Source organism: Hesperophylax consimilis, chromosome 5 (assembly GCF_061612785.1).
Source record: "Hesperophylax consimilis isolate HC1 chromosome 5, BYU_Hcon_1.0, whole genome shotgun sequence".
NCBI lineage: Eukaryota > Metazoa > Arthropoda > Insecta > Trichoptera > Limnephilidae > Hesperophylax > Hesperophylax consimilis.
This window is the reverse complement of record NC_142840.1, coordinates 36,018,849-36,163,027: the sequence shown is the minus strand read 5'-3', so window position 1 is coordinate 36,163,027 and position 144,179 is coordinate 36,018,849. Positions and strand designations below refer to the sequence as shown.

Sequence of the window (144,179 nt, the reverse complement as noted above, 5' to 3'; positions counted from 1 at the left end):
TGTTACAGGTGATTAGGCTCAATAAATCAGGTCTGTCAATAATTCAATTAATAATTTAAAAAATTAAAATCAGATAGTTTTAATAATTTTAATTCTTTCGTCAAGTGGTTGTAATTTTATCAATATAATGATTTATTTTTATGTGAAACCGCACAACAGTCCCGACTGACCCCAACCGTCTGGAGCCAGTAGGACTATGGTATCTCCAATCGGGGTGTTTTATGAGGCAGAAGGTGGTGGGTAGGGGAAGGAGATGGGAATGAGGAAGGTAGAAAACTAAATGACTATTCAGATCTGGTCACCAAACACGACCAAGCCATTCCAAGAAACGTTTTAGTTCTAAATGTTTGTCTTACACTAGGGCAAAACTGAAACTATGATCAAATCTGGAACATGCCGCAAATATACTGTTTACATTATTTTAAATGAATAATTTGTTAAATAACACAAATTGATGTAGTATAATTTACTTGCGCACGCCAGGATTTGAACACGTGACCTCCAGCTTTCCAGTCGAGAGCCTTACCCCTCGACCACGAATGCCGTCAATGATTTAAGATTTAAAGTATATTTATTATAATTTTTTTATACAATGATTGTTACACCTAGAGGTATTACGAACACTTGTCTTTAATATTATGAAATATTCATGTTTGCACATCGGTGCAAATAAGGGAGGATTTACAAAATGTTCATAAAAGTCGATATAAATAAATTAACCTTTTCTATTAAATTGAGTAAGATCTAGTTAAGACTAGCCACTTCTACTTGAATTTGGTTTTAAAAATACTCAATAATAGAAAAAAAAACATGATGTGCTCGAACAGCAATTCAACATTTCAAATCTATATTAATAATTTATTATGAAATTATTATTAAAAATCGTGTCCTATATTTTATGATTTGAAACCCAAATAAATAAAATTGCTCATATGTATAATATATATTTAATATTATACCTTTTCAATAAAAAAATAAATTCCCTTTCGTTGGATATTTTCGTCTCAATTTTAGTTTTGTATCAAAAATACCGCGCAGCCGTTTCAAGAACCTTGTCTTACGACGAGGAAAAGATATTATGATTTTTTAACTTTATAATACATTATTAACTTGTGAAAATTAATTCAAAATAAAACATTATCAAATAGTGATCGAGAAAGAAAATTCTTAAAATTAAATTAAATTAAATTCGTAAAATAATGACGCCTTAATTTGAATCAAGTCCAATGAAATTGTTGCTTTCCAATCAAATTAAACGCCCGTCAGTTGGCGTACATTTCAATGGGCAATGTCTAAATACGTTTCGGTGGATTCAGTCCACTCTGCTTTGATTTATTGACTTATACAATTGATTTACACAACATGTCTCAAGCTGTGAACATTCTCTTGTCTTGTCTTGTCGTGTTGGCGGAACTCCTTGGTACAGTGCGCGGGCAAACATTCCCTTAACAAACATGTCAATCTACAGGCTAATCTAATGCCTCTCAACCCTCGTCAGGGGAGGAAAATTGCTTTCACGTCGATTAAGGATCTATAAGATGTTTGATTCTTTGGATGGGAGGTATTTCCCCCTGTTAAAGTTAAAAAACAAGCGATTTCATAAATTAAATGTGAATTGATCAAATCGTGAGTCTGCAATGCGTTTTATTTACGATTGGATGTGTATATATTGTGTAGTTATTATTAATATAATATGAGTTTTTTCCTTTTATAACTGTCATACTTATACTGTCATACTGATGGACGGTTTAATTTAATTTAATCTAATTGTTTTTATTGTATTACCTATTTATATGAATATTTTATTTTTGATTTATATTTTAATTTTATGTTTAGGTACCTGCCTAATATTTTTTTCTCTTTGTTTTATCTTATTTCCATTTTTATAATTTTCTATTTTATTTTATTGTTTCCCTGTTTTACTGCATTTCATGTAATATGGCAAACTGGGATTGCACTATCCTCCCAGTCCTGCTGGATTAAAACTTAAATAAAAAATAAATAATAATACTAGTTGTACTTTGAATGCCATTTATCAGAGTCTATAAGACTTCATTGTGTGCTTCTATTAACAAAACACGAATATCGTAATTAATAACTAGTTTAGCAAGTTATTAGCGACTTAGTATTATGTAATAGGTTAAATAAGGTTAAGGAAAAAAAGTTTAATGGGCTAAAGTTGGTTAGAGATTGTCTTAAAATTAGTAAGAAGGTATAGGAAGGAGGTAGAGGAATATAGGATAAGGACATGAAATACTCCCGGTATTTTTTTATCAATTATATATTTTTTAATAATATATAATGCAGTTATTTTATCGGGAAGCCTCAAAATATTTTATATCGGATTGTTTCAAATTGGTCTTCCGAGTGCATAATATTATGGATTATTTACATAAAAGCCATAGACATGTTTAATAGTGCTTTCACACAAACGAATTGAATTGGGATTTGGGTACCGCCGCCCGGGGAACAATTTATTGGATAAACAACATACTTTTATCCGTCCTAGAACTTCCTTTCCTACATTTTCTTAAAAGACCCTCCACACAGCATCCCCAAAGAGGACATTAAAATATTTTCGTCATGGCCTCCTGTGTGGAGTTAAAATAAAAAAGCCATAATCAATACTCACTGAGTGAAAATTACGTATAGTCACATGTTCATGCGTTTGGGACAAATTTTAATTTAGCAGTCGCTCAGTTTTTTTAGTGAAAGAGGCCGTTGGATTTCACCATTCAAAATGAAAAGGTTTTCAGAATTACTTCGGCTATGGTAAATGAGTAGATCCCATACTATACCCTTCTGCCACATAAGTTTACAAAACATGGGACTTGCAAATAACCAATATCTTTAAAAATTGCATATAAGATGGTAACGAAAGATTGTTTCAATGTTTTCCTATGCAACTGTGTCTCGATGGTAAAATTACGTCAGTTAAAAAAAAAACTACCGCCATGGTATGGAGAGGTCCCAGTCCATTAGAGATTCTTCAGACAAATTGATATCGGTAATTGGTAAACGGCGATCCTCAACGACGTTTACTCCAATTTCCGGTCCCCGTCGGCACAAGGACAGGACAGTCGCAGCCTCCGAAGGCTCTCATCCTTTCACTTCCGGTTCAGCTTTGAACCGCTTGACCAGATTAAATGAAACCAATTATGAACACTTTTTCAAGGTTACCAATATGGCGATTATCGGAAAAGTTAAAAAGTTATCAAACCAAAATTACGAACTTTTATAAAATGTTATACGAGTAATAATTTCTGTTAGGAATAATTAATTATTTTACGACAGCCTCTAAAACATCCATACAAAAGGATGATTGTTGTTTTATGTGTCAGGAATGCATTTTGTCTCGTATTTATATGGATATGCGAATACTTAAGACGAAGATTCGAATTGAGTTTTTTGTAGTTCTACAGGGAATACTGTTTTAAATAACTTAATGAGTGGAACCTCAAATTATAATATTTTACCATTGAAGACAATATTAGCGATTATCTAACGAAAATTTGAAACAGAAAAAGATTTGGTGGCACCTAAGAATTGAACCCAGGACCTCAGCTTTGCTCTACCATTAAGCTAATTCGAAACTATCCCTTTTGGTCATAATTAACCGTATCGTGCTTCGACTAAGAACTACCAACATTATTATCATTTTCTTAACGCATATTTGTATTTGCAGCTTTCATTGTGTATGATTGCAAGATTCTGCAATGGAAGTGCAATCTAGATAGTGTCTTGCATAAATATATCCAATTTTAATTTTAATGTGACAAATCTATTGACTCTTATAGAAGATTAGGATGAATATTTTTTATTCTGGCAATAACTTAATGAGTAAAACCTCAAAGTGTAATATTTAATAATTAAAAGGCAATATTATCGACTCTCGAACTAAAATTTGAACCGGAAAAATATGTTGGATTTCCTCTACATTCCTAAATGCGACCAAATCTATTTCTTATTTTTGGGTTTCAAATTTTCGTTGGAGAGTCGCTATGTTGTCTTCAATAATAAAATACTTATTTTAATTCGTGATAGCTGTCTGTCTGTCTGTATCTGTGGTAGAATATTAAAAGTAAAACAATGTGTATAAATTATTACATATAAATTCATTTATCTCATTTAAATACTTAATCAGCGTTCATGTTAAGTACAAAATAAGTAACGGCTTAGTTTTATAATTAAGCAATTTCATTTTATTCTTAGGGAAAAACAACTGACCATCAACTTTTTAGTATATGTTAAGGTTATGTTATTTATTTATTTAAGAAAACAACACATAAATCCAAGATTAACATAGTTTTTTTTTTAATAATTTATAACGATTCAGAAAACATAAAATAACGTAAAATTAATATCAAAATTATTGTTAATTTTTTTTTTAAATAAATTTCAAGACGGACATGTCTAAAAATACGTACATATGAAGACGGACATGTCCAAAAATACATATGAAGACGGACATGTCCAAAAATACATTTGAAGACGGACATGTCCAAATATACATATGAAGACGGACATGTCAAAAAATACATTTGAAGACGGACATGTCTAAAAATACATTTGAAGACGGACTTGTTTAAAAATAAATTTGAGGTCGGAAATGTTAAAAATTCATCTATTTATAAGATTAAACATTTAAAAAATGATAATTTCAAAAACTTACCCAGAAAAATTCAAATTCATCCATTTTATCACTTTATTAGGCACGGTATAATTACGTCTTTGATAAAAAGCTTAAAAATGATAACAGTACCTTCTTCTTAAAACATTTTAATTTCACGCCACCTTAAAATATCTCTAAGTTATTTGAGATGTAACGATTTTAAAATCAGCGAAATATATCTGTTTCTGAAGATTTTTGAATTGATTTGATTTTCCATAAGCTACCAGGAGCGCAGAGCACCGAAGGAGTGACCTCCTCGCACAATCCATCTGCCGCACTGATATGTTATTTATTCACTGACCGGAATTAACGGCGAGGAACTGAAACGACCGGAAATTCGGTCATTGTGTGTTTTTGTCATTGCTCCATCATGCATGGGGCCTGCCGGACAAATTAGGTATTTTTTGTGAAAGGAAATCGCATTATGTTCAGATGTACCCGTGTTCAATGTTCACATGCATCCACGCTCGAATAAAGATCACCTATTCGTCCCTACCACTTTCAAATAACATTGATTCAATGGGATTTTCATTTTTTGACATATTTATAGGCTAGGTAGATTACAAACAATAAATTTATAAAAAAACATAGATTCAAATATAATATTATTTTAATAGGCTCGATAGATTACAATTGACTGAGTGGACAAAACATGTGTAAATGTTTTTAGAAATTCGATCAAAAGTAACAACGACAAAAAACGTTATTATCGCTCTCCAAGCGAATAGTCATTTGGAATAATCTCGTATTCCAAAGGAGAGATTTGTAGGAAAAATTATTATAAACAAATATTAATTTTTGTTGTCCGTGCATGGGTGCGTGATTTGAAATTTTATTTCTGTGTAATGCGTTAAATTATTCAAGTTTAGTGAAATTTTATTTTCCAAAATTGGAATTCGTGGGTATAAATCGTAACAGACGAGATATTAAAATTATTTTATTATTTATATTTATTTATTTGGAATTATTTTGTACGTTTGACAAATTTGGATAGATGTAATAATTTATCAATATCTTCATTTAAAAGGCTAAGATCCTGAAGCAAATATGTTGTTTTCGAAAATCCTACAATTAAAATATCCAATGAGTTTTCACGCATTTGCGTAGTAATATGATTGATGATCATAGTTAACATTATTACTCGTTTGTCAGGAAAAATTGAATGGTGGCCTCTGTAACGTTATTCTTGTGTTTTTTTTTGTAAAGTCATCTTGATCAAAACTTTGTCACCCTGAATTAAAAAATCCTGCAATAAATAAGAAAATATTTCTGAAAATCTCGAAAGAGTACTATTGTAACGGACGTAGTGGACCATATTATTTAATATCATAAAAATTGTTTACTTTTATAAAATGTCCCTACTCCACGCCACTGGCAAAATCACCACTCCCCGCCACTGGTCATTTTGTCCAGTTTTCGGCCCAAGCGGCTTGAAAACTTTGTCTACGAACGGCATCGATACCGCGTCGCCGGCTTACCTGCCGCGTGGATCAATGTCCAGCATTTTTTCTATGTAAAATTTACATAGAAAAATCAATTTTTAAACATTGCAAATATGTATATTTTACTTGTTCATCCCCTCGGCGGTAGTCAAATAAACACTATTTTCGATATACTACCGCTGAGGAGATATTAAAAAAGCTGTTTTTCACCCATATGTAAACCCATTTTTGAACAATATTTTTTACCTTTTTTGCGTGTACAAAAATCCAGGAACCTCGTAGCATAGTGAATCTTATCTCTTTCTGAGCGCTATGTTACGGGGGACCTCGGAAAAATACTAACTTAACATGTTTTACAAATTTGATCGCTTGAGATCATTTTTACACATTTATTTTACAAACATTTCTTATTTTTTGTCGTATCTTGGCAAACAAAAAATCTAGTTGTCAAGATACACATTCTCATAACTACTATGCTTTTAAACTATGTAATTGTCATTCATGTAAGCGTTCAAAATCTTTTCTAACTCGCAAATTTAAGCGACCACTATCACCATTGCTGCCGACAAAATGAATATGCAACAGTTTGTCGGAGGCTATAAACTCATTGTTGGCGCGGGTACAACCCCCCACCACTTTTGGGCTCCTAGCCCAATGTCGGGCGCGAGTCAGGCTAATTAAATATAAGCAGCCACATAATTCAAAATAAATCAGTTCATCTTTACCACCAAAACCAAGCGTTTTATTATCTACAAGTGACTCCTGCCCAACATCTGCCTCACCTCGCCGAGTCTTCTGCTCCAAGATCTTCTGGTGTTACCTCTTCGAGACCAGCCGGCCCTCCTTTGGAAAACCGCCAACACCAGAAGCGAGCAGAGACGAAAGCACACCCAGTGCCCACCATTCACCAAGCCTGGGTGCGGGAGGCAGATTTCATCACAATATCAACTACAATCATCATCATCGGCCGTAAAGGAGCATTCTCATCGGTTGAAGACACGGTTTGGACCCGGCGCCTAAATCTACAGTCTTGTGCGGACTCCCGTCCAGTACAAGTGGTCCTTCGAGCCGGATTCTCACACGCCTTCAACCAGGATGTCTCCAACTTTACGGTCGAGCCGGATCCAAGACGATGGATCCTCAACACCATCTGCAGATGCCCTGGATGCTGGGTCTCAGGCCACGGCTGCGGTTCACGTCACGCCTGACGTAACCCCCATGCCCCCGCCCAGCACTACTCCTGACATGGCACCACCTGCACATCATGACTCACCGCCCTCCACATCTCAAGAGGATGCGATGGAGTCATTGCGACAACAGCTTCGCAGTCAAACCGAGCACATTGAGAGACTTAAAGCAGCTCTTCAATCAGCTCCAACAGCAGCAGCCCCTGCCCCTCCTGGACCTTCGAAGCTCCTGGAGAGGTCACCACCATCATGGACGCAGCCCGGCCAATCGAGCCCGGTGCCTCTGGTGGACCAGGGGTACGAGGAACCAGCAGCAGCAGTGCCTGCCCGATCTGGACCCGTACTCCTGGAAGGGTATCCTGCCCAAGGAGGACCCTGGCGCTTCCAAGGGTACAGCCCTGGATGGGTGCAGCCCGGCCAACCGAGCCCGGTGCCTCTGGTGGACCAGAGGTACTCAGCAGCGGCGCAGCCAAGGCCAGCCGGTCCCCCGCCCTCGTCACCCTGGCCCAATGCAGGGTGGCCAAACATGATGCAGCCTGGACCCTCTGGCCCCGTACCGCCCGCCCCTCTGATAGAACAGAGGCAAGCCGTACCTGAAGTGCCAGCCGGACCTGTACCTCTGGTGGACCAGAGGTACGCATCACGAGCGCAGCAAGAGCCAGCAGGCCCTGCGCAACCAGCACCCTGGACCATTCAGGGATGCCCAGTACTGGTGCAGCCTGGACCTCATGGCCCTGTGCTGCCCGTACCTCTGCCCCACCCGGGGTACCCAGCGCCGACGCCAGGATCACCTGCCGGACTGCTGGAGCAGTGGGACGTGCCATGGACACAGCCTGGACCACCTGGACCCTCTGGACCATCTGGACCATCTGGACATGTGCCGCCCGTACCACTGCGCGAACAGGAGTATGGCGTGCCGGCACGGCCAGATGGCCCGCCCACAGCCAGTACCAGCTCCATGCCGAGATTCCCGCCCCAACCTACGGCGGATGAGACGGCCCAACATACCAGAGCCTGGGTTCAGCATGATGGCAGTCCCATGGCTCAGCTGGCCTCCGCCCTGACAGAAGCCATCAGAGCTTCAAGGGCTCAGGACAGCCCCCGTCCCACAATCGAGGACGATCCACGAATGGCGGCCCTTATTGCCAGACAATCTATGGCCAAGGACCTGCCTCCATTCTCTGGAGATCCACTGGAGTGGCCCACCTGGAGGGCACAGTTTAACCAGTCTACCTCCACATGTCGGATGACCTCCAGCGAAAACTTGATCCGCCTACAGCGGGCCCTCAAGGGGAAAGCCCGAGAAGCCGTCGGCCCCCTTCTGATGGACCCTGCCCAGGTTCCGGAGATCCTGGCAGTCCTGGAGCAGAGATTTGGAGGGACTACTTCACTCGCTGCTCTGATGCTGGACAAAGTGAAGAAGCTGCCCCACCTCACAATTGAGGCCTCTCTGGAGGACATCGCAGACTTCTCTGGCACAGTTCAAAACCTGGTGGCATCACTCCGCTCCCTCAACAATGATGGCTATCTGACGAATCCAGCGCTGCTCAGTGACATCGCGGGGAAGATGCCGCCCACCTTGCGGTTGGCGTGGCTGATGGAAGTGCGGCATTACGAGGCCTCCGCTACCATCTGCCAGTTTGCCGCCTTCCTGAAAACCGTCGCGAACGCCATCCCAAAGTCCGGTTTGGTTGACCCCGCGAGGTCCCGCCCACGCCGTGAACACACGCTCGCGACAACGGAACAGTTTTCGCGCAAAAACGGTGCTAAAAAACGTGATACCTGTGAAAGTTTCTTAAATATGTCTGCCGCGTCAGAAAAGTTTTCGCGAAAAAACAATTCGAACAAAAGTGACACTTGTGACAACAGTTTAAACACGTCTGCCGCGTCAGAACGGTTTTTATCGCGGGAAAACAATGTTTACAACAACAATTCTAGTGAAAAACAACAGTTCGCGAAAAATAATCGAAAGCCCCAAATTTTGTCTGGTAATAATCGAATGCCCCAAATTTTGTCTGGTAATAATCGAGAAAATAATCGAAGCGGGGAAAAAGTGCAAAACAGTTACGATGAAGTTCGCGAGTTCGACAACCGCGCCGGGTGTGTTCAGTGCGGTGAAAATGGCCACCAACTTAGCGAATGTCGTACTTTCGCCGCGAAAGACATAAAAACCCGTTTTGTGACAGTTAAAAGTGCCGGATTGTGCCGAGTATGCCTCAATGGCAAACATTTTACCAAATTCTGCAAAGTTAGTGACTGGTGCGGAGTGGGGGAGTGCAGATACCCCCACCACCGACTTCTTCACAACCCGAACTATCGTGAAAATAACAATACAGTGGCAAACGTTCACAATATGTGACGCCACACCGAAAGTGCCGTGTTAAAAGTGGTGGGGGTCATATTGTCGGGCCCCAAGCGACAGATTAAAACCTTTGCGCTTCTGGACGAGGGCTCAACTGTCACCCTTATTGATGCCACCACAGCACAGAAAATCGGCACAACCGGACCTACCCGTGAGCTACGACTACACGGAGCAAAAAACATGTGCTCAACAGACTTGACGTCCCGCCGCGTGCCAATTACTCTACGCGGCGCCGGAATCTCTGATGAGTACGTCATCAAGGCCAACACCGTCCAGCAGCTCAGCCTTCCTGAACAGAGGGTCCACGGCCGCTACATCACCCCCACACTTCTCATCGGGCAAGACAATGTACACCTTATTGTCTCGAGGGAAGTGCGCGACGTTCGTGACTCTACGCGAATATTGTCACGGACGGCGTTGGGGTGGATCACCCATGGCGGAGGGCCCCCTGAACACGAAGCTGAGGCTACAACACTGGCCCTGCGCGAGGAGAGCCACAAAGACGACCTCATGAGTGATCTCATCAAACACAATTTTGCGATTGACTCATTGGGGATCACGTCCGCCTCTCGTGTAACTGCGCACATAGTACGTGCAAATCAGCTGATGGAAGATACAACCCATCAACTGACATCTGGCCGATGGGAAACCGGCCTTCTGTGGAAGGAGAATAATATCACACTGCCTGACAATCGGCAATGTGCATTAAAACGACTGTGGTCTCTGGAGAGAAAATTATCGAAGGAAAAGGACTTGGCAACCGCCTATGCAGCTAAAATCAACGGACTTATAACACAAGGCCACGCACGTGAACTTACGGATCGAGAGGTAGAAAAACCCTCTGCCCGCAAATGGTACCTACCGCATTTTGCCGTAGTGAACCAAAACAAACCAAACAAGATCCGTGTGGTGTTTGATGCTGCCAGCCGCTGCCGAGGGACCTCCCTCAATGATCAGTTGCTGACTGGGCCTGACCTGCTGACTTCATTGTTAGGAAATATACTCCGGTTTCGAGAGGGAAAAATAGCTCTCGCCGCCGACATCAAGGAGATGTTTTTACAAGTGAAAATCAAAAGTGAAGATCAACAGTCACAATTGTTTTTATGGAGACCAACACCTCAACAAGAACCACGTACTTACATGATGTCATCAATGATGTTTGGCGCTACCTGTTCACCAAGCAGCGCCCAGTACGTGCGAAACAAAGTGGCCCAGGAGAATTCTGCACTATTCCCTGCTGCCGCAGCCGCCATCCAAACAAAGTTTTATATGGATGACTATTTGGATGCGGTCGATACCAAAACTGAAGCGACAGCACTCATCACTACTGTTGCCAAAGTACTGTCAACTGGAGGATTCCACCTAACAAACTGGGCCTCTAACGACACTTCAGTGATGGCTACTATCCCGCTTATAGACCGAGCCAGGTCAGCCATCACCATAAACAGCGGAGAAGCAGATACCGAGAGAATCCTCGGACTTCTGTGGGATCCTGTCACAGATCGATTTTTATATGCATTTCGCGATGCTGCCGATCCTGAACTGATCAGCAGGCCTACCAAACGCCAGCTGCTCAGCATTGTTATGAAAATCTTCGACCCTGTGGGCTTCGTCGCTTGCCTCACAGTCCGAGCGAAGATACTACTACAAGCTGTTTGGCGATCCAACATCGGATGGGACGACATCATCACACCTGAACACAACGAAAGGTGGATGGACTGGCTGGGACTTCTGCAAGACTGCAAAGTTGCCATACCTCGGCGCTGCTTACAAAACAAAGAGAGCTTCGTCACCCTCCACCTCTTCTGTGATGCCTCAGAGCAGGCATGCTGTGCGGTCGCCTACCATACCGAGGAGATTGATGGGAACACCACAGCCACCTTCTTGGCCAGCAAGTGCAAAGTGGCTCCTCTGAAACCTCTTTCAATACCCCGCCTTGAGCTACAATCAGCGCTCATGGCGGCCAGACTGGCAGCAACCCTGAAGAAAGAATGTCGCAGCAACATTGCGCGAACAGTGTTCTGGACAGACTCGACAACAGTGTTGTGCTGGCTGCGCACAGATCCACGCACATACTCCGCCTTTGTGGCCAACAGACTCGGCGAGATCGACGAGCTCACCCGCATTGCAGATTGGAGATGGGTCCCTACCAAACTGAACCCGGCAGACATCGGCACCCGAGACGTCAACACTCCTGACCTCTCGCACTCTGGACGATGGTTCAGTGGACCAGCCTTCCTGACCTCAGACGAGGCAGAATGGCCGCGCGAACGGTGCAAACTGCCTCAGCCTGACGATGGCACCCTGGAAGTGAGGCCTCAATACGTTGGCATCACAACAACTGTGGCAGAGACACTGCCCGAAATCAACAGATTCTCTTCATGGCGTCGACTTATTCGAACTACCTGCTGGATACACCGTTTTATTAAAAGGTGTCGTGGAAAACATCACGAACAACCTGATAAATATTTAAGAAGCGATGAAATCAAAGAAGCAGAGGCCCGATGGGCAAGAATATGTCAAGAAGAGACATTTTATCATGACATAAATGCGCTCCAGAAAGGAGATCCACTACCAAGTGACAGCCGGCTCAAAGCCTTGAGCCCCTTCCTTGGACCTGACGGCCTGCTGAGGATGAATTCCAGATTACAAGCCCTCAGTAAAGTGCCTCAAGCAGTGCGGACACCGATCATATTAGATGGTGATCACGCCTATACAAGACTTCTGGTGAGACATCATCACCAGGAAGCCAATCACCCAAGTACGGAGAGAACCATGGCTGAGGTGCGAGGCAGCTACCTTGTGCTGCGACTGCGAACAAATATTCGGATGATCGCCCACAACTGCCCCACCTGCAAGATGCGCAGGAGCAAGCCAGCCCCCCCACTTATGGGGCCCTTGCCGCCATCAAGGCTAGCCCACCATGTTCCTCCATTCACAAACTGTGGACTAGATTACTTTGGGCCGATGGAAGTCACCGTATGCAGACATCGGGAGAAAAGATATGGTGCAATCTTCACATGTCTGTCTACTCGTGCCATTCACCTTGAGCTGACAACTTCACTGACCACGGACTCCGCCATCATGGCTTTACAACGCATGACGGCGCGCCGAGGCCAACCAAAAGCTCTGTACTCAGACAATGGTACGAACTTCCATGGTGCTGACAACGAGCTGAAGGATGCCATCGAATCACTCAAAAATGATACCCGGATGAGGGATCATTTGTCAACAAAGGGGATCGAATGGAACTTCATCCCTCCAATGTCTCCTCATATGGGGGGGAGCTTGGGAGCGCCTGGTGCGTTCTGTAAAAACCGCCCTGAAGGCCATCTTGCTGGAACGAGCTCCACGCGAAGAGACCTTGAGGACAGCGTTTGCCGAGGCCGAGTGGACTGTAAACAACCGCCCCCTCACACACGTCTCGGTGGATCCCAGGGACGAAGAGCCCCTCACCCCCAACCACTTTTTACTGGGAAGAGCCGGAAACCGACCTCATCTGTCACTATACGACAGGCAGGATGAGGAGGTATGCCTCCGTCGCCAGTGGCGTATCAGCCAACAACTTGCTGATATGTTCTGGAGACGGTGGCTCCGCGAATATCTCCCCACCCTGGCTGCTCGCCAAAAATGGCAACAGCCAGTCATCCCCATCAAGAAGGATGACCTCGTGATCATCATGGACCCCGCTATGCCCCGCAACAGCTGGCCACGCGGTCGAGTCCTTGATGCCACCCCTGCTGCAGACGGCCAAGTGAGGACCGCCAGGATCCAGACGAGCACCGGAATTTACGTCCGCCCCGCTGTGAAGCTCGCTGTAATCTTGCCGGCCCCACCTACCGATGCAGCCTCAACAGTACCACCAGCCCAGCACCATCCCAGAGGGACTGGCCGCCGCGGACTGCGCCGTACCAACAAACGTCCTATTTTTTAGTTCAGCATAGCTAAACGGGGGGAGTGTAACGGACGTAGTGGACCATATTATTTAATATCATAAAAATTGTTTACTTTTATAAAATGTCCCTACTCCACGCCACTGGCAAAATCACCACTCCCCGCCACTGGTCATTTTGTCCAGTTTTCGGCCCAAGCGGCTTGAAAACTTTGTCTACGAACGGCATCGATACCGCGTCGCCGGCTTACCTGCCGCGTGGATCAATGTCCAGCATTTTTTCTATGTAAAATTTACATAGAAAAATCAATTTTTAAACATTGCAAATATGTATATTTTACTTGTTCATCCCCTCGGCGGTAGTCAAATAAACACTATTTTCGATATACTACCGCTGAGGAGATATTAAAAAAGCTGTTTTTCACCCATATGTAAACCCATTTTTGAACAATATTTTTTACCTTTTTTGCGTGTACAAAAATCCAGGAACCTCGTAGCATAGTGAATCTTATCTCTTTCTGAGCGCTATGTTACGGGGGACCTCGGAAAAATACTAACTTAACATGTTTTACAAATTTGATCGCTTGAGATCATTTTTACACATTTATTTTACAAACATTTCTTATTTTTTGTCGTATCTTGGCAAACAAAAAATCTAGTTGTCAAGATACACATTCTCATAACTACTATGCTTTTAAACTATGTAATTGTCATTCATGTAAGCGTTCAAAATCTTTTCTAACTCGCAAATTTAAGCGACCACTATCACCATTGCTGCCGACAAAATGAATATGCAACAGTTTGTCGGAGGCTATAAACTCATTGTTGGCGCGGGTACAACCCCCCACCACTTTTGGGCTCCTAGCCCAATGTCGGGCGCGAGTCAGGCTAATTAAATATAAGCAGCCACATAATTCAAAATAAATCAGTTCATCTTTACCACCAAAACCAAGCGTTTTATTATCTACAAGTGACTCCTGCCCAACATCTGCCTCACCTCGCCGAGTCTTCTGCTCCAAGATCTTCTGGTGTTACCTCTTCGAGACCAGCCGGCCCTCCTTTGGAAAACCGCCAACACCAGAAGCGAGCAGAGACGAAAGCACACCCAGTGCCCACCATTCACCAAGCCTGGGTGCGGGAGGCAGATTTCATCACAATATCAACTACAATCATCATCATCGGCCGTAAAGGAGCATTCTCATCGGTTGAAGACACGGTTTGGACCCGGCGCCTAAATCTACAGTCTTGTGCGGACTCCCGTCCAGTACAACTATGATGTTGAAAAGTCGTCAGGAGTTTTTTGAGGAAAGGAAATGAGAAAAAAGCGTAAAGTTAAATTTTGTGGGAATAGAAAGTCGTGCACAAATAATCAACTGCCTCCCCAATTAGGAGTCGAGCGAACTCCTCGTCGACAATTCATCGTGTATCGGGCTAAGGGACGCGGTTTTCCGTTGCGAATTTTGCTCCGTGAAAATATTTTCGCTCTAGTAAGATGCCACAATATCAATTACCACCAAATTGCCAACTAATTGCATTCCGGGCGAGCGCCGCAGTCAACCTATGTACCTACCTCTAGCGAGTAGCGAGTACCTCCCAAAAGCAACCAACAAGCCGGGGCGGGGTCGCCTGAGTGGGGTTGTTACCCATTTACCTATTTACCCGACAGGAAAACCTACCCGGAAGAGACAACGTTGTTCCGTGTAGTGCTTCTACAAAACTCCGGTAGGGAATCGGTTCCTAACTTTGATCGACATTGGTTTGGGGGCAAACTTCTCAGTACGAATTTTGGACCGTTTAACGTAAGTGATTTTGTAGCATCTGATTAAACGAGTTATTGTTGAATGCCTGTGTTGTTTTAAACTCAAATATTTTGTTGGATTTTGGAGAGAAAGTCAAAAGAGAATAATTTAATAAAACCCCCCACCTTACACGTTTGATTTCATTAAAATGTTTCGCAGCGACCCGACCTTTTAAATAAATAACTTGCGTTTGAGCAATCTATAATTAGTGTATCAAAATTAAAACACATGAATTAGAGTAGGTAAGTTGATTTCCGAGCAGTTATTTTGGAATAAATTTAAATAATGGTGATGCAATGAAGGCAATCAAGCGCATACTAACGGAAAAATACTAACTTAACATGTTTTACAAATTTGATCGCTTGAGATCATTTTTACACATTTATTTTACAAACATTTCTTATTTTTTGTCGTATCTTGGCAAACAAAAAATCTAGTTGTCAAGATACACATTCTCATAACTACTATGCTTTTAAACTATGTAATTGTCATTCATGTAAGCGTTCAAAATCTTTTCTAACTCGCAAATTTAAGCGACCACTATCACCATTGCTGCCGACAAAATGAATATGCAACAGTTTGTCGGAGGCTATAAACTCATTGTTGGCGCGGGTACAACCCCCCACCACTTTTGGGCTCCTAGCCCAATGTCGGGCGCGAGTCAGGCTAATTAAATATAAGCAGCCACATAATTCAAAATAAATCAGTTCATCTTTACCACCAAAACCAAGCGTTTTATTATCTACAAGTGACTCCTGCCCAACATCTGCCTCACCTCGCCGAGTCTTCTGCTCCAAGATCTTCTGGTGTTACCTCTTCGAGACCAGCCGGCCCTCCTTTGGAAAACCGCCAACACCAGAAGCGAGCAGAGACGAAAGCACACCCAGTGCCCACCATTCACCAAGCCTGGGTGCGGGAGGCAGATTTCATCACAATATCAACTACAATCATCATCATCGGCCGTAAAGGAGCATTCTCATCGGTTGAAGACACGGTTTGGACCCGGCGCCTAAATCTACAGTCTTGTGCGGACTCCCGTCCAGTACAACTATGATGTTGAAAAGTCGTCAGGAGTTTTTTGAGGAAAGGAAATGAGAAAAAAGCGTAAAGTTAAATTTTGTGGGAATAGAAAGTCGTGCACAAATAATCAACTGCCTCCCCAATTAGGAGTCGAGCGAACTCCTCGTCGACAATTCATCGTGTATCGGGCTAAGGGACGCGGTTTTCCGTTGCGAATTTTGCTCCGTGAAAATATTTTCGCTCTAGTAAGATGCCACAATATCAATTACCACCAAATTGCCAACTAATTGCATTCCGGGCGAGCGCCGCAGTCAACCTATGTACCTACCTCTAGCGAGTAGCGAGTACCTCCCAAAAGCAACCAACAAGCCGGGGCGGGGTCGCCTGAGTGGGGTTGTTACCCATTTACCTATTTACCCGACAGGAAAACCTACCCGGAAGAGACAACGTTGTTCCGTGTAGTGCTTCTACAAAACTCCGGTAGGGAATCGGTTCCTAACTTTGATCGACATTGGTTTGGGGGCAAACTTCTCAGTACGAATTTTGGACCGTTTAACGTAAGTGATTTTGTAGCATCTGATTAAACGAGTTATTGTTGAATGCCTGTGTTGTTTTAAACTCAAATATTTTGTTGGATTTTGGAGAGAAAGTCAAAAGAGAATAATTTAATAAAACCCCCCACCTTACACGTTTGATTTCATTAAAATGTTTCGCAGCGACCCGACCTTTTAAATAAATAACTTGCGTTTGAGCAATCTATAATTAGTGTATCAAAATTAAAACACATGAATTAGAGTAGGTAAGTTGATTTCCGAGCAGTTATTTTGGAATAAATTTAAATAATGGTGATGCAATGAAGGCAATCAAGCGCATACACGCAGACATATACGCATTTAACTGTAATCGGATGACAGATTAATTATTACAGCAGTTAGTATACGAAATAAATGTCGGTCGTACCCAATTGGCATTTTGCGAAGTTTGTAGAATTGTCAACTCCAGTTCCTGGGTAGGAAGGTTCAATACTCAGTCAAACCAAGTACATATATATGTCGATGTGATGATGTATGCTTGGGATGAGATGTACATGACTAGTCAGTACCCCGACTAAAGCCATTTGAAGCAGCATTTCAATTTTGAATTATGGTCTTAGTGAAAGTGTCTTCCACTTTGGAACTATATTTGCAGCACGTTCCAGAGTGGAAGATACTCTCAATAATCGTCATTGGTTTAAACGTTCCAACGAGGCGTACCAGGCACACACTATTTCATATTGAAGCCAACAATACCAATGAAGCAAACAACTCAGTAATTACTCGCGCAATCACAACATACACCCATTACCAGACGGGAGCAGTTGGGACTCTTGTGAGGTATACACTATAAAAATAAAAAAAAATTACCAAAAATTACTACATTTAGACATCTTTCGTGATTCCTTTCTAACATACAAAACTATCTTATTAAATTTCTTAGCATGACATATTTCAAAAATATTTTCACATAATTTTTCAAAACTTCTATGTATTAACAGTCAATTACAATTCGTGAGCTTATTATAATTCTTGTTTTCAATTCATTTATCCACACACTTCCTTCCTTTCATAAAAATCTCAGGCGAAATTACGTAATGATATTTTATGGACATACGTAATAGGTACTACAACTATGTAATAACTAAAAATATCTAACTGTATCTTATTGTACTTTGTATGTCTTAACAAATAAATAAATATATAAATAAAATCTCCTTGGTGTAAGACCACCATTCAGAATTGAAACGGCGTCGCTTGAAATGTCTTTAGAAGTGTTTTTGGTGACCATGAGAATGGCCATCATGGATGCCATAGTCTCACTGGCTCCAGACGGTTCGGAGTAACTCGGACTCATGTGTGGTTTCACATTAAAAAAAGAAGATGTTACAGAAGAGTTTCAAAATCTTGATGTAGGTTATTCTAATCATCTTAATGTGATCTCTTACTTCATATTATTATGAATCTCAGTATAGTCTAATATTGCACCCACCTCTATTGTAAAATAATTCTACGAAAATCTTAATATCAAAAATAGCCACCATGCTTTTGGAGTTTGAAGACCACTGGTCTAATACATTGATAGGCCATAGACTGATACACTAAGGGTGGTCGCTAATTGCCATAATTGAGTTGCTACGGCGGCGAGCATTCGGCGCTAAGAGCCAAGATATTATGACCTACAGCCACATTACACACAACACACATCGTACACCATTACCTCCATGTGAGACTTTGCATCTTCAATCTATCCAAGATTTTTCATTTATTTTTATTTACTTAACATCTACCTGATTACCCTAACGTCTGCCCTACATACTAAAGCCGCTGCACGAGGAGCTGCTAAGGTCTATTGTGCTAGCTACAAACATAATTGCTGCCATCTATAATTTTTAAATAGAAGTGTTGCAGTTCAAATAGACGAATTTGATGAAATTTATTAATTTTTACTCAACCTTAAGTTCTGTTCCGTTATTCTTCAACCATATTTTTGGCCTTTTTTCCTTGAAGCTCTTGTAATTTACTTAAATCATACGAGATGACCAACCAGGTATCTAGGCAAGAGTTTTAATGACTAAGCCTCTTTTTACAATAGTTATAACTGTATTAAGTATCATCAAATATTATTTGTTTTTCTAAAAATTATCAGAAGACATTAAAAAAATCAATATATCAAGTTTTGTGACACTTTGAACAGGATGGTTGCGTTCACATTGCACAATTCACATTCACAATTTGATAAATATGTATATTTATATTTATAGCAATCCCTACGGATGAAAGTTATTTATATTTAAAATTAATAAAAACAGTACCTTACTATTAAATATTTTATGTAACCGGTATGAAAATTTTATAAAACCTTTTTCAACTCTTAAATTATCGGAAAGCATCAGATTTTATTTTTCAAGACTATGAATTAGTAACTTCTCGAGGGATCCCTCTAGAAACATCTGAGATTTTAGTAATACGTTCATCAGAACTAATTAAAATATCCCCACGGAAAGTCCAATTTTCTAGGCACGCTAGAGCAAATTCAACCATAGGTTGAATTCCATTGCACCGAATATTGCTTTACATGACAAATTCAACCATTTCACCATAACCAACACCTCTGCCATTTGTCACCCCAAGTGGTTCGCTACGTTTGGTGACTATGCAGGGGTACCCGGGTTAATCGGTGAGGTGTGTTCAGGATGCACCTGCCCACCAGCTGCGTAGCATTCCAGATCGGTAGAGGCTGGTTTGGGGAGGCCCTTTGACCTCTCCAACTGGTCTCTTGACCCATCGCCTTACGCTGCAGTGGAAGGGATATATTCACTCCTGGCCAGACTGATCCCTAGATTCCTATCCAACACTCATACCTTTTACCATCCCAGTGCTTCTTTTCCTTAAAAAAGACCCTTCACACAGCATCCCAAGAAATGATTTAGGGAGTAATGTAAAATAATATTACTACACCGTAATTCTGTCCGACACACAGGACCGAGTGTCGCATATATTTGTTCACGGCATAGTTATTTTAGGGCATTGTCACGTCCAATATTTTGTAGTAGGTGTAGAATATATGGTAATGATCCACAACCAAGTTCAAATATTCAATTGTCTGTCATTACTAGACCAATGATTAATGTAAGTCATAATGAATGCTCGGCATAATCGAGTAGGAAATAATCCATCCAGATTATGCAGCCGATAATATTGGACCCAGGAGTAAGTAACGATCCTATCGAACTATAGACAGGGTACAAGGGGGTCACGAGAGCGAGGAGATAAGGCGTGGCCCAGCCTCGATTATGAACTATGGGACCATGAAATTGACTACGTGCATACAATGGGTCCACACAATGTATCCCGACTAACTACGACACTATTATGATCCTTAATCAATACCTGACTGCAAGGAGAAAATACAGCTTACCTAGAGTTCTTTGAACTTTGAAAATTGTTGAATTTTATTAACGTATCGGGCTTTATAGCTTTTTCGTTTTTAAGTCTCGGTAATATCAGTCACCCCCTTACACCGTCTTCTTTCTTTATCCTACCTTTAGTCTCACATCTTTCCCTAATTGAGGGTGCCATTGATCCACTGGCTCCAGCTAGCAGAACTCGAGAATCATAAATTAATCACTGAAGAAGAAGATGATATTAATAAAATTAAATGAAACAGAAAATAAACCTGCCCAAGGTAACCTTTTTATTTTGTAGGTCTTTTTCTATTTCATGTTTCGTTTATTCAATTTATCAATATTACCTTCTTTATCAATGACTAATTTCCACAGAATTTGAAAAGTTCATCAAATTTCAAAGTTGATTTTCAAGTTCTGTGAAGGTTGTGTTCAAGTTTTGTTATTATTTCAGTGATTAAAATTAAGAATAAAGAAATAAAAATAATATAAGAAGTATATAATTTAGAAAAAAATAAAATAAAATCAAAGTAAGTACTACTAAGTAAGGATATAAGAAAAGTATACTGATGATATTTTATGTGTTCTGTGAAACAATCTTAAATCTGTTCTAAGGCTGTATAGTGTATGACTGTTGGAAATATGTTCATGAAAGTGATGTTTATTTATTTATTAACGGACATCGTCCAAATTACAAAATAATACCACGAATAAAGTAAAATGAAAAATACAGGAGTAGACAAAGGTACATGAAAGCAAAGACATATGGTAGATATAATATAAAAAAATAAAGTGACAAGTCGAATCAAGTCAAGAATACGCCGTGGGTCAGGACCACAGGACACTTATAATATTCTGTCACTTGTTTAGCGACTGGCAAAAATTATTTAGACTTATCCCAAAAAAGTTAAGGTTTTGACTTGAGTTGACCAGTCTACACATTCTGGACAATGTTGAATAATATCCTTTTTTTTATGCTTCCGATAAATTAATATAATTATTATTACAAAATGTTATTTTTATTTGTCACCGCTCGCCTGAGAGTGGCTTACAACACTTCTATAAATCGACAATAATACTTTCACAGGTTGAGTTCACAATTATTATACATATATAGCTCATAGAGTAATAGTCCATCGGCTCCATAGGCCAGTCCGTGGTGATGTTTGTTGCGCGGCCAACCGTATCTCCGGCAGGATACGAGAATCAACGGTTCAATCGAATTATTCTATTGCAACACACATATTATTACAATCGAAAGGCTGATATAATAAAAAAGTGTACAGACAATTTTAAAGCGTTGGATTTAAAACTTGGGTTTCAAAATGGTTTCATGATAACCGTTCTAGCCAAAGACATGGCACGTATGCATTTGCAGAATCACACTGCAAAACCAGATTAGCCCAAAGGCATATTATTTTTTTTGCCCCTTAAATGTACAACACACTAATTACAACTTTTGATGAGACTACGACAAAACAAGAACTATTTTAAAAAACACATCAAATCTTGGATATACTCCGAAATCTATTTTTCTTATAAGTCAAGAGTCAACAATCAACTGTCATAGTACCTACTCAGTGAAAAAAATTAGTACGTACCTTATTTTTATGTGTTTGGTTTAAAAATGATAATGTCAAATTTCATGTTATTTTGTTTTTCATTTCATCTATTGTGTGTACTTTTATAAGTTTATTTACCATCAAAGAAAACGACAAGCTTAATTTGATATTTTATTCTTACCATACAATCCTGATAATTAGTTATTATAATACCCACGCACAGGCTTTGCCTTTGTGGGATTTTTCGATACATACTACATTGTAACTTTATTGCTATAACTGTCCATTATGTAAATACGTATCAAAACTATAATTTTTAATAAATTTATTTTAATTCAACACATTATTAGAAGCAAAATGCTAAACCATTCAGAATTGTAATTTTTAATATTTTAATTCCTTTGCCGTGTTTGGTGAACAGATCTGAATAGGTAGATACTTCTCCACCTTCTTCTTCTATATCTTATTTTTCCTTCTACTTTAAGCCTCACATCATATCCCTATTGGGAATACCATAATCTCACCTGCTCAAGATGGTTGGGAGCAGTTGGGACTCTTGTCCGGTTTCACATCATTAAAAAAGTTTTTTTTTTTATTTATTTTTTAATAAATGTATACATGTTACATTTTTTGAAATTTTTTTAACTACCATACTAGGCTAATGCCCGTGTTGTGGTAGTTATAATTAAATAACATTAATAATGTTTATACTAATGTCGATGAATGAGTATTTAGGGCTTAGTTGAAAAAAGTAACGGTTGCGCGGCCTTTTTCATACAAAACATCATTTTGAATTTGAGGCCAAAATACTTATAAAATCTTTGAAGAAGTCACAGAAAATATAGAAAAACAGCTCCACCATTCAAACTACAATATGTTCAAATATGTAGGTAAGTAGGATTGATAGAAACCAACTAATTTAACACTTATTTTTGAAGCGTTATGGTATTAATGTTGCCAGAAAAAAATCATTAAAAAGAAGCTTCTGGGGTATTTTCAAAAAAAATGTGTTAAGCCTTCTTTCCTTGTATTCTTCCTGGTAAGTACATCTTATGTTTACTTCTCCAACAACTTCATCCCCTCTAACGTTCACAAAGTTGCTATTTTCTACTTCCCCAGAACAGGTTGCTACTCTTGCCCAGAACAGGAAAGTGCATCCATCAAGTGTTTACCTAGCGACTGACGAGATGGATTAAACTGTTGCATTGAACTTGCGAAGTTCTATTTTAACTTCATTGTACGGGAAATGCACTTTACATGGAAATGTAGGGTTAGTTATCCCTAAAATAAAGTATTTTAATTGTAAGTGGTGCCTGAGAATTATCAAATCAAAACTATATATGTGTGGGTAATTGGAAAATCAGCTGTGCAGCTTGCGTTATTATAGTAGCTTGTCGCTAGATGATAAAAAATCCATTTATTCGGTATCTAACAGTATTTAACAGGTCGGTGGCTGAGTTGATATCGCGTTTGGGTCCCACCCAGGCGTAGTGTGTTCAATTCCTTGGCTGGCTAAATCTTCCATTACAACACAAGCAACATTTTCCGCTCACTATGGTGGTAGTATGAGATTTTCAAATATTGTCAGGTTATTCGTAAGCCAGGAATGTTTGACTTTCTTTTTTAAAACAAAACGATCAAAAATGAGTCATTTAGACACCTAATCGATTGTACAAGTAGTAATAATAATAATAGGCTAATTTTCGTTCACAGATTGCAAGACACAGGTACCCATGAATTCTGCGGTAATAAGCAAAAAGGCAGCCATATGTTTAAATCACATTCCTTTATACGAGAACTTTCCTGTTTATCAACCCAACATAATTAAAAGTGGACTTATTTAGATTAATGTTTCAACAGATTTTTTAAAATCTTAAACGAGGCTCAAAGCCGGCTTTACCACACCAACTTGAACGGGCATGTAAGAATCTAATTTGTAACCGTCTAAATAATTAGATTCTTACACGCCCGTTCAACAGTGGTGTGGTAAAGCCGGCCTCGAGGACCGTTTTATCCAAACAAACCCGCAAGTCAAGTTTTTCACAGTTCTGATCTTACGCGCCGCGTAATATCTATACCACGTTTTTTAATGAGGCTGTAAGAATATAAAATATCTATGTAAGAGTGCAGTCGTATTCTGTGTTTTGCTATTTTATTTAGTCATTGGTTATTGGGTACGATGATAATGTTTTTTTTTTATGTATTCGGTTTCATGTTATAAAAAAATGTAAAGCTTCACATATGCTATACATGAAAAGAGAAGAGAATAATATATACAAGATACAAAAAATGATATAAAGAAGGCTTAAAACACACTTTCATGCTTTTCCCAGAATGCGGAACAATGCCTATGCTGTTAAAAAATACTCAGTATACTGTCTTTCAGCTTAGTATAGGGTTTTCCAATAAGAGATTTTTTGACATTTGACAAGTAGAAACTACGCCATTAATAAAAATGGAACGATACACGCTTCAAAAACGCATTTAAATTATTAAAATTCACTTGAGTGAATCAAATGCAAATCATCTTGAGTGATGAAGCCCATTTCCACCTCGGTGGCTTTGTTAACAAGCAAAATTGTCGCATCTGGGGCTCGAAAAACCCAACAGATATTGTTGAAAAGCCTCTCTATCCTCAACGTGTGACTGTTTGGTGCGGTTTATGGTCCGGCGGAGTCATTGGACCTTACTTTTTCGTAAATGAGGCTGGAGCAACAGTTACGGTGAATAGATTGCGCTATCGAGAGATGATCCGGAATTGGATGGTATTGATCTGGACAACGTTTATTTTCAACAAGACGGCGCTACGTGCCATACAAGCAACGAAACCATTGATCTTTTACGATTGAATATCAAATACACACAAACCCTGCTTATTTATGGGGGTTCATCAAATACTTATATTATATTGTATTATGTAATTAAAAACTTTATCATATTGCGTAATGTAATTCGTGTATCTTTTTTTCATTAATAAAAAAAAATAACACCTCTTATTGGAAAACCCTGTATTACAACAAACTTTTGGAAAGAAAAACGCTGAAATAAAGTTAAGATACTGTAGCGATGCTACTAGAATATTCGGGAACGTTCGCCCATGCAAAACGCATTGCAGCTAGAACTCTCTAGATACGATGCTAGCGTTTGGCGCGCCTACCTACACGTCTGAAAATTCTCGTTGCACCGGGCGCTATAAAACGGGCGCGTCGATACGTACTCAGTCAGTAATCAATTAGCAGTTACAACAATGACCAACCTGAGGTCCATCATGTTTCAGGCTGGAGTACCCGGAAGACTCCACGTCATCCCCCAGTGCTGAACACATCCACGATCCGGTCTCCACCAACGCGGTGTCGACCCACTGACTTGACTCGACCACTCCACCGCAGTCATCGCCGCTTACACCTGGTATCATCGTCATTGGTCCGGAGTCATCTCACAACTACGAAACCCACTTACTCAAATAAACGCTGTGACAACACAACCACCATCTTTCATTGTCTCACTACCAGATCCCTAAAAAACCTATATCATCAATTATAGGGGTGTTAAATTTTTTTAAATTTTATTTCCTCATACTATTTAATTTAATTTGTAATTTTGTGAAGGAAAAAATGCGAATTGCCTATATCTGAAGCATGCACCATTTCAATTCTTCCGAAATTCACATTCCGATATTTTCTTTGACAATAATCTTTTTAAATGTACCATTAGAATGCCACTGAAGAAAATAACAAATTATATAAAATTATCTAATTATAATTTTTTTTTATATATTTTTTTTAAAATTATATTTATTAAAACAAAAAAAATAATAAAAATTAAAAAAATAACTTATTTGATTGATGTCGCTATTTTATTCAAAAATCTGTAAATGAAAAAATAAGAAAATACACAGATTTAGGAAATGAAATAAAAAGAATTTGGCATTCTCAGACTATAAAAATATTACCATTCGTTATTTCGGCTACTGGCATTATACCTAGCTCTCTCATTAAAAATTTAGGCGTATTAGATCTATCTAAAATATTTTATATAAAGATGCAAAAGTCGGTCATTTTGAATACATGTAGGATAACAAAAGATTTTTTAAATATTTATGTTGAGGGATCAGTAGGATTTATAGGCCCTGTTAGAAGTTCTACCGAGCCGAACCCTCTGATATGAAAATATCTGGAGTCGGTGAATTATTTTCCCATTTGATCTCTGGTGAGTTGACGTGTTGTTCTTGTATTGTTTTGTATTTATTTTGCTTATATAATACACTTACATGATGTTGATTGACTAGATGATCATTTGTGGAAAAGTGTGTGGAAGGGTTTAGTTTTTCCTGTAGGGAAGATTTAACTCTGACATGAAGTCAAAAATAAAAATAAAAATGTAATTCTTCATAATGTCTAAAATAATTTGTTGCTTCACCCTGTCGAACGAGGCTAAAATGATAATGCTTCTAAAATATTTTTTCCTGTCTCTTACAAATGTGCTCGGATCTATGCAGGTATTTATAAAGTTACTGACAGTGTGTAAAACAAAATCAATAAAATAAATTGGGTGCTGCATATGAAGGAAGGGGTTTCATCAATCCATTACTGTGTGAAAGAGGTTCGCTGGAGCGTGCAGACAATAGAGGTTTTCAAATAAAAATCCACTGTGATACAATAAGTATAGAACTATGCCGATGTTTGATTGAATACTGGTACCTCCATCAACACCCAACACTGGTCACCTGGGCTATAATAGGATATGTAGCCTCTCTCCTAACTCCCAACATATGGATGTTTATTTTAATTACTTCGTATAGAAAGTTCTTTCAACGATTCAATCCGTTTTTAAATTAATATTAAATCACTTTGCATCATTCGATGAGACATAATGTGAAAATTAACAATTTGATGAAAGGGTGTTGTTCACGATTTGACTTGTGTGTATATGTATACGCATTGAACAGTTTATAATATTGACATGATTCTCCCTTTAAAAATGAACAATGAATCCAAGAAAATGTCGATATTAGAGTTTAGACAAATATTATTGAATGTAAGAGCACGGTTAATTGGCGAATTAGAAGCTTCATTTGTTTTGTAACTAGGCTCTTTTTACTTGAGTAAAGCCTTATTTTAGGCTGTCGGAAGAAAGACTAAGTTAGTTTTCAATGTTTTGATGCAGTGTTTTTAGGGTCCTTAGAACTGAACATTATATACAATCAGTAACAATTAACAGAAATCCTTTACTTCTTCGCTTCAGACTCAAAGTCAAATGCATAGGCCGTTCAGGAGTCTTCCATTGAACTGCGTATTATACGCACACGCCACAGCTAAGTTTGCATCTTCCTAGAATAGCTCTGTATATTGAGTATGTCTCAAAGGAATGTTAAAATTATTTGGGGGCAGAAATTTGGTACAGTCGATGCTATTGTTTAAAATTCTGTGTATAAATGTTAAATCAGCTACTGTTCATATTTTTTGGTGAAGAAGAAATGGTCATGGTTGGTATCAGAAGTACATTGTGAACTACTAGCATCTATATTCGGGTAGTTCAAAACAAAGTACAAGCAGCGGTGATGGTTACAGATAGACCCACCTGAAAAATCTCCATATATTTAGTTTTAAATACAATCTTGGGCAACGCGATATTTTCACAAACTTTGAATACCGTTAAGAATGTGTTGGAGATTTAGGACGGGTTGTTTCACGGAATTTGAACAATTCATCAAGATTCAAAGTTGATTTGCAAGTTCTGTCAACACGTCGAATAATTATTTTTTCTGATTATGATTAGCGTACTAAAAAAAGGTAAGTAGGTTATCTAAAATAAACATTATAAATTAAATTAAATTAAAAATATTATGTACATGACACTACTATTAACAAAATATTATGTACATGACACTACTATTTTTAAAGTATTATGTACATGACACTACTATTTTTAAAGTATTATGTACATGACACTACTATTTAAATATTTAGAAGCCGCGTAGCTCCGACGAGTACTCAAGTTTATTCCAGCTTTTGTACCCAAACTTCAGCAGAGATTTTTTTTACAGATCCTTTATTTTGTATTCTACTGGTTTTTAAATAATTACACATCTATCTTTGTAAATAGACCCTTGCATGTTTTGGCGTACTGGATGGAGCACAAAATAATAAAATTTAATTTTAATTTGGTTTATGTGAAGAAGCTTAAATATGAAACATAAATTATAATATTAAAATTGGCGGTTTTACTCATAAGTTATTACAAAAATAAATATTCATCTTAAACTTGCAGAAAAATTCAATATATGTCGCACATTAAAATAAAAATAGGATATATTCATCCAAGACACTGTCAAGATTGCATTTAGTTCGAGTTGAATCTTGAGAGCATACATAAAGATAGCAACCAATAAAAGTGTGCGGTGAGAAAATGAAGAAAATGTTGGTTGTTCTTATTCGAAGTACGATACAGTAAAATATGACCGAAGGAGATAGGGTCCCATTAGATCGTAGCGTATTCTCATTTTTATATTTCAAATTTTCGTCTAATAATCGCTAATATTGTCCTCAAAATTTTAGTTAAAATAAAGTCATTAAGTCTAATCTTAAACGGAATTTATAATCGATGTTTTTACCTAGGTAAGGTAACGTTGTGGGGTAAGAGGGGACTACAGGTGGGTGATCCAAACTAGTTTGGAAAACTTTGTTGATACTTTCGATACTATTGGTGTGAACAAATATATTCAAACGTCTCCCCTTAAAACATGTTTTGTTGTATGGAAAATTAAAAAAACATCATTATCATGTCAAATAATTTATCATCACACATACTAATTTTGTTTGTCAGTGCGTTACTGTATCAAATCTGGTTCAATGAACTCAAATGTGGTTTGAATCTAAGGGTATTTTTCAAGTTGTAACTGGTTGTGTAAGCATTTTTAAGAAGCGATAAAGTTTCTACCTATCTATATAATATTTTTTTTATTGGTGCCCTTTTTTACTCAATTAAAGAACGCTCTAGCGTGTTTCAATCGCACTTTATGGAACGCGCGTTTTTTAAAGTTACCATGGCAACATCAACAAATCAACAAAATGTGAAGTCTAAATGTCAACTTTTAACTATAAATCCAACTATTAATCTTATGTGACAGATTGCAAATTAATGTTTGTGTTTTTCATTTCCATGACAACAAGATATTGTGATGTCACATCACGAATTCATTAATAGTTCTTATTTCCAAATTTTTAATAATAGTAGCAATATTTATGTTTTCAAAGTGTACCAATAAAAAAATAGCGTAAAGTATTCATGGATAACTGGTCTTTAAAACACTTGCTTTATTTCGAGCACTCGGCTACGCCGTCGTGCTCGAAAAATCGCGCGTGTTTTAAAGACCTGTTTATCCACGTATACTTTAATATACTAATTAACAGAAGATTAATTTCAAAATTGGAAACTATAAATACTACTAAAAATAAGATGTAAAATTTTATAACTAAATAAAATATATTTAAAAAAAAACCCACACAGCAGGCTCTGAAGAAAATAATTTCCTTCAGAGCCTATTTCAGCTGTGTGGAAGGTCTTTTTTAAGGAAAGGAAGGAGAGAAAGTTCTGGGAAGGAAAAACGTATGATGGGTGGGTAGGAATCTAGGTATCTGTATGTTCAGGAGTGACGGACGAAAGATCAATCCTTCCCGCTGCGGCGTAAGGTGATGGGTCAAGAGAGAACAGTTGGAGAGATCAAGGGGTCTCCCCAAACCAGTCTCTCCGGATCCGGCACGCCGTGCAGCCTGTGAACAGGTGAATCCTGAACACACCTCACCCGATGAACCCGGGCACTCTTTCTTAGTCACCAAACGTAGCAAAACACTTGGGGTGACCTATGGCAGAGGTTATCCAATAAATGGTTCCCGGGTGGCGGTACACAAACGTCCCAACTTTATTCAACTGTTAAATTCATCCATTAACTGTTAATTATAAAATTTTATTCAGTTACTGTTTTTATTACTTATCGCAGCTTTATGTAACTGAAATTCCAATTGTGTAACTGAAAAACGGATACAAAGAAAAAATTGAAATGCAATTATTTTTATTAACAATGTTGGAAGTCCTATCAATGTAGTTATTATTGCACTGCAGTCCTTATCAAATTGACGCAGGCTTTTTTAACGAACCTCTGCACAAATCTGCTTTTCCATAATGGGTTTGTTTTAAGCTCATTTGGAATATCAAATGCCAATGTTTGTTTAACCTGCCTCGAATGGGTGCAAATGCATTCATGCTGCTCCGTAAGTGAACTTATATTTTGTTATTTAACAGAATAAACATGTTTTAGACGTCCATTTCAAAATGTCGGTAGATCATCCTCTTCTACTCATAATGGATAATGGAACATTCTAGCAATATGCACTTTTCACTGAACGTTGCAAACATAGCGGTTAACGTATACGGCAGTTATACTGGTTAATATATTTTTATACAAAAAATAGTAATATTACGCTATTTAAAAAAATAAACACAAATTGTATGTACCTTAATGTAATTATTTTTTTTAGTGTTTTAATATACATTATTACATTGTCATTACATATAATGTTTTTTCATATCCACAAACTACAAAAAATCCACATTACTTCAAATACAGATGGCTTAGTATTATTAACTAAAGCGATTTTATTTAGAATCTCCATCTAATAATATTATTTTAAACAAATTTTAAAATTTTACAAATTATTTTCATTTTTGGCGAATTCATCGGTATTAACGCCTTAGGCCTCTGTCGTATTGACCGTTATATATTTATTTATTTATTTATTACAAAATAACACAGGATTTCAAATTATAACCATATCTCAAAGATGCTGTTAGAAAGTCGGTGAATTTGTATGTATTTCCGCATCTCAATAAAATCCAAATAAATGGTATATTTCTGAATTTTTCTGAAAACTAAAACCTGTTATTGAAAGGTGATAAAACACGCTTTAAAAATTTGATAATTTTTAATTAACAAATAATAGGGTAATAGCTGTTTGTTCGCAAAGGTGAACAAATTAGCCTGAGAGGTTAAGAAAGTAGTATCTAACATAAATTGAAAATGGAAGAAAATAAAACATTTTGAGAAAGTTTGAATTATTCAAAGCTACACAGAAAATTGCACTGCCCTAAATATTCCAGAAAATTTAAACATCTTATCTTGTATCAAATGGGACAGAAAAGATTTTTCGATAATTATTTCACAGCATTCCAAGTTAAAACAGCCACAATTGAGACATTATAAAAAAATGATAATTTTGAACAGCAGTAAGTCCAATTGCCATTAGTTTCATAATTTTTTTTTGTTAAATTTTTAACTATCGAAAATTTTGTTGACTTTAAAAAGCATACAATATTTTTGCTGAAAAATCAGTTTTTTGACAACGATCCGGAGATCTGCTGAGGTTGTAAACTTTTCATTTTCGCTAGGCCTCCGTGTGTATAACATGCCAAAAAATCCTAACCACCGCATTTGACACAAGGTATAATCCCCGTTTTAAGTGATACATTTACTATATTAAAAACCAGGTCTAATGTTTTATAGTCTGGTTGTTTATATCACGTCTATTTTGTTAACCAATTAATTAATAAATAGTAGTGGTATCAATTATTTTTCTAATGACTCTTTCCAGGCAGATACGCCCCTTTCCAAATATCTACAAGACACACACTCGAATGAAACCTATAAAACATACACAGCGGGGTAGTGACGTGACCAAGAATAGTCCAAAGTATTTTGCCATAGTAGTCGTATCTCATGTCGTCAATCCCCGCGTTTTTTATAGTGAAGGTCTCAAAGATCCACGTGGAGACATTGAGTACCACGAGGAAGGTGACCAACTCTCTTCCTGGCTTGACCCTCTGTAGCTGCCTGGAATTGCTGCATCTCCTCAGGGCGTCTGTTATGAAGGGGGTCTGTACCAGGACTTGGAGAGACTGCAGGAAAAATTCACAAATAAAGTGTCTGTTGAACGCACGAAGAAAATAATCACGAGGACGATGATTGGGTTGACTTGTACATCAAAAATCAAATTTAAATGATCCGGAATATAGCAGAGAAAGCTTCAATGATTTATGACTTGTTGACTTTTGGTCAACTTATTTTATAAGATTGGGAAATATGACAAACTTTCTTCCCGCTCATATAAAATGTGTAAACTTTACAATTGCATGTAGAAAAGAAGGTAAAATGTCCCGCTTGGAAATAAGTTTCGATTACCAGGACAGTAAAGTTACTTCCAATGACAATCCTAGTAAATTTCGTTTAAGGCATTGGATTTCAAAGGAATAAAGTGAAATGTGAGATACGATGCACGGCGAAAAACGAGCATTGCTTATTTTTTAAACCCTGTTAAACGATTTTCAATTTTTTAAACGGGACAGCAGGTCGCTTCCTTATAAAGTATTACTAGTTTCCGAACATGTCGGAACACGTGTTTATGCACCTGCATCATCCCTGTTAATATATACTGTCGAAATGCGAAAATATAATGATTTTGACGAACACGTGCTTCGACGTCGCGTCAATACATTCCTTTTTTACTAAAAGTTGAAAATAAAACCTATAAATTCTTTCGGTAAGGGCCTGCAGTCCCATTTTTAACGGAAACACGATTAATATTAAGTAATTTTTTTAAAATATTACTATTTTATATCAGTAAGTTTTCTACGTGAGGACCTATAATCATGGTTCGTGTTGGAGCTATCATTATAATGCAAATATAATAAGTGTAAATGTTCGTTTGTAAGTAAATCTTAAATCTTCACCGATTGCATTGAAAAATTAATAAAACGTTGCATTCGAATACGCGTGTGTTCGAATGCAACGGTGACATGTATATAACATAAAGATGTCACCTCTGGAAAGTACAAACAGGCTTTTTTGAAAAACAGGGCCATCTGTTGGACAAAAATGCTTTTTTAAAAACAGCTCCATCTGTTGGACGTAAAGGCAACACGCGTTATTGTTTCACTAACTGCACAGACAGACTGAGCCAGAGCGAGTACAGCTTGTTATAAATAATAAAATGAAAAGTTACCAAGGCAGATTTCAGTCAATATGAGCATTGTTTCATTAAGTAAATTATTATGTTCAACATTAATGATACTCACAATGATAGAAACAATGATGAATTGCATGAAATTTCCATAGACCACAGCCGGTATAAATGTGAAGAGAACCTCCATAAAAAAGGCCGGGATGCAGATGAAGAGCAAGAGGTCATCTAAGAGAGAGACGGGATGCTGATTGATATCGAGTTTCTTTATCTGAGAGTAAGCTAGCAGCACGGCGATGAGCATTATCACGTGAAGGGTTATCTCGGTTATTTCAATTACCAGGACTCCGATATCGACGAATTCACTGCAATCATAAATACATGTAAAGGATAAGAAACTATTTAGTTTTGGCAAAATAAATGAACGGACAAAATGTTGAACAGTGTTGGCAAAGATGCGATTTTGGCTAAATGTCATTAATTTCATACAATAATACCGGAGGGATATTACTACTTACCCGCTATTTACAGTAATGAAGCACATGATGATACTGGCCACCGTGAGAACGATGATCAAGATGCCGCCGAAGAGTCCTTTGTTTGAAGAGTGGCAGTCCACGTGGATCACCAGGTTGCTTACCAGACCATTCTCTTCCACTGCCGTCGGAAGCCTAGACATGGAAAATCAAGGAATAATCATAGAGGAGCTATGGGTTACTAATATCTCGTTTGAAACGTTTTCCACTAGTTTCCGATTGTTCAGATTTGGAGCGTTGGAGGTCAAATTTGATCGATTAAAAAGATAAAAAATAGTGGAACCAATTTTTTCACTTCTCGTCTCATCTGAATTCAATACAACATCAATGGGGATAGTCTGAATTCACGACACATCAATTCCAATTTATAAAATGGCACTTAAATTCAATACAATTCCGAGTTTATTAAACTAGAGTTACAATTATTCCCAGAAAAACAGACCCATAGCTGAAATTATTATGTTAGATAATGTTTATAAATATTATGTATCACTGACTTGCAGGCTTCATTCTCCCATGACCCCTCGCTTGCCCATTCTTCTTTGTCGTGGTATTCTGTTGATGTAATTGCAGGGTCCTCTTTTGCACAGTTGCCGATATTTTGCCAAAGGATGAAAAAGATGCCAACTAGAAAGAACAAAATAATATATAATTATTGTAGACAATATTAGCGATTTCTAAACGAAAATCTGAAACAGAAAAATCAGAAAAGGATACGGTCACATCTAGGACACGTACCCAGGACCCTTGTCTTGCCGGGGCACCGCTCTACCACTGAGTTGATGGGACCCTAACTCCTTCGGTCACATTTAACTGTATCATACTTCGAATAAGAACTAACAACAAAAATGAAGACAATGTTGGTAGCTCTTATTCGAAGTGTGATACAGTTAAATGTGACCGAAGGGGATAGAGTCCCATTAGCTCAGTGGTAGAGCGGTGCCCCGGCAAGGCAAGGGTCCTGGGTTCGTGTTCTAGATGTGACCGTATTGTTTTCTGATTTTTCTGTTTCAGATTTTCGTTTAGAAATCGCTAATATTGTCTTCAATAATTAAATATTACAATTTGAGGTATTACTCAATAAAGTTATTCCAAAAAATAAAATAGTATCTGTCATAATCAAAGCAGATCGATGCAAAACAAACTTTAAACAAAATTCTTGCTTAAACAGATTATTAAATAATTATAACAATAACATAAAATCAATGGTGGACGATTTCAATTGCGAGCTGAATAAAAATGTGCATAAAACAGTACTTTTTTGATATTACTTGCGTAACTTTTCTGATGTGGTTAATGTAATTCTATCATGAATTTAATTTGTTTTATGTAAATCCTGTCTATGGTTAAAAATAAATGATATCTGTGACTATATAAGTACAGCAAAGACTTCGGCGTAGTATACGTGGAAATTTTTTTTCTGAATTATTATTGTCATGAGTGATTTTTGTTGTTGTTGTTGTGGTTGTTATTGTTGTAGTTTTTAGTTAATGTTATATCCGGTATTATTTTTTATAATATGACATCTTCAATTATCTATAAGCTCATTGCCCAATCTACGTACTTTATCAATAACAAAAATGTTATTGTTGTGAAATAATATATTAATAATAATAATATTTGGCTTATTTATATAGCGTAGTTTTACTGAAAAATCACCTCAAGGGCGTTGTACAAATATGTTTATTAAATAACAAACACAGCTGGCTTACAACTAAGATTCATAATACCACTTATATATTTGGGAGGTACATGTAGTGACAGCAAACTTACCAGCGTCAGGGCAGTCAAACCTTGAAAATTTTATACATAATTTCGATAAATTCAGTTTACTTAGTAACTTTACATAATGGATTTCATTTAGAGGAATACCAATTTTGAAATTAATTAAGCGTAAAAATTAAGAGTTTAAATATAATAATAATATCACAGCATTTATGTAGCGAAATTTTGTGTCAATTCGCTTAAAAATAGTAATTTTATTTTAGTGGTCATATTCTTAAAATTATTCCTGCAGTGCGCTCATATATGTTGTCTTTTTTAATTTTTTTAAGTAGGAAATCGATAATTGGTATTATTTTGCGCAGGTACATTCTAACTGATAAAATTGTAACTCTCGATTTCCGTAAAAAGTGGATACTAACTGACCTAATGTAGATGTTATTTATTAATTTTTATTTTTTCAATTCATTTTGACAATTCTTTTCTAATATTACTAATTCCCCTCAGGGCCTGTATCGTCTTTGGGGATGCTGTGTTGAGGGTCTTTTTAGGAAAAGAAGGGGAGGAAGTTCTGGGGAGGAAAGAGGTATAAGGGTTGGGTAAGAACATTCGTATGAATCCATCCCTCCCACTGCGGTGCAAGGCGATGTTCTGAGAGTCCTGCCAGAGGTCATAAGGTCTCCTTCAACTGTCATAAGGTCTCCCGATCCGGCCTGCCACGCAGTTGGTGGGCAGACGCATCTGTCACCAAGACCAAGACTTACCTCACCCCATGAACCAGGTCACCCCTGCTAAATTACCAAACCTAGAGAACTACTTGATGTGACCTATGGCATAGGTGTTGGTTATCCAATAAATGGTTAATGGGGCGGCGGTACTCTTACCCACATTGCAAATTGAAAAGTTAGAATTTCAATTAATGCTTACCGATCAAAATGCTGTACTCGATGGTGAAGGGATACAGATGCGGTGCCAGGTCATTGAAGATGGAATCGAGGCCAACCTGGGCCGAGCAGTTGTCTCGGATAGGGGAGATGTTGAATGCACTTCTCAGGTGAAGCGCGCCGGGCATGCGATACGAGGTCAGCGGTAGAGCCATAGGCTCGGGCTGCTTGTATAACATCTTGGACCAGTTCACGTTGGACCAAATACCCTCTGGAATACCGGAAGAGTTCATTAAAAAAACAAGAAGAATGGTGGTCGGGAATAGAAGAGAAACGCGCATATAGGCCACGAAACTAATATATTTGACAAGTCAAAATATTTCACAGTTAAAAAACTCGAATTCGGAAGCCGTTACCTATGAACTATCGGGAAACACCTTGAAAACTAACACTCCATAATGTAACAAAATTCTTTTTCAAAATGATTCGGAGAAGTAGGAAGGAAGTGTTCGCAATAACAGCCAAATATTACACTTAACTTCTAATTTTTTGCTATGTAACATTGATTGAGCGGATGTATTGGTCACAATGTAATTAAATAAGGTAATTTAAAAAAAAATAACAATATAGGCAACCTTACAAGTTTGCAAAGATGATATCCTAAACAAAACCGTACCATTCAAAAACACAGCAAATCTCAGGCAAAAATACATGTTACCAATTCCGATTTGTAAAAATACTTTGGATCAGCAAAACTACAAATACTTAGGAACAAATTTCTTCAATAAATTGCCAGAAAATATAAGATCACTTAATGATAGTTTCAAAGAATTCAAAACGAAATTAAAAAAATATACCGAAAACCTAAACTAAATAAAAAACGTAAATAAATAATAGAAAAACAAAAACAAAAATTTAAAAAATAAAATAAAAAATCTAAGAAACTAAACAAATAATACCTCATCCCATACACACAAGCAATTGCTTATTATGGGAGAACATTGAAAAATAATAAATATTAATCATAGCATAATATCTTTTATCGTATTACTAGTGAAATATATATATATGTATATCACACATTGCAATTTTTTTTATTGAATGAATATAATTAAAAAAAATAAAATAATAATAATAATTTATTTACCATGAAAACTACGATGATCTTTAGTTTCAGCCGTTTTCTTCACGTACATTGCAAGTGAATCCATTGTTTCTCTGATTATAGTCCAAATCCAAAAGCAAATGCTGCTGGCAATGCAATGCATTAGAGCAAACCTTCCCACCTCCTAAAAATGCACAAAAAAGATTAAATATACAAGAAAAAAATCAAATTCAAATTTGAGTCTCAGCTCGATCGGATGACGGAAAGTGAGTAAATTTCCAACTACAGGAATTATAGAAATAATGTATTTATTCACAAAACAAAATCGGAAGTCAAGTATTATTTAAAAACACACAACGTGATTAAATAAATTAAACTGATGGTGTGCTAAAGGATTACCGCTGATAACTCCGTTATAAACCCTTCTATCTTATAAAGAACAGGTTGAGGTGCTTTCTTACCTTATATTCACAATATTATTGATAGAATTACCCGGGTACTAAAGAAAGAATATACCGAGACTGTCTTCGTCTGAGGCCCGCAAAAATCTGTCTTTATGAGACCCGCAAAAATCAAGTTTCCTCTTGAGACAGATGGAGTTTATAAACTCAGCTACTCGAGGTGTGACAAATTGTAGGTATGTATGTAGGTCAGACAGAACGAACCATCTCCACAAAGATTACAGAACACTTTCTAGCGCGCAAACTCGCCCATCTGAACAAATCGGCAATATTATTGCCGAGCACTTAATTTTTTTTTTTTTTGTTTTATTTCACGTAAAAAAAGTTTTGCATGAAATAAAAAAGTCATAGTACGTATGCCCCCATATTATGGATTGTGAAGTTTACGTATAGAATTTTTTCATATGATTGATAATAATTATTGCAATAAACAATTCAGAATTCATTGAAAATAGCCATAACTTTGAATTTGTTCCTGATAAAATACATACTTCATCACAATCCACCATCTGACCTGATGATGCTGATCCTTTTCCATCTGACTTTATAACGCTGGCTGAAAATTTTGCGTTGGCTAAAGATGGAGTAAGCGCTAGCGGTGTAATAACACAAAAACTATTCATGATAACAGGTTGAGAGGTTACAACGGAGCTTTCAACGTCAGGATCATATTAGAGAACTTACCTTCTTACGTAGAATCACCACGTTTGAATATTTGAAGATGAAGAAGAGTTGACAAAAGGAATAGCAAGGATAGAGGATGTCCAGAATCAAAATCACAACGTTACCACAATTGGTATCTGATTGAAGGTACACTGCTTGGACGCTTAGTAAAAGAGCCGAGTGCACCAAATGACCCAAGCAGAAAACTGAAATAATAAAAAATTAAAACTTACATAGTATAAATGTCCAATATAAATAATTTATTTATTTTTATTATTGTATATTTGAAACAGAAAAAAAATATAAGTAACGTATAACACACTCATTTTTGTGATAACATTTTGTTTTTTCACTTAAATTCAGCTTTTTTGTGCCTATTGGAATCACCTATATATTATTATTATTACTGTTCTAACTCTAATTATGTATATTATTTCAAATATGGAATGTATCGCATTGCACTACCCCTGCATACATTCCGGAATAAATTTATATTATTATTATTATTAGGACAAATAATATAATAGGATATTGGATATGTGCAAAAGACATGTAATACAATGAAAAGTATAATGTACTCATATGGATCGAGGTACTTGTTTATTAAAAAGGTAATGCTACTATAAGTTATGTAAGGTTAGGTCAAGACAGGTAAAAAGAGGTAAATATTTTTTGCGAGATTTCGAACACTTCATCGAACGTCAAAGATAATTGTCAAGTTCTGTAAAAGTTATATTCAAGTTCTGCTAATATTTCAGTTCTGTGAACTGACTAGCCTACTATCATATGATACAGAACTTGAATAGGACTTTCCAAAAACTTGAAAATTAACATTGAAACAAGATGAATTGTTCCAATGAAAATTGTGAAACAATCCGTCCTTGGTTTAGTTATTTTTACAATTTCCTTTTAAATTCGTTCACAAAATAGAGAAAAAGAAAAAAACTTAATCAAAATTCTTCACTTTATGGTTGCATGATATCAAATAATATGTATGTCATAAAATGAAATTTAACGTTTCAACTTGTGTTAAAATTATATTTTTCAAAGCAGCTTATTAAGTGACGAGAGAGGAGGTACATTGTAAAAGAAGTGGGTGTAAGAAGGACACAAGGAAAATCCACGGTTTATATTATTACATCGAAGGTGTACCTCAGTACCTAGTACCTACATATGCAGTAGGCATATAACCGATTGTTTTAACAATTCATTGTACAATTTTTTTTGTTAGTACCTATAACAGTAGGTACATAAAACCAGGAACCTAACAATTTAGAGTTAATTTTTGTGGAATTTTTCGTAGTTATAATTTTCAGCAAAAGCAGTGGTATTATATATTTTGCAACAAAAGTAACGTTTTGCGAACTTATTAGTACTAATATTGTTTAGTACATTATACGAGTATATTTGTCTATTTTACGCACCAGAAATCCGTGTAAAAAATACGCTAAATTCGCGATTGCAAATTGCAAATTTCGCATAATTCTTGTGAAAATCGCAAAATTTGCGTAAAATTACGAATTTCGCGTAAAAATTCGTTTTTACTAATGACTTTTTTCGAAATAGATTAGGTGAAGGTGTGACGGTTGTGAGCTATTATAGTGCAATGATAGACGTGAAATATAATAATTTATTTTATATTTGCATAATTTAAGTATCTACATTAATGTATCAATTGTAAAAAACGCTTCAGATGACGATAACCATAGATTAAATAAAATGAACCAAGAAATAATGATTTCTCTTCCAAGAAGTTTGGCAGGTATCTACCGGCAACCTCGGGAATTGTCGCTTCCCAAATGCAAGATTGTAATGCAATTAGGGCTAGTTAAATTAGTGTCCACTTTACCAGCGGCCCCAAGTTTGAGGTAGAAGCTGCCCGCGTGGCGGCCCTGGCTGAAGCAGTAGGGGTGCTCCAGGGGGCTGACTGGGGGGGGCAGCTCGAGGGTGAACGGGGTCTGCTTGTCCCCCCGCTCCGTGGGGCTATCGAGCGTTTCGTCCTGTACGAGGGGAGTTATGTCAATAAACAGATCACAACATACGTATCAACTAAAGTTAATTATAAATACTTAAGGCGATGCACTACGTCGTGCAATATTTTAAATTGAGCCGCTATCAATAACAACCCTAACGTAGATGGCGATAAGGTTTAAATTCCCGCTTAACACCATCCGCCTGTTTTGATTTATGCAAGAAAAAAACATGGCCAAAAAGTGCCTTTTATTTTATTTTGTGGATGTTCAGGCATAAATATTTTTTTTCTTCGATCATTTTATAAACAACTTAATTTGCCTCATTATACAATAAAATCACAACCGAAAATGGGTTCGTAAGTAGGAGATTTTGAACTTTAAAGCAGTTTTCATAGGCCTTATTACATTATTTTTTCTGGGCTTAAAAAAAGACTTATCTAAAAAAATACTCAATTATTTAAAAGGCCAAATAGTATTCTACTCGCAGTATTTAATTAAAGCATCTGAAACATTTCTAGGCGACCAAATTTTCAATCCAAAAACACATGATTTTGCATTACTACGTATGGCATCGCCTTAATAATAATACACGGATTCATTTCGATGGCCATATTATGTTTTAACGAATTAGATTCAAATTTCAGTTGGAATACAAAATCTAATCAAAATTATTCAGTAATTTAAAAATTGAACTTCATTCTAGAGTAAATGTGTATCGTCACACACTTTCGAAACATTGACTGAAGTCATTTTTGGTTGACGGATCTCAAAACTCATATAATATTTACTTCCTACTCCATTTCCCTTCACATAATACACTAATTTACCCCGTTTAGGGTGCTATAGTCCTATTGGCTCCAGGCATTGGGATGCCTGGCGTCTCATAAAAAAAAATCGATTAAACGTTAACTAAAAAATATTATAGTGTAAGGGATATTTTACCTCCGTTTGCCTCATCATGTTATCGTAAGCCGCTTCGTGTAGTCTTTTCTCTTTGTGGTGGATTTTAGCCTTATTTATATAAATTCTAAGGTCTATCAATAAATATAATATGTAAAGTAGTCCAACAAACACTAAATAAAGGCAGTAATACTGAAATAGAAAACAAAAACACGAACATGAAATTAGTGGATGTACAAATATGTATTTAAAAATGGCAGATGCCTCGGAGTAGCCACCTCATTAGGTAGTTACCCTGCTATTCAATAATACAAGTTAAAAACAATAATTTAGGTTAATAAATTATTATAAGCAATAATTAGTCGCCTGAAATTGAAAATATCTTCCGAGTAAAAATAAATGCCGCCGACGGGAATTGAACCCGCGCCTTTTGATGTCCGGTCAGACGCTCTGAACAAATGTAGATATAATATGTCACGACGCCATCTAGTGGGAAATTTAGCACTAACAAAGCGTTTCCTACAAAAATAAAGTTGGTTGTTTACAGATGGAAAAAATATAACAAGCAGTAATTGTTAATTGAAGTACTAGTACATATTGAATTATTTGGCGTGTTGGAAATAAGCCGACGTGGCTCAGTGGTCCAGAACTTCTGACCGGACATCAGAAGGCTCGGTTTCAAATCCCGTCGGCGGCATTTTATTTTACTCGGGAGATACGTTCAATTTGTATTGATAATTCAAGCGACTAATTATAGCTTATAATAATGTATTATCCTTTGTGGTTTGCATAAAAACCTTGTCTTATAAACATTACTTTATCATTAATAAATAAAAATTTAGGCATATTCCTAACCTCCGTTTTTTTTATTTATTAACTGCACGGACATGAGACACAGAAATAATTAACGTGATGTTCTTACCTCTGCGATTTCAGTATTGATGAATATGTCAAAGATAAATATGATAAATCCTGTAGTAACCAGTAACACTGCGTAAATGCAACTTAAAATGGTCGTCAAATTTAATCTGAAAAGGCAGAAAATAAACATGAAATAGGTACACGAATTAAATTTACTCAGTTATTACTTATAATATTTAAAAAAAATTATACACTTTCTTTTGATAGTTACGAGTTTTAACCTATCACGGCCAATCTTCTGAGTGGTATAATTTTTCTTTAAGACGATACGAATGTAAATAAATAGTTTTGTCGGTATAAAAATTCAATTATTTTTAGAAAGGCATAAAAAACAATATTTTATCGGTGATTCAATCCAACATTGTATTTGTATGCCTTTCTTGGAAGAATTGAGTTTTTATACAAACAATACTATTTATTTATATTCATATTGCATTTGTACGGGCGCAAATAAATATTTTGTCTTTATATAATCATAGCTTGAAAAAATTGAATTTTAATGAAATAATTAAAGTACCTAATGCCATGTATGGACTCATAGATCTCCATGTCATTACGTTTACAGTATGTACGGGCGCAAACAAATAATTCCGGTTAGTATGAAAAAAGTGTATTTTAATAAAATAATTAAATTAACGTCATCTGTGAACGGGTAGATAATTCAAAGTTCAGTTACTTTTAACCTTGACGTAGGTTATGTTTTCCTATTAGGCGATGCACTACGTCGTGTAATATTTTAAATAGAGCCGCTATCAATAACAACCCTTACGTAGATGGCGATAAGGTTTAAATTCCCGCTTAACACCATCCGCCTGTTTTGATTTATGCAAAAAAAAAACATTGCCAAAAAGTGCCTTTTATTTTATTTTGTTGATGTTCATGCATAAATATTTATTTTTTTTTCGATCATTTTATAAATAACTTAATTTGACACATTATACAATAAAATCATAACCGAAAATGGGTTCGTAAGTAGGAGATTTTTAACTTTAAAGCAGTTTTCATAGGCCTTTACATTATTTTTTTCTGGGCTTATAAAAAGACTTATCTTAAAAATACTCGATCATTTCAAAGGCCAAGATGTCTTCTATTCGCAGTATTTAATTAAAGCATCTGAAACATTTCTAGGTGACCAAATTTTCAAATCAAAAACACATGATTTTGCATTACTACGTATGGCATCGCCGGCAAGCAATGGTTTTTATTTTATTTTTTATTTTGGAAACAAACCGAACATATTTAGATAAAATGAGTGGTTAACAGTTTACAATGTTTTATAAATAATTAGAAGATTCGGTACTAATGGCATGCTTTTTTCATTTTTTATTTCACATACCAGGTATGGTAAAACTATTTTCAATTTCATTTCAACTATGAAATAATTAGCCAAAGTTGCTTCTAAAATTGTGAAAAAATAATTTCTTTAATGGTGTATATTTTACTATATATTTGCTAAACTTTTTCATTTTAAAAAAATATGTAATTCAGTTTGGTAAAGCGTTCATCGTAATTGGAATTTTACAATCACAATGACATGTAATAATTACCTAAACATTTTGGTCTTCTCCTGTTGCGTGGTGGAGGGCAGGTGATGGTCCACAGAGGCTATGGAGGTGGTGTCCCTAACAGAGCCAGCGGGCTTGCCCACAGATCTGTAGTCTGGGCTCAGGGGACTCCCTCTTAATCCAATTGGACCTTCAACATTAAATTAATTAATTAATTGTATTCAAAATTGTATTATTATTTTATATTGCACACAAAAAGTGTTGCAATTATTTTACAAGCAATAATTCGCCTGAAACACTCACCCACATTGAAAAATCTCCTGATAAAAGATACATGACGCCAACGGGACTCGAAACCGTGTCCCTTCGATTTCCGGTCGACAGCTCTGACCACTGAGCTATGGCGGCTTATCTCTTATCCGCCAAATAATTCAATATATACTAGTGTTTCATTCAACAATTAATGCTTGTTACATTTTTTCACCTGAAAACAACCAACTTTATTTTATTCGAGTTCCGTTGGCGTCATGTATCTTTTATCAGGAGATTTTTCAATGTGGATGAGTGTTTCAGGCGAATAATTATTGCTTGTAAAATAATTGTTAACCTTTGTGCTATGCATAAAAAAACTTGTCTTAAACATTAGTTTACCAAAAAAAAAATAATTTACAAAAAGTGTTGTCTACATCGACATACATTTTTTATTTTATTTTTTTTTATTTATTATTTTAATATAGATCATAGTTACATTAATACATACATTTTTTTGCAAATATAATATTTAGGTACATAATTGGTCATGTATACCTTATCAGAAAAGAGGAGCTCTTGTGCCTGATAAGGGAGCCACGATTCTTACTTCAGTGATTCAATGTTATGTGTAAAATATAAATATAATATATCCATATATTTTTTTAATATAAGTTTTTTTTGAAAAAAAGTTTGATTTTATTGATTTGTTCTTGTTGGTTCGTAATACAGCGCAATTCGGAAGGGAGATTATTGTAGTTTTTTATGGCTTGGTAAATATAATGGTTTTGCATTTGAGTTGTTTTAAAGATTGGCGTAATAAATTGATTTCCATTTCTCATCAGTTTGTAAAATTCTTGATATTCTGTGTTATTTTTTTCTTTACACATTTTTATAATTGAAGTTTGCTTAAATATATCATCAATATTTGGTACTGGAAACATTTTAAAAAGCAATTTTGTTGGGAAAGTAGAGTTTTTTTTAAGTATTACCTTTATAATAATTTTTTGCGAGACTTTTACTGAGTTTAGGTTGTTTTTATAAGATCCTCCCCAACCTATGATTCCGTAAATAAGCAGGGAGTGGACAAGAGCATAATATACATTTTTTAGTATTTTCACATTTAAAATATTTCTTAACCTAACAAATATATATATACATTTCCTTATTCTCTTTACTAACTCCGTAATATGGCTTTTCCATTTCAAATTTTCATCGATGATCACACCAAGATATTTAATTTCAGAAGAAGAGTTGATTACAGTACAAATAGGATTAAGTAGTTTACAGTTGACATTGTCACAATTTTCATCATGGATTATGATATTTACTTTGTGTTTAGGTATTTTTTGTAGTGAAAATAATACATATGTTGTTTTTTTGGCATTAAGTGTGAGTAGGTTATTATCAAACCATGATTTTAAGATATTAATACATTCATTTGCAAGTTTGTTAACTAGTTCCCATGTTTGACCTTTTATTAATAAAACAGTATCATCAGCATAAGAGATTAATTCACCTTTGATTTTCTGTTGGAAAATGTCATTTACATACATTAGAAATAGTAATGGTCCGAGGACCGTGCCTTGAGGAATGCCAAATGTACTTGTTAGTGGTGTACTAAAGGTTTGGTTTAATTTTACAATTTGAGGTCTCTCTGTTAAGTAGCTTTCTATCCATTTAAGAGCTAAGTGGTCAATGCCATTTTCTTTTAATTTAAATATAATTCTTTCATGGGAAATGCTGTCAAATGCTTTCTTTAAGTCAATAAAAATTCCTATACATTTATTTGATTTGTCCAGGGCACTCTGAATACTAGATGAAATTTTTGCAATGGCATCTTGGGTACTTTTTCCCTCTGTGAAACCGAATTGATTTTCATTTATAATCGAGTTTTTTTTAAGAATGCAGTTAGTCTTTTTTTAACAATTTTTTCAAAAATTTTCGATATATTAGATAAGAGTGAAATGGGTCTATAATTAGAAATGTCCTCCGGGCTACCGGACTTAAATATTGGAGAGATTATGGTTTTTTTATACGTGCTCGGGAAAACTCCTGTCTTAAAGCTATTGTTTATAATATGAGAGATTGGTGTAGAAATATAATTTTTAATGATTTAGCAATAATTTTATTAGGTATTGCGTTTTGGAAAGTTTCCCTCATAATTGAGTATTTTTAAAATAGTTAGGTACAAAACACACATTATGTTTATCAAAACAAGTATTATAAAATATGCAGGTAGTAATACTCATTAACTAACTGGAAAATGTCTGCTGTATTATTTTATACACGGTGTCCGGAAACTCGTAGTACAAGCGGAAAACTGGTGAGTACATCACAACATAGAGAACCCAAAATCCTTTTTTTTTCGAACATAGCATTTCGGTTATTTTTTCTTAATCGAAGGTAGTGAAGAGTGGAAGAAGATGGGCGGGAAAGTACCTGGCTATTCAGATCTCGTCACCAAACACGGCCAAAGCCGTTTCAAGCAAACTTTCAATTCTGACTGGTGATTTTACGCTTGGGCGATACTGGGAGTATTGAGTGACATTTTAAAATAACATAAATATATTTAGGTCAGTCGCGCAAAAAATTAAGACAGAGTCTGCAGGCAAAAAACGACCGCTCCGCCCCTTAATTTTAACCGACCGCAAGGTTCATTTTCGGTCGCAAGGTACCGTGCCGGAAATGTATGAAAAATCGTATGGAAAATTCAGTATTCCAATATTCGGTATTCATTTGTTTCGACGAGTCACCGACGACGGGACGGCAAAGTCGACCTCCGTCGCCCGTATTTTAGACGAACTCAGGGTGCACTTTCGCCAGCCTGACCGCGCGAAAGTTACGTTTCGTTTCGCTTCCGAGCCGCGAGCTCTCAAGCGAGTCACGTGGTGTGATATGATTGTTTTCTCCATCAATCATGATCTCCATCCTTCACTTGGTGATGAAATCCAGTCCGAAACGCAGACTCGGCGGTTAAAATTATTGGAAAAATTCGTTTTTCGAATGTTTAGAAACGTTAATCAGCCATCCTAAATATAACTATTTGTTAAAAATTTCGCACAATACCAAGCCAAAATTTTAAATGAATAATTAATTATTTATTACAAAAAATAGTATAAGCGTTCGTGAATTCAAAAGATGGACACATGATTGATGTCATTTTCAAAAAAATAATTTAAAAAAAACGATTTAAAAAGAAGGTTTATATTTTTAATTAGTTTAAAAAGTTTAGTGCTTATATAAACCACTTTGCCTATAAAGTGCGTTTTGTAAGTCTGACGGCGGGGCCAATCAGAGCCCGGACCATAGGGATGTGAAAGCCGTAAAATTAAAGAGTCCATTAAATTTGTGTAGGTACCTGCTTACTATTTGAAAATCACAAAATTTATACTATAAATTACTTAAAAAAGTAACCTCGGATGGTTCAACCTTAATGGATAGTATTTGTATGGGTGGTATTTAAGCGGCGACGGCACAAAAATACAATACCGTGAATAACCGTGAAGAAAATAAAAGTAGGTATTAGTTGCCTGCAACGGGTAAAAGACTAAGTGTAGTCACACACTCCTTGCATCATACACATTCAAACATCAAACCGCTTAGTACTCTAACCAATTAATTGCCTGCAATGGGCGAAACAGCTAGTAAATTAATTAATTACTTGCGCACCCCGGGATCGAAACCGCGACCTCCAGATTGCTAGTGGAGAGCCTTCCCCTTCGACCACGGAGGTCGTTAAAACCATACATAAACAGTGAATGGAGAGTTTTAAATGGTGCCTCAATTTTATGTAGTGAATAATATTGTGGCAAAATATTTAATTTAAATAATTGTTTGAAAATGTTCCGGTTTTATTTCATCATTTCTATGGTTCTGCGTGGAGTACGTAATAATAAAAATATAATTTTTATTTCCTATGAGTGTTTGTTTCTCCATAAAGATTTTCGAATACGAAATCAGTTATCGTTAAACATTAATGTGGGATTTAAAAATAATATTCACACGATGCCAATGCTAGCTTCAATAAAATAAAAACAAAAATAATCAAAATTATAATTGTTTTTTATTTTTTTTATTTTGTATATATATATTTTGTGTATTACAGACTGTGTGTCCATTTACAATACACATGTAACATTAACTACATATAGATGATACGAAACAATAAAAGAAAAAAGAATAGAAATAACAACTTATAAATAGTGGTTTTTGGCATTGACATGCCTCTTGAATTCTTCAAGGCCACTATTAAAAATATCGATAGTCTTGGAGGAGTTGTTTAACAGCGCCATACCTCGTGTCATGCTATGCCGAGCCAGTACGTCCGTTCTGCCACGTGGGATACATAGCAGATCATGGTTCCGTCCCTGGCTGTAGTTGTTCGGTACGAACAACTTATAGCATTCCAGAAGGTATGGGCTATCTATTAAATTACTAAGAATTTTTTTCGCCGTTACTGCAAGGGCCCCACTCCTCCTCGAGTGGAGATTTTGGTAGCGCGTTTCGGCAAGCAAATCTTCGTGATGCATGAATCGCGGGTACTTTCCGTGCATTCTCAAATACATATATCTCAAAAACTTTGTTTGAATCTGTTCTAATTTTTCAATGTATTTTTGTTGGTATGGGGCCCATACAGCAGAGGCGTATTCAATTTTAGACCTTATAATGCAGTCGTACAAAGTCATCATTGCCTCGGGATTGGAAAATTGTTTGCAGAGTCTTATGACAAATCCGAGAAGCTTGTAGCATGATGTCGTGAACTGCAATATATGGTCCAAAAACGTAAGTTTGGGATCAAAGACTACCCCAAGGTCCTTGATGGATTTTAGTTCCGACAATATATCATTTTTGATGCAATAATCGAATTTGATAGGGTTTCTCAAACGTGTATACGACATAACGACATATATAAATTACAAACAATACAAAACAAAATGAACCTTTGTCTGTCCAACTGGGAAGGATTCCCGTTTCAGGACGGCCAAATTGTGTATTTAGTACATAATATTCTTACAATGGAATAGCGATGCTGTCAAAACAAATTTTGAGAACATTGTTGATTGCATTCGAAGTGACAGGATGGTTTTTTTTATCCTTGAAAGAATCGCAAAGATGAAATTTATTACCGGGGTCAATTTGGATAACTTAAGTAAATGCATTCTGAACAGATGAATGGTTTCTTTCGGGACATCACAAGTCTGAGATTCTTTCCAGGGCATTTTGGAGAACATTTACAATGATCGAAATAAAAAAGCGAGTTAGTACAAGAATTTAATTCGTATTATTTTTAGCACATATTTAATTGTTTGTCCAAAAATTTACGTCTGAAGAAATAATTATGAATATTTAGAAACAATAAATTGTATAGAAATTAAATTTAATTCATTGAGTCTTACAAATAACATTTTCACAAAAATAAAATAAGAGATATATTTTTTCAAGTGTTCTAAAAATTCCAATATTCAATTTTTGGTGGTCACCTTACCATTTCATTACGTTGAAATTTCAATCGAAGTGTTACAAATCTAGAAATTAGTCATCTCGGACGGGAACTTATGTCTTCTTCTTCTTTTTGACTGTAGTTAAGACGGATTATTTTGGAGAATTTGAACGATTCTTCAAATTTCAAAGTTAACTTTCAAGTTCTGTGAAAGATTTCTGTTATTATTGCAGTTTTGTCAAGCAACTAGCCTATAATGATATAATTACAGAACTTGAATGTTGAAATTTGATGAATTGTTCAAATCCTCCGAAACAACCCGTCCTAAGCTAAGGTCGCTATCCGCGTCTCATACCTCATCCTGTGCAAATTTTATTACTTTTGTGTGCTTTTAGTGAAATAAGGTTTTTTTTTGAAGCGTTGTTGGTTTGATTCTTATTTATATAAGATGAAAACATAGAGAAAGAAACTGCGGTAGGGACCTGCAGGTCAAAAAGATCACCTGTTTCAGACTTTGCATAGGTACCATAATATTCTGGGAGAAAAGTTTACCTATGCAAAGTCTGAAACAGGTGATCTTTTTGACCTGCAGGTCCCTACCGCAGTTTCTTTCTCTATGTTTTCATCTTATATAAATTAAAATCAAACCAACAACGCTAATCAATTTTATTACTATTATTGCCAATTCATCAGTGAAGTATTCTAGTTATAGAACGCTTGCTTACAAAGCGTAGGTATACTAGTCCCAGGGAGATATCGTATGCATATCATCGACAATCATCCAAGCCATTCATAAAATTCTCCCTTCTCACACGAATGTTGAATTTCTTTAAACATATTCCTGTGGACATAACGTATGTTTATTTTGAATTATAAAGAACTATTATCATGGTTAGCTCAGAGGATTGGAGCTGGCAACACGGTATCACATCCTCATACATAAGTTCACATTTCACCACAACCTCAAATAACACATATGCCCTGATGATGGACACTGCAATGCTGTCCGAAACGTTGGCTAAAGAAGGAGTTAGCGCAACACGGCATAACACCCCAAAAACAAATAACAAAAATACTTTTGGCCGTGATAATCTTAAATAATATTATTATGGTATTCGAATCATAAAAATAAGCAAAAAACCTTATTTCACTAAAAGCACACAAAAGTAATAAAATTTGCACAGGATGAGTTAGATATTTAACATTAATTACATTCTTATTCGTCAATAATTTCTCCGTAAAAAATATGTTATATTACTGTTACAAATTTTACTAGCTGACTTGTACCAGGCGTTGGTCGCCCTTTCTCTACTTTTTTAAACCTTCCGGAAAAAATTACAGTGTAAACCCTATCAAAATCCGTTGCGTAACAAAGTAAGCGCACAAAGAGACAGACGCGGATAGCGACTTTAGCTCAGGACGGGTTGTTTCGGAGGATTTGAACAATTCATCAAATTTCAAAATTCAAGTTCTGTAATTATATCATTATAGGCTAGTTGCTTGACAAAACTGCAATAATAACAGAAATCTTTCACAGAACTTAAAAATTAACTTTGAAATTTGAAGAATCGTTCAAATTCTCCAAAACAGTATAATCAAAAAGAAGAAGAAGACATAAGTTCCCGTCCGAGACGACTGATTTCTAGATTTGTAACACTTCGATTGAAATTTCAACGTAATGAAATGGTAAGGTGACCACCAAATATTGAATAATGGAATTTTTAGAACACTTGAAAAAATATATCTCTTATTTTATTTTTGTGAAAATGTTATTTGTAAAACTCAATGAATTAAATTTAGTTTCTATACAATTTATTGTTTCTAAATATTCATAATTATTTCTTCAGACGTACATTTTTGGACAAACAATTAAATATGTGCTAAAAATAATACGAATTAAATTCTTGTACTAACTCGCTTTTTTATTCCGATCAAACATATTGATTAATACAAGCATATTATACAAATAAAATATCACGTATCTGAATCATTGAGGTAGGTAGGTATTAATGCTACGTTTTTTTAATATAAATAATATATTCTATTGTAAGGATTACATTAATTATATATATAATAATGGTCACTGCCACCGATCAATATGATAAAAAGCAGGTTGCGACGTTCTGCCTGGATAAACTTGAATATCACAGAAACCACTCGGTACGTGATATCGACATCTAGCCGCATTTTTTGAAACTAGAATTAGCTGCAATTACCTATTATATTATTGTTAATATTTATTATTTAAACCTACCTACGCAGTTAATATACTTACAGCGTTTCCCCAAGATCAGTTGAACTAGTAAAACTTCAGCAGCTGTTTTCAGACTGTTGCAATAGAGAAAGTTGAATTAAATAATTAGCTCGAGTGACTTCAGTTGCACGCAAATAAAACAAATCGCTATTTAACTAAGACATTTTACCGTGAAATGCGAACATTTCATTAGAAGAGCGTCACAGGTATTTAAAATAAAACTTGCTGCACAATAGAGTGGTCAATCTATTTCATTATAATTTGTTTATGCGAACTGTATCCGTAGTCCGATATCGGTAAATCCAGGATCTCGCCTTTTTTATCTATAATTATTTTGTACTAAGATATCTGTATTCAACAATAATAATTGTCAATTGCATAAATTCGAATGGTGACTATTTTAACTATGTTAGGTTTCGGTTTGTTTAGATTTCTAATAGATAACAGGAGATCTAGTACGGACTATTGATAAAGCCCTGTGTCATTACGATATTGACGAAATCTGTCATCTATGGTCAGTTAGCTATATTTGCGAGCACGGCCAAAATATAATTCTGATAGTCGGTAGTCGGTGAACGCTTTTAGCGAGGCCCTTAAAGTGTCGGATAAGCTGTCAATATGCACGACTTCTTGGATGGGATGAACTAACTAAGCTCTTAGAACTGAAAGAAATTGTATACATACACGATCTATAGACGTAACTAATTCATATAAGACGCGATCAACTGATACCGTTCCAGCTTCGAGAAAAAAAATGATAGTTATGATTACTGACTTGAACTAATTAACTTAGTTTTTAGTGTCATAAAGTACGTGCGGACTGCCAAAGAAAAGTTAGTATTGTTATTCAAAATTATGAATTTATTAGTATTTTTAACTTTTACGTAGCCGTCTGATGTTTTGAATGTCAATTAATAGAGAGATTGCGCCAGTGATGCCAGTGTATATCGTTTTTGATTTATTGCGTTATCAACATAGGTCTTGATATCAAAAATCGCGACTGTTCTCGGGAAATTAACCCGCGATTAGTATTACGGACAATGAAAAGTGCATACAAATGGTAGTTAGTCCTAAAATTTCTGCACTGAAAAAAGTTCTTGACTTCTAGTGGTCTGCTATTGGTGGAAACTTAATAATAAACAGTAAAAGGAATAGAAAGCTTAAAAAATAATAAAAACATATTCACACTTTGGCGAAAATACTCTGGATATAATATCGGATCGATAGGCATAACTACCTATGATTTTATACCACCTGAAAAACCGTTCAGTGGTAGCATAATTGTTTATAATTTGATAAATTAATCATATCTAAAAATCCGTAAGAAGGGCGTTAAAAAGTAAATAACCATAGCTACGGAAAAGAATTATATCGAATTCTACACCAGAAATGTTAAACGTGATTTTTTTCAATGTTGATCAGAATTTACGTAAAAACTATATATTTTCCCATATGATATTTAAGAAACTACCAAATTAATCTTACACGCCTAAAATTAAACACGATATTAGACTTTCTTTCATTGAATGTAGAAACGTGACATGGTAAAACACACTACCTTTTGATTTATATAATTAATTAAAAATATATTCAGGTTCAACATTTGTATTTAACTGACTAAATAAAGTAATTTAATAATTTGGCATGTTAAAAATATATAATTTTCTAATAGTTCATTATACGTAACTACGTAAAAACCAATCAAAATTTTGGGAAATGACGAAAACACAATGCAAAAAAAAACGTTGGCGAAAATGCCCAACTACAACCTACATGTCATCTTGAGGTTATAGGTAGAAAGATATTATTTTTACATGCAGCATCTTCGAGGTGATTTTTCACAAAAAAGAGCATATAAATTACCCAATTATTAATGGGAATTCGTACCTACTGGATAAGCTACTGCAGATAGCTTATCAGCAGGAGCTTAGTTAAAATAAAACAGACATGAAAGAACAATCAATAAAAAATACCAGCACATAATATACCTCCATGAACCCAACATTAAAAACGCTTTTTGTGATAATATACCTACACGAACCTAACATTAAATACGCTTGTTGTGAAATAGATTGAAAAAAATGAGAAAATAGTACGACAGTTTTGTTTTAGTTTGAACAGGCTACAATAAAATTAAATAAGTTTAGATGAATTTACATGTCGAAATCTTACATAATGCAGAAATACATTTTTTTTATTTTCTCTCTGACTTTATGTCAGAGTTAAATTTTCCCCACAGGAAAAACTAAACCCTTCCACCCACTTCTCCACAAATGATCATCTAGTCAATCCACATTATGTAAGTGCATTATAGAAGCATAATAAATACAAAACAATACAATAACAACACGTCAACTCACCAGAAATCAAATGAAAAATAATTCACTGACTCCAGATATTTTCATATCGGAGGGTTCGGCTCGGTTAGTTAAAATTAATTTCATTTTTATCTTGTTTGGTTTTACGCCCAGTTGAGCTTTTACATTAATTTTAATAACAAAATATACCTAGTGAGCTATCGAATTTAAAGCATAAAATAACGTAAGCTGAAAAATTGAGTATGAAACAATATAAGTTAATCATGTAACATAATAAAATAATATAGAAACAAGAACATTACTACATATTATAAGATAAATCACTACCATAATTTGTAGGATTCAACAAAGTGCTGGTATAGATCACACTTAATTCTATAAATGGAGTAGGTAAATATGTCAATAGTACCCCCAAATTTGTTGCACAGATCACGCATCCTATTGGTTAGTGAATGTGTCTGATAGTTGGCTGTGTATGTATTACAGAAGAATATTACATTTTGCCTTGTGTTTCTAGTCGGCACATGGAATTCAATAGTGGCAACGATGTCAGGGCTGTCAATTAAGTTTTTAAAATATATTTCAGTAGGTAAAATTAATATTTTTCATCTTACTTTGTACTCCCGTTAAATATTTTTTTACGCATATATTTTATACAATATATGAGAAAACATAAATTTGGTTTCGATTTCATCAGGCATCGAATTTCCTTAAACACAAGTCATTCTCAATCAGGGAGGTATTAATTAACAGCATGAAACATATACTATATACGTTCCCTTATGCAGATCATTTGAAATAACATACTGGTATACTTTGTAATTTTCTTAATATTAACCCTCTGTTTTCTGTACACTTACTGATGTTCTTACTTACTTTTATCAAGATATATTATTTGTTATCTTATGTTAACTGTCACTTAAATCGCGTCACGTTAAATGTCACTTCGGCGATAAGTTTGAAATTGCCGTTTAACACTAGCCTATTGTTTTCTAACGTTTCAAAAACAATAGGCTAGTATTAACCGGGCACAATTATTATAATATTTTGTTATCATATTCAAAAAACTTAATTTGCCACATCATACAGTACAGCCATATCCATGAAGGGGTTTGTAGGTAGGAGATTCTGATAAAAAAATGTTATAAAAATTCTCATCAAGAAAATACTTTGCCTAGATATTCTACTGGCAGCATTTCATTGTATCATTAGATCTATAATATTTCTAAGTGATGAAATTAAAAAAAAAAAAAACAACAACAAAAAATCAACCAACTTTATTTTGCATATCCCAGAGTTAAACGATTTCGCTACATGAATCAGCTCTATTTGATAACAAAAAACGTAAAAGTCAACTTATAATGCCATATTTTTTAACTATACATATTTACAACACCGGAGTGTATATTTAATAAGATATTTTGGATACGTCTCATAAGCGTATAATATATTGCGTCGTTGAAGAAGAATTGTAATAATAATACGGTAGGTACTATTTTGTAACTGTTCTGCCAGGAACATGGAATGAAATTAAATATTGCAATTTAAAAATCATGAATAGATATTTTGGTTTGAATGAGGATTGAACCTTCCTCCCCAAGGACTGAAGTAAACCATGCTTACAACCACGCCAAATCCCGATTGGGTAGGACCGATATTTATTTCGTTTAATAACTGCTGTAATATCATCAAATTTCAGATAAATGTTTATGAGCACGAGTCTATCTGCCGATTCTCAGATCGATCGGATGTATTTTTCATTCATTCACGAAAAAAAATTAAATTCAAATAGATGTTTTTTAAAAAGGCAAATAACAAGACAAGCACATTATTATCCAAGCACACAGTTGTAAAAAATCACTAGACATTGACATTGTGATTTGATTTATTTCATAGAATCTATGAAATAAAAAAAAACAAAAGTTGAATGGACTTCAACTTTTGTTCCATAAATTGACCATAGACACTCATATAATATACAAGATGAGAAGGCGCCGTAATGAGTAGTGAATGTAATGATTGATGATCCGAAATGACGCAATTTTTTAAATGTTGAATCGTGGTTTTATTTTAAAAAACACATATGTTTAAAATAAAATAGTGTTTTAACACGAAAATAAAATAAGATAATATTTGTTAACCAGAGTGTGTATGTAGTTAATCTGTTAACATTTCGGATTATCTCGACAACCTAGTTTTTGAAATCACAATTCTAGAGTTATAAATTCCTTACGTGCTTAACAAATGGTAGATTTGACTGAAAAGTGATGCCGAAGTCTTTAGTTTGTGTTAATGTCTCAAGAGAATGTCTCAATTATCAATTTGGTAATTAAGGATCAATGGATTTTTTATTTGAAAAATAAATAAATTTTGGGATACTTAGTTAAAATCTGTTTTCACTGCATATTGCATGATATTATCTTGAAAAACGATGATATTTTGAATTAATCTAAAAATGTTGAGGGCATCAGCAAAAAGTAAGATAAATACTTCATGCAATATTTTTAAATATCATCTATAAACAATATTGGACCAAGATGTATACCCTGTGGAACCCCACTTGTTGCATTTTTTCTGCCATGTAGGATTTTATTTTAACAATTTGTTATCTTCAAGTAAGATCGCTTTTAAACTAGTCGAATATGTTGCATACTTATTCCATGCTTTTCTATTTCACAAATAAGAATTTTATGGGAAACTGTATCAAAGCCTTTTCCAAAATCAGTATAAACGGAGTCAACTTTTTATTTTTCTTTAAAAGCATTGGTTATTTACTAAATAACTATATTTACTAATAGAACCTGTTGGGCAACCGAACCCATAATATTGAATTCATTTTTTAACCAATTAAGAATAACAAACACAATGAACTTTTTACAGGTTTAAAATGAATCAAATGCATGATAATATAACGTTCATTTATTCCTTACTAGTTGGTGGAAGTCTTCCCGTAGAATCAGTGGAATAAGTGTGTGACAAGGTTCGGGTTCGGGGTCCTCCTGCCTGCAGCTGCCTCGGGTCAATCCCGGAGCTGTCTAGGTTCACCTGTGGACAAACACTCATTAGGCCCAGGTGACACCTTTAACGGTTACTTCTTATTTTTTCTCGTGCGAGAAACGATAGTAATTATACTATCAAACGTGCATTTTCTCGGCTGTGGAAGGACGTGATATGAGACAAATTATGAATACAGATTCATACAAAGAAAATAAAGATATTTAAAGGAAGGTAGGGGAGACAGGTGTCTTCGTAATTGCATTTTGTATCGTGATTAATATTGCTGAAGTACTTTGTAAATTAGCGTAGATGAGCTTGTAGATGTGTATAATTGTAAATATATTAATTGAGTACAATTTATGATAGGTAGCTTAAATTTTATGAACCTACTAGTAATTGACATAAAGACAATAACTGGCCCTGAGGAAAATAATTTATCTCAGGGCCTATGTCTATGTAATTTTTGGGGATGCTTGTGGGGGGTCTTTTTAAGGAAAGGAAGGAGAGGAAGTATTTATTTATTGTTTAGGAACATTTACAGACTATTAACATGAAAAAAAAAATCATTAGATAAGCGCTGCAAAAAAACGTATATGTCAACAGTCCACTTAAAAATGTTCACATCATGCACAGTTTAAGTGTCATTATACACTATGTATTATATTTATTAACAGAAAAAATATTAACAGCAAAACGCGAGCAAAGGCGAAAAAAGAGATATCAAAAACAAAACATACAGATAAATATATGATCCAAAAAACAAAATAAACAAAAATAAAACAGAAAAAAATAGAGTAAATAAAAAAAAAACAAACAAACATTCACAATCTATTGCTAATTTGCTTTTTAAAATAAGCGAGACTATTTGCATATATATCTATGTAGTTACACTCAATAGAATTGTACAGACGACACATTCTAGACAATGGATTGAAGTATGCAATATTGTTCTTAAATAATTCTAGATGGAATATATTCTGATTCCTTAGATTACGTCTATTAGGAACTTTAATAAGAATATTGCTCACACAATGAGTTGCTTCAAGCTTGTCATGAATAATTTTGTGTAGACATATTAAGTCAGCAAATTGTCTTCTTTTATTCAGGGTCGTAAAGTTAAAGTATTGGATTCGTTGCTCATAAGACTGCAGTACGGAACTTAGTCCAAGTTTATATGATAACAATCTTAGAAATTTTTTTTGTACAGATTCAATAGTTTTTGAATATTTCAAGTAGTGTGGGTTCCAGATAACACTACCATATTCCAATTTGCTTCTGACCAGTGGTACAAGGTTATAATGGATTGGGTATTTTTGAATGGTTTCGATATTCTATGTATAAAACCAACCATTTTCAAGGATTTACTAGTGATATCACTGATATGTACATCAAACTTAAATTTTGAATCAAGTGTGATTCCTAGATCTCTAATAGTGGTGACTGCATTTAATTGAACATTAAAGTTCTGGGATATGAGGAGTGGGTTGGAATCTATGAATCAGTGAGACGGACGAATAGTCTATTCGTTCCGATACGGCGCAAGGTGACGGGTAAAGAGAGACCAGCTTGAGAGGTCAAAGGGTCTCTCCAAACCAACCTCTCCCGATCGAGCATGAAAAGACGAATCCTGACCATACTTAACCCGATGAACCCGAGCACCCTTGCTTAGTCCACAAACGTAGACAACCATTTGGAGTGACCTATAACAGAGATGTTGGTTATCCAATAAATGGTTCCCAGGGCAGCGGTACCCAAACCCGCCTCCCGAATTGAAAAGTATTCATTATGAAAACAATATTCAGATCTTTTATTACAGCCAGGCGTTATGTGTGAAATATAGAACTCTCCACAAATTTTAAACGAATGCAAAAGATTTACAAATTTTTTTTATTTGAAGAAAATTCGCACTAAAGAAAAGCAAACAAACAAAATAAATCAATTTGTAAAAAATTCTAAAATTGTTTGTTCCACAGTTCTAACAACCGAAACTCCACGTCTAAAAAGTTTTGTTATTTTCAGTTCTGCATAGAATATATTTAATGTCACACAATGTATCTTTGAAATTCATCAGAGTTTAAAAAAACATTTTTGGTAAAATATTTTGAAAGCGCATAAAAATCGGTGGTCATTATTTAGGGTTCAAAGTAAAGCGACCCGTGGCCGGACATGGTGGGCGGGGGCGGTGGGCGCAGTTCGGACAATTCCTGCCTATAGACGCATTAATAACTGCATTAGTGCTGCAGCCAGGGGATAATCCCATTACCGGAACCAGCGCTAAAAATGAACAACACAAAACAACCGACATTTCCTGAACCGATAAACTATGCGTTGCGAGTACCTACCTACAGCTACCTGCGTTAGGTGAACTACTAAATACTGCTTTCATGAAACCGTGAGTTTGTTTCCTCTTGTGGGTGACACGGTTTTCGGTGTAATTGAAGCTGATTCCATATGCACGTGATTCTGGTTTCATGTGTTCCATCGGGTAATAAAAACTGGCTGATGGGATCTGGGTGTAAGTTAGCTGCTCTGTTCGAAGCATAAAATCTAAAGGAAGGAGAGGATGTTCTGGGAAGGAAAAAGGTATGATGAGTGGGTAGGAATCTAGGGATAAGTCTGTCTAGGAGTGACGGATGTATGAATATATCCCTACCGATGCGATGGGTCGAGAGACCTGCTGGATAGATCAAAGGATCTCTCCCGATGTCATGAATCTCTCAGTCATGAATACACCACATCCGATGAACCCAGCACCCCTGCAAAGTCATCAAACGTAGCGAACCACTTAGGTTGACCTATGGCAGAGGTGATGATTATCTAATAATTGCTTCCCGGGGTGACGGTATCCAAACCTGCCACCCAAATTGTTATGTAATTAAATCTGGTTTAATGGGTTACGTTTAAAAGTTAGATGATTTCATACTGATGATTAAGGGTAATCAAAGCTGGTCGATGGGAACTGAGTGTAAATAATCTCATTGAATGCAGCTGCCCCGCTCCAAGTAAAGCTGGTTTTCTTTGACATGTATTTGACTAAATCTGCCTTTATTGGTTATGTGTTTAATTTAATCTGATCTAATGGGGACCGTTCGCAAGTTAGATGATGCAAAGATACCAATTGCCTGGAGTCATTGAAACTATGGCACCTACAATTTGAGAGATTCGTGTGGTCACATAGAGGGGGGAGAGGGATTAAGAACGGTTGCGAAGTACGAGAATCTGGCCATTTAGAAATGTTAACTCTTCAGGCCTCAGTCACATTCTGTCAGACGTTCGAAGTATTTCCGCTTTGCAATAAAATCCAAATAATGGAATACTTCTGAACGTATCCGAAAGTTAAAAAAACTGTTTTTGAAAGGAGATGAAATATGCTCTCCTATATTATTATGTAGGATCACCATATACTTTTTGAATTTTTAAAATTTTTAATGCAAACAAAAAAAAAATTGCTTACTTTACGTTTCTTGTAACTAAAATTACTGATAGCGAAAAATATACAAAAACACATATATATTATTACACAAATTATCAACTTTATCATCACCTCAATTTATTGTCGTTTCATATAAAAATAATTAGTAAAAATTCACGAATGAATAAAAGTGGACATTTTAATTTTTCTGTGGTTGACTTCTAGATTTGAATATAAAGAGTGGTGTTTTCTCTTTCTAACACCATTTAGACCATATTTCTAACTACAACAGTAAGGAACACAGTGATATCTGTGAGACCATGAGTTGTTCCCAAAGCGAACAAATTAGCCTGAAGGGTTATTCATAATTGTTGACTAATATATATTTTTATACTAGTCACAATTATTTTTAACCCTTCAGAATCATAATTGTTGACTAATATATATTTTCAAGTTAGTTAACAATTATATTTAACCCATCAGAAACATAATTGTTGAATAAAATATATTTTTAAGTTAGTCAAAAATTATATTTAACCCTTCAGAAACATAATTGTTGACTAACACATATTTTTATACTGGTAAACAATTATTTTTAACTCTTCAGAATCATAATTTTTGACTAATATATGTTTTTTATATAAGTCAACAATTATTTTTAACCCTTCAGAAACATAATTGTTGACTAGAATATATATTTTTATACAGATTTCAAGCTACTTTGAGAAGTGCTTAAATAAGAGGTTTTTCAGAGAATTACACAATGTGTGAATCCCAACAATAAATTCCAGAAAATCATTTCGATCATTTCGTAATCCGTGAGTTTAAAAAAAATAACAAGCATCATAAATAATATTGTAATCGACATGCCTGTTATAATCTCTTCTGGGTGCATTGTGTACATTTGACTTAGGCTAGTTCAAACTTAATCAGTGTTAGCAAATGCCAATAAGATAACATTTTGTTTCCTAAAATCCCAGAGAGATTAAACTGTCCAAATCTGTAGAAACGAGAATTAACGGATTTATTCTGTAATCAACGCACGTGACGTAATTTAGAATAATATTTCAGTGTTCGAGGGTCAGTTTACAGCAGACAAGGTCAAAGAAAATTAAACATCCTTTTTTTTTATAGTGAATACCTCACAAGAGTCCCAACTGCTCCCGTCTGGAGCCATTGAGACTATGGCATCCCCAATTGGGGGATGTTGTGAGGCTGAAGGTAAGTGGGGAAGGGAAAGAGGAAGGTGGGGAAGTACCTGGCTATTCAGATCTAGTCACTAAACACGGCTAAAGCCATTTGGAGCAACGTTTCAATTCTGAATGGTGGTCTTACACCAGGGCGATACTGGTAGTATCTTCCACTCTGGAACGTGCCGCAAATATACTATATATTATTTTAATTAATAAATTGTGAAATAACACAAATTAATCAAATAAAATTTATTTGCGTACGCCGGGTTCGAACCCGCGACATTCGGAATGGCAGTCAATGCGTTACCACTGGACTATGCCGGCCATATTCTACACTGAAGTTTTTTCTATACTGATTACACTCATCACCGAGAACTCTTTTTGATATTAGACTTTACAGATGTGCACAGGAAAAATCACAATAATTAAAAGTAATAGGTAGGTATGTACTTTAAATAATTTAAATGCAATTGACTGGCGTTAATGTTTTTGTGTTCTGTCGGCTTTTGGTTTAGATTTAATTTGACACTGACAAATCTTCTCCTTTCGCGATTGGGACCCTGATGTATAACATATGTACTTATATTTCAAGTCATGATTTTTCTGATAAGAAATAAAAATATATTTCTATTTTTGAGTCGGTACTTAAGATCCTCGTGCTACGATTAACTGATAAAATTGTCACTTGAAATCCAATCAAATGTATAAACCCAGCGGATACTTTCAAAGTATTCAATTCGCTTATCATTGGGGAAGTGGCCAAGAGGATATAAATGTTTTTTTTTAAATGACTTAATCAGCTTGTGAAAAACATTTTTTTTCCATAAAAATATTACGGCAAATCTACTTAATATCATTTTGTATGAAATCTAGCTGAACTCCTCGGCGTTGATAGGATTTAGTATGAAAGACTAGCAGAAATCCCCGGCGTCGACAGGATTTTTTTTGAAAGACTAGCTGAAATACCCGGCGTTGACAGGATTTTGTATCAAATACTAGCTGAAATCCCCGGCGTTGACAGGATTTAGTATAAAAGACTAGCTGAGAACCCCGGGGATGCAGGATTATTTTGAAATCAAATGTAGACAAAATTTTTCCTCATATTTATTTTTAAGTGTGCCAAATTTCATCAAGGAGTATCAAAATTCTGCTTTAAGGCCTCGTAGTAAGTGTTTAAATATGGGTTGAAAGGGATATATATATATAAATAAGAATGTTGCGCGCTAATATTAAAAAAAAAACCATAATAATTTTGCGAAATTATTCAGCGATAATAATTATTTTGCTTTGTAAAGCAAATCTTGACAAATACTTTAGTTGCATTTAAAGATACACTTGGAATTTTTTCATGGCTATAACATACTAAATAACAGAACAAAACTTGTTTTTAATCATTTTCGGAGATTACTTTGCGATATTTTTCTATCTAGGGTATTTTGTATAATTAACGTTTCGGCATAACAAGTGTATAGATATTATCTTAAAAAATAACATATATTTTTTTGTAACTTAAAAAGTTGAAACGGACTTAGGTTCGGCATTTAACGGAAATCTTTCAACTGTCAAAACAAAAACAAAATGGCGCTGAATGACTATTTGATGACTTTGTCACACGTGAATTTCTGCGAAACAACTGAGCATAAGAATAGGTATATATTTCTGACCGGTCGGTGGCTGTGATGTTCAACAAAAGCTAAATATTGTCAGGTTAATCGTAACCGCCAATGGTTACGATAACACCCAAAAGTCACGAGCCGCCATTGCTCGTAATCAGAGAATGTTTGTCTTATTTTTAATTTAACCAAAAAAAATATTGGGCAGGTGAGACAGTGACCTGTGTTGAAGGTCAAGGGTTTAAAACTATATCATTCTCCGAATAAAACTGTAGATGTAAAAAACATACCCACAGCGGGACACTCTTCATTATAGAATACTAGCTGACATGCAGGACAACGAAGACCCCGTAGAAGTAAGAAAGCGCATCACAGCCGCTAACAACACTTACTTCGCGTTGCTGCCAGTGTTCAAATCCCGAAACGTCCATAGGAAAACCAAAATAACCCTGTATAAAACAATAATTAGAACGGTCTTGGCCTATGGATGTGAGGCGGGAACACTGACAGCAAAGTCTGCGGAACGGCTGGACACCTTCGAAAGAAAGGTACTTCGAAGAATCTTAGGAGCGGTGCGAGAGGGAGAGGCATGGAGAATCCGCCACAATAAGGAGCTATATGACATCTACCAAGCTCCCAGACTCTCTACTCATTTACGGCTCCAAAGACTAACTGTGCACCGAATGCCAAGCACACGTGTACCAAAGAAGGTTCTAACAGGACACCCGGGAGGCAAACGAAAGGCGGGCAGACCTAGACGAAGATGGGAGGACGATGTCAGGAAAGATGCCAGAGGACTACTCCATGTTGCAGATTGGAAGACGATGGCCGAGGACAGAGGGCGGTGGAGGCTCATGTTAAAGGAGGCCAAGGCTCGAAATGGGCTGTAGCCATTGAAGAAGAAGAAGAAGAAGCTGACATGTACCCAGTGTTGATCAGTTGCTGGGAGGTATGAATGGCTTTGAGTGAAGTTTTGACAAAACATAGTATTTGTTTCATGCTCAAACGTGCCACGCCTTCCCCGGGATTCCCTGACTTCGTCTACCATTCTTTTTCACATCATACATTCTTGGCACTAATAAGTTCAAACTTTGACATTTTCAGCAAAATCGGTCCAGTAGTTTCGAAGTTTATAGGGGGACAAACGAAGAAAAAATCAAAAAAACCATTGTAACCAAACATACAAACTGTAGTTTTTTGCATTGTATCTGTGTGGGTAATAAGATTACATCGTTAATTAATCTAAACTCACATAAAATAATTCATTTCGCTCTCTCGTGACACGTTTTATTTCCTTGAATATCGGCATACTAATTCTGAATACAACGATCACTGTGTAATTTTTTCACAATGTCGCACCATTGTCACTGTCATGAAATAAAAACACAGAAAGAAATGATTTTATAAAACACTGTTTATTTTTAAATGCACTGAATTAAACAACTTAAGTTTAACGAACGACTTTACTGCACGTCGAATAAAACACAACGAAAAAGTGAACCGTCAATTATCATTGACGACTAAGAAAATGTAATTATTTCTGAAAGCCTCCGAATGCTCCAAATTAGATGTAGTATTTAGTGTTTAGGTAAACTGTGGTTAGTTTTTGCCTCCTCGCTGTGAGCAAACTGCAGATGTTGGACAATATTACCCACGGTGAATGGACTCATTCAACGAAAAGCAAATATCGCAATAGGTAGGTACTCCGAATCAAAGAAAAAGATGAAATTAATTCGATCTGTTAGCGGGTGTTGGAAATATTCATTTGCGTCTGGTTGAGTGGCAATAGCAGGGTTGGCAGAAGTGGAAACGCTGGACGAAATATTAGAATATTTATGATAAATAATAAATAAGGATCGGATATGTTTATTCGAGACACTATCTAGGTTACAAACCAATTCTTTAGAACTTTTCAATCATTCAAAAATATAGATGCCAAAAATATTGGAAAAATTCGTTGCCAGATAATGTTGTTAATTCTGAATTTGAAATATGAAATTGACAAAAATGATGTATAATAATTAGGCCCCAATGGTCGAGTGGTTAAAGATGTTCTCCCGGTATGACAAAGATCCTGGGTTCGATTCCCAGTTGAGACCGTTATCTATTTTATTTTTTCTGTATCTTGTTCTGTTTCATGTTTCGTTTAGATTTATTAGTATTAACCGTCAAAAGTGATTTAAAAAAATTCTATTATAGTAAATTTTTAAGTTCGATGAATAATGTTTGCAACCTCTGTTACTATTTCAGTTCTGTCAAGCAACTAGCCTATTTATGATATAATACCAGAACTTGAATAGGACCTCCACAGAACCCGAAAATGAACGTTTAAATTTGATGAATTTGAACAATTCTTCAATTTTCATGCTTGATTTTCAAGTTCTGTGAAGGTTCTGTTCGAGTTATGTTATTATATCAATTTTGTGAATCAACTGGCCAATAATGATAAAATACCAGAACTTAAAAATAACCTTTACAGAACTCGAAAACCAACTTTGAAATTTGATGATTTCTTGAAATTCTATTAAACAACCCATCCCAAGTGTTCTATATTTTTCTTCATTATTAGACATCTTAAAAACAAATTCCATTTTAGAAACTAGATAGAATTACCTTTTAGATTTATGTATTTCAAATATATTCAAGTGTAGAAAAATAAAAAATTACAGTATTTTAAAAAAGTTGTCAAATTTATGATAATATTATTAAGGTACCTAGGAACCTAGAAATTATTCACTGAGTGTGACAACCCTGTTAGCATTGCATCTGTTCTATTGCGTCCCCGTGGGCGCTCTAGCGCATCCGTCTGTAAACCTTTTCAACTCTTTGAGGGCGGTTAGCGTCCACCGCGGCGCCCAGCGTCCAGCGCCAGCGCTCCCGCTCCCGCCCTTCGCCCCCGCTCCCGCCCATCGCCCGGGGCAGCCGGTGCTCTTTGAGCTCCCCGGGGCGGGGTGATTAAAGACACTCCGATATCCATTCAGTTAAATTTAAAAATATTTCTATGGAGCAAAAACGAATCAGAATAATACGGTTGACTAAATACTGCGGGTTGAATTGCGACACTAACTATTCTAGCCCTGTAATAGAACGAACGTATCTACTCCTCTATTTTAGGAAATGGTCATTGGTGCCGTTTTACTAACACGACTGGACGAATTTTGGGTCTCATTTAAAGATTTAATTATTTGGAAACCATTTAACACAACTTAATTACCTTCCTTTCTCTGCATCCTGTTTGTACAAAAATAAAGTGCACTCAAAGAATCTTCTTTGGTAGGTACTTTTATTCTATAACTGCCTAGCGTAGTCATACGTAGGTACAGGTAAATCATTTAAACAGATCCTTGCTTGTGTAGTGGTGTGCTGGATGTATAAAAAGTAATTTAATTTAGTAAAAAATAAGGTTTTGTTAAGAAGCCTAAGACTGAAACAAAAAAAACGACACGTTATCAAGCGACTAATGTCAACTGTGTACAAAGGTTGGGCGCGCGTTTGGCGTGTTTCCCGATTGTGCACCGGTGCCGAATATGACGCTAGTTCTGTGGAGCATCTTTCATTCAAATACCAGTAAAAGAAGAACGGCATTCCCGTGCTCTAAAGATTGTAATCCGTTTGATAACACAGGAGAAAACTTACTTATATAAAATATTGCTAATTTATTAAAAATCTTGTTAAATTACTCGTATTCCCATTAAAAATGAGACTGTAGGACTTTGACGAATGAGTTGAGATTTCCTAACAAAGTATTAGCGAAACGAGCGTTATGAGGACGACGGAACACGTGTTCATCAATATTCTAATATTGTCTCATTTCGTCATTTTATTTATCAGGAAAAGTGCACCTTTATTAACAATTTATACTCATTCCAATTTATACTCATGTGTTCAATGTAGTTGTAGGTATACATTTATTATATTGTTATTATTGCTATTGTGTAGTGCTTTTATTGATTGCTGTTGTGTTGAAATTTTACAATACATTATGTTTTGAATTTTAGCTGGTTATTAGTATATCAGTTAAATTTAAATTTTTTAATTTTAGCTGGTTATTAGTATATCAGTTAACTTTAAATTTTTATTTATTTGTGTTCCTAGATCTGTTATTATTTTTTATTTATTATTTACAATATTGTATTTTTTGTAAATCTCTCAGGCCACGGGTACAGAACCCTTAGTTTTTATTTTTTTATTATTCTTTATTATTATTATAATTTTAAGTGAAAACCTGTTATTGGATTTTATCTTTATTATTTAGTTTATTCTTATATATATGTAAATAATCTTTTGATTTTCCCAAATAAATAAAATAAAATAAAATAAAAAAAACACATATTCCGATTTATTCTGAGTGGATTGCCATACGTTTTTAACGGGATTTCAATAAATCAGCTATACTCGTTTTTCTTGGTATTTTGGGGCTCCAGACCAGAGATGGTTTGCAAAATTCAACCTTGTGGCGCACTTGCGATTTGTACAGATTCAGTAGTTGGGAGATAGCTAATATTTAATTATTTATTCAAATACCATAAAATGGCTTTTACAATCCAGTGATAATCGAATTACAAGCGTACAGTGGTAAACAGGATAATAATAATAGCAATAAATTAAAGAACAATTAATGTTTACACAAAAACACTACTGCAAGTGATTCAGTTATTAATATAAGTGCAGTAAGACAATGCATAATCCAAAAGAAATATATACCAGTGTAACAATAGTTGAACTGATTTATACTAGGCTTGTATAAGACCTGTCATAAGTATGAGGTGTGTATGATAATAGTCAGTAGCACAGACATATGAATATATAGACTAGAAATTAAAGGCGAAGGGTAAAATCAACTGTTGAAGAACGAAGGGGGTAAAGCTGACTGTGATTCGTCAATAAATCAATCTGACAGTATATGGGCATCTCGCATTATAATATCACCATTTAGTTCTTAAAAGTAAAATCTGCTTTTGAATGAATAGACATTTTTACATGGGAGCGCAAATTACTCGCCACGTTATGAACAAATTTGCGAAGTCCAAATTCGGCAAAAAAAAAATTCTTCTATTTTCAGAGTGGAATATTTTGTTTACGCATTTAGTTAAGACAATTTTATAAGTGTTCATAATTTAGTTCCCAGTAACCAACGATGCGTACAGATTTATCTCGATGTGATAGTATATGTTTCTACAAACTGATCCATATTATACGATGTAATTACGCTTAAAATAATGCTTACATATGGAATGTAATACGACAATTGGGTTTATTCTCTTTTTCACATCTATTTTTACAAGTTTTCATAGCTAAGCCACCATTTTGCCGTGTTATTTCGTAAAATGCCTCGACCATAACTCGACGCTAGTTCGAACAAGAATGATGACGTCACATTCTCAAGATTCACGGGAAGCCATACGCGAGCACAGCCGGCTCCAATGGAACCGGTATGGGGAGTGGGGAATAATACGCTTTTAATCACAGCCCACTTTTAAAGCCCACACTGCATGGGCGATCACATCCTTTCAAAATGTCCGGGAAGAGAAAAAACAGTACCAGCATGTGTAAACTGCACCAGACAAAATTCTAAATATGGAGAAAAAAACACCACGGACCACGCAGCCAACAGTATTAGGTGCAACTATAGAAACAAAATGCTGAAAATTGCGAGGGATCGCATCGATTACGACTAATGATGCATATTATTAATTACAAGTGTAACGAAAACCTAAATAATATGCACAATATTTCAAAAAAATATTACGAAAAGCCCGCCCGCAAAGTGTTAACACGCAGTGATAATGTACAAGCAAACACATATAATATTATAATTGCAAATGTGAAGTGTATTCCCAGCGCCAACATTATTGTTAATTTTATTACTACCTCAAAATGAACGACTTTATAATAAACGCAATAGATAATTCATATAAAATAGACGAAAGGATTTTTGACACGGTAAATAATACAAACGATTTTATAGATATAAAACCTACAGCCAGCCTAATAATAATACACATGAATGTTAGATCTTTGGAAAAAAATTTCGAAGAATTTCTAATAACTATTAAACAATTAAATAGACTTGACTGTATAATACTATCAGAAACGCATTCATCGAGTGAAATTAATTATAATATACCGGGTTACTCGTACTATGCAACAAAATATAAAATTAACAGAAATAGCGGCGTCGCCATATTTGTATCAAATATTTACGCTGTCACAAGTGTAAATGAAATAATGGTGAATAATGTCAATTTATTAAACTTGGAGATAAATTTTATGAATTATTCATTTAATATCATTGCTATTTATCGGACACACTCTTCTGCTATAACCACATACATAGAAGAATTAAAAAAAATATTACAACATCATAGAAACAAAAAAACAATACTCATCGGAGATATTAACTTAAATATCGCTAATGACAACTCCTCTAACGATAAAGATAACTATTTAAATATGTTAGCAGAATTAAATTACATTTCATGTATAAATTCATACACCAGAAACATTATCGGACAACGACCATCTTGTATCGATCACATATTCACAAACACCAAAGATATACAAAATATATCATCTGCGGTAATTAAAACATCTGTAACGGATCATTTTGCATGTATATTTAAATATGACTACAAACATCAAAACCTCTCATTACCAACCACAACGGCCGTTAATAATACTGATAAATACAACTATAGTATTAATATAAATTCTCTCACTAAAATATTAAGTAACGAAAAAGAATGGCAAGAAATATATCAATGTAACGATGTAGAAGAATGCTGCAAAATATTTGATAAAAAATTGAGTTTTCACATAAATGCTTGTAGAAATATTAAATCTAACAAAACATCTTCAAAACTAAAGCCAATCAAACCATGGATAACTCACGGATTAATCATCTCAATTAGACACAAAGAAACACTCTACAAACAATATACAAAACAACCGGAAAATATAACATTACAAAAACATTTCAAAGCTTATAAAAAAAAACTTACATATCTAATAAAAAACACAAAGGATGACTACTACAAACAAAAACTTGAATTATCTGGAAATGACAGTAAAAGGATTTGGTCCATCATAAATGAAATTGTCGATAAAAAACATTTAAAAAATAAAACAATCAACAATGTAAATCATAATGATTCAAAAATCTGCTGTAAAGATAAACCTCTAGAAGCCGCAAATGTATTTAACAATTTTTTTGCTAATGTAGGAAAAAACCTCGCTAAAAAAATCCAACAAGGCCTTACCCCAAATGACCCAAATACTACAGTAAATAATGAGCATAAATTTGAATTATTTCAACCAACAACACCAGAAGAAATTGAACAAATTATTACAGGTATGAAAGGAGGTTCTGCCCCTGGTTTTGATGGGGTCACAATACAAACACTGAAATGTATAAAATCACAAGTATCAAAACCATTAACTCATATAATCAATACAAGTTTTCAAAGCGGAGTTTTTCCATCCATGTACAAACAATCTGTAATTATACCAATATTTAAAACCGGCAATCCGGAAGAACCAACCAATTACCGCCCTATTTCTTTACTATCAAACATTGCAAAAATATTTGAAAAAATTGCCAAAAAAAGAATAACTCAGTTCATAAAGATTAATAATATAATTCACGAAAATCAGTTTGGATTCATGGAAAACAAAAGCACAAAAGACGCCATTGCTAAATTATCTAGTACCATACAAGACGCTTTAGACAAATCATTAAAATGTGTTGGTATTTTTGTTGATCTCCAAAAAGCCTTCGACAGCATATCTCATGTCAAACTAATACAAAAATTAAAGATCGTAGGTTTTAATGACACAGCATTAAGTTGGCTAAAAAGTTATCTTCACCAAAGAACACAAGTTGTAAAAATTAATCACGCATCTAGTCTACCACTCACAAGTGATTTTGGGATACCACAAGGTACTGTTTTGGGTCCTTTACTTTTTATCATGTACGTAAACGATATTTTCAAACAAAACCTCAGTGGAACAGTTATATCTTACGCAGATGATACAATTATCATAATTAAGGGTAATGACTGGAAAATTGTAAATGAAAATGCAAATAACGACATCCAAATCCTAAAAAACTGGTTCGATACAAATCTACTTACAATTAACGCAAAAAAACAGTTTATATACCATTCACAATAAATAAATTCAAAACTAACCCCAACATTCATATAATAATACACAACAAAAAATGTAACAAAGATGTTTGTAATGAATCATGTACCATACTAAACCAAACAACTGAAATAAAATACCTCGGTGTAATTGTAGACCAACATATGAAATGGAACAGACACATATGTGAACTTGTTAAACGCATTAGAAAATGTATCTATATATTCATTAGATTAAGAAATGTTCTCAAGATAAACAACCTGAAAAAAGTCTATTACGCACTAGTCCAATCATTACTTCAGTATGGAATCATTGGGTGGGGAGGTGCATATGAAAAATTTTTAAGCTCTGTCAAAGTGGTACAAAAACTAATTATCAAAGTAATTTTGAAAAAAAAACCAACTTTCTCTTCAGCATCATTGTTCAAAATTTTCGAAGTACCAAAAATTGAAGACCTCTATAAAAAAGATGCAATATTACAAATATATAAAGAAACTGTAGTAAAAAAACTTAAATTTAACTCATCCTTAAGGCATAATTTTAACATCCAAATTCCTCTATTTTCAACACAACAAATGCACAATAACTACATTTACAAAGGCATAATATATTTTAATAGTCTTCCCGAAGAAGTGAAAAAAATACCAGATTTTATTTTATTCAAAAAGAAGGTCAAATTTATCTTTAAAAAAAATTAATATCACCTATCAAATGTTATAACTTCAATTCATGTTTCAACCAAAATTAACGTCACAATCCTCTTTTAAGTTTATATTTATTGTACTGTAATAATGTTAATTACTGATATAAACATGAAATAATTGTCAAATAACTCCTACGCCAAGCTCAAGAGCTAGCACTCTTCATTGGAGTAGAAATTCAACAACATATGTTTTACACTATTACTTATTTTTAACTTATTTTATGTACAATGTAACAATGTTATAAGTTAAACAATAAAAAATAAAAAAATAAATAAAAAAAAATCACTTAGGGCAGGTCTACTAATATTCATATGTCTATGATCAGTAGTGAGTTTATTGCTACCCACATAATTAATTGTACTTGGAGTAGCTGGGCAGGCATTGCAACTTGGAATTAACAATTCAGGGATGTCATCGATTCAATGATACTTATGGATAAGAAATAATATTTTTTAATAAAATAATACATATGTTAGCTAACACTATAAAATATCTGAAGTAAATAATTCAGATGTAGAAAATATGATAAAGAAGCCATGCAGAGGAATATTATCATTCCTGACATTGATTATTGTGATTGAGGTATGTTATAATAACCTTCTTACAACTATATTCCGTGCAGTTGAACACATCTAGAAAACATTGCCAACTGCATGCAATCTAGGTACAGGGTTTTCCAATAAGAGGTGTTATTTTGATATTCAATCGTAAAAGATCAATGGTTTCGTTGCTTGTGCAAGCGCAGTCTTGTTGAAAGTAAACCTTGTCCAAATTTATACCAATCCATCCAATTCCGGCCATAAAAAAATCATTAATTATCTCTCGATAGCGCAATCCATTCACCGTAACTGTTGCTCCAGCCTCATTTTAGAAAAAGTAAGGTCCAATGACTCCGCCGGACCATAAACCGCACCAAACAGTTACACATTGAGGATAGAGAGGCTTTTCAATAATAACTCTTAGGTTTTCCGAGCCCCAGATGCGACAATTTTGCTTGTTGACGAAGCCACCGAAGTGGAAATGGGCCTCATCACTCAAGATGATTTGCATTTGATTCACTCAAGTGAATTTTAATAATTTAAATGCATTGTTGAAGCGTGTATCGTTCCATTTTTATTAATGGCGTAGTTTCTACTTGTCAAATGTTAAAAAATGACAGTTTCAAAAGTAACATCTACCGAAATAGCGGGATATTCAAAATAACACCTCTTATTGGAAAACCCTGTATAAGCAAGTATCTTAATGACTCAGTCCTGATATTTTTGTTTCAATATTAATGGTTCATGGCTCATCTAATTTTTTTCTGTTACCAATGGTTAAGACGGAGGCTAAATCTAATAACTGTTGCTTACATTTCTCCTGTGAAACTTCCTCTGCTGGGGGTCGTACATCAATCCGTCCATGCTGACCAAGGTCCTGAGGGGTGGCCGTTGCGAGCGAGTTACAGGGGGCTGGCTCCGGTGACGTTTGCGGGGCGGCAGGGGGCCGAGCGGCCTCTGCAGCCCCGGGGCCCCCTGGGAGTCGAGCTGGACAGCTGGGACTCTGTCATTTATCTAAATCAAAACACAAGAAAATTATACCAACGGTATTAAAACTGAAGTAAGATATTTAGATAATCGCTTGTAGATAATTATGGTTCAACAGGTATAAAACAGATAAAATTTTATTGCTAATAAGGAACTGCCTTTTGAAGTGAAACTTCTTTACGCGCGTTATGCATTTTCGAGGAACGGAGTAAAACCGACTCATGACCGTCACGAAAAACCGTGATCATTTCGCTATAGGAGCCTAGCTAATATTATATACCTAGTTTAGGTCACTCTCCAAACTCAGCTTCGCGGTCTAGAGGCAGAGCGCCCGACTGTCGTCGTGAAGAACCGAGGTTCGATCCCCGCTTTAACTATTTTTTTTTCTTTTTGTGATTTTTTTAATACGAGGAAAAGTGATAAAATGCTCTCGTGCTGCGACTTTTAGATATTTTGACTAAATGATATTTTGGTCGAAATACAGCTTACAAATCGAGCCGGTAGAGTCGCTCGGTATTTTGATTAATTATTTTTGTTTTGAATCATTAAAATTACTAATCAAGGCCGATAACGCGACTAATTACCCTCGCAGACGTGCGTGACAAGTATTTTTAGTAAAAAACACAGCCAAAAGTGAGTTTTTCAAAATTTAGAAATGTTTTTCAAATTCAGACTCCATACGGGTATGAGACTGTTAAAACACGATAGATCTTTTCCAAAACGGACAAATATACGGAAATATTTTGAAAAAACGACAGATATGACTTCACACTGCCGATATATCTTCGATTCGACCCTATATAAAGCGTTAACGAGTCGTTATGTGATAGGAGTACACGTTGTATACGCGGTTCTCGTTACGCGAGATACCTCTCCTCGCGGTCTAGAGGCAGAGCGTTCGACACTCGTTATGCAGGACCCGGGTTCGAATCCCATGTTTTTATAACGTTTAAATTGTTTTTATCACATGCTACTTATAAATATGTCAACATTAGGAATCTAGTTAAACGTTCATTTGTTAACAACACGCCTATAAATAAATTTATGCTTTTTAAAACTATAATGTACAGCATTCTGAATAATAATAATATGAAATGAAAAGAGAGAGAGAAGAATACTAAAAGTTTCACTTCCGTCGTGCGTAGGCTTGCCACACACTGTATTTTTTTTTAACAATAACGCACATATTTTTATTTTTATACTTAGTTTTAATAGTTGGCTGTATAATGTCACTAGTTACAAAAAGCTTACACTTTATTTCAACCGGATTTCATTTTTTTTCCTTCGACAAACCGTTTATGGAATGCTGCTGGCATTTGAATTTCGCCCTAGTAGGATTTTTTTGATATGCTATTTAAACCTATACGCCATGAGAAAGTGCATACATTTGCACTTGAAACACTGAGTTCATTTTTGAGTCCATTTTTGACTTCGAGAGCTTTTTATTCTGCCCAGGACCTCAATAATAAGGAACTCCAGTGAAAATGTTAGGGATTAAAAATTTATATATTCATCTAGATTAACTCATCATTCTTCTGATTCCGAATATACAAGTTTTATTATGTGTTATTATCCGTAAAATTTATAAATCGTTTTTTAAAAACGAATAAAACACCACCATATATACGATAATCTTCCTATATGATTATTTTATGTTGAAAAATGGGTTTAAACTTGTTTAAATTATGTGTTTACAAAAAAAATGGTATTCTATGAAAGAATTATTAAGTAGTTATTGTAGTACTGAATTTCTTGTTTTATTTATAATTATGAAATTTATGCCTTTTTGACGATAAATATAAAATAATTAAAACTTTTACTCACTTTTCCTCACTCTCGTGTTTGGTGAAAGAATTTAAACTCTAATAATAAAATTATGTAAGAAGTAAAATAATGTAATAATGACATCGAGAAAATGTGTAAGAAAAACGCAATATTAATCAAAGATAGAAAAAATATGATTTTTTTTAAATAATAGACTCTAATAATTTTTTTGTTTTTTCTAAAAACTTACCTGACTCTAATAATAATGGAAAGTTTTTTAAAAATATTTTCTGTAATTTTTAGATTTAAGGGAAGCGGATGTGAAATATGTTATTATTTTGACACGATTTTGCTATATTTTACTATCGATAAAGATGGGACAAAGCGTATTCTCACTCCTGTACAGTAGTTGATAGATAAAAAAATAAATCGGAATGAAAACAATAATCAAGAAAAAAACTACTTTTCTTATTCTCGCAAACAAAAAATCTGATTTTATTATGAACATGTTATTAATCTAAAAATATAGCAAAAAAATAACTGATATTCCAAATTCATAACAACCTACCGAAATCATGATTTTTTGGGATTTTTTAAGTACCAAATTTTTTGATTGGTTAATAATAATTTTATAACGTTCAATTTGTGTACCATTTTCTTTTATGAAAAAAGAATAAATTTAAAATTAATGTTAGCGTTATTATTGTTTTATTGATTGCAACTACAGTAATTTATTTAATGGTTTAATTTGTTGTTTACAGCGATCTATACATTTATCGAATCGCCTAAATGAGGCCAACGTCAATAACAAATAAGAAAAAAATACGCTTCTTCCGACAACATAGGTACACAATTTTTCGTTTCTACTTTCTCAGTAGAGATGAGAAAGTTTGAATTGGATGATACAGGTGTACTGTAATTTATTTTCTCTTGTTTATGTTGTTAACTAACCCATGATATCAATATATTGATGAACCACCAATTTCCAGAAAAAAAATCAAAAACATGGATCAATTTTCCATGTATTGGAAGTAAATATGTAACATGTTTTCAACCATACCTACAGCTAATGTCTTAGACATTATACCTAATAAACTAATAACAGACTTTAAAAGATTTTCTAGAAACCACTGGATGACTTTTATTTAGTTTTACTTCTCATAGGAGGCCCCGAGGAAAATAATTACCTTCGGGGCCTATGTCATCTTTGAGGATGCTGAGTGGAGGGTATTTTTAAGAAAATGAAGGAAAGGAAGTTCCAGGAAGGAAGAGGGTATGAGGGATATGTAGGAATCCAGGGGTCAGTGTATTCAGGAGTGACGTATGTGGTGCAGAGTATGTGGTGCCTTGTAAAAAACCTCATCCTATGAACCTGACTTAAACCTATTTAATACATTTTACTATCACGTCGGATTATCAATCTATGTTTACAGTAGGTTCCTTTTCGAATTCGAATAAAAGTTTGAATTGCTTACCAAAGTTCTGTATTTGTGAATTTTCTTTATTTATTAAAATAACAATTCTAGAAACGATGAATTAAAATACATAAACTTACATCGCCTTCAAGTGTATAAACACCAATATTTCGTAGAGAATGATCATTGATTGAATTGTCCGAATGATATTGCCTGTTTAGCAAGTTTGTGGGAACTGGGACACTTTCAATTGTCTCTGGTAAAAACACCAAATTTGTTGTTCCATTGTTAAGGGGGTATCCATTATCACTCTGAGAATCATCAGAATTATCCTCCATTTTCAAAAAAAAATTATTCAATACTAAACACTCTATTTTTCAAAATTAAAAATAAATTATCTATAACACGACTTAGAGCAAGAGCTTGAATATTACATAAAATAACAATGTTTTATTTAATTAAATACTACGTTAATGTATTATTTATTTAAACTTTTTTTAAATAGCAGTAGCTTTGTTTGACGACAGAAAGAAACTGATTGAAATTTTTGAAGACTATGGCGGTAAACTTATCGATTGATTATGTCTTGATAAGAAATATATATAAAGGTATTAATATTTCCTCTACCAAAATATTTGGTTCGTTAGGTACATTTAATACACGTGTTGTGTGTACTTACTTCTTGTATAAATCCACGATGTGTATATGTACAATTGTAAAATGTAAAAACATAGATAATAATTAACGTTAATAAATAATAATCTGTTGGAATGGGAATTTCTAATCACAACTTTGTGAAAGTAAACATCATGAGCCCAAGCAGGGCCGTTATGTAGCTGATCACTGTAATCAATAATAGTCCTGGATGATTTGTATTTTTATGTAGCGCCGTTTTTGTAAAAAATACCCTCAAGGGCGATGTATTAGGACTGTTAGGTGTTAGGTATTATCACTGCCTTGGCGCCTTGACAATTTGTCGCTCGGAGCGGATTGCTCCAATCGTAAGGCCGGCCCTGGGTTCAAGCTACTGTTATCTGCAGATTGGCCGTATAAATTTATTACGTCAGTAGGAATGTGTTCATAATACACCCCTACTCTTTTATTATTGTTGTGTTTTTTTTTAAATTTGAATTTAGGTATCCGCTGCTCATGGTATTGAAATACTTACTTACTGCATATACTTGGAGAAGGTAGATGAGTTTGTTTATTTGAGAAGTATGTTCATGAGAGAAAGAGATAGAGGGGGGTTGATTGTGATTTTGAAAGAAAGGTAGTTAAATGCAGCAAACTCTCTTAATGAAGGACTGGACGCGGTTGGCGCCAAAAAAAATGTCCAAAAGAAGCGAAGCTGGCAGTCCACAATGAAGTTGAATAGCTAGATGTTCACAGTGATGCTGGTACCTACACCGATAATGGCACGGCAGTGAGGCATGGAAGTGGAGGAGGAAGGATGAAAGTAGACTGAATGTTTTGGAAATGGGATCCCTGAGGCGAGTGTAGAAAACCATGTCCAAAAACATATGTATGCGTGTGTATACCATAATGAATGCATTATCATCGACAACGACTCTATCTGCCAAGTTTCAACTCGATCTGATGTCGGGATGTGGGTTAATTTCCGTTTCCAAGATTTGCAGTCATTCATTCCCAAAAACAAAAGAGAAATTCAAATAGATGTATATAAAAAAAGGAGAAACAAGAATTTTCTGTGGTAGTAAGGTAGGAACCGACGACAACATGAAATGAACCTACCTAAATATCAAAGGCCGTACCTACCTATCTACACAAACACGTCTAAACTTGTCAAATCAAAAGCCCACCACATCATGCTGAAATGAAGTATGCATACTGATCTATACGTGATAGCTAATTATATTCCACACATACACACGTAATAATTTGAATGTAAATTGTACCTAAATCCATTAATCTGTTTTGATGGATTATACTGATTATATACTTTATTCCAGGATTTAAAGCATTATCTATGTACAAAGTACTTACATATTTTGATTTAGTAAATCGAGAACATTATGACTCATTAACATGTGATAGAAATGCTTTGTTTTGCATTACCAACAATATTAATCCGAATTACTAGTCAACATCATGTGGAAGAAAATAAACAGTATCTTGCCGTTAATCATATTAATCACTTAAGCAGTTACGAAGGTGGCTAGAGTGTTTGAAATCGAAAAGGTTAAAATTGTTAAAATTGCCTTTCTTACAACTACAGGGTTTTCCAATAAGAGGTGTTATTTTGATATTCAATCGTAAAAGATCAATGGTTTCGTTGCTTGTGCAAGCGTCGTCTTGTTGAAAGTAAACGTTGTCCAGATCAATACCATCCAATTCCGGCCATAAAAAAACATTAATCATCTCTCGATAGCGCAATCCATTCACCGTAATTGTTGCTCCAGCCTCATTTTCGAAAAAGTAAGGTCCAATGACTTCGCCGGACCATAAACCGCACCAAACAGTCACACGTTGAGGATAGATAGGCTTTTCAACAATAACTCCTGGGTTTTCCGAGCCCCAGATGCGACAATTTTACTTGTTGTCGAAGCCACCGAAGTGGAAATGGGCCTCATCACTCAAGATGATTTGCATTTGATTCACTCAAGCGAATTTTAATAATTTCAATGCGTTGTTGAAGCGTGTATCGTTCCATTTTTATTAATGGCGTAGTTTCTACTTGTCAAATGTCAAAAAATGATAGCTTCAAAAGTAACATCTACCGAAATAGCGGGCTATTAAAAAATAACACCTCTTATTGGAAAACCCTGTAGCTAACAAATTCTACACAAGCCTTGTGAAATTTGAAAAACTGACATTGGTCCTTTAAAAACATAGACCTAAAATGCCCTGGTCAGAGCATTTAGGCTTAGACACTGTACTCATCAACGCTTATTTGGGAGTGGCATATGCCGATTATATGTTGAGGTGTCACACTGAGGGCCCGATCAATTGGGGAACTACCGCGGAACATCATTTCTTTGTATGGGATCTGTCACGTGATTTATTTATTTATGTCCGTCACCTTGACAGATGACAGCCGCGTGATCACGGCACCCCGTAAATTGATCTGAGAGTGGGTCGCATCATTCATCATTTTTTTGATATGATTTTGTACGAATGGCATTGAAGCCCATGGACCTAATAAGCCCTGGACAGAGCATTCGTACGATTTTGTACGAATGGCATTAAAGCCAAATTTACGGCTAGGAGAAATCGCTTGGAAGCCATGACAAACTTTCGAAAATAATTTGTATGCAAAGTGGTATTGTTGGAACTGTTTTAATTTCATTTTCATATTTTTATTGCAATTATAACGACTTATGATTTTTTTAGGTAATTGATGAGGGAATATGAAACGTCATTTAAAAAATAAGGTTTTGGCGTTTTTCTTACATCTTCCCGCTCACTCTGCGGTTCCAGTTTCCAAATTTTATTGTTCTCGAATAGCCCCGTCATGTTTAGAAACAAGCCACAAGAAACCATCTAGTGATGTGCTTACTTTACTAGGTTTAGAAAAAGGCAAATATTCATATGATGAAATTGAACTAACTCTAAACCTCTCTCCTTTGGAAGTCCGTCGGGAAAGAAATAACCACATTTGCATCTTCAATAATATATTATTGATTCACGTACTCTACTGCAACTCATTCCCTTCAATATCCCCCCGCAAAGACTCAGAAATAATGAACTGCTCTTCCTCAACCATCATTCGACAAATTATGGATATTATTCACCATTGTCCAGAATGTGTAGACTGGTCAACTCAAGTCAAAACCTTAACTTTTTTGGGATAAGTCTGAATGATTTTTGCCAGTCGCTAAACAAGTGACGGAATATTATAAGTGTCCTGTGGTCCTGACCCACGGCGTATTCTTGACTTGATTCGACTTGTCACTTTATTTTCTTATATTATATCTACCATATGTCTTTGCTTTCATGTACCTTTGTCTACTCCTGTATTTTTCATTTTACTTTATTCGTGTTATTATTTTGTAATTTTGACGATGTCCGTTAATAATTAAATAAATTAATAAATATCTTTATTTTTTCAGTGTTCGATTCTTTATTTGTGAAATATTTCAAAGGACAAACAAAATGTTTATTCATTCAATTAATGTGTGATTGATGATCTAAAATAAACTAATTAATCTTTTATAACGTGGACGATGAAAACTGTATAATTTTATGCGAATTTAGAGCTATTAAAATAACAATGCATTATGAAGTAAAGTAATTGTTTATTTACAAAATAAAACAGTTAGAAAGAAATAATAAACAAACAATATAAAATAATGTCAGAACCAGCAAAACCTTGAGGAAGTACAATTTGTTACCTTTCATAGAAATCATTGATTCAGTATAAACGTAAAAAAACGCAATGCTAGATTACAGAAAGATAACAATATTTTTCGGATTTCCCTCGAAACAATATTACATCGATCGTTTTGTTGTACCTTACAATATTTTACAACAAATAGTTTCAAAGGAATAAAAGAAAATACTATACTACTAAATAATTATTCTTCTTCCAATAAAATTGTTTGTGGTCATGAACGGATCTGCCCTAGTTTATGGACGGACATGATTTAAATTATCACAAACACAAACAAAATGACATCTGTCAGCTGTGCGTGGTTTATTTATGGCTGTGCGTGACAAAATTTCTATCAGAGAGGTTTTAATTGTTTTTATTTATTTGTTTAACGTGTGTTATAATAATTGTGAATCGCTACACTAATGAGTAAATTATAGTTTTTATTGAAAAACTAAACAAATAACTTGTCATTATAGGTACAGATAAAAATTAATTTACGCACATTAACATTATAACAAATTTTTCATAGCATGGCTTTTCATTGCTTCTTCTTTTTCTATGCCGGGACGCATTACAGGTATAAGTGTTTTGGATATCTTATTGATTTCCATTAGATCGCTTATGGCACAAACTGAAGAACCTCCACTTTGACTTTCATAGAAGTCCTCCAGGAATGACGGCAACTTCTCATTTGGATGCTCACACAACCACTTGTAGTAGTATTTGGAAGACCTGCAAATAAATACTTTGAAAATCAGCATTACTGATAGAATCACTTTTGCGCATGATTGCATTCAAATATAACTCTTAGGGGGTATTTCACTATCTCTGATTATGTTCTGACTAAGCACTAATCCGCAGATTAGTCATTTTTTCGTTTTCACTATATCTGAATAACGCTAACGCTCGGGTTAAAGTTCGATTTGACTAATCAGTGCTCGAACTTCACGTTAGCAGTGTTGCCAATTCAGCTCCTTTAGAGCTAGATCTGGCTCTAAATCGACGTCGTCAGCTCCAAAAAAAGTCATTTAGCTTCTTAGCTCGTTTTTCAGATTTTTCAGCTCTTATTCACGTGAAATAATATTAAAATATATATATATTTGCAATAATATTCCACTCAGTTCGTTGTTTCACTGATTAAGCAACTTAAGCAAAGACTACCGGACAATTATGAAGTTTTACGGAAAATAGATCAGTTGTCAGTTTCGAACACTTTAAAACAGCTGAAAGAAAGCATCGCACCTCTGATGAACGGAATGGGCATTTCTGCAGACATCATTGCAAAAGCCGAAGTCCAATGGTTCAAGATCTCTCTAATACCCTGGAGAAGCACATCAAGCACAGTCAAGTTTTGGGCTGAGGTTCTAAAGTATCGTGATGCCGCTGATGAAAATCCTTTCCACGAAATCAGCTCTTTCGCAGTTTCGGTACTTGCTCTGCCGTGGTCAAACGGAGAAGTGGAACGAGTTTTTAGCCAGTTAAATATAGTCAAAAATAAAACTAGAAATAAACTTGGCAATGACCTGGTTAATTCGATTTTGACAATTCGATCGGGGCTCAGGCGACACAACAAATGTTGCGAGGATTATGAACTTCCCCCAAAAGTTCAAAAAAAAATTGGAACAATGGCTTTATATGAAAAAAATCCTGATGAAGCCTGTCCTAGCAATGCGATGGTACAGGAACTGGAACCGGATGACTGCTTAGATTTTTTAGAGGACTAGTCGCTACCTAACAAAAAAAAATTATAAAAAAAACAATAAAATTATCCTGAAGACTTCGATATTATCAAAAATAATTGTGTTTTGAAAATTATAAAAACAAACAAGTGTACTGTTGAGTGTTTGTTATGAGTTGTTCAAAAGCAGCCAACAAGAAGGACAAAAGGTAAGTTTTTTTTGTCAAAAATTCTGCAGTCCGCCCCCGAATTTTTCTTCTCTGAAATTCTCTAACAACCCCCCCCCCATGCTTTATGTCACTTTCAAAATTTTAGCTCCTTTTTGGCTCTTTTTTGGGTTTCGCCTAGCTCTACTTTAAAATTCGAGTTGGCAACACTGCACGTTAGGCGCTATTCCTTGAATCAAAGATGGCGTCAAAACATTCCGAGTTTGACAGCTGAGAAGTGAGTCGAATTTCGTTGAATGAATTTGAATGCTTGTATGATCCATCCTGAATTATTTGATTGTGTTCAAAATAAGAACAATGTATTAATTCGACACGAATCTATCTAAAATGACCTGATAATCAACATAACATAACCAAAAAAATGCACACTTCGCGGTGTGCGGACTGTGACGCATGACAGCTGTGGCAGTAGATGGGGTAACTGCAAACATTTTGCGATGTTGCCAGACTATTTCGAGTGTTATCTATCCGGAAGCTCAAAACAATGGTGAAACGGTCGCCGTTGAATAACGAAGTTATTCTGATCTTTAAAGCCAGCCAACGGATAGCTAGTCAGATATTTAGCCCGACATAGTGAAATACCCCCTTAGATTTACACATCCATTAAGAGATTACATCTCATTTGAGAACCAATCACTTGTATATTTTAAAATTCTTAATGTGTCATAGTGCTTTCACTCAAATCAAGTATTGAATTCCTAAACATATTGTGTTTCTAATAAATGATTGGGTGATCTTTTCATGTTATGTTCTTCTTTCGTAGACTATAATACTGTGTAAATACTGGACAGAGAGAAGATGCTCAAATGGTATATTATTGTAATAGTGTTTCCTCGGCCGGAACCTTTTAATCAGTCCTGGGTCGAGCGTGAACTACCGCTCATTGTAACCTAATTACGAACCACCAATGTGCGCATGGGTAACTTTTATCAAAAAAGATTTGAATGATCATAGAGATAAGAATTTTGAAGACCTAGCATTTCAAAATCTCATCTTTAAGATAGAGAAATAGAGATGGTAGGTACCAGTGGCGGCTATCTCTAAAGTGCAGTCCCTTTTGTGCAGTGAACTCCTATAAAAAATATAAGGAAATAAGACAAACTTGTACTATCATTTTACCAAACTTTGAACAGCGTGTTATTCAAATTCCATGCTAAAACATCCATCTGTCCGAATGATACTCATACTGCCCAAGAGCGGGTCCGAAATGAATCCCAAATTCAATAGGTGCATTATGAATATCAGCACCAGTGGGATCTTTCGACACATATATAAAGATTCACTCACCAAACACAAGAGCCTCGTCTCTTTATGTTGAGGAAAAGCTATTATTATTTACCTTTATAACACTGTATAATATGTATAAATTGTATATTTATTGTAAAAAACATACAAATATTAAATAAAAATAAAAAAATAAATAAAAATATATATTTTTGTCATTAACCCCACATAGGAGGCCCTTAGGATAATAATAATAATAATAATAGTGTTTTATTATATATATTTTTTTGTAACAAATAGATATAATGATATCCTCACTGGGATCTCCCGTGCTGAGGATTTAATTTACATATTATGTATAATTTAATTATAAGAAAATTAATATTACATCAAAGTTACATATGAATTTAATTATGAACATATATCATATTGTAGTATAATTTTTTTTTTTTATATAATTTTAAAATAAGTAAGATAGTGTTTTTTGGTATAGTTCAGTTGATTCTGTTTTAGTCTGTGTTTGATCTCAGTAAATTATCTATTTCAGATCTCCCTATATTAAGTATCCAGCTTTTTATTTGAGATTTAAATGTTAAAGTGTTGAGGTTTTTGAGTGTGAGTAGTATTTTACTGTAGAGTTTAATACTATGATATAAGAAGCTTTTTTGCCCAAAAGTTGTATTAGTAGTTATTTGTTGGATAAGTTTTTGACCATAAGATCTAGTGTTTCTATTGTACGTGTTTGTTGTTATTTCTTGGGTAATAATTATAATAATTGCACTCAGGGCCTATGTCATCTTTGGGGGTACTGTGCAAAGGATCTTTTTAAGGAATGGAAGAAGAGGAAGTTCTGGGAAGGAAAAAGGTATGAGGGGTGGGTAGGAATTTAGGGATCAGTGTGTCCAGGAGTAACGGACAAATGATCTATCCCTCCCGCTGCGGCGCAAGGGTCAAGAGGACCAGTTGGAGAGGTCAAAAAATCTCCCCAAACCAGCCTCTCCCGATCGGCAGGGGCATCCCGAACACATCTCACCTGATGAACCCGGGCACCCCTACTAAATCACCAAACACAGCTAACCACTTAGTGAACCGCGTGACCTGTGACAGAGGTGTTGGTTATCCAATAAATGGTTCCTCCCCGGCTACCCAAACCCGCCTCCCAAATTAATATACTAGTGACGCCAGATTGGTAGACCTGCAAACCTTGGGAATCTTCTAGCTGCCTGGGTTCCCAGCACCTATTAGTATTCATTAGCACCAAATTTATAAGGAATAGTATTTTGCAAGAATCAACATTTTTTTTCTGTGATTATCTAGATTAATTACTGAAGATGTTATTTTTCGTATTTAAAAAAAAAACCAACAGTTTTTTTGCGAATTTTATAAAAACTATTGCAAAACTATTTTTTTGTAACCTACCACATTATATTCTTTAGTCACAGTTGTTTGGTGAATTATATATTGTTGCTAGTACGCTAATATCTGGTGCAGCGATGTGATAAAGATTATTATAATACCAAATTACTTGGGTCTCAGGTGAGATGGGTATTTTCAACGTATGGCGGCACGCGGATCGATTACTCTTTTATTCAAAAGCATTTTTTCCATGTGTAAAAGTACTCGATCAAAGAGCGGGTACTTTCAACCTGATCACTTCACCAGTGGGCTGTGAGCGACCCAGTTCTACTTTTAATCTTCCATGTGGTCAATCTCAATGGTGGCATTTATGATGCTTACAGTATAGAGAATTATTACTGAAACTTAACCCATTTAGATTCATGTAGCAACACAAATTTTTACTAACATCCGAATGCAGGCATAACTATTTTACTTGCATACACAACAACTGGCATAATACTTATTTATTTTTATTTTACGAGTACAATAAATATTTTACAAATATTATAAACTGATCTTACTTGAGGCTGGTAATGTCGTGCCAAACAGTGGCCATGATGTCAAGGTCCTTGGGAACATCTCGTGTATCCTGCCACATGTGTTTAGTATCGTTATCTGGAGGGATGAATGTTAGTTTCAGAGGCAGTTTCTTCCCAAAGCCAACTGCTTTCTTCTCCCTTTTCTCAGCTATAATATCGCACTTTGTTTGTCTCCTGAGTGTAGCTGATATGGAGGCCTAAATCAAACATACATAATACTAAAATTTTATTACAAAACACATCACAGCCCGTCGTTCCACTAGCTCGGTAACGGTAAGGAGTTGACAAAAACCAGAGACTCTGTGCAGAAAAGATTCACGATGGCTGCGCTGCAAACAATAGTGAACGATACTTTTCTGTGTCTTCAGTTTTTGTCAATTCTTTTCCCTTACCGAGCCCGTTGAACAACGGCTTTGGTAATAAACTAACCCGGCAAATGGGTTGTGAGAATGCAGTGTGAAAATGAAAGCATCCAGAGCTACGTTTATATGTTTATGTGTTTGTTTTAAAACAAGTTGTTTCAATGTCACAATGTTGGTCATAAAATAAAAAAATAACTCTAACTGTTCTGTGGCGCATGTGTATACAAACATTGGGAATGAGATGAAACGGTTTATATTTATAGAATACCACAATGAAGTAAGGGTGACAAACCTGTGACTGACATTTGGCTGCAACTTTCTTTGGAACAACCATAATTTCTTCGGGATTCACTGTCAATGCCCGGCTAATGTGCTCATCAAATCCTATCTGTAATTCAAAATGTGTACATTATAATATGTCACAATAGCGTGCGGTCTACCTTTACATTGCTACAGAACAGTGATGAATCGGAACACTTTTGTATAGTGAAACATGAAGCGAAAAAATAGGTTCCACTTTTTTACCTCTAACTTTCCCGACGCTCTAATTAAAACTACAGAATCCGGTCTACATGCGTCGCTTATCGCGTTCTAATAGTGGAACACGTTTCGATGAGATATTAATTAATTAGCGCCTCTAATTGTATAGCTCTGTGGATAGTCATTAAAAGTGATAAGTAGGTTTTTAGTCTAGTTTTTTTTGTTAACATAGACCAAAATATAATAAACAGTTTGTTGTTATGCATTTAAAACAAATGAATATATATCGGCAGACCACAAGCTAAAGTTAAAATATAAATATAGACCTCATGCTAAAGTTGCAATGTTCAAAACATCCAGAGATGTGCTTTATTTCAAATAAATCCATTTCAAATGGAAATGCAAAATGCAAAATGGGTATTTTCCATTTTGCATTTTAAATGCTTTTCTAAAAACCATTTTGCATTTTGCATTTCAAATGCTTTTCTCAATGCATTTTCCATTTTAAATGCTTTTTTGCAACATTCTTCCTACTATCTCCATTCATCTTTTTTTCATAAGCCCCAATTATAAGCCGGTCCTCAACCTCGCTATGAGAGATAATTTACATTTGTCAAGTTGCTCCCTGGTAGAAGCCCTGGCAATTGAGTGATACCATTACAAAAAATACTGATTCAAATACTGAACATGGGGCCATAACGCACAGTGGGCTTAAAATCACCTTTCATAGACATAGATAGAGACTTGAATTTTCAAGGGTATTTTTTTTGGCTAGAAATTCTGATTCTGCTGATCATTACTATGCTATAAAATTTTGTATGAAGCAATTGCGTGTACAAATGAAGGAGTTATCATTTTTATAAGAAAAAATTGTATGGCACTGACATTAAAAATTAGGTTATCTTTGGAATCATTAGGTTGGCCATTATATCCTTACACACAGATGTACTACTATTTATTTTTATTTTTTGACATACTTCGTATTGTGGCGCAACTTGCGATTTTTTTTTTAAATCCTCAAAATTGAAAAAAACACTTTCGAATGTTGATGATTCATTTTAATTCTTAAGTAGGCTTGCAGTGTAAATAAAATGTTGTAAACTAGACAAAGCATAGTAATATGTAAAGCATTTAAGCGTACGAAATTTTAAAGCATAGTAACAAAATTTTAAAGCATAGTAATGATCAGCAGAATCCATTTCTAGGAGAAAAAAAAACCCTTGAAAATTCAAGTCTCTATGTCTATGAAAGCGATTTTCAGCCCACTGTGTGACGCTGTAATATTAAATGTTAGATAGCAGTTTCTATGTTTCTACGATGGCAACATTAGTCCCGCGCAAATGTTTTGTGGTTTCATAATCAGTAGTCGTGGTGTTTTTGGATTTACCATCATGTAATATATTTGTTCTACATTGATGTCCATTATTAAATGACAAAATAGTTTAAAAATTCTATAATTATTTTAATGGTTTGATCTGAGAAACCATTTTGCATTTTCAATGCATTTTGAAAATAGGTATTTTGCATTTTGCATTTGAAATGCTTTTCTAAAAACCATTTTGCATTTTGCATTTTCAAATGGAAAAGTTTTGACCCATTTCCATTTTGCATTTCAAATGGTTTTGGGTACCCATTTTGCACATCTCTGAAAACATCTGAGTGGGGCTGGTTTGAAATATAGCAAAACCTTTATTTAATAATTTTTTGGTCCCTTGAAAACTGAAACAAAAAATAATTTTCTTATTTGGAACCCACATACATAAATAATTTTTTTTTCCCATCCAATGAAAACCTTTCAAGGATTTTCACTGCATAAATTATATTATTACTAGCTGACGTGGATCCGGCGTTGCTCAGGGACCATTGACTAATTATATTTTTGACCGGTCGGTGGCCGAGTTGACATCGCGCTTTGGTCCCACTCAGGCGTAGTGTGTTCAATTCCTCGTCCGGCTAAGTCCTCCATCACAACACAAGCAACATTTTCAGCTTTATGTGGTGGTAGTAGGAGATTTTCAAATATTGTCAGGTTTTTCGTAACCCGGGAATGTTTGTCTTTCTTTTTTAAAAAAAAAAAAAAATATCACCATTGTCTTATTACATCAATTTCGGGGACTTATAAATGGTTTGGGGTAGAGTGTTGAGGTTGGGAGGCCTTCTTAAGGTATACAATTCCGTAGTACATAATTTTGATGGATCTCGTAAGGTTTGGCCAATACATATATTTTTTTATAAGCAATATTTATTAGCCTGAAACACTCATCCTCATTGAAAAATCTCCTGATAAAAGATACATGACGCCAACGGGACTTGAACCCGTGTCCTTTCGATTTCCGGTCGACAGCTCTGACCACTGAGCTATGGCGGCTTATCTCTTATCCGCGAAATAATTCAATATATACTAGTGTTTCATTCATCGTTATTACAATAGAAGATGCTCTGAAGAACTAGCGTCATTGATCCCTTCGGCACCGGTGCGTAGTCGGGATACACGCCAAACGCGCGCCCAACATTTGTACACGGTTGACATTTGTCACATGAGAACGGGTCACTTCTACGATTCGTTCTTAAGTTCAACAGCTCGGCTGTGGAACGAACTGCCGGCCTCGGTGTTTCCTCCCTCCTACAACATGGGACTCTTCAAGACCCATGTTCACTCCTTCCTCTCCACAAAAAGACCCTCCAAACAGCATCCCCAAAGATGACATAGGCCCTGAGGGAAATTATTTTCTTCAGGGCCTCCTGTGTGGAGTTAATATAAAAAAAAAATTCAACAATTACTGCTTGTTGCTTGTGAAACATGAAGAATAAAGTTGGTTGTTTTCAGGTGAAAAAATGTAACAAGCAGTAATTGTTGAATGAAACACTAGTATATATTGAATTATTTCGCGGATTAGAGATAAGCCGCCATAGCTCAATGGTCAGACCTGTCGACCGGAAATCGAAAGGACACGGGTTCAAGTCCCGTTAGCGTCATGTATCTTTTATCAGGAGATTTTTCAATGTGGATGAGTGTTTCAGGCTAATAATTATTGCTTATAAAATAATTCTTACCCTTTGTGCTATGCATAAAAAATCTTGTCTTACATTAATTTACCAAAAAAATAATAATACATATTTTTTGTTTACGTCTTAATTACAAAACATTGACTTTTTTCTACTTTCTTAAAATATAATATGCATGTATTATACACATAAACATTCCGGAAGAAATTCTCTAAAGGATAGTGAAAACTCTATCGAAATATGTTGCGTAGTTTAAAAGAACTAAGCGCACAAACAGACAAATACGGATAGCGACATTACTTTATACTATTTAGAGATGTAAATATTTAATACCTTGAAAATTGTATTGATTGTTTCGGTATTTTTTAGTTTCTCTTCATCAGTGCTATGGCTACCCAAATCTGTCCACCAGTTTGCGAAATCTTTTGCCGCCTATGTGAAAAATAATTTTATTATGAAATACAAAGCATCTCTATATAATAATAATATGTACTCATATAAAAGTTTAAATTTGTTTGTATCATATAATTTATTAAAATTGCATTGTATAGAGCTACCTTCTCTGTTCGAATTGTTGCTTTTTCAATATCAGTTAATTCCTTGAATATTTCAGACTCTCTTGGCAAGAACTTGGATGGCCAGTGAATAATTTGCCTGTTAGTGCTGTTTTTAAATTTTATATACATTTTAGCATCATTTTGTTTGCAGCTTCTTGCACTAGTAATGGATTTAAAACATATAATATTATGTAATCGTTGAAACTTATGAATCGTTGCAGTACTTGTCTTAACCTAAACAGAGACACTCATGCGTTATTCTTGCTGTTGAATGGCCAACCTAAACTCCTATGTATTTCGATATATGATTTGAGATTTTCATGGCCAATAGTAATAATAGTATTACCGCGATTAATTTTTGGGTTATTACGCCTATTATGTTGCGTTTCGTCTGTCTTAGGTAGAGGTGGTACCGTATTACGCACATTCAGGGCCGGCTCTGACTTAAGTGGTGCCTGGCGCTAGTAAAAACCTCGAGGCGCTAGGTAAGGATAGCGGTAGGTGTTATCGGTACTTTGGCACCTTGGAAAGTCGGAGCTCGGAGTGGTCTGCTCCAATGGCCCCTGCACAGGGCCAGCTCTGTGCACATTAGTCCTCTTAGTGCAGATATTTCGGTATAATAATAAATGTGGTTTTCGGCGTTTAGTTTTGGTGCAGCCGTGAAGTACAGGGTCCCAGTCACTTATTGTATTTTTAATCTCCTATGTGTCAATTTATAATCATTTCACTGCCAATACTTACCTTGAAGAAGGCGAAGCAAGTATTTCCGTGTCCCAGATTTCAGAGTTGGATTCATTTGTAGAAACTTCAGGCTTAACAAACCCATCTAATAGTCGTATATTTGATTGTTTCCTGTATGCTTTGGAATAAGCTTCACTGCTTCTAATCTTAGTTTCACCAAATATTAACTTATTATTTTTTTCTTTATATCTTGATGGAATATTGTAAGAAACCTTTTTTTGATTAGGTTTAATCTTTAAGTAATAATCCATCATTGCTTTTGTCTTCTGAATTTTAAGAACTCTCTTTCTTCAAGAATAGCTTTTATTCATTATTTTGACATGTAATATTTGTTTGTTTAAAAAAGTTTTTAAATTCTCTAAAGCAAATGTTAACTCAGTACCTACTTAAGATCTTTAAATTTAATCTTACTCGATCAATTTTGGGAAATAGAAATGCGTGGAAAGTACCTTCGTTAGTAAATTGTTAAAACAAGAACATCCCTGTCTGTACAGTGTAATATGGAACTATGTCGCGACCTGGGCTCTTGAAGAGGCCCAGTTTATATGAAGGAGGAAAAGCTGATTTCAGTAACTCGTCCCACATGAAGCAGATTTACATTAAAATAGTCAAAGAAACAACCCTAAAGCCAATGTCAGCTGTGAACGGGTGTTTCGCTTATGTCTGTTGAGTTTCATGCATGTGCACCAGTGCATGGGGATCAATGCTGCTATTCCCATAGAGCAGCCTCAGTCAAAATACCCATAGAACAGTCTCCATTAAAACACCTGTTGAACAGTCTTGGAATGCCTACATTGCATCTGCGATTTGTACAGGGTTAGCATCTGGTCACTATTGAAGAATCTGCGAGCCCTCTACAAGGCACCCAGTTTCTTTGTAGCTAGTTTTACTCGAAGCTATTTTATGGACCCCCGATACTCGAGCTGGTCAGATATAGTTACTCCAAGCATGGAGTCTTTATTAGGGAGGGTGCTTCCATCAATTGACACCAGACAGTCATTGATCTCCCTCTTTGCCGAAGTCAGACACGCTTGGGTTTTTGAAAGGTCGAAACTTACCAGGTTGGCCTTACCCCATACACAAACCTTCTCGAGGTGAACTTTTTGTCTCAAAACTTCCTGAGCTGTTCGGGCATCATTAGTGGAAGGGGGCTTATCAAAAAGATAACCCATGGGAATGTAGTGATAAATTTAATAATTGAGCTGCTTCGGTGTAGACCTTATTAACTGACATTTTTGCAAAACTGATTTTTTTCATGTAAATAGTGTTTTCTGATGTCTTCTTTTGCTGGAGATCATTTTCATAGTAGTAGCATGTTTTAACAGACAATTTTGATAGATAATCAATGGTATCTCACATACTGTTTCATGTAAAGAATGGTAAGTGATGCAAGATGGCAGATGGCCTACACATACCACGTTCTGTGTCATTACAAAACAATGATGCAACATCTTCAACTAATGAAGATATGACCATGATAAGATTTTGATACATTTCTAACCTCTTTCACATAAAGCATGTTAAGTGTTTTCATTTAACATGTTTTAAACACTTTAACTTTGATTGATTTAAAGGGATTTTAATGATATTTACAGGGCCGGCCCTATGTGGGCGCATTGGAGTAGTTCGCTCTGGGCGCTGAATTGCCGAGGGGCCCTTGAGATTATTTTTTATGAAAATGGCGCAAAATCATATAAATATTATGACTCAGGGCTGGCCCTGGGTATCTACATGCACATGCCATTGTTTACCTGAAAATTTAGTTATTTTATGGTATCTCAATTTGATTTGAAGAGACTGGTTGAGGGAGGTATTATCACCTCTAGCAGGACTCTCTCAGCCCATCGCCTTGCACCACAGTGGGAGGGATGAATTCAAACGTTTTTCACTACTGGACACACTAACCCCCAGATTTTTACCCACCTCTCATACGATTTTCTAGTAATCGAGTGATAACATCTTGTATGATTCACGAGGATCCAGATGATTAATCGTGGATGAAAACTATATCATTTTTAAACTAGCGTTAATTTCACTTTCAGTATACTAACTACTACTGTATATTTTGCACTGGTAATTTTTCCCCTTTTGCCCTTATCAAATTGAGGAACATATGCTTATGTTATATACTATAAATTGGTTCTTATGTACATGTATTGTTAAGGATGGTAACCAACATTTATTTCCCAATATTTAAGTTTTACTATTTTGTTTAAAATCATATTACTGCAATAAACATAACTTTTAATTGTCTTATAATAAAATTTGAATAAAAAATAAAAAAACAACTCATTTTTATGCAACCAAACATTCAAAATAATATATCTGAAAACCTGTTTGCGTCATTTAGCATGTTGGTCACACCAGAGCAGGTCAATTATTATCGGCACAAGAAAAACAATGTGATATCACTCTAGTAATAGAAGCTTATTTCTTTTGTCAATACAATTTTTTTTTCACAAAAACTGTAGTTAAAACAAATCTGAAAAAAATCGTCTTTATATTTTTTATCAACAATCATAGTACATGATCAGATGAGTATGTTATCCAGCTGGTTCATCCTGACATCCTGCGCACTGTCATCAAAGGCCATCAGCACAGGTATGAGGGTGTGGGATAGCTTTTGATGGTGATGTAGAAGCTCCACGGTGCACACTGGTGGCTCCTCGTTACCAGCTGCAAAGTGTTCCTTCAGGAACGGGGGAATTCCCATCTTGTTGTCACCCAACCATTCGTAGAAGCTTTGCGCTGATCTAAAGAAAAAGTAATTTATTCATGAATTTGAATTCTTCCTTCTTCCATCATTATAAGCGGAAAATGTTGCCTATGCAATGTTGGAGGATTTAGCAAGCAGAGGATTGAACCCGATACGCCTGGGTAGGAACCCAACGCTCCGGTACTATTCAGTCAACCTTGCCAGTACTATGAACTTATTTGACATGTCAAATTATTTCATGATTTCTGTAAATATACTAAACATAGAGTTAATATTTTAGGAGTTTCTCAGATACATATTTACGTATTTGATTTGAACGCAACAGAAAAAAACGTTTTGTTAAAAGATCAAATATAAAATATAAGTATGTCTGGGCGTGTTGATAACTTGCAGAGTGGTGCAGTAGTGAGTGAGAAGGTTATGAGGGGTTTTCTCAATGTGCCACGATGCGCGGTTGTCAGTAGCAGTCGGCGGTCTGCCAGCTCTAATGGATGTGTCACGCATTTTATGCGTGGTTGATGTTTTTTTTACTCATTTTCTGCACTAATACATAATATTTTACTTATGCCCATGCTTCCATGTATAGGTACTATTAAAATGATTAAGATAAGTAGTAAGTGTAAACTACTGACAAAGTTCTAAATGTGTACCCCTTGCACTGAGTACACAGCACTGGAGCTCGATGGATTTTCTAGCACAGTCAGGAAATGGTTAAACCAGTTGCTGCCACTATTGGTCGAAACCAACAATGAATTGCAAGTTTCAAAATATGTCAAATGCTACTGGTGTGAATTCATTTTAAGGTCCATAAACACCTCTCTGCAATCTGTAGCGATATAGGGAGAGTGGTGGTGGGAGCAATAATGGCATTTTCTCTAGACGTACGCCTCAGTCGCAGTGTGAAACTTATCGTGCAGCAAAGTGCTCGTCAATAAAGATGGCGCAAACACTTTCCAAACATCAAAAATAAGAATGGCTCTGGCGCTTTCTTGCGTGTAATTATGTAAAAAAAAAGGAAGATTTGGGTGAAGAATTGGTTGATAAAACACTGTAATTTGAGCCATACAAATGTAATAAGACTACTGGAACCAGTAGACCTGTAAAACTTATTAAGAATGTACATGGAGTGTTTTGAATAGCTACTAAAATGGTGACTGCATTCATCAGAAAAACAGGATACCATAATGTGAGAATCAAAAAAAGGAAACTGACGCCAAAATCAATACAATCTCTTCTTTGACTCGCCTAACTGATATTGTGGGGTCGCTCGTCCTGATTTCGGTGTTAGGGCCAATTTGTCTACTCATGGGTGATCAAGAACACTCCCCACCACTGCCTCGATATAGCCACCGATTACAGGGAAATGTGTAGATGCTTTTACATTTCTTTGTACTTACTTCAGGTTAGTAATACCATCCCAAACAGTTGTCATATTGTCGAGTTCTTTCGGAGCCGCTTTAATGTCAACCCACATCTCTTTAGTTTTATTACTAGGGGGAATGTTTATTAGTTCCAGCGGCAGCTTCTGATCGAAGCCCTGAATCTTTTTCTCCTTTTCCTCGGCTATTACATCACACTTGACCTGTCTCTTAATGGTAGCTGATACGGTTGCCTACAGAAAGGGATTTTACACGTTAAAACGGTAGTTTATTTATATTTTATATTATAGAAACAAACAGTACATGATTTACAGCGATGAAACAATATACAGGATTAAGATACTTCATGTTGGTTACCTATGATATGTTTCCTTGTAATGTCTGCGTCTGCTAGGTGGTATGTTTATTCCTTAATTACCAGGTGACGTGTGTAGTGTATAGGTATGTGTGTATTGTATATGTGAGTGTTTGTGTGTGTCTGTATGTATGCGCATTGAACAGTTTAAATTATTGACATGATGCCACGTTTGAATTTGGGAAGTAGTTGATTATGTTTGCCCAAAACATTTAAACCGAGTAAATAAGTAACTCCAGTTATTATGCGTTTTGATTAAAGTTTATTTACTAGTTAAAATTCATGGGGAATTCTAAAATACTGCAGATTTTATGGTTTTTTATACTTACTTGTTGCTGACAAGTAATATTTGCAATATGCGGTGGAACACACGTTAGTTCACGTGGAACTAAAGCCAATGCTCTGGTCACATGTTCATCGAATTCTACCTGCAACATGATATTTAAGAAAGTCACATCAACAGAAAATCATCTCCAACTTCATGGTATCAGCACAGTCATTATTCTAAAAAATAAAACTGCTTCCCCTTTGTTTACAGCGCTTTTGAGTGTATCTATCAGACAGAATATAGAATTCGGCTCCGTGGAATACTTGTCCCAAGCTAGTTATAAATACAAAAACATAACCTAAAGGTGAAGCTCACGTTTACGGTTGTCAGTAACGCTGTGTTCAAATTCGCTACCATACATTTCTATAGTGCGTCATATCACCGCTCTGTCACGGTGATACTGACGCAGCATCATTGACTCTATTGTCTATTGTCGCTGTGCTCGGAATTGTTCTGTGAAAAGTAGACCTCACGTCCAACAAAATATATTTCTAATTTTCTCCAATTTAATAAATCAAAACCCAAATTTCCTCTGAAACCGTATGATTTGTAAGTATTTAAATACCTACCTACTTAATTATAAACCATATGCATGTTTTATGAAACATTTAAAAAATTCAGGGATTATACAATTTGTCCAAAGAAACGTCCGTACTTCAACATTAATTCTTTTTACAAACTCTCTTAGGAAGGTAGGTACCATAATATTGAAAAATGCGATTTAGAAAGTCCAAATAAACAAGACGATTTCACATTTGAAAAAAGAATCTTTACTGAACCATTTAAATGGCCATCATCTTGAACCAGAAACGGAAACTACAAATAAATTAACAGACTGACGAAATGCAAAAGGTTGAGTTAAAACAGGGCTTGCTACGCTCATAATCTAGTCTCCTTCAACGGAAGCAATCTTCCGAACAGGCCTTCCATTGATATGCTTGGTGTAACTATAAGTGACCAGCTCAGGTACGGGGGCTCCATCGAAGCCAGAGTAAAGTTGGCCTCTCAGAAGCTGGGCGTACTGTACAGGGCCCGCAGATACTTTAATAGTACACAACTGCTGACCCTGTACAAATCGCAAGTGCGCCCTACTGTCGAATTTGGCAGCCATCTCTGGTCCGGAGCCCCAAAATACCTGAAAAAAACCCTTGACTCTGTGCAAAAACGGGCGGTCCGTTTGATAGATTCCCCAATCTTAACAAACGGACTGCAATCTTTAGAGCACAGGCGTCAGGTAGGTATGCTGTCCTTGTTCTATCGGTATTACAATGGAAGATGCTCTGAGGAAATAGCGTCAATGATCCCTTCGGCACCGGTGCATAGTCGGGATACACGCCAAACGCGCGCCCAACATTTGTACACGGTTGACATATGTCACATGAGAACGGGTCGCTTCTACGATTCGTTCTTAGGTTCAACAGCTCGGCTGTGGAACGAACTGCCGGCCTCTGTGTTTCCTCCCTCCTACAACATGGGACTCTTCAAGACCCATGTTCACTCTTTCCTCTCCACAAAAAGACCCTCCACACAGCATCCCCAAAGATGACATAGGTCCTGAGGGAAATTATTTTCTTCAGGGCCTCCTGTGTGGAGTTAATATAAAAAAAAGAAAAAAAAAATCAATTTCTCTAGAAAACTTACGGCAAACATTTTTTTGATTGTTTCTGTATAATCATATTTTTCTTCCTCCGTGCTGTGGCTTCCTAAGTCTGTCCACCAGTCTGCAAATTCTCTTGATGCCTTTGAACACAAAAATATAGTACATATTATTTTCTCTATGTACATTGTTTACTTGACTCTTTTTTATTATGGAAAACAGTATAATAACACCGAATAAATTATGTCATCTGACCACCAGAGCTTGGCGTTTCAGAAACGATCAAAGAAGCATCAAGAAAAAAAGGATGTTGTAATCAGTACGGCAACTGAGAAAAACAACTTGTTGTTTAGTTGCAGCGTATTGCTGTGGATTGGCCAGGAAGATTTATACATATTAGCACAAAAAACTTTGTACATATTTATTTACCTTTTCGATTCGAACCTCTGCTCGTTGAATATTTGACAAATCCTTTAGTAGTTCAGAATCCCTAGGCATGTATTTGGATGGCCACTTGATTACATCAACAATAGAGCCCGTCACTACTCTGATGTATACCTTTGCATCCTCTTGATGGCCTCTTGGACTGTTGAAATAACAACTCAATCATTTATTGACATCATATTTGGACCTTCGCTGGAATTAGATCCTATAAGATTAAAATAACACATAAACAGGAGAATCTAATTGAGTATGAAGCCTAGTCTCTTTAGACGATGGCAGCAGTGTAAGCAACCCAGAGGCAGATCGAGTAAGAGGTGGACTGAACTAACTAACTAACTAACCATCACGCCGTTTCTCCACAGGGGTAGGCAGAAAGGACGGACCGCCAAACAACTCGGTCTTGGCACACACTTCTTGCCTCATTCACATTCATACATACTCTTATATTATTCTGACTCTTGACATGGCCCGACTCGAGTATCTGATTCACTTGATCGTGCCATGTCTTCCTCGGGCGTCCCCAACTTCTGCTACCATTCGCATTTGCATCATATATCCTCCTTACACTCCTATCTTCGCTCATTCGCTCTACATGCCCAAACCATCTAAGCGTCCCTTTCTTAATCTTACTCATTACGCTTACATCAGCCTTGCACTCTTTGCGGATCTCCACATTCCTCACACGATCAAACATGGTTTTACCACACATACGCCTCAGGGATCTCATTTCAACAGCATTCAATCTACTTTCATCCTTTCTTTGCCAGTTCCATGCCTCACTTCGATACATTAAGGTAGATACCAGCACTCCGTTGTGGACTGCTAACTTTGCTTCTTTGGACAATTTTTTGTTAGAGCCAACTGCGTTCAGTCCGCAATTAACGGAATTACCTGCATTTACCCTTTTTTCAATATCTCTGTCAGCCTTCCCATCTCTCGTAAACATACTTCCTAAATACACAAACTCATCCACCTGCTCCAAGTATTCCTCATTCACAACTATATTGCACACTGTTTTCGTACTCTCTCTTTCAAACGCCATTACTTTAGACTTACTTACATTCATCATTAACTCATTCTTCATGCATACTTCGTTCATCCTAGACACGAGGGATTTTAGATCGTCCATACTATTAGCATTCAGCACCGCATCATCAGCATACAACAGGCAACATACTTTCAGATTACTCAAATTCGCGCCCAATCCCACTTCTTTCAATTCTTGCATACAATTATCCATGTACAGATTGAATAACCACGGTGACATTACGCAGCCTTGTTTAACACCTTTTGTGATATCAAACCACCCCGTAAAACCACCGTTTACCCTAACACATGCAACGCTTCCCTCATACAGAGACGCAATTGCCTGAGTCAGATTTGTATTCACTCCATACTTGGACAACACCTTCCATAGCTTTTTCCTGTCGACTCCGTCGTATGCTTTTGTAGATCTACAAAGGCACTGAAAAGTTTCTGGTTTTTTGCCAGAAACTTCTCACTGAGCATTCGCAATGAGAATATCTGGTCCATGCACATTCCACTCATAAAAGCACCTTTCACATCCCATATTTTATCCTTTGTTTCCTTTCTTACTCTTTGAATCAAAATTCTACCATACAGCTTGCCAACTGAACTTAGCAGGCTAATAGCCCTATGATTCCCACATTCCATACGTGACCCTTTACCTTTGTATAATGGCATGATCACAGCCCTTTTCCAATCTAAAGGCGTGTAACCCTCCTTTAAACATTGGTTAAAAAGATTGCACAACCATGTGAGAATTATACGAAAAATATTCAGTATAAAATATTCACTCCTTTAAAATATTCATCAGCAATATTGTTGAAACCGACAGCCTTACCATTCTTCATACATTTAATATCTCATCCTTGCTAATTTCGGCAACATTCACTCGCATCTTCATTCATATCTGATTTGCCGCTGGAATCACTGTCACTCACTTCGCTTTCGAAGACTTTCTCGAAATAATTCATACATCTCTCTTTTATTTTTTCCTCACTCGTCAGCACTGACTGCGTGAAAAAGGACTGTGGCAGAATGGGAAACCTGAGGACTGGAGAAGAATGGCTAGAAAGCGGATATGGTGGAGAGCATTTTTTGTGGAGGTAGTCAAATCCCATTCCGGGATAAAACACCATGATGGTGTGTGGGGATTATTATTTATTAAAGTGGAACTGTTTACAGATAGTTTCCTTGAACACTTGCCCTATCTCATTATATCATTTCACCTCATTCCTTTGAGTTTGCTTCCAGACCTCTGATTTCCTATGCATGGATCCCGTGGAGAATCCTGTTGCAATAATGGTTTTTTCCCTTCGCCCTGTTTGTTTTGGTCCCCTGAAGGTCTCACAAGAGAAGAATTCACCAAGGTGGTCTCAGCTCTCCTCTCCACTCCCCCTTGGTTTCCTGAAGGCCTCCGGAGGAAAATACTCTGAAATGTGACCCTGTATCTCGGTGGCACCGTTCTCCAGTGTCATTCAGCCTGAGTATGGCAACTCACACCTTGGCTTGTGATGGATGTTGCAAGTCGTGTTTCCGCTCTCCGAATGACGGGTTCACCACTCTCCCTATTTTAAGTAGGGTAAAAATTATATCAATTATTACATATATTGCCTTGAAGTTGATGAAACTAGTGTTTCTTTATCCCATATTTCAGAGTTTGTTTCATCGTCCGCTATGGGAACAGCTGGCTTAACAAATCTGTCCAATATTCGTTGATTTGGTCTTTTCCTCAGTGCCTTTGAGTACTGCTCATCAGTCTTCAACCTAGTCTCTTCAAATAGAGTTTTAAATGTATTTTTCCGAAATTTTGCTGGCAGATTAGAGGTATTTCTCTTTTTATTATTTGCTGTCTGTTTTAATTTGCAATCCATTGTATCTTTTTCACTAAATCGTCACTTTAAAATTTCATGTTTTCTGTATTAATGATTGGCAATATTTGACATTAAATAAATAAAATCTTTAAAAAAATTCGAATTCTGTCATAAAAATTCACAGTACCGACATAACAATATTTTTAAATACCCATATAAAGTTGTCAGGATAATAAATTTAAACTGATGAATAGGTTGTTACCAGTATGTTACCAGTTGTTACAATGGTTTGTTCATAAAAAATTCATATATAGATATATCCTATGTTTTAATGAAATCTCCAATAGTAAGTTATCAAACAAGGAATAGATAGGCATAATAATTTGTTTATATGCCATCTCTTTTTCTATTATCATCTTTGAAAATCATAAAAAGAAGAGTGTATTTGGCGGCTTGGCATTGTTTTTTTAATACAAATCATAGTTTTATTCTGAGTTTGCACACTTTACCTTCAAAACAAGAGGATGATCATTGTCTACATGAGATTTCGAAAAACCACCTCCAAACACGTCAAAATAAGAAAATTTCTGTCTACATCTGATTTCTAAAAACTCCGGGCAGCGAAGGAGACTTCAGTAACCAGACAATAATAATTGCTAAAAAGTTTTTGATAAGCATCCATCAATATCCTAGCTAGAAGTCTTGTAGAAATAGGAATGAGAAAATGCATTATGCTACAAGAATTGTAATTTTTTTATTATTAGCCAGCCTGTCTTCCCACTGGCTTGGTAACGTTACGGAACGGACAAAAACTGGAGATCCTGCGCAGAAAAATCCTACATTGGCTGCTCTGAAAACCGCAGTCTTTTATGCGCGCGTCTCTGGTTTTTGTCGATTTCGTACTGTTACTGAGCCAGTGGGACGACCGGCTTAGAAAAACATATAAACAAAGTTTTCTTTATCTTAAAACATTATTATAATCCATTATATATATATACATAATAATAATATGGATAATCTGTATTATTACATTGCACTGAATATTTTATTTTATGTAATGAATTTTTAAGTCCTCAGGAAGTGGAGACTTTTCTCTAATCTTTTTTCCTGACAGCATTTCTTCTAGATTAATCTTTGGAAGCTGATTATCCTTGTCGTATTGATGTTGATGACTCATCTTCTCCAGTCTTTTCATATCGAAGAAATTTCTTTTCTTCAAGTAGTTTGGTTGTTTGGCTTTTGGATGACTGTCGATCCATTTGCAGTAATCATGAACAGATCTGTAATAAATAAAAAATATTAACTTTCAAGCAGGTAATAATAGGTAAGATATCAGTCATATAATAAATATAGACGACAATAAATTGACCACTCTGCAATACAATGCAATGCATTAGTTTCTTTATATTTTAAATATAAAAATCTGACTATAATGTATGTAAATTAAACGTTAAAGTACGACCAATGACATTACAAACTACAGACATGTTGCAGAGCTCTCAAAAGTAGCAAGCGAAAGACACGGTAGGTAATTGTTGTATTTTCGATTTAGTGGTTTTAGTATTAAACGGTCACGCGTTGTCTAAGGTAGTGCACTATATCTACCAAATTGCGTAAATGAGTGCCAAAATGATGATGAGAAAGTATTTTCACTACACGGAAAGTACTAGTAAAAGGCAATAAACAACAATTCTTTGGTATACACAAAAAATACTTTTCTCAATTGTTTTCCGAAGATTTTAAGCACCATTAGAGAAAGGGAGATAACGAAATTGGCAATATAGGTATAAGGAGGACAACGTACAGGTAGGAGGCCCTCTCATATCGCATTCCTTATTCGTCTTAGTGTAAGCAATAAAGGGAATTTAGTCATCTCAATCACACCTGTGATGTAGAATGTAGTATTCGCCGCAACATTTAAATACAAAATCGCCGCCCAATCCTATATCTATTTCATTCATGCACACATTCTTTGAATGTTTATCTTTGTCATACATGAAGAGAAATTGTTGGAAGCATAAGAGTGTTCGTTACTTGCAGAGATGTGCAAAATGGGTACCCAAAACCATTTGAAATGCAAAATGGAAATGGGTCAAAACTTTTCCATTTGAAAATGCAAAATGCAAAATGGTTTTTAGAAAAGCATTTAAAATGCAAAATGCAAAATACCTATTTTCAAAATGCATTGAAAATGCAAAATGGTTTCTCAGGTCAAACAATTAAAATAATTATAGAGTTTTTAAACAGTTTTGTCATTTAATAATGGACATCAATGTAAAACAAACATATTACATGATGGTAAATCAAAAAATGCCACGACTACAGATTATGAACCACAAAAAATTTGCGCGGGACAAATGTAGCCAACTTAAAAACATAGAAACTGCTATCTAACATTTAATATTACAGCGTCATGGCCCCATGTTCAGTATTTGAATCAGTATTTTTTGAGATGGTTTCACTCGATTGCCAGGGCTTCTACCAGGGAGCAACTTGAAAAATGTAAATTATCTCTCATAGCGAGGTTGAGGACCGACCGACATTTGGGGCTTATGAAAAAAAGATGAGTGGAGATAGTAGGAAGAATGTTGTAAAAAAGCATTTAAAATGGAAAATGCATTGAGAAAAGCATTTAAAATGCAAAATGCAAAATGGTTTTTAGAAAAGCATTTAAAATGCAAAATGGAAAATACCCATTTTGCATTTTGCATTTCCATTTGAAATGGATTTATTTGAAATAAAGCACATCTCTGGTTACTTGCTACATTATCTTTTAATTTTGTGAGGCCATAACGAGTAAGATGTATTGTAATGTCATTGAGCATCATAATTTAATAGTAAGTTCTGCAAATATTACTTTAAGTTTGTAATTCCGTCCCACACATTTTCCATCGTAACAATTTCTTTGGGATAATCCTGTGGCTTCCAGTATTGCTTTGTTGAGTTTTTGGGAGGCCTCCATTGTTTTTCTTTTGGTAATTGCTTGCTGAATGATGTCAAAATAGGAAACTTTTTCTCAGCGTGAATATCCCACTTGATGTTTCGTTTCAGCATGTTGTTACGGGAAGACTGAAATTTCAACAAAACATAAAGTTATTTTTTTGGTCGGTTAAAATTAAATGCTTTTCATTTTGCTATATTAGGAACCTACTTCAGGGATGCCTTCATGTTTGGCAAATTCTGCTGGAAGAGAGGCCAGGCGTTTTGGTCCAATTTTCAAACTTTTTGCTGCATGGGTATCAAACTCTATCTGAAATATGAATACATAATTTAGTTTTGTAAAGTTATCAAGATTACAAAGAAGAGATAAAATAATAAATTTGTGTCAAGCTTATTGAGTACTTGCCTGAAACAGTTCTTTGACAGTATCTTGCTGAAACAGTGGTGAATCATAGCCTCCCAATTCGTGCATGTAGTTACAAAAATCGGCACATATCTGTAAAAAAAAACCCAGCAATTTATCTTTATAATGTGTAAACAGCAGACAGAAACTGGATATACCTGGATGATTTTCATATTTTCAGAGAAGATGAATTGACAATAACTGACTGCGTGCAGCGAAGTTTAATTTTTCTCGACCATTTGGCAACTTTAAATTTGTTGGTTATGTTCCGGTTCCGATTCAAGATGGTGCCCATTTTAACCTGTCGTATGCCGCAGTAGCTGATAGCCACGATAAAATATAAGTAGCTCTTCTGGGGAAAATACTTATGTTTAATTATATATCTACTATTTTTATAAAACATATATAAACACATTATCTGGTAAGACGGTACAATTTACAAAAACATCATTTTGCAGAAAACAAGCAAGTTAAATTATACAAGTATAGAAGTATACAAGGAAAATAGAATGAGCTGGCAGACGGTGAAAATTTAGCATCAGCACACAACGGGTTAAAGTAAAGATTCTTTTTTCAAATGTGAAATCATCATATTTAAGTAGGTAGGTAGTACTTACTTACAAATATTATCATTAATTTCAGATGAAATTCTGGTATTGATTTAAAGTAAGAGAAAATCAGAAACAACTTTTTACATTACATTTGCTTCTGCTGTATCTTTCGATAGTACCGTATTTCAATCTTTCTGTATGAACATATACACCTTTTACCTAGATGACCAGATGTAAGAAGCTCATGATGAAAGAGAAAGGGGCCTTTTTGGCCTGGAGCTCTGTATGCAACTGAGCAATTGCTATTATTGTTTTAAATTAACACTGTTTTGGCAAAGCTTTGCCTCCCTCCTGAGGCACCATGCCTCTCCATTTATTGTGACTTGGATTCAGAATCAAAATTATTACTTTCTTAGCTTTCTTCTCATTCACAAGGTCGGTAAGCAATCGACATAAACCAAAAGCTGTAAGACCCTGCGTAGAAAAGGTCCACACTGAAGAGCGCTGCAGTCGTTTACTTTACTATAGCGAACATAATTTTCTGTGCAGGGTCTTGCAGCATTCATTTTATGTCGATTAACCGATTCGTGAGGAGATGGGCTAACTGTTGTGAAAACAGAACTTGTGGAGATTTAAAAAATATATATTTTTGGCTCAAGATAAGTTGGTAGGATGCAGGTACTAAATAATCATTATTACATATTTGATATTGTGAATAACTCATAATAGTTACCTGATTAGTCAAGTCATCTGCCCTTTTTACCAAGCCTTTCTCCATTTCGGTTTCTGGCAGAAGGTACTTGGATGTCCAGCGGACCTGTTCTCGTTCTGTCTTTTGTAAGAAATCATAGTATGGATTGATGCAGGGAGACTTGTTGTTCTGTCTACAACCAATGTACATACAGCACAATTTAAAAAATGTGGAAATTTATTAAATTCTTGACTTCTAGTTTTAGTCATAATTAACTTTTAATACCTTGGTGATGGGGGCTCTACTATGGGCGAGTCACTATCATAATCTTCGGAAGGTTCTTTTTCAGCAGGAGCTGATTGAATGGCTCGTGATAAGTATCGGACTCCTTTGAAGAGCTTCTTGAAATCTTTACGCTATGGAAAATTAATAAATACATTTTTCCCAACGGTTAAATATATGTGTAACATGTATTACATAGGTAGATGGGTCAAAAGATATTAACAAAGAAAATTTTCTGTTTTACTTGGTTAACTTTGCAGATGGCGTCACTAGTATAGAACTTGTGGACTATTGTATGTCATTTAATTTTCTTGAACCTCCCGTAACCATAAGCTTGCTATGTCCGGGGGTGCCTATTTATGGAAATAAGTTCATTTTGACAGAATGTCGATTATTCAACAATAAATTGTACTTCGATTGGTTATTGGAGAAAAAAGAGTTGTATAAAAGTGCAGAAAGGGAAAGTTTTTATATTATTTGGCGGTGAGTGAAAATTAATACTGAAATGTGTTGTAGAAATTATTATATAAGTTCTTACCTCTGTGATAGAGTGTAATACAGAGTTACAGGTAGGTATAGAGAACAGTACCTACATGTCGATAACTGAGAGTTAAAATATTGTAATAATATTGAGTTAGGTACTGAAATGTACAACGAATAGCCTACTTTTATGGGTTCAAATATTTCTTCGCCTACACCGACCGGCCCAAAGATATAAACATATTAAAATTATATTGTAGATAATAATATATATGCTATTTATTTTGATGCAATGAAAGTCTATGCAAAAGTATTGTATTTTAATAAGATACAGATACTATAATATGGAACTAAAAACTTATTTTTATATCACAAAATCTAATGTCCCATGATGTGCAAAATTTCATTGTGATTTAACTCAATATTGTGATTTATGGAAAAACAATATTTTAACTGTAAGCCATTGATGTGTGAAACTGTTTTTCCAAACCAAACAGTTGTGTAGATACTGAACGTACTATAAAGACAACAATATCAAATATGTACCAACCTTGGCAAGTGCAAGTTTTTCTTTGATGTTTTCATCAAGTCCGATGATTTTGGCCACAGCTTTATATAAGTCATCTGGTAGGAATTTTGCTATATTTGCACTCTCAACTTCTATTGGCTGAAATGTTATTGTAATTTAAGTATATCAGAATAACTATCAAAAACTTATGTTGGTACCTACCTCAATAATAATATTATCCAATGCCGGTGTTTTAGTGTCAATTTTTAGAAAACTGTACTTATTGAACGTAAATACGTTTGTGTGTGCAAGTGTGTATTTTTTATCATCGTTGAAATATTGAGTTATTAAGTTTGTTGATTTTTATGCCTTTTAATTCAGTTTTTTTAAAGTAAACATTTCTATACCAGCTTCTTATATGCAGATCTCAGGGCAATTGTGTTCTCAAGATCTTCATTTCGTTTTTTCAACGCGGACATGATTTGAACAGTATTAACATGTTCTTTATCAGCTATTGCAGTTGAATGTTTTTGCTTAACTGGTTAAAGGAGATGATTGTTGTGAAGAAAGTAATAGTAGATAAATAAAATAATATCCTTGACAACATTAGATTGATCAATATTTCTTATCTCCCTTATCTGTTATAATGTTTTATTTTACAAACAAAGATATTATATTGTAAGTTACTATGCATAATGTCACGGGTAAAATTTTTATTCCTGCAAGCTTAAAATAGTTTGAAGTATAGATAAGTACTAATTATTATTATGGTAACATTGAGATAGCTGTCTCAAAAAACAAAGTTCCGAAAAAATATCGTTTCCACGGCACTGACATCTCTCGAGTAATGGAGTAACTATTTGGAATCTCCCATCGAAGTTTACAACCTTCTTCAATAGTAGCCTTTCAATTCGTTCACAGATGGCATAAACGTTACTGAAATGAGAAAAAAATGGCTCGACGAATAAAGTTTTATTTTTCTAATTAATAATTCTTATCTGTTATGGAGAATGGAAAGGGCTGATATAAGTTTAGTGAAACATTTTACGAGTATTTTATGGTTCTAAGGTCTAATATACAGTTGTAGTTTGTAGTAATGGCACTTTCACACAAAAATAATAGTGTCGCCAATTATCGCTAGATGATGCAGCAATGACTGCGTTTTGGTCCCGTCATGGGAAGCGTTTACAAAAAATTGTATTCAGTATTTTAATTTAAACATTAATCAAATACATTACGTAAAAACGAATTGTAGCAAACTCGAAATATAAGAAAAATGTATAAAACCTAACGTTACCTTAGATTTTCCACAGATGGATGTATGTGATATAGCCAGGGCGCATATTCGTAAATACCCGACGCGTTATATTTCGGCAGCGATCGGGCACCCGACGTCTCGTGCGTCTACGGTTATATACACAGTATGAATTATGGGAACGGAACGAAAAAACGTTCCGTGCGCCGCTTGCGGTTGCTTCGTTCCTTTTCCGTTTATACGTAGCAATAGATATAAACAAACAGAAACACACTGCTCGTTTAAGCCCCAGCATTCCCAATTTCTACAGATTTAAAACAAGTTTCTCTTTAAGTTTTTAAGTTATAAAAAATATATTTTTTTCATGATAATATCTATACATTTGTTATGCCGAAACGTTAATTATATGAAATTCCCTCGTTAGAAAAAAATCGCAAACTAAGCTCCGAAAATTATTAAAAACACGTTTTGTTCTGTTTTTGTGTTATAGGCATGTATAAACCCACAGTGTATCTTTAGATGCAACTAAAGCATTTGTTCAGAGATTTGCTCTATTTCAAACGAGTGGTGTTTTATTAAACATTTTCACCTTTTTCGCTTAATTTTTTTCGTTTTTTTAATATTAGCGCGGTACCTGTTCGTATTTACATCCATCTCCCTTTCACACCATTTTTGAACGCTTACTACGGGGCCTTAAAAGGTAAGTACCTGCGGTCAATCGTAGAAAATTAGTGATACATTTAGAAAAAAACAATTATAGACATTTAGACATTTTTATATAGACCCACTGTTTATATAAAAATGGATAGCACTTGCACATTTTTTAAAACTATTTTCGTTAAAACGAATTACGATCTTCAAAATTTAAAACAATGTACAAAATGGTATTGACTTAGTTAAAAGTACGGCTGTCCCACGGTAAAACACTATAAAAAGTAATTTTTTTCCAAAATGATTTATATTGCATTTTTTTGACCTAAAGTGTACCCACACCTTTGAATTTAAAACAATGTCCTACACAGTGCCTGCATTTAGGATCACCGAGATATTTTTTCTTACGTTTACTATTATCTCCTCTTGAATTGAAAACAAAAAAAATATCTACTGTTTAGAATAAAGTAAAACATTACAATAAAATTGTTTATTTATTAGTTTTGGTAGAAATTTTGATATGTATTCTACAAATTTGTGTTCCCACGTAAAGTGGTCTATTTACCTCCGTAGAATATACATTTTTAATTAATGTTATGTTTCATCATATGATTTACATAGCAAATAAATAAATAATGTTTTTTTTAAATTAACTCACAAACAATTTCTTAGTTAAAAAATGCTAATTCCAATGATTTTTTTTGTTTGAATAGTAAATACTTTACAATTTAAAACACAAATAAATATAGGACTTATCCGTACTAGATCTTTATAAACAAATAAATTATTCAGTTTGCTTGGGTATTTTGGACTCAAATCCAAATTTAAGTTTTGTAAGAAAAAGACGGCGCAGCTTGTTCTTCTTAACCCCTCATGCCTCAGAATGTCCGGGGGTAAAGTGCGCTAACTTGGTGGGAAAAATAAATTCCTTTTTTCAAAATTCAAATGTTTTAAGGTAGATTTGAGGCAATAAAGTTGAATTGATTGTGTGGGAAAATAAATATTATTCTCTGGAAATATATTTTTGTATGAGTAAAAAACATTGGAATTTCGAAAAAAGTTTTTTTTTTACTTCTACCATCATGTAGAATCATCATGGATACCCTGCACTGTATAAACTCTAGTCTACTTTTTACTTTATAGATAACAAGTATATCGACTTACTTTGTATGCAAATTTGCGCCATCTCTATACGAAGAAACACTGCGAAGAATTAACTTCCTTTTAAACCCTTGCAAAATATGGAAACTACGTAGAGTTTCGGCGAAATGCCGCCCTAGTCAGATGTCCAGATTGCCTGGGACTAAATACGGCATTGAGTTTAGACTTGGACGTTATTCAATAACATGAAGTACGTTAGTAGGTTCTTACTCCTACCTGTGATATGTGATGACGAGTTACAATAAAACTCACACATTACACTTACAACCCGGCAGGTACATTTCATTAAAATAATTACTACATTTTCAGCAGGTAGTTAGAGAGACTTATTACCCAAAAGGGTAAAGGGTGATATTCCCTACGTCCTACGTACGAATGGAGTGTTGGAAAAATCACGAAGTGAGCTTTAAAAATACACGTTTATTCCAATTGAACCTTTTCACGTGGTCATTAAAAGAAAGCAAAAAGTCGGCTCGTGTAATAACACTCCAAAATGCAATTAAGTATTATTTTGGTCCTAACGCCTCGTACACACCCGTGAAAAAGAGCGATTTAGAATTACCCCCCAGGAAAAATGTTTGCCCAACCCCAAAATAATATAAATAATATTAAGAAATGCGTTAGCCCTTTCGTAAAAGTGCCTTTGTTTTACATGCTTAGAAAATTTTTGAGGTTTTATGTCGGGCTTAATAGTGAACAGGTACCTAAAATGGCAACACTTAAAAAGTATAAAGCGGCGCGAACACAGTCATTCGAACATGCGGCTATTTTTTTACCCACACGCTGAAAGGGCTTACTTATGGATTTGACTGTAGTTTCTTTATTTTTGCTGAAATTTACCTACTGACTAGTGTTCTCTTTTTTTATTTTCATGTCTAGAATGAGAATTTTTTGCTAAAATAGAGGTGTTTTTTTTAAAATAGTTAATTTACTTGTGTTAATTTAATTGTAACGCACGTGTTATTTTTAACGGAAATATGGTCATTTAAAATAAAAAATAGGCAGTACCTAAATATTCTTAACACATTCAAGTACCTACCTTCACTCTTTTCAAACGTAACAGGATGTTCTGAGGAAAATAATTTACCTTAGGACCTATATCATCTTTGGGGATGCTGTGTGGACAGTCTTTTTAAGAAAGGAAGAAGAAGAAGTTCTGGGAAAGAAATTAAAAAGGTGGGTAGAAATCTAGGGATTAGTGTGTCCAGGAGTGACGGACTAATGATCTATCTCTCCCGCTGCAGCGTAAGGTGATGGGTCAAGAAACACCAGCTGGAAATGTCAAAAGGTCTTACATTTTATATTTTTTGTCGTGGAACTTTGATTGAGCGGATGTATTGGTTACAGAGGAAAATAAATAATATAACATATACATTAAATCTGAAAAGCACTTGTGTAATGTGCAGAAATAAACTTTCGTTAAGGCGATGCCATATGTAGTAATGCGAAATCATGTGTTTTTGGTTTGAAAATTTGGTCGCCTATAAATGTTTCAGATGTTTTAATTAAATACTGCGAGTAGAATACATCTTGGCCTTTGAAATAATCGAGTATTTTTAAGATAAGTCTTTTTATAAGCCCAGAAAAAAATAATGTATAAGGCCTATGAAAACTGCTTTAAAGTTCAAAATCTCCTACTTACGAACCCATTTTCGGTTATGATTTTATTGTATAATGTGGAAAATTAAGTTATTTATAAAATGATCAAAAAAAAATATTTATGCCTGAACATCCATTAAATAAAATAAAAGGCACTTTTTGGCCATGTTTTTTTCTTGCATAAATCAAAACAGGCGGACGGTGTTAAGCGGGAATTTAAACCTTATCGCCATCTACGTAAGGGTTGTTATTGATAGCGGCTCAATTTAAAATATTACACGATGTAGTGCATCGCCTTAAGGAGGTACCAACAGCCCTTACAAGAAAACAGAACGCCTACACAGCAAGTCTACTTACGCACGCCTGCTGTATTTGAATATTATGCACGGGGATCATGTACGAACATACGTGGAAATATTTAATTCCCAGTGGCGTACCGGAGAGGGCGACGAACCAAGTTTATAATGTATTAAAAAAGTTTTTCAGTCGCCACCCCCTCCCTCCGTTTTGCTCTTTGAGAATTTGAGGCCTCCTTTCCGTCGAGAATGAATTGTGAATGCTGATGTTTACATGTTTAGGAGGAAACTAGTACTGCAAGTTCAAGACTACAAAAATAATGTATTGCGATTTTGAGATCAAAGGTTTCTGCCGTATATCTTTTGCTAAGCTTGTGTGTATATTTCTTACGGAAAATATTAATGCAGAAAAATTATTACATAATTATAATTTTTTTAAATGTGATACCGCACAAGAGTCACAACTGCTCCCATACATCTGGAGCCAGTGAAACTATGGCATTCCCAATTAGAATATGTAGTTTTCAGGGAGGGGAAGGAGATGGGAGAAGAAAATGTGGGGATGTACCTGGCTATTCAGATCTGGTCCCCAAACACGGCAAAAGCCATTTTAAGCAACGTTTTAATTCGGGTTATTTCACAACTTATAAATTTAAAACAATATCCAGTGTATTTGTGGCACATTCCGGAGTGAGAGATACTCTCAGTATCGCCCTGGTGTAAACCACCATTCAGAATTGAAACGTTCCTTGAAATGGCTTTAGCCGTATTTGGTGACCAGATCCGAATAGCCAGGTACTCCTCCACATTCTTTTTTTTCCTATCTCCTTCCTCTCCCCACAACTACATATTCAAATTGGAGATGCCATAGTCACCCTTGTGCGGTATTCATAAAAATGTCTAGTTTCTTGCACTGAAAAGCGTGGAAAACGAGATTTTTTAAAATTTCATTTGATTTCGCTGGGCTTGAATCCGAACAAATAATCGTACGCTTTGCCATCTCTACAAAAATAACTTGGTAAGGAATGATTTTTTTTAATTATTAACTTCACACAGGAGGCCCTGAAGAAAATAATTTCCCTTAGGGCCTATGTCATCTTTGGGGATGCTGTGTGGAGGGTCTTTTTGTGGAGAGTAAGGAGTGAACATGGGTCTTGAAGAGTCCCATGTTGTAGGAGGGAGGATGATTAGAGTATTTGTATTATTTTTTGAATTTACGTGTACTGTCTTCTACTATGATTTAGCCCCAGGGCGCTTGCCCAATGCCCAAGCCCCTTCATTGCAACGTCACTGATTTTAACAATAAATTTATGAAACTAATGAAAAATTACAACATTTCATTCAGAAAGGTACATTGTATTTTTCCGGGTACCTCATTATTTGGATTGAAATAACATTTTCCATTGTGACAACATTTTCCAGTATCAACAATAATTTTTCTTTAGAAAACGCTTACTCGTTTCTCATTTTCCGGTGTTTGGAGAAATTTAATTTCTTGTGCGGGTTCGCTGCCGGTCCCAGTAATCGAAATGAGGAGCGGGAAGTCTCTAAGCCTTTCGGGATCATTACGAGAAAGGAAATTAAAATATACAAATGCGGACAACCCTCTGAAATGAATCATCCGAAAATGTAGCCCAACAAACGCTAAATATTTTTTTGACAAAAATCAAATTATCAAAGATTTTAAAATATTGTATTTATAAGTGTAAATTTATGTGCGCTTGATCTTATTTTCTCACAAACATGAATCTTGGCAAAAGTTTGCAGAATTTTGGATTTACCGTTGATTGCTAAATGTACCACAGTCATCGATGGAAAGTGTTACGAATTAAGGCATTGCCGTTATGCAACAGATAACGGTTACTTTTTTAAGTAACAGATTGCCAGTGACAGGTGGAAATGTTATTTTTTTCTACCGATATTAAAATGGAAGGTGCTCCGAAAAACTTGCGTCATTAATCCCTTCGACACCAGCGTACAGTCTGGAGACAGGCCAAACCTTAGTACAATAATACACTTGCTTGATTTCTTAGGTATGAAACAATTCACGGTGTTTCTTTAAATGTTACTTGTTTAAGTAGCACATGCATGCAAAGAGTATTGAAAATATAGAAAAATAATTCGAAACCAATTAAGTTCCTATTTTAACGAAATTATTGAGATATAAAAACTGGGTATTAAAATAAACTCTTGTAATGAATGGTTCACTCCAGCACTAAGTATGGAGAAATGATTTTCAATGAAAATAAGTCTAATTTCAATAATCTTATCTTAAGGTTGTACCGGAAGTAATTTATCGGAAGTCGGAGCGGTTTGGTTCCCGCGCGTGCCGAGACCCATTTCCGGCCGGAATTAAGCATAATTGTAATTTTGAACCGCCTAATTGTAAATTTAACCTCCATTTCCTCCACACTTCTGGGGCCCTGGGACCCGGGCCGGGGGATATCCGCGAGAACCTGGGAAAAGAGTGTTTACCTGATGAGGTGAGGACTGTACCAACGCAGAATTAATGCTTTTGTAACCAACGAGAATATTTCACTTGTACAAATTGCATTGTTAATTAGAACTGAAACGTGATTTTGATTAAAATCTGCTCTGAATTTCCTAATTTAATATTGTTTTATATATGTTTTTTAAGTGAGTACCGTAGTAAGTCCTCCAACTGTTTACAACCGTCTGAGCGGAGAAAAATGAGTATCGCTAATTTATTAAGAATCTCTTCAAATTATCGGTAATCCGGTTAATAACGAGATTGCAAGCCGTTTCCGGAACTTGTAGTAAAAACTTCCCAATGTATCAATGTATAACACATGTTCATGCACCTGCATTTGATCAGTATTCTTTCGATTTTTCAACTCTTGAAAAATATGGCGGAGATATTGCAAGGAGTCAAAACTTAGCACTTCAAAGTTCTTATTGAGAAAAGCAAACATATTATGACGAAATGCGAAAACATTTTTTTATGAAGACACGACATGATATCGTGATGATACATTCTTATTTTACTAAAAGTTTATCAAGAAACCTATCAATTCATTCGTTAAGATCATGCAATTCCGTTTGTAACCGGATAACGAATAATTTGAAGAGATTCTTATTATTTTTTTTATTAAAGATAAACTTGTGTTTACAGACGAAATTTTTTTAAGCAAAGCGCAAAAGATAAAAAAATAATAATTGCGTAGCACACTGGCTCAGTGCACCTGACCGGCAATAAAAAGCATGCGGGTTCAATTCTCGTCGGCGGCATTTATTTTTATCAATTTAAATTTGTGTTTCAGGCTAATAATTACTGTTTATAATAATTTGAGATTTTTTAATAAATTAGCAGTTCTCATTTTCATTCGTGTGGAGCCAGTGAAACTATGGCATCTTCAATTAGGGTATGATGCGAGCCTGAATGCAGTGGGGAGGGGGAGCTGGAGAAATAGATACCTGGATGTTCAGATCTGGTCACCGAATAGTGGTCTTTCACCCTTTCATATTTTTCAAACAAATTGAAATTTGCACGATGATGAATATATTTTTTGAAGCGGAATATATTAATTAATGTTACATAAAAATAATTGTGTTAAATACAGAAAAAAATGTTTTGAATAAACTAAATATGATCTAAAAAAAAAACTGCAATTAAATAATACCATCTTAAAAGTATTTCATAAATTTCAAAAAAATCGCAATGTGCTCCGAAAATTAGAAAAAAACATATTATTAAGTGTTTCATTATTTTTTTATAACAAATAAATGTAATAATATCATCACTGGGATCTCCCGTGCTGAGGATTTCATTTAAATAATATTATCAAAATTTAGTAGTATGCATAATATAAAAAAAATTAAAATATATTGAATAGTGTTTTTTCTGAAATCATCGTGTTTTTTGTTCAGTTGAGTGATTTTAGTTTCAGTATGTATTTGGTGTCAGTATATTATCTATTCTGATTTCCCTATGTTTTGTATGCAGCATTTAATTTGAAATTTAAAAGTAAAAATATTTTTGTGAGTTTTGAATGAGAGTGGGATTTTATTGTTGAGTTTAGTACCATAGTATAAGAAGCTTTTTTGCCACAAATGTTGTATTTGTAGTTGCTTATTGGATATGTTTTTGACCCTGTTAGTTGTTATTTCTTGTGTTTTGTATTTGTGAATGTAAAAGAGTATTGTTTTAGAATAGAATTGTTTAAGTGACATGATGTTAAATTTGTTGAAGATTTCGTCAGTGCTAGTTCTTATAAGGACTTTCAGAATAATTTTCATTGTTGCTTTTTGGGTTTTAATTAAGTTTTGCACTGCCCCATCTGATAATACCGTATTCTGGTTGATTCATCTGGTTCTGTTATTTAACATGTTATATGTTTGAAACAAAATCACAGTATTTATTTAAGTTCTGCTTATGGCATTTGTTAATTTTTGAATGCTTAGTTATACTTTCTTAAATATTTTAGCTTATTATTACTATTAATTAAAACCGTTTTTTATATTAGCGCCCTCCCTCTAGCATTCGCATTTAATTACTCCCTTTCAAAATTTTCTTCTTCTATTGCGCGTACTATGGAGCCTTAAATAAACATTTTACTAAGTACAAAATCATAAATTCTCAAATATAATCAAAACACAGCAGAAATTTCAGAAACATTATAACGTTAACCCACCTCATTCTCATATTCCAATCTCATCCCCGCACAAACACGTATCGTACATACACGTAGTACTCAGAACTCTCGGCTCTGATTGAGAAATAATAGAACAAGTGTTTCGGGTGTATTTAAGGGTGTGAAGCATATTCACCCGCCAGCCTAAGCAGGGTTCTCATGACACCTACCCTGCACCCCCACCCCTACCCCGCGGGAATGCCGTACTGCGGGGCGGATGAAGGGGGAGGCTGCGGGGCAGATTACTATTGCCTGTTAGAAATAAATTATGAATGAACCCGGTGTCCCAACTCCCCAGGAGAAAGGAGAGCTGGAAATTTAGCTTGAACAAATAAGTACGCCGTATATATTTTGATGCTACGGTGAAAATTAGGTAGGTAGTTCGCAAAGGTGTTTGAGTTTTGATTTGGTGCATTATTAGACCTTCAGCCAATCAAAGGTTCAACACTCTAGGTCCTCGTAAAGAAGAGCAAATGATTAGTGGATATTTTTGAGAAAAAGATTAAGAAAACTGTGAAGCCTTTTAGAAACTAGTGTATGATGGACGATGCATTACGATTTTTTTTACCAATAGTTCGGTAAGAGTATTTTTAAATACATCGGTTTGAATTTTAGTTTTGTTTTCGGTAATGGATTAAGGCGATGCACTACGTCGTGTAATATTTTAAATTGAGCCGTTATCAATAACAACCCTTACGTAGATGGCGATAAGGTTTAAATTCCCGCTTAAAACCATCCGCCTGTTTTGATTTATGCAAGAAAAAAACGTGGCCAAAAAGTGCCTTTTATTTTATTTTATGGATGTTCAGTCATAATTTTTTTTTTTCGATCATTTTATAAATAACTTAACTTTCCACATTATACAATAAAATAATAAACAAAAATGGGTTCGTAAGTAGGAGATTTTGAACTTTAAAGCAATTTTCATAGATCTTATACATTATTTTTTTCTGGGCTTATAAAAAGACTTATCTAAAAAATACTCGCGTGGCATCGCCTTAATGCAAATCTTAAATCAAACCACTTGACATGACATTTCAGCAGTTAATAGACTAAATAAGAGTCGATCCTACACGATCGGCAATTGGCGAGGTTAGTAGAGTTGTCGACTCCAGTTATTGGGTATGAAGGTTCATTCCTTAGTCAAACCAATTAAATAATAATAATTTTTTTTAATTTAAAAATTTTAAGACATTTTAGTAATTATAGTAGATGCACGATAGTAAAAAAAAACTTTGTTTTAAGTGTAAAATGGTCGTGTTTATTAATTAAATTGGTAGGAATTTAAGTACCAACTTACAAATATTATGATTTCAGAGGAAATTTTGTTTTTTTTTAAATTTAAAATATGAGAAAATCAAATAAACACTTTTTGAGCGCGAGGTCTACTGTTCGCAGAACTACTAGTTTCTACATTTTATATTACCTTCTTAGAGTTATTTCAGAAGCAACTCATGGATGGTTTAGTCGAAGTTTAGCAGCCTTAGCGCTTTATTACACCCGCCCAGAAGTTAAGGCGGAAAGCATAGAAGAAGAGAACGGTATGCAGATATTAAAAACGTCACATCACCCGCCTAAGTTACTCCGCGAAGTATCTGCCATACCGTCTGCAGGGAAGGGAAAAGAACTTGAGCGCCTACTAATGAAAATATAGACCAGGTTTGGAGATTAATTCGCAAAGTAATTTCGTGAAGCGATGTTTAATATTGAAAAAAATTTGAGGAGAAAGGCCTTTATGGAGATCTTTATTCGTGTTGGGATGTAGTAAAACCATATATATTCAAATACAAATTAACTAATTAATCTGGTGTAGTAATATATACACGTTGTATGGCTCGATGTCCTGATATTGACAAAGGATTTGGCCTGTGACAAAGACAATGTGACGGCTTACGGAATGTAGTAGTAGGAATATACTGTGGTGCATTTGTATTTACGAATTCCATTAAATCATACTTTCACATCACCGGCAAACCATATCTTGTCAAGGTTTTTTGAACCTCTACTTGCAACAACTTATTATTTACATCAAATTGATAAAAGAAATGGTACAGATAATATTATGGTATTTTCGAGGAATATAATCTACTACCATCGGCTACACATGAGAGGGGGGGGGGGGATTACCCCTGAAACCTCTCCCTTATATACGCCCTTTCCCAAATATAATTCTTTTTTTTTTCAGAAATAAATTTTAATTAGATATTTGAAAATTTATTTAAATAAATATATTTTGGATATTTTTTATTTATTTTAAAAACTAAAATAACACAATATAAATAAGAAATACATAATACAGGAAAAGTCACGATTAACTACTTTTTAATAGTTTGTTAATGGGTGCTATTAACGTTGATTAGAAAAAAAAATATTTAAGTTAGATTAAGGGAGATATGTACAATGTACATGTATACATGTATAAATTACACGTAAATGTACGTACACATTATGCAATTTATACAAATAAACAATGATGCACAAAACATGTTATTATTATAAAAAAATAATAATATTACCTCAGAGTTAACAATTAAAACATTTTTAATATCAACCATGTGCAGGTGAGCAGCTAAAGTATCTAACAACAATAAAAACTAAATATACATGCATTAAATATATAGCTAAATAGATGTACCTAATATAATATAGAAAATATAAAAATATATATGTACTTATAAAATTTTTGATTTTGTCATTTTTCAAGTGTCTGCGCTTTTAGCAAACATGCAATTATTATTATCAATTATACAATTATAATATCACTTTAATTTTCACTGGTCTGCGCTAGTACTTTATAAAATATATTAGATCTAAGCTGTCAAATAAATGATATTTGAATGGCGAGATTCCAATCAGTATTATCAATCTTCTCTAAAGATAATTAAAGCATGCCGCGTTTAGAGTAAGTCACTTTCTATTTAAAACCTTCGAGGAATTCCTATCAACAGATAACGAGTTGGAATTCCTAAATATTTAAGAAGGCATTGGAAATTCCAAACACATCAAACTGACAGAATCCCTTTATCGTAATGCTTAACAGATTCCAACTGTTAAGTATTAATTCTAGGTATCTTGTTACGGCGGGATTAGTTTGGCAAGAAATAAAATATAATAAGATAAAATATTCACTATTGCTCTGAAAACGAATGCGATTTTTTATAACAAAAGAATGTTATAATTATACGGCAAAAGAGCTTGCTTAGGGTAATAATATGGTGTGATACCTGCTGAAGTGTAGTTGGGGAACACCATGGCAGGCATCAATGAAATTCTAAGATTAAACTGTCTGGCAAAAGGGCTCGGTTAGGGTAATAATATGGTGTTATACCGGCTGAAGTGTAGTTGGTGAACACCATGGCAGGCATCAATGAAATTCTAAGATTAAACTGTCTGGCAAAAGGGATCGGTTAGGGTAATAATATGTCATGATACCGGCTGAAGCGTAGTTGATGAAGAGGCAGAGCAGGCAGCAATAAAATTCGGCTGAATTTCCAAAAGATAGAGTAACTTCCAGAGTGCAAGCGACAAAGGTAACCATGACTCCATGCCAAAAAGTCCCCGAGTGTCCAGGATGGGAATATGATTTCCGATTACAAATTATCCAAGAATCCAGTGTCTAATCTCAGGTAATGATGGCGTTATTTGTGAATTACTGATCCGTCATCCGTCAGTGCAGAGGTGGACCCAAAGGTGGACCTATCTCTCGGCTGTCGTACATATAAGCTTTTTCCCAGATTTTCCTTACTAGGCTCCATAAATAAACCACTAATTAGATCGATATTTATTTATTTATTTATTAACGCCGATTATAGCGGCTTTTACAAAAGAATAACAATTGTTTTACTTATTATAAATACAGAATATACATAGATAAAAAAAATATAAATACAAAATACATAAAAGAGAACAATAGAAATGGTTATTATAAATACAATGCAACAATGTGTATATAAAAATATATAAACAATTAATTTAAAATAAATCCCGGATAAACTAATACTTTAAAACTGTATTTGGTTATATTCAATCAGAGAAGCGCTGACATACAGTTTTAATTAAGTGGTGTTTGTATGAGGATAAACTAGCAATGTTTATAGATTCATCCAAAACATATTTATTACCAAGTACATGTAGGCGATTCATTATGGAATTGAGTTCAGCGTTAGATCCTGTATTGTTGCAATGATAGGGTAATTTGAAACGAACTGATCGACTAGGTACACGGAAACATATTAGCGAAAGAAGTTCACGGGAGTTCAACAGGTTGGTAACGATTTTAAATAAATAAAATAGGTCAAAACAAATTCTTCTTTCTTTTAATGTATCGAGTCCCAATAAATGTAACAGAGAGGGGTAATTAATGTTTTCGATGAGTATTCCCAATTTAAAATTAATATAACGTAAAAATTTATGTTGGACTCGCTCAAGGGAATTCTCATGTACACTGTAGTAAGGACTCCAAATGGTGGTGTTAAATTCTAGTTGGCTTCTAACAAGTGAAGTGTAAAGTAATTTGACAGTTTTTAAATTTTTAAAATCCTTTGAAATCCGTAAGTCAAATCCTAACATTTGCATTGCTTTACTGGTAATATTATTAATATGTTTAATGAATGTTAATTTAGTGTCAAAGGTTATACCAAGGTCTCTTATTTCATCAACAGATAATAAGGTGTGATTATTGAGAAAGTAGGTGAACAACAATGGGTTTTTTTTTTCTGTGGAATCTTATAAGTTGACATTTTTTTACATTAAGTGTTAATTTGTTTTTAAGACACCAATAGTTAAAGCTATTAATATTAGATTGAAGTGTTAGACAGTCCTCTATATTGTCAATAATTCTATATATCTTCATATAATGAATCCTATGTATTCGAGGCCACAAGTGGTGTCCCGCAAGGGTCCCACCTTGGCCCAATATTATTCTTAATATTCATTAATGACATTGTAAACATATTTAAAGATGTACAAGTCCTACTTTTTGCAGATGATCTAAAATTGTTTAAAAGAATACGAAATATATATGATTGCCTAATTTTACAAGCTAATTTAGATAAATTTTTTAAATGGTGCCAACAAAATATGTTATTTTTGAACATTGAGAAATGTCAAGTAATACGATTTTCCAGAACTCATTCTCATATCTTACATGAATATAATTTAAATAATGTTAAATTAACACCAGTATCACAAATTCGTGACTTGGGAGTTATATTCGAATCAAACTTAACATTCACAGCGCATATAGATGATATAACTAATAAGGCTTTAAAGATTCTTGGCTTCCTTTGTAGAACCCTAACTGATTTTAAGTCATTGGATTGCATGAAAACACTCTACATTTCACTAGTTAGAAGCCAAGTGGAATATAATTCACCTATTTGGTCTCCTTTCTATAAAGTACACTCTAACAAATTAGAACGGGTTCAACACAAATTTCTTAGGTACTTAAATTTCAAGCTTAAAATTCCAATAGAAAACATTAATTATGTAAATTTGATGAATGGACTTAATTTAATTACGCTGTCTGACAGAAGAACCATTTCAGACCTAATTTTATTATACAGAGTCATGAACAACCTTATTGACAGCCCTGCCATCGTTGCTGCTATTAAACTCTATGTACCGACAAGAAATACTAGACAAAATACAACATTCTTTTGCGACACATATAAAACCAACTATCAGTCAAACTCACTTACCAATAGGATGCATGATTTGGGCAACAAGTTTGGTGGTATTATAGATATATTCCATGATTCCCTTTATAATCTTAAATTCAAATTAAACCAACACTTTGTGGAATCATACAAATTATTGTAATAGATTTAACGATTAGATATGTTATTGTAATGTTTTATATTATATTTTGTTCTTTGTTATTATTAAATATTATGTTGTTTAAAATGTTTCTTTACGCCATATTCTTCAAAAACTACTTGTATATTTTTTTAAAATTCTTCACTTTTATAACTCTTAGTATAAATTCTAACTCGATAACTTATGTAAAACTTATTTATAATCTATGTAAAAGCCCCTATGGGCGTATAACAACAACAATATAATCAGCGAACATTAGAATGAGAACACGGGTGAATATGTTTGTTACGTCGTTAATGAATAAATTAAAAAGTATAGGACCAAGATGCGAACCCTGGGGTACGCCACTGGTAGCTTCGAACATGTAGGATAAGTGATCATTAATACAGACAGTTAACTGACGCCTAAGTAAGTAACTCTTAAACCAAAATAAAAGGTTTCCATTAATTCCGAGTTTCAAAAGTTTATTAATGGGGATTTTATGACAGACCTTATCAAACGCCTTACTGAAGTCGGTATCTTTGGGGTTTTTGTATGAAACTAATTGATTCTAAAAATCATAGATATGCCAATATGTATACAGTACAATTCTCATTCGGAGCCTACTTATTATACTATACATCAATGAAAAACTGTGAAAGTTTATTTAGGCAATCATATGACGTCACAATATTTCGGTTCCAATTTTCGATCGGAGTAATACCCCCCTGCCAGGCTCTGTTCTAGTTCACAGGATTGGCAACCGCAGAATGTCAAAAAATCCTGTGTCAGAAATATGGCCAATACACAATTGTCAATTGAATAAGTACTGGAGGGGCCACACACCGAAACCATAGATATTGGTGATAATCTGGCTGGTAATCACACAGACCATCAGGGAATATTTTAATTCCCTATGAAAAAAAATGGATTGATTATTGAATTCACTCTTCAGGAGAAGCAAAAACTTATAAACCAGCCACCAAAATACATATAAACAGAAGACTCACTAGAATTTTGCTCGCAATTGAGTTCCGCTCCTTGATCTTCAGATTCGGTAGCAGACGGCAAATCAGCACAATAATATATTTGCATTCGCACTATATGTCAACCAGCTCTCAAGAGGGTAGAATTTTTAATAATGATGAATTAGCACATTGTAATTCCAAACGTACTGCAACATTATTGTGACAATTTTTTTTAATTATTTTAGTCTTAAATCGACCTCTTTTGACAAACGATACAATCCGGATGAATCCATCTGATCAATGCAAAGATGACTGTAATTTGCTATCACTCACCTGCAGAGCAAAATCTATCCAAAACTGACCAGAGATGTCTCTTTCGTCCATTATTTTCAATTTATATTTTAAAAATTAATTCACACTAATTTTAAATCGACTGCTTCTCCAGATATAAATCGATTAGAAGGAGCCATGTACCTTGATACCAATATTTTATGTAACAATCTGTATTGTTTCATTTGAAAATTAATTGAATGCGTAATGCTGATTTAAAATATGTAGTTTGGTCTGTTGGCCTTAGTGGGTACTTACAGTTTATTTACAATATTAATACGGTGAACTCTCTGGCTGCAGCAACTGATCCAGTTTCTTCACCACCTAGGATTCTTGCTGAAGAGTCTCCATCTTCCATCTTCGTGTCACCTGTTCCTGTACTTCATCTTACTTAACTCAACTTCACTTTCTTTATGTAATATTTATATTTTTGGTAATACCTGCATCAACAAAAGCGGCGCTGTATAAATTAGCCAAGAAATAATAAAATAAAATAAAAATTATTTGAACGTCGGCAATATACTCATAGTTATTGACACGCAAAGGTATTTAAAAATAAATAAATTACGACATTTGATTCAAATAATAAGACTTTTTAAATTAGATCAAGAAAATAAAATACTTTGTATACACCACTATTTTATCAAAAAGATCAACACGTTTCGAAACCTTTTTAGATTATGTAAGTTGTATGAAAATACAAGTTATTATTTATTCAGAAAGAAGTAGCTTTATTGTATTCAGGTTTATTGTCCCGATATATTTTTTAATACAAGTTTTTAATCGAGCAGGACTGGGAGGAAGGTGCAATCCTAGTCTTCCATATTCCACGATAAAAATAATTGCTAAAAACATACCTAAAGGTAACATAAAATAAAACATCATAAAATAAAAAAAATAAATTAAAGGATCTTCCATCAGGGAGGACGTTAGGTGGAAAGCTGAGCCACTCGGAAGCAGCCACGACGTTGATTTTCGTGTCCTGTCCTAAAAGCTGGCTTGTGGGTGGCAAAGTAAGGCCGGGAATGAGTGCACCCTTCCTTCAGTAAACATTGTGGAGGCACTGAAGAACCTTTGTAGTTGCATAAGTTGCCTGTATGCGTTGTTGTAGTACACCCTCAGCTTGTCCCATTGAACCAGTAAGTGTTGTGTTCACATTTCAGATGGAACATAAACTGTGAGGCCAAATAGAACAGATCAATGACAGATGATGATGATCTTAGTTGTACATTATTAAAGCAAATGCAGGTGCATAAAAACTTGTTCCGATATATGAGGAATTTACTAAAAGTTTATCAGGAAACGGTCTGCAATCCCGTTTTTAACTAGATTGCGATTAATTTGAAGAGATATTTAATAAATCAGCAATACTCATTTTTTCCGTGCCTTTATCATTAAATAATAATAAATATAATATTTTGATGATTTGTATAGCGCCGTTTTTGTGTAAAATCACCTCAAGGGTGCTGTACAAATATATAATACATTTCTGCAATGATCTATGTTATAAGTTATAACTAACTATATATGAGATAATATATAGTGCCATACTTACCTGGTAGGTCACTTAAGATTAACATTAACTAATTGTTTATTTGCGAAATTTATATACGGGATTTAGGACATAATTGGAAAATTTGATATAATTGGAATGTCTCTCAGGAATGGTATATATGTATTATTTGGCTACGTTTTTTTAGAAAAACGTAGCTAACTAATAAAACCCTTATGTCATATTTGAGGATGCTGTGTGAAGGGTATTTTTGAGGAAAGGAAAATGATAAAGTTTTGGGAGGGAAAAGGGAATGAGGGGTGGGTAGAAATTTGGGAGCTAGTTTGCCCTGGAGTCCAGGAAAGACAGATGTATGAATCCATCCCTCCCACTTTGGTGCAAGGCAATGGATCGAGAGAGTCCTGCCGTTTGTGTGTGCATACCTAGTTTTTATGTTGAATCTTTTACGGAAAACGTACCCAAAACTTTTGAATCCAATACAAATACATATCCACGATAACTGCATTAAAAATTATTATTTTTTTTAGTACGTATTGGGAACGCACCCGCGATCTATGATCCTACGTTTCAATAAATTTATTTTCTACAGTTACCATGAACGCAGTATCTAAACTCAGCAACAAAAATGACAGAAACGTAGGCCGTTATAAATATTTATACTCAGAAAGATGATTAGAATTCTTTGAACGTACATCACAACTTGTGAAATTAAAGTGATACCGTTTAAGTAGTTGTACGAACAACATTCTTAATTCCGTTAAGGCTGGCACGAACAGGATCACAGCCTCCCAAACTTATTTAGAAATATAAACTGCTCCGGGCTCGCGAATAGTATGTAATATTAAAATTGAATGTTGTCGCTTATGAAACGTGAAACATACACTTGCGAAATAATCTCCAGCAGCAAGGGTGTTAGCGTGCTGTGTACTGTGTACCTAATCTAACTCCTGAAAAGCCAGACTTTTTAAAAAGGAACAAACAAGAAGAAAGTCCCGGCTTGTCAAGATAGTTAAAGCTGCAAGCCTCGCTTCAGGTGGTTATGTTGGCTGTAGTGGGGTTGTTTAACTTTTATGTTAATTGTTGGAGCGGGAAGTTACTTTATAATTCGTCACAACATACCCCCGACACGTGGCCTTAAAGCTAGACTTAACTTTGCTCCAGCGGCTAATTACAATGTCAGATTTATACCTCAACTTCATAGTTTTATAACCTGATGTTATCATATTTTTTCTTTACAATTTTATGAAAACTTGTTTTATTTTGTAAAAAAAAACAACTACAAGCAATTCAGATTGTTTGTAATAATAAAAAGGTTAGCAAAGAGTTTAACCGCTCGGGTCACGTAGTGCTATATCTGTCACCAAAAGATACATCCTTATAAAATTCGTTCTATCTTTTTTCTGTTTAGAAAGAGAAAATATAAACATATCGCTTTATTTTTTCAATAGTTTAAAATGTATTTGTTGCGTCATCTCTAAATAGTATAATATAAAGTCGCCATCAGTGTTTGTCTGTTTGTGCGCTTAGTTCTTTTGATTTTGATAGAGTTTTTACTACCCTTTAGAATTTTTTTTTCGGAAAGTTTATGTAAATAATACATATAAGTTATATTTATAGAAAGTTGAGAAGAGTCGATATTTTTTAATCAAATCGTAAAAAAATATTTTCGGACCTTACATTGCTAACGCTTGCTAAACCTTATAAGATACATCAATAATGTACAACGCAAATGTATATATTAAAACGGTTCCATGATAACTCAACACAATTAACATTCAACACACCTTTAAAAAGGGAGATATAGTCATTAAAAACGATGAAAAAAACTAACCTGTAAACCTAACGCACGCAAGGTTTACAGGTTACTAGTTTTTGATGACACTTTTTAAGACTTTATATCACTTTTTAAAGGTTTGTTGATTTGTCACTGTGTCTAATTATCCTGTCACCAAATAAATGAAGGTAAGGTAAAGTGAAGAAAAGAAATACGTGATCTAACGGTGACCGCGCACATTTTTTATCAATGTACGTACAATGTTAATTAAAAATTCACAGTAATAATTTTAATAAAAGGTACCTTAACAATTTTCCGCTTGAAATAATTACCTAATTAAAACACAAAACTCATATTTTCAAATTTTAGTAGTGTCACTAATTAGGACCCTTAAAAGAGTGTACACGTAATCTGACAGCCAAGAAAAAAGCCACCTCCATGTACACAGCTTAAACGTTATCCGAAAAACATTGTTTCACTTTCAGGCAGATTTTTCATGTAAATATGAAGTTGAAATCCTCTTTTTTGAAGTCAAGCTAATTCCGAACAAGTTCTCTCGCCGCAGGACGCTCGAACACTTTACAGCAAAGGGCGAGTTTGCTGGTACCGTGCTCTGTATGCACGTGCAGAGAGGGTAGATACCGTGTTGGCTGTACTGCCAGTAAAACTGTTTGTAAAAACCTCCTTGAAGAATTTTCAACGTGTTTAACACCGCCTTTGATTTTTTAGATGAATTTGTAACGCTTAATAGCACTAAGGCAAAACGCTTTTTAGAGTGCAGTGAAAGCAGCTGCGATTATATTTTCTCTAGAGTGAGATTTACTGTGGAAACGCGGAGTAAAAAGTTGTTGTAAGCAGACACAATTAAAATGAAACTATTAAAAATTTAATCACTGTAATGGTTGTTTCAGTATAATGAACGCTTCGTACATTTAACTAATTAACTAGCCAACCATAACGTTAGTTATCCACAGAAATAGGAAGAACAGATTGAATGCCTTGGGCTAAAACACCTTGCAATCCACATTTATTTTTTAAAAGAAATACAAAGTTCCCGGGTTACGAATAACCTGACAGTATTTGAAAATCTCCTGCTGCCACCACAGTAAGCGGAAAATATTGCTTGTGATTGTGATGAAATGTTGATTGTGTGCCACCGACCGATTTACACACATCCTTCTGTTATTTTGATTTTTGACATCACCCGATTGATACATCGATTAAACATCTGGGTCGATACCCTAACTAGATAGCACGCTAGTTCGATAAAACCTTATTTCAACACCATATTGACGAAATCCGTCATCTATGGTCAGTTAGCGTTATTTCGAGCACGGTCAGAATATGATTCCTACAGTCGGTAGACAAATGCCGCTGCTTTTAGCGCGCCCTCAAGGTGTTAGATAAGCTCTCAATGTGTACAACTTTTTGGATAATGTCACCCCTTGTGTAAAATAACTGGCTTATTAATGAATGGAGGTAACCAAGCTCTTGGAATTGAAAAAAATCGTACACACGATCTGTAAACTTCATTATATTATTTAAGACGCGATCATTTGATTCCGTTCCAACTTGTAGAAACAAAGGTCGTTAGCTATGACTAATAATTGTAATGTATTTTTATTTTTCATAGGTTTTAAAATCCCTTAAAATATGTTGTAGATAAAGTAATTCCTGCCTTCAGTGTTTCTAGAAGAGATTTGGGCAATAAAATGAGCAACAAAGTGCGGAATTAGTCGCAACCTCAAAGTATCGCCGCGTTTTCTTTAGGGAAATGATGCTTCCGATATTAAATTCCTACCACGCATGATCGTTATTTGTTCCTAGCGTCTCCCCCGGTGCCAGGAACACTTCAAGGGCGGTTCGTCAGATACATTATTATTAATAATACATAATTTTACATTCAATATTCAATTTTTTTTTGTTTCAAGTTATCTTGTCGATTAGTTTATCTATCGAAAGTTAAAACCAAAGTACGACTATTTGCCGATGATACACTTATATATATAATTGGAGAAAACTATGACGAACTAATACACATTTTAAATAATGAACTAGATAATGTATCAAGATGGCTAAAAATAAATAAGCTTAAATTAAATAGAAAAAAAAAACAAAATATTTGGTAATTGGTTATAAGAAGACATCCAGTGGAAGCAAAATCAAAATTGATGGTGAAATTATTGAAAATGTTACCGATATAAAATACTTAGGAGTTATAATAGATTCCAAACTCAACTTTAACAAACATGCTGAATATACCCAAAGGAAAATTGGAAAAAAGATATCTTTTTTGGGAAGAATTCGCCAAAAACTGTCCGAAAAAACTGCAATCACCATTTATAACTCCATTATTGCTCCACATTTTAATTATTGCTCAACTATCCTTTTTCTGTGTAACGACCGAGAGCAAAATAAATTTCAAATTCTCCAAAATAGGGCAATGAGAATAATACTCAGACGAAATAGATATTCAAAAGTAAATAAAATGTTAAACGAACTAAATTGGATAACGGTGAAACAGATGTTGACCTTGAACACGATAATATTTTTACACAATATAGTAAACAACCTGCTACCCAAATATTTTTCGAATAAAATTGTATACAACAAGGACATTCACAAACATAAAACTAGGAAGTGCAATGAAATCAGGCTACCAAAGAAGGACAAAGCGAATACCCAGAATAGTATATTATATAAAGCGATGAAATACTATAACGCGCTGCCGGAAAATCTTAAGTCTGCCCCAATTGAAAAGTTCAAGATGTTGTGTAGGAGCCACATCAAGCAAGAAAAAAAAAATAAAACATAGTATCGAGCCATAATCGGCAGAACAGCGTAAGCGACAATTTGTAAATTATACAGGAGAAGGTTTTTTTTAATTAACTCTCTTAATTGATTCCAAAAAGGATTTAGGTTAATCAAGATTAATAATCTTTGGTTACTGCCTGTATGAAATGAAAATACTTTTTATTTAAATGCCTCCAGTTGTCGAGATAGTGGCGGTAACGCTGTTTTGCCTGTAACCCTAACAGATTTTTTTCCCTCTGAAATGTCGCTTACGCTATTTGGAGTAGATTTTTTAAAATTTTTTATCATGCAATAGGCCATAAGTAACTACTAATAAAAAACATATATATTTTTAAAGTAATATTTTTTTAATTATCTTGCTTGTACTTTACAGGGAAAATTAAGAAAAAATATTATTTTCTAAAAACTATAAAAATAAAACAAAAATATTTTAACAAATAATAAACATAATAGATACATCGTTTATATATTTTTTTAATAATAGCACTTATATCGGCAATTTTTGAAAAAGTTTGTTGGTTTGAGCCACATTTTTCAAAACTATTCACATGTCTTCCTGGTCGGATTCAGGTAAGGTATCTTCCACTGTGGATCCATGTGGCAGTTCCAAAAATTCATGCCTCATCCTCTCAGGAATAATACCTTTCTCGCAGAGACCTTTAAGATCCCTATACTTGATCTCCGTATTTTCGACTATAATACAAATTTACGCTTTCTCCATGGGGAGTTGTTAGCACCTTCTCGAGGTCAAAACTTGCGCACAAAATATCATTATCATTTTTGCTTTTAGCCTGATCATTAATGAAGATCTCTTTGCATTTTTCCTTTTCGCTGAGGTGACTTTTGTAAATATCCATTTCAGTTTGCTGAAGCTTCTCGTCACCGGACAAATTTTTCACTTTCTCACATAAAGAACACTTGTCCTTTTTAGGTAAATGAAAACCCAAGTTGAAATTCGTATTAAATATTTTTCTAAAAATATTCAGACTCACAATGTTACTATGCCCAGATTCATCTAATGAATTAACATTTTCAATGTATATTTTATACACAGTTTTCACATTACGCAAATCGGCAGGAAGATATCTTTTCGACATTATATGTTATTTCGACAGTAGTGAGATGGAACAGCGGGCAATTGTGTAATAAACTTTATTACCATGTCCTTTTTTTCTTGGTCCGTTTTATTGGATGGTTCGTGCTTTCCTCTCATATCGGTTTTAGAAAAATTATTTTCTAAAATATTATTGCATGCATGCCTGATAGTCATTTGCCCGATGTCAAGAGTTGTCAAAATAAATTGCTGACAGACTTGAACTCTTTTCTTGTTCCAATTTATGAAATATTTATATGATGTGTTTCTTCTGCTATCATTTTTAGCCCTTTTTTCTTTTGATTGGCTGTTTGTTTATACACAAAAGAAGCCAGTCCCTCTGCCGCTGGTTGCTGGCCATGCCCCAATAAAATGCATGTATGTTAAGGCGATCTTCTTCACTGAATTGAATGGCACAATTGTTGCCACATTTTTTATTTAGACACGGATTTGGTTTAACACTTTTGTTCTGTCCAGTACATTTTTCTCCTCTCCTTCGCACTCTCTTTGGGACTAATTTTGATTTCCTTAACCCAGCATATCCAACAGATAAATGTGGATCACTAACACTCCCAATAAGTAAGCTTTCATCGCTCATTTCTGCATCATCTGAATCAGGCTTCCAAGACTCTTCAGATGGTTCGAAATCTAAACATAATTCAGTATCGGAGAATTGAACAATTGGACTTAAATGTGCTGTTGCTGAAGTGTTCCCATCACAAACATCTATTTTCTGATTATGGGGCTCCTCGTCAATACATAAAATTGTTCTTAAATTATTATCGGGGGGTTCCAGAATGTCCATCGAATCACTTTCGCTATCAGTGTAATCTACTAGACGAACAGTAGTCAAAGGTTTCGGTAATGTAGGTGACTTTCTTGAATCACCATCTATCTTTGGCATAATAATCGGTGAACCTGAAGAGGTATTAGCTAAAGACTGTAATGCTATTTCTACCATCTTACGGGTTGGAGTTTGTGGAGCCATCTGCACAAGAAAAGTATTTTGTATTAGTTTACTTCATAACACAATAGACATTTTACCCCTTAAACGCACAGTGCGTAGTAGGTAACAGTAATTATATTAATATTATATAACTAATTATGCTAATATTTAAATACGTAACGTTAAATTAAACAGATTTACCGGTCATCCGATGGACGCTAACTGACAAAACTGGAACATTCTCTACCGTTCGGCGTAAGAACGTAACCGACCATATTGTCGCTTACGCTATCAAATGACGTCGGTTGCGCTGTTTTGATCATCTACAAGATTTGTAAGGAAGTTCATACGCTAAAAGGCACAGGTACCAAAAAAGCGTCAGGTGTAAGATAGAACTGTTATATTTTTGTAGCATACGTATTAGGTAAAATTGAACGGCTTTCGTTAAAAATCGTAATTTGACAAAAAACGTCGCTTACGCTGTTCTGCCGATTATGGCTCGGTATATTTATATGTAACAATTAATTAGTCATTTGTAAACTTAAATGTACAAATTACTAAAATAAAATCATTAAATAAAAAAATAAAAAAAAACCACCGATTACATGGAGAAAAATGAGTGCGGCTTAAAAATACTGTTCAAAATGTGTCATTCAGAATATATCTAAGTACGCGTTTAAAGCAGATGGCCTTGTCTGAATAAATATAATGACCGAGATTTACCAGAAGAACACGTGTTCCGACTTCCTCATAAAATATTAGTGCTTTGCTGAATTTGTTATGAAATTTATCAAATCATATGTTATAGACCTCTAGTTCCGTTTATAACAGGACGACGAATAATTTGAAAAGATTTTTAATAAATTAACAATATTTCATACCAGTATTTTTTCCGTGTACACATATCCTACCATTAAGTTGACACAGTCACAACAGAGGAGTAATAACTTTGCTTGTTTTTGTTTTAATTTTATGAAACGTAATTTTTCTATTTATATTATAGATACATTTCAACTACTGCTATCATTGTAATCGGAAATATAGCTAATTCATTGATTATCTACGTACGTTCATTTCGTTACTGAAAATCCGAGAAGCTTACTAAAAAATGCTCTGAAATGGTCTTCAAAAAATTATCTACTGTCGAGTAGTGGTAATATTTTTTTAAAATTCTAAGTTTAAATTGTGTATTTCTATTGTTTTATTCTTTAAGGTTTGTACTTGACAAGTAATATCAGATTACAAGATTTTTCAAGGGGCTGCGCTTTTTAACTAACTTAAATCGGTGATTTTTCAAGGGTAAATACATGATATACCATTACCATTTTATCTTTAAAAAAATAATTGAACCACGGCAAAAAAAATTAAAATATAAGTTCTTAAATATAAACGAGTAATGACCAGCTTTTTACGAAACCTTAAAATAAGGGACGAAATTAATAATATGATTAAGACTTCACAAATTACTCCTAAATAAACAACAGCTTAATAAAGGCCGTTATATTTCCCTAGATTTAGGGATAAAAATGCCTTAAACATTTAACGCCACATTAAAATGCCGTAAGGCTAACGAGCCGGCAATGTGCCGCAATTTATACTTTCCCTCCTTAAGAGGGACACTTGAACCACCCTGTAGCTGGTGCCCGTAGAGTGAGCGGGGTGGCGCAACAAAAACCTTTGAAAATTTATGTACCAAGTAATTGAATCAAAACCGATAACTTCTTATACAGGGGGGGTTGTTTTTTGAGGTAATTTTGAGGCAATCGCGGAGTCCTTGTTCAAGTCAGGTCGGCGAAGGGTTGAGATTAATACCAGTAGTAGGGCTATGACAGGAATTTCCGATATTGAGGGAAGGGATAAAAGGCTAATGTTATCCTAACTGCACGTATCTTTAGTGATATATGTCTAGGATCAATTAAGGGTTATCGCTTTCAGGGGATGTTTTTTTCGAGTCTGTCTGTTATTTGTTATTTTTGAATAACAAATATGTTTGGAGAATGACACAATAAAAAAATTTAATGAAAGCTAAACTGAAAACGCATTAAAAACGATTAATTTATTATAAATCGTATTAAAAATGATATTGAAACCGTACTAACCCCTCTGGTTAATTTGTTCGGTTGCACGAACAAACTGCTCGTAAAATCACCCGTAGAGTCAATTTTTTCGCTTTCGCGAAAAGCTCTAATGGTTTTATAGAAATCGTTGTTTCTTAATTATTGTTATTGTGAAAAATATGATCTAAAAAGAGTTAGAAATAGAAATTACTACGCTTTATATTCAAATCTAGAATTTATCCATATAGGAATTAAAAAGTACACCTCTGTGAAACCAAGATTCCATTCGCAATTTGAGAAAAATCTATGAAAATTTGTGTATTTTTTTCATTATCAGTATTTTTGGTTAAGTGTCTATAAGATAGAAATTGAGGTGAGCCATTTTTAAAACTGTTTTATTTTTAATTCCAAAATTTTTGTATTTAAAAAAATATATAATTATTTTTAACTAAATATTTAATATTCCATTTACTTGGATTTTATTGCGAAACGACTAACGACAAATTCTCCGACTTTCTGACAACGTCTTTAAGAAATATAAAGGTCAATGTGCCAGAGGCCTGAGAGGTTAAAAATTATAGAAAAGGACGATATTTTTTTAATAAATATAAAAATATAACACATAATATAAAAACATGGTTGGTTTCAGTTCTTGGTCGGAATTTTGCGAAAAATTGATGAATTTACACGACCGCCAGATCTACTATTAAATGTAAGCTGTATCAATTCGTGAATTACGCAATAAGGTCGTCTCCATCTTTTTTTATTTTGATAAAAATCTATTTATTCATAAAATATATCATTTTAAGACATTTACCGAGATTAGATATATTTAATAACCATACTAGGCGGCTACCTGTATCATGGTGACCAACGGAATATAAGTATTAGGAAAACACACTGATTAAATATATAAACATGCAGAAAATTGGAAATATTATAGATGAAAGTGGAAAATTGAAAAATATATTCATAAGGATTAGATTACACACATTTATTACATTATTTCAATTTTATTATTAAATTGGAAGGTTTACTAACGAAGAAATAATTATTAGCCTGAAACCTGAATATGGGTATAAAATAAAAAAAAATATTACGAGAAAAAAAAATAAATGCCGCCGACGAGAATCGAACCCGTAGCCTTCTGATTGCTGGTCAGGTGCACCTAGCAACAACCAGCGGTTTATTTTTAAGCCGCTAAATAATTCAATAAATACTAGCATTTTATTCAACAATTGTAGCGTATTAGATTTTTCCCCGTAAATCTAATAAGCAATAATTGTTTAATAATATACTAGCATGTAGTAGTGTCCAAGCTAATACTTACTGCTCATAATATTCTTTTATCTTTTGTGCTGTGCATTAAAACCTGGTCTTGTAAACATGAGTTTATTTTGAAAAAAGTAAGGTTATAAGGTTATCAAAATTACGACGCCGTGAAGTTTCGAAGCCATGAAGTTTCGAAGTCATGAAGTTTCATTTCGAAGTGAACCTTGATAAACAATAGTGCCCCGTTAAATCAGTTCAATTCACAATTCGAATGGCAGTGCTGCAATACGGATGCGCATGTCCTGTGACGTCTCATGCTTTTCGGCCGGCGGCGAAAATCAACTCGGTAGGTACTACTCGGATTTTCAAAATATTCAAAAAAAAATCTGTCCGTTCTGTTTCTTCAGCATTTTTACTAATGCGTCGACCTCCAGTGAGATAGTAGTCATATCAAAAATGCTAGCCTAGTGAAGCACAATGACGGAAACATGAATTTATTTAGTACTTGGTGATGGTGTTGTGCGCTTTCAAATTTGTGTTTTGATCAATATTTATAAAAATAGGGATACATCAAAATTTCCCAAAAAGTAGGTTCTGTGTTTGAACTTTACGGATGTAATAATTACAAACAAAACAACACTCCAAGTCCTTTTCAGGATGTGAAAAAATGTTGACGGGTTAGTTGATAAAATATAATACGAGTTCGTTAAATCCATAAATTACAGAAAATTTTTACACCTATATAAGTATTTTATTATATATCTAAGCTATCAAAGACAGAGTTGATAACCGCTTTTATATTTTTTACGTATGAGCAAAAAAAGCGGTAAAATCGTATGTAGGTAACCTGATTTTTAAAGAATTTGTTACAAACACGTTCAATCTATTAAAATATATGAGAAAAACCACGCTGCACAACTCATAGTGCTAGGAGGCGCTAGTTTAGAATGTTGCCATCAGACCGTACTGGAAATATCAGGAGTTAATGTGATATACGATTGCAACAGTAACATTTGGCTGTCATCAGTTGTTTTGTTTTGCTCTATCTAAAATTAAATTTTTACCATTCTTTTTTGTTTTCTGGCAAAAAAAAATGTAGTGTGTTGTGCCTTGAGGTTTCTTCTCCCTCCTGATCTTCCAGGAGTCACTTTTCGCTGCTGATTTCCAGATATTTATAATTTTTTTTTACTTCTGTCATTTTCCATACTATTATTGTAGTTGTTTACTGTTGTGAATAATGGAGGAAGATTTCCCTCCTGGACAAACTCCTACAAAGCCCCCAGATCCCTCTCCAGACCCCCCAGACGGGGAAAATGGAGAAATTTCTGACAGTGATTCTGTCATTTTGACTTCTACCAAAAAAAGGAAATTTACTCCTTCTTCCCCAATAAAACTTGACTCACCTTCGACTTCACAGTCCCCACCAGCACTTTCTCAACTTCCTCCAACAAACTTTTATTCTCCTCATTCCCGTGGCCCATTCATAGTATACGCCCAAAAAACTGAGCAAGGAAAAACCATCCACCCTCTTGAATTTGGCAAATTCCTATCAAATAGCAAGAATCTTTCAATCAAGCCTGGAGGTGTAAAAGCCGAGGGTCGCTTCCGAATCTCCGTCGAATTCCTCTCAGGGTCAGCTGCCAACAGTTTCATCAAAAATATCTTCATTTCATCTAATTCAAAGTTCAAGGCATATATCCCTACTTTAAATGTCACTCGCATGGGCCTGGTCAGAGGTATCTCGACCGATCTGTCCATCGAAGAAATTCTGTCTTCACTTTCAACCCCCCAACACATTGGCAATCCCATTAAAGCCAGGAGGCTAAATTACAAGGACTCCTCTGAGGGTATAATTTTCCGGAAGCCCTCCCAATCTGTAGTTATCACCTTTGAAGGTCAATCTCTTCCCTCCCATATATATTTATTCTTCAACTCATTACCAGTTGAAATGTATACTTATCCCACCACTCAATGTTTCAATTGCTGCCGTTTTGGTCATACCAAAGCTGCATGCAGATCTCAACCCAGATGTTTTAAATGTGGAGAAAACCACGCAGCTGACCAATGTCCTTCTTCCTCCTCACCCAAATGTTTTAACTGCTCAGGCTCACATACAGCTATCAACACTTTTTGCCCAGAACAATCTCGCCAAAAAAATATTAAAATTTCTATGGCCTCTCAGAACTTGTCTTTTCTGCAGGCTTCTAAACTATTCCCGCCTGTCAAAAAATCATTTGCTGAGGCTTTATCCAGCAACTCCTCATCCAACCCTCTTCCCTCTTCTACAACAATTTCTTCTCGTTCAACTAAATTCACATACAAAAACGCTATCTCTAAACCGGCTCCTGGATACGATCAGCAACAACACAACTCACTGCTCTTAAATCCCAATGGTTCATCTCTTTCAAATGCCACAAATGGATGTGCAAATAATTATAATCCGTCCTCAATGAACTCTCTAAAGCTTTCTGAAAAACTCTCCCAAGACAATTCTTCATTTATCCAAACTCTCATTATGCTTCTAATTGACCTTATTTCTTCTCAAACTAATCTACCGTCCAACGCTGCTACTATTATTTCCACATTAAAATCATTTATTTAAAATGACTCTTGAAGATTTCAAAATACTTCAGTGGAATAGCTGAAGTGCTATTTCTAACAAATCTGATGTCCTTAACCTATTAAATTCCAACTTTATTTCTTTGGCTGCTATCTCGGAGACTTGGTTTACTCCATCCACCCACTTTAATGTGGGAGGGTATTCCTGTCTCCGCGACGACCGCCCGGAAGGTTCGGGCGGCGGTGCTGCCCTTTTTATTAAGAAATCCATATCATTTTCCCCAATAAATAATATCAAACCCCCCAATGCTGACTTCCAAATGGTTGCAGCTAAAATAAAGGACACATCCTTTATTTCAGTCTATCTTCCCCCAACAGCCCACTTCAATAAACAAATTTGGTTGCAAATTGTAAGTCAACTAAGCCCTCCTTTCTTTATATTAGGCGATTTTAATGCCCATCCCCCCGTCTGGGGTTCTGCTTTCTCCGACCGAGATGGTCGAAGTGTGATGGATTTCCTAGATCAATCCAACCTTTTCCTTTTGAATGACGGATCTCCTACTAAGATCTCTCGCCCCAGCACAAACCCCAGTGCAGTGGATCTCTCGATATGTTCTACTAGTCTGGGTTCTCTCTCTTCTTGAGTGGTGTCCCCCGACCCTTGCTCCAGTGATCATTTCCCAATCACCATTACTTATCAAACTTCTTTCCAATCGGAAAAGTCTCATATTTCGACAAGGATTAAAACGAAACACACCAAATGGGATGAATTTAACTCTCATATGGACAAGTTCCTACTAAATTTACCCGCCACCGATATATGTTCCGTCAAAGATGATTATAATAACTTCAAATCAATGCTCATAACTGCAATAAAGAAATCAAATCCTCCCCCTAAAACTAAATATCTTTTAAAAAAACTCCCTCCAACTCCCTGGTGGGATGAGGAATGTTCCAAAGTAGTAAGAATTCGAAAAGCTAAATCTCTTTCCTATCGTCACAATATGACTATGGAGAACTATCTTATATACAAAAACGCTGAATCCAATGCCAAAAGGGTATTGAGGTCAAAAAAAAGATCTGGGTGGTACAACTTCTGCAGTTCAGTATCTCCGAACACTCCAATTTCGGAAGTTTGGTCTATGATCCGAAGATTTCGATCCTCCTTCAGTTCACCATCTCCTCGAGCGTCTCATTCTAAATGGATAGATGAATTCTTGGACAAAATTGCCCCCCCTTCTGTACCTAACTTAGATGAAATAACGCCAATCTATAATACTCCTATGTCTAATCATTGGCTAGACTCTCCACTCACCTTAATTGAGCTAAAAAATTGTTTATCAATAGTCAAGGACTCATCTCCAGGCAGAGATGGTATACCTTACAGCATAATCAAAAATAGTAATGATAATGTTCTAAACCACTTCTTAAGCATCTTAAACAAAATCTTCCAGACTGGTATAATGCCTGATGACTGGAGTTCTCAAATAATCATCCCTATTTTAAAAACAAACAAATCAAATTCTGGATCCAACTACAGGACAATCGCTCTTTCATCCACCCTCAGTAAACTTTATGAAAAATTAATTAAAAACCGATTAGAATTTTTTGTCGAGAGTAAACAGCTTCTCTCTCCATCTCAATTTGGATTTAGGAAAAAAAAATCCACTCAAGATAACCTTGCCATCATCAGCACTGATATTAATTTATCAATTTCTAAACAGGAAGTTTGTCTTGCCGTCTTTATAGATATAGAAGGCGCCTTTGACAATGTTTCAATCCCAATCCTGAAAAAAAAACTTCTAGGCCTTGGCCTTCCCCCCATGTTTGTCCAATCTATTATTAATCTATTTCTAGATAGAAAAATTTTCATTGAACTTCCAGATGTTTCTCCTCAAAGTAGGTCTGTTTGGAAGGGTTTACCACAAGGCGATGTATTGTCCCCCTTACTGTATAATATATACACATATGATATGCATGTCACTATTCCCCCACAAGTAAAAGTTATTGAGTTCGCAGATGACATAGCTTTCTTCTTATCATCCAAAATCATCCCTCTCGCCGTCAAATATCTTAACGAAGCCATGAATGCCCTTTGCACATGGCTCACCTTAAATGGTTTTGAACTTTCAATCCAAAAGACTCAGTGTGTCACCTTCTCAAACCGCCATAAAAACCCCCCCGTTCTAATTTTATTTAAAAATTCTCCAATCCCCAACGCTTCTGAAGTAAAATTTTTGGGAGTAACATTTGATAGGAAACTTAAATGGTCTTCCCATATTAATAATTTAGTTACTAAATGCGAAAAAAATATAAATATCATCAGATCATTATCTGGCGTTTGGCGGGGAGCTCACCCTACTTGCATTAAGTTGCTTTACAACGCACTTATTCGAAGCCATCTCGATTATGCCTGCCCACTTTTTAGTACTGCCTCAAAAAATGTACTTGATAAATTAGAAAAAATTCAATCTAAATCTTTGCGAATTATAACTGGAGCGATGCAATCGTCACCCATCAGTTCCCTTCAAGTAGAATGTTCTGATCCTCCTCTTTATTTAAGGCGTCAACTATTTGCTGACAAATTTGTTCTTAAATGTTTAAATTCTAAATGTCATCAGGTTATCCCCAGCGTCTCTTTGTTCATTGACTCAACCCATTCATCTACAATCAGAGCTTCAACTAAACCTCTTCCTGACATCTGTAAAAATTTTAAGTCTCTCTCAGAGCTTCACATCATCCAAAATGATCTACTTCCCTTATACAAATTAAAATATAGTCACGTCACCCTATCCCCAACAATAATAGAAGGGATCGGAATCCTTAAAAGTCATTCCAATCTCCCGGCCCGAACTGTCAATTATATGTTCAATGACATTATTTCATCTAAATGGCCCAACTTTTCTCTTTTATTTACTGATGGATCCAAATCTCCCGACTCTCCTAACTGTGGTATAGGTATTAACGTTTACCACAATAATTCTAATGACAGAATATTTCATTCAATTTCAAAACAATTTTCAATATTTTCAGCCGAGTGCATTGCAATAATAGAATCTCTCAAATATATAATCAAAAATAATTTTGAACATTCCCTCGTTCTCTCTGACTCTCTCAGTTCCCTCCGAAAACTTAAATCCAGTCCTCTTCTTCATCCTGATGATCACTTTGTATGCCTTATTCGAGAGATGATAGCCTCCATTCAAAGCTCTGGTAAAACTGTAACTCTGATTTGGATTCCTGGACATGTTGGTATCATGGGTAATGATATTGCGGATGCCTTGGCAAAACAAGGAGCGTCCAACCCTGTTGTTACCCTCGTAAACCACATTCCCCTATCTGACATTTTTTCCATCATCAAAGATAGATCCCGCAATGTTTGGTTGGAGTATTGGCACATTGCTAGTCAATCCAAGGGAGCCTGCTATGCCTCAATACAAAGGACTATTCCATCAAAACCGTGGTTTCACCAATTCCCTCATTTTTTCAAAAAAGAAATTTCTTCACTCATTCGAATGAGGATCGGACATTGTTCCGTTCCTTCCCATCTTTTTAAAATTCACGTCGTTGACTCCTCAGATTGTACATTCTGTGGTCTAGAAGAGGGAACTTTAGATCACATATTTTTTGGTTGTCCCTCTCTAAACAAATATCCTCTCTTCTATCAAGCCTTATCTAAAATTGCCTCCCCTCCATTCAACATCTCATCTCTTCTAAGTCTGAACTCGACTCCAATTTTCATTATAATTTTGAACTTTGCCCATTTAAATAAAATTAATATTTAAATTCACCTTTCATTTCTCCATAATTTTAAATGATGGCCAAGAACACCCTTGAAGGGTGAAAGCCAGAAATAATGTTAAAAAAAAAATGTGATATACTTGTGAAACCATCAAGTTTCGTTTTGGGAGACGATCCAATTTCTCTACAAAATACATGACGGTATCTACATGACTTGATTTATAAAAGTGTACAAACAAATTAATTATTTCTCAATTACCTATTCAAAACTAATTAAATAAAAAAATCTTCTATTATGTTGGTTTGATATTTGCATTGCTTGCTTGAAATCGCGAAAAGCAAAGAATTTATAATGACAGCGTTCTTTTACTATTTTCTTTACTTATTGGTAGGTAGGTACTTGTTAAAGAAATATTTGAGCTGCGCATTGCTTACAAATAAATTGAACCAAATCTGAACCGGAACGAGATTTCGGTATTTTTTAAAATATTTTAAAACAAATAAATTTATTATTCTAATGTAGGTCATAAATACGATGTTAAATAAAGTTTATCGATAATAATGAAGTGAGTGAAGTATGTATATATCAACTGCAAAGAAGTTTTATATGTAAAAGCAACCATTGACACACAACTGAAAAGTTAATTTGGAATTTTCTCTTTTGTTAGGTGATTTATTTTGATTTATTTTATTTCATTTAAAAAGAAATAGTGTTTTTTTTAATACTCTTGAAAACCTTTTATTCGTTCAATAATATTATTTTTTTTTTACTTGTAGCAAACACTTTGTGGGTAGGTATACATAATTATAATAATTAAAATAAAATAGCTTTGTTTGAATACCACTTTATTGTATATATTTATAACCAACCGGTTTCAGTTCAACCCGAACCTTCAACGAAGTTATTTTATTTTAACTATTATGATAATATTTTTTTTCTTTTTTTTAAATATTTTTATTTATTTTATAAAATACAGTATAATGTTTAAATTTACATAGTAAGAACATATTTCAATAAAAATTAACATGTTTACCTTTACAAGAGTCTAAAACTCGTGTGTAAAGGGAAAATAATAAAAACTTAACATACATATGTAAATAGAAGAAAAAAATAATCATAAAAACATATAAAGTGAAGAGATTTTAGTTTTTTTATATAATAATTTATAAAATAATTTAGTGAGATATCACCGTCATTCTAATTCGTTAAATTATTTATTGTAGTGAGGTTAATTTTATTTTTAAATTTATTAAAATCCGGTTCTAATCTCATCTCAGTCGTTTTCATTTATTAAACCATACCACTCCAGTGTACGTGTAATAGTGTTGTGCAAAACTGGTATGCATTAATGGAGTCCATAAGCAACCCTTTGTATTTTGCCTATTGCTCTCGACACGAACCATGGCATGGTGTGACTTCTTATACAGATCTTTGTGGATTTGAAGTAGCGTATTTTTCGTATATGTATTTTTTAGTGATGGGACTTGAAAATCTTGGAAAAGTTGTAAGGTTGGGTAGTCTGATGGTTTTTTTTATTAAAATTTTTATTAACAACCTTTGAGTGATTTCCAGCGGTAAAAGTGATGATTTGTAAGCTCCCCCCCACGCAACGATACCATACTGTATTATTGAATGGGCTAGAGCGTAGTAAATATTTTTAAGAATTTTTAAGTTAAGTATATTTCTTAGACTAATAAATATGTAAATGAGTTTTCTTAATCTATTTATGATATTGTTTATGTGAGTTTTCCACTTAAGTTGACTATCTATTATTACACCTAAATATTTAATTTCATTTTTATTTCCTATGGATAAACAGTCATTATTTTGGCAAGTAGATTTTTTTGATATGCATTTTTTTGAATGTATTTTAATATTTAATGTAATAAAAGGGTTTATTTTGTTTATACTAAAAATTATATAATATGTTTTTTCAATATTTAATGTTAATAAGTTTTTATCAAACCATTCTTTTAACGTATTGATATCATTGTTAGCAATTATTTCAAGTTCATTCAATGAATTCGCTTGAAATATAATTGCAGTATCATCTGCATATGAAATGAGTTTTCCTGTTAATGGTAATTTAAAGATATTATTAACATATAATATGAATAGAAGAGGGCCCAATATGGTGCCTTGTGGCATTCCAAAGTCACTTGTGTTCGGTTCACTGAGAGTGTTATTTATTTTTACATATTGACTTCTAGAGTTCAGGAAACTTTCTATCCACATTTTGGCATTATCTATAATTCCTATTTTGTTAAGCTTGTAGAGTAATTTTTTGTGACTTATGCTGTCAAAGGCTTTCTTTAGGTCTATGAATATTGCAAGAGATTTTTTGACTTTGTCTAGTGCTTGATGTATTTTTGTTGTTAAATCTATAATTGCGTCCTGTGTGCTTATTTTTTCGCGAAATCCAAATTGTTGGTCACTCAATATATTATTAGTTTCAATAAATTTTAGCAGTTGCTTTTTTGCTACCTTTTCAAAATTTTTTGAGATATTTGATAATAATGATATAGGTCGGTAGTTATTAATTTCTTTAGTATCACCTGATTTAAACATCGGTGAAATAATAGTTTTTTTGTAAATAGATGGAAAGATTCCTTTTTTAAGACTATTATTTATGATATGTGTAATAGGTTTTTTCAAAAAGTTAAGATTTTTTTTCAGAATTTCAACGGTTATCCCATCAAAACCTGGTGCGGACTCAGTTTTTAGGTTTTGTATTATAACAACAGTTTCTTGTTCGGTTATCGTTTCGAATGTTTTTACCGTTTTATTTAATGAAGCTACTGGAATTCCTGATGTGGTGGTATTATCTATGTTGTTAGTAATTTCGTTTGCGAGATTTTTTCCGACATTTGAAAAAAAATTATTGAAAGCATTCGCACATAGTTTTGGGTTATCAGAAACTTGCATCATATTATTGTTAATGTGCAGCTTTAAAATGTCACTTGTCTTTCTTTTTTTATCAATTATTTCATTTATTGTTTTCCAAATTTTTTTACCACTGTTACCTGAATTTAACATCTTTTGTTTGTAGAATTC

At 34.8% G+C, this 144,179-nt stretch overlaps 1 protein-coding gene and 1 pseudogene across 1 annotated transcript; one reads left to right on the top strand and one right to left on the bottom strand.

The window, feature by feature from the left end:
- Positions 1–7,209: 7,209 nt before the first annotated feature.
- LOC149423860 (uncharacterized) lies at positions 7,210–13,597 on the top strand. Its single transcript, XM_089631907.1, has 3 exons — positions 7,210–9,019; positions 9,857–12,794; positions 12,901–13,597. Exons 1-3 carry the CDS (start codon positions 7,210–7,212, stop codon positions 13,595–13,597), a joined length of 5,445 nt encoding a protein of 1,814 aa, XP_089488033.1.
- A 17,909-nt stretch (positions 13,598–31,506) lies between these two features.
- On the bottom strand, positions 31,507–92,308 carry LOC149423859 (uncharacterized; annotated as a pseudogene).
- Between the last annotated feature and the right edge of the window lie 51,871 nt (positions 92,309–144,179).

What these genes read in the sequence shown, in the direction of transcription:
- LOC149423860 (XM_089631907.1), top strand. Translation starts at nt 7,210, where the DNA reads ATGTCTCCAACTTTACGGTCGAGCCGGATCCAAGACGATGGATCCTCA. An exon ending in CGCGAGGTCCCGCCCACGCC is followed by an intron (nt 9,020 to 9,856) that starts GTGAACACACGC and finishes TGTGCTCAACAG; the next exon opens with ACTTGACGTCCCGCCGCGTG. An exon ending in CGAGGCCAACCAAAAGCTCT is followed by an intron (nt 12,795 to 12,900) that starts GTACTCAGACAA and finishes TTGTCAACAAAG; the next exon opens with GGGATCGAATGGAACTTCAT.